The sequence below is a fragment of the Acanthopagrus latus genome, chromosome 4 (assembly GCF_904848185.1).
Source record: "Acanthopagrus latus isolate v.2019 chromosome 4, fAcaLat1.1, whole genome shotgun sequence".
NCBI classification, from domain to species: Eukaryota; Metazoa; Chordata; class Actinopteri; order Spariformes; family Sparidae; genus Acanthopagrus; species Acanthopagrus latus.
In genome coordinates this window covers 6,445,417-6,567,559 of record NC_051042.1, presented here as the reverse complement: position 1 = coordinate 6,567,559, position 122,143 = coordinate 6,445,417, and the positions used below count along the sequence as shown (strand labels likewise).

The window sequence follows — 122,143 nt, the reverse complement described above, 5'->3', positions numbered from 1 at the left end:
ACATGGTATGTTTCTCCACATCACCAGATAAATAACTTGAGAGTGACAAATATCTAATGCCACAGAAATATATCTCACATCAGATATTTAATACATCACCTGCACCTCACTGGGAATGTATCTGATGACTGGAGGTGGAAGAAGTACTCAGTTCCTTCACTTTAGTACAAGTTGCAGTACCAAAGCATATTTATGTGCAAACCAGATGAACTGATCTGAAAACGACTACATTCCTTTACATTTACATTCAGCAGAACAAGGTTAATGGTGCAGTGTGATGCATGCAGCAAAACTATATAGCATTTAATGATCTATCAAAGGAGCGGTCTGTAGTTTTAGAGAAGACATTTCCAGTCAGAAGAGTAAAATCTTCTTGTTTAGATTTCTAATTTCTAAACACACTAAATGATCAAACTCTCTTTGTTTTCATGACTGAATGAACAAACAGACCTCAAAGGACAACTGTTTTCTTTGTTTATATGTGGCGGACCCTGCCACCTCTGTAGCTTCAAACAAAGTGGTGGGACATTATTATCCTCTGAGCAGCTGGTTTATTCAGCTATAGACAGAATAAATATAGAGAGTAGAGCATTGTTACCTCATTAATATAGCAATTATTTAAATGACTTGAATTTCTTGTCCAGAACTACATAAAAAAAGTTATCCTTTAAAGTTATATTAATACATATGAAAGACAAATGTCATGCTGACATACTGTCACTTCCCAGAACTGAAATAGACTAACACCACACTTCAGTATTTGACTAAAATGTCAGATTCATTTCATAGGTTCAGACTTTCAAACTGCCTGAAGCACACACACCAAAGTCCAATTCTGTTTGCAGTTGATGGACAAATCCTTCCAGTTAAGTTCTCTGAAAGACAGATGGGACAAATATCTTGTATGAAACATGTCCCATGACTGAAATTAAAGAGTCAGGCAGTCAGAGCAGGGTGGAGGCTGACAGCTCGGGACTGGAGACAAGACAGGAGACAAATGTTGTTGTCCTGTGTGAAACCAAATATCAGCGTGGATTTGATTTAACTTGATTTAACAAACATCATGTAAGTAATGTAATCTCGCCTTGAACCTAACCAGGTGGGGGCAGCTGTAGCGTGGGAGAGCAGAGCCCAGTCGCCCAGTAATTGGAAGGTCACTGGTTCAAGTTCCTGGACCCCCAGACTGCACGCCTGAAGTGTCCTTGAGCAAAGCACTGAACCCCAAAGCACCTTCAGTGTGACTGTGTGTGAGAACGTGACAGGTGTTGTAAAGTGCTTTGATTTAAACAGATTATGAGCATTGTGTATTTATTTGCGTTCCAGTGCTGACGGAGGTCAGCTGGCTTTGGATGACCATGCGAGTCACCTGACAGCTCACAGAACTAAACTCATTCTCTGCACAGTCTGAAGTCTACAGCTGTAGTGTTTGTACACAGACTGACGACAGCAGGTTGCAGATTCCTGCCTGAACTTTGTTGCATGCTGTGTTCTCAACAAGGTAAATGTGGAAACATCAGCAGGTACAACCTGCTCCACGTCTTTTCTTTTATAGATTGAAGTCAGAGATTTTCAGCAGGTGTTTGTGGTTCTCTCTTAAATAGCTTTCCTCACCTGCTGACCTCAGTCACCTTGACCTGCCTGACTGCAGCTGGCCAGCCGGCTGCGTGACTTACCTTCAATGGGCCTTTTGTTTCCCTTTAGAATCTCTATTGATTTATTAGATATGTTATACTTTGATCCTGCCCATGCACACACAAGCTCAGAGACACATCTCATATCCAGGCATCTTGAGCATGATGTTCAGTCTGACACTGTGATGACTTCACATTTTATTTCAAGAAAGAAACTCAGTAGATTAATGAGCCTCGTCTCAAATTAAAATGAGATTTTCTTGTTAGTCTTCTTAGATTAAGCTGAACACTTTTGGTTTTAAATATGCAGCACACGTCTCTGTTCCTCCTCCTTCCTGTCATGTCATGTGTGCATGTGTGCAGTCAGCCATACGTGATGCTGACGTCACATAAAGTTCACAGAAGAAGTTGGAGGAAGTTTGAGCCCACGCCTGCTCCTATTGTCTCAACTGGAACATCTTCCACGGACCCCCTTTAGATAAAACTCCCCCAGAAACTCAGTCTGTTACATATTTGATAAGAGATGAGCCATGAAAACAGCGGGCGGGCTCTAAATTATGCAACCCTTCGCATCCTCTTAGGGGAAAAAGTAGAGTTGGGCTGAGTTGTCAAAGAGAACAAGCCATGACAGCCCTGTGCATGGGGGGTGGTGAGCATGCATTATGAATGGTGCTAAGTACGCCTCAGCTGGAGGAGCTGAGTGGAGGCGATGGAGGGCGATGGGATACTGCCAGCCTATTGGCTGCCCACGGGTAATGCACTTCACTTTAACCCCCCCACCAAAAAACTCTCTCTCCCTCAGTTCTCCCATGATTTCACCCGCCTTTCAACACAGCACCTGCCATGGCCCTAAAATGTGCACCTGAAGAAAAAAATCCACTTTCCCAAATAAAACTCATGCAGGCGCTTTGCAGCAAGGCGAGTCAGTGGATGTCTGATAGATGTAATCGACTGCACTCTGTGGGAGCGAGGCGGATCCTCACAGTCATTCAGATAACTTTCACTTTGCTTTTCCGCAAATGCTTCAAACTTTCATCATATCCATATTTTGGGCATTTATGATCTGAAAAGTAAAACGGTAGGCACTCAGCTTGAAGTGCCTTCCTTCCATTGGCAAGACCAAATACAGAACCAGACTCAGAACTCTTCACAAGTCTTAGCCTCTGCAGGGAGTTTGATTTAAAAATCAGGATACCAAAGTTAAGTTAAGAGTTTCACCTTTTGTTCATGTGACAAACACAATTAAACCAAAGTTATAAACGTTTTAAATACTTTGTTCGCCCTCAGCTTGTTGCCTTGAGGAAGTTTTTCCTAATTAGTAAATCATCTTAAGACTCCATCAGTAAGTTTGTTGGCTGATCTCAGTTCACATGCTGTGATCGTGTTTTAGTCACTGCTGGTCATCGTCAACACACTACCTTTACAAATTATTCCCTCTATTGGCCTTAAATATTCTGTTTATACTCTTTTTTTATGAAATATGAAAATAAAACAACCCTGGCTTGAAATGGAATGCTGTATATTAAATGAGTCACAAGTCCAAGAGAAAGTTCACATGTCCTGTCGTCTTACAGACTCCTGTGAGAGCACTACATGTGCTGTAACATTTTTCTGAAGCATGACATTCTTTCTCTGGCTCTGTCACTTCCTGTCTCAATATTTAGATGTATTAGATTAATGGAGAGTGGATGTCAAACAGAGGAAGAAGTCACCTTATGACCTCTCGTCAGGCAGCTCAGGTGAGCTGTGTCCTGAAGAGCTGGACCAACAAACATTTATCACTCTGATTTTCTTCTGAAGGACAAAACAAAGAGGAAATATTAGACTTTTCATTTAATTTACTTTTTTATTTGCTGTCACGTCCCAACACATCCTCCATAATCGATTCTCCTCCCATCTGACACTGTGTTTTTCAGATACATACATACATAATTATTCACACGGTGAGTTCATGTTCACTATATGTTCACTTCTCCAACTTCTTGTGAGTCTGTGGAGATGTGTGACATCTGCTTCCTGAAGCTTTGTTCAAATATTCACTTGTTTCCCTACTTCAGAATCTATCAATTCTATCTATCTATAAAAAAATTTAAAAAAAACTGTTTAGCCAAAAGCTTTGAGAGTGGTGTTTCGCCAACACATTTTTCAAAATGGCTGCCACCAGGTCCACTTCCTGCATAAAATGTCCCATGATCCTCCAGCTCTCTTCATGCAGCCAGACCACAGGGAAATCTCACCAGACTCTGGCGCTGCTCAGCTGAGTCTCCTAACCAAGTTTAATATTTGATGAAATTAGTTCTGCTCACTGCCTCTGCTCTCGTCCGTCTGCTGAATGACTCGCAGCGATAAAATGCAACCTGAATCTTCCTTTCGTAGTTAAAGGTTTGTAATGAGTGACAATTTAAAGCTATTTGCAAAGAAAATGTGACCTTTAGAGAATATGGATCTCAGCTGCAGCATCACTCCTGTGTGGATCGTTAGATATTATAAACATATTCAACCTACAACTTTCACAAGATGCAGCCTGTGAAAATGAGTTAGACACCAGAAGTGGTGAAACAGTGGGTGAGTGAACATCTGAACAAAGGAGCTTTAACTTCCACAGTTCAGACATATTCTGAAACACTGAAGCCAAAATACTTTTATATTACACCTACACATTTTTACACCTACAACAAAATCTGCTTTTCAAAATCTGCACTAACTTCGAATGAAATAAAATGAAAATGTGAGTCGCTATGTTTAAATATGAAAGAAAAAAAACAATGTGAGTTCCTGAAAGAGCGCCTCTTTAAACACAGGAAGGAGTCTTGAGATTCAGACTAACTGTGTTGTATCCAGGTAGAGGACATCTTCATCTGTTTCTCACTAGACTTTAATAAATCAGAACTGTCATGGTCCAAACTCAGGTTTCAGGATGAGCGAGTGTCGTAAAAGCCTGATGTTTATTTGGAACTGATTGATTTAGTGTCTCTGAGTGGGACCAAGCTCCATCCTGCTGCTGTTAACGGCCTTGTTATTGTCCATTAGATGAGAGCCATGCCTCAGAACTGTGGAGCAGAGCGGGAACAAAGTGTGGTGAATATGTGTTTGGATTGGAGGTGATTGATGCTCTGTGAGATTTACATACCAACACTTAGAAAGGTTGCACTGCACTGACGACAGCTCTGGAGGACATGGTTAGTGTTACTGCTGTTACCGAGAGACTTAAAGTGTGCAAGAAGCTGAGTTTAAGAAGAAACGCTGTGTTGTTCCAGGAATGAAGTCCACTTTATATTTTAACATTCTGTATTGTGAGAAAGTAGCAAAGTTTGCACAAAGTCAACTTTTTACTTTGCACTCCCCTTCATGAATTTACTTTTTCTTTGACACTTTTTGATTTACATGCAAACATTATCTTGTTAACATGGAAACTGTTAGTTTGTGTGTTCACAAATGACATTTGTACCTGATGATTGAGCTAATTAGAGGAGTTAAAGGGTAGCCATCATATTTACACATTCAAGTGTGTTTACAGGTCTTTTGGAGATCTTCTGCATGTTTACAGTATACAGTCTTTTTGTGGCTCCTGAGGAAGCTGCATGTCATGTGATAAATTGCCTCCAGTGATGTCACTCTGTGGCCACCTTGCATTGTGGGTGATTAGCATTTCCCTTAACTCTGCTAGATTTATTACAGACATACAAACACATGATCAAAACTGACACAGTATAACCACAACTATCATCTATTTAATCCATGCATTCTTCTTCCTTTTAATATCTGGGGCCTACATTACCCACAATGCACCCTAGCCACTGAGTGACATCAGTGGGAATGTATCAGATTACATGCAGCCTCCTGCAGCAGAGGTAAGTGTGCATTTGATTTTGCAGCTCTTTGTCATGGCAGGAAGTAAAATGTGGCTGAACTTCTATATGCTTCGTGTGTGGACACTGTCATGGTTCAGTTACTTCCTGTTTAATTTTGTAGAGTTTCTCCTTAGAGCATCATGTTGTGCTTTACACTTCCTGCCTTTGTCTTTTTCCTGCCCTTTATCCTGTTCACCTGTGTTTCATTATTTGATAGCTGTTTGTCGGTTTGTCTCCCTCACACCTTTTCCCCACTCCTGTTTGGCTCTTCATCTCATCCTGGTCACTTCTTAGTTTAATTTTATGGCTCTTTGTGCTGCCTTTGTTTTTTGGACCTGAGCTTTATGTTTATAAAACTCTCTTTTTTGTGACACTCACCACAAGTTTAAAATGGAACATTTGTGTAAATGTACAGAAAACCTAAAAATTAAATTTCATCAGTATTTTACAAACTCTTTATCTAAATGGAGGATAATCACAATCTTTTCCTGAACTTGACCTAAGTCCATCCCATGCTTCAAATGTCTTGACTGTTTCACAGACAGATTATAACTTTTCCTACCCTTCAGTCAGAGAAATGTGGTGCAGCCCTGACATACAGTCCTGCTGAGGGTCAAGAACACACAACCTACAGATTATATTTGGGGACTATTTCACCAACTGCACTGAGACAATGGTTGGATTTGACATGTTAAACAGACATGTTAAACCACTGTAACAAGCCACGCTCTAATTCTCAATGTTCTCGCATTTTTCTTGATGTAAACCATCACATTGCAGGTCATAGTCCACCATGAGATGAAACTTTAATATCCTCTCCACTGTTGCCTCATCCCTCACACCACAGAAATAACAAGCTGGACACTTTCAGCCCTCACTGGTGGCAGACAGAAGCAATGTGCTGTCATCACAGCACTCTGAAAGCCTCTTACAGGCTACATACAATCTGAAAAGAACAAAAATCATAACAAATATGTATTGGTGGCACAGAGTGGTATTCTGGGTCCTGGAGCACATTTGCATTTTCTTACAACAATCTGTGATCAACACTTATGAGCTCAGGATTTTGAAGCACAACTAACTATTTTGTCAGCCTCCCAAACTTGTAACTTTGAGGTTTGTTTGTTTGGTTTCAATCAGCGAGACATCTCTGCAGAAATATGCATAACATGTGGTGTGAACGCTCCAAATAACCCACAGATGAAGAACAGAGAGGAAAAGCCGCTGAGAAAAGATTAACTAGTTCAGCCCTGCGGCTCAGTCTGCAGTACGACACACATCATCATCCTATAAACACAATAAACACACATCTGCCACAACTGATGACCTCAAACACAACGTTTATGTTGATAAAACTAACAAAAATACACACAAACTGCTAATCTAATAAGTTGAGGTGACCACAGTTCATAGAAAGAATTTACATGGCAGGCATTGGACCAGGGCCTGATCAGTCAACTTAGTAACATAAAACAAAACTTCTACCATTGAGAAACACAAACCAATGTTTAGGGGACACACAACTAGATACTAAGATGCAAACAACAGAGACACAAAACGAGTTCATACACAAATTACCAGCATAAAGTATGCATAAAATGACGGCTACAAAGAGACACAAGACAGCTACAAAGAGACACAAGACGGCTACAAAGGGACACAAGACAGCTACAAAGTGATACAAGACAGCTACAAAGAGATACATGACAGCTACAAGGTGATACAAGACAGTTACAAGGAAACACAAAACAATCACAAATGGACACAAAGGACTACAAACATTCATAAAGAGACAGATAAATAACAGCAGAGAAACAAAACTAACACAAGGAGACACAAGAGAACCAAAGACAGACCTAAAACAGTTAGAAGACAGACAACAGCAACAATGAGACACACAATCACAGAGAACAACAAGACCACTTCAGAGAGACACATCGCGACAAAGAGATGCTAAACTATCACAGAAAGATGAAAACAACTGTAAAGAAAAAAACAAACACAAAAGTCCTACAAGAAGTCTGCACAACATCATGTCACAATCACAAAGAGACACAAACCTAAACTATCACAGTGTGTCTTCAGTCAAAGTGCACTCATACAAAGGAGGGCTGGAGGACAGTGGACACGTCTTGTCTCATAATCCATCCATGAATATTCCCCATGATGAAATCACATCAGCAGCAGGATGATTGTTGTCGATGAGTTGATCCAGATAATTTAAAATGAATTTAACAGTGATGATGTGCAGTTTTACATGTGAACATGTTCTCAGAGATTCATTGAACTTAACACTATGACACAGTTGTTATGAAGTCTTCTGTTTATGAGTGGGCAGCAGGCAGTTTACATTCCAAAGACGCTGCCCGAGAACAGAACCTGAGTGAGTCTCACAGCCCAGCAAAGTGTCCAAACATCATCTCAATTAGCTGGAGAAGACGTCTGCTCCGTGCCACAGAGGGGCCTGCAGGCGGGGGCCGGGATGGATGCTGATCGCTATCAAAAGACCTTCCTGTCTATGAAATCCTGCTTGAATATCTATAGACTCATAATGGTTGTAGGTATCACAGCTACATCCAAACACCATCATGTGGAGCGATCACACACAGAAGTCAGACACATGCTCTCTGTACATTTTCAGTCTTCTTCACCTGGTCTCTGGAGAGATTTGAATTTTATCGAGGGCATCTTCTTTATTTACTGATGAGGGATCTGGGATTGAGGAAGCAGCTCAGGAAGTAGTTCAGTTAAACACATCTTTCCTCAGTCTGCAGGTTTCAGCACTGACGTCTCTTCTTATCCGCATGAATTCTACCGTTCTCTTATTGCCAGCGCTGAGTTCTGGCTCTGGTCCCAGTTTGATATAAGGTTGTTATCTATCAGAAGAGTGTTTACCGTTTTCAGTAAGAGTCAGGCAGCCAGCCAAGACAATCATCTCTTTAGATGATGCTAAACAAACAAGACACAGCATGTTAAAGAGCTAGTTATATATTGTATTTTTAACTTGTTTGCATAGACAACCAGCACATCATCAGATACTGTAGTTCATGTACTTGTCTGTATATGACCCATATTACTGTGTGAAGTGCTGACTGACCCCAAACAGACACAGGATCGGTGAAGTTACCGTCATGCGTACGTTCAAACACTTTGATGAGTTTATCTTTGGCCTACGAGGTGTTGGTAGACATGTTGACTCTGCCTTGATTTTCCATACCAAAGCCAGGTTAGCTGCTTCATAAAAAAAAAACATAATAAAAACATAATGATGAATATCATATTCTTTTCCTGCCCCTAAATCCTCCTCCTGTAAACAAACCACATTTACTCTTATTCTTAGTGAACAATGTACAGTGTGTGTCTTTAAGCTCAAATAGGTGTCAAGTGCATTTCTTCTAAGCCGCATTGTTTACATCCATGTTAACCAGCTTGCAGGTGTCTTTGAACTTTTTAAACATTTTTATTTTTTGGCCATTATTGATCGGACCGTTTCAAAGATGACAGGACACAGGATGGCCGGGGGGGGGGGGGGTGTACAACACAGCAAACGGCCCCAGGCCGGGACTCGAACCCAGTTTCTGTGCAACACCACTGTCCTGAACACAGATCCCAGGTCTGTCACAGTTTATCAGACATAACGTAGCTGCTGACAACAAACACAAATCATCACGTCACAACACCGTGATGAGTTGAAGTGAACATGTATGTGACGCTGTGATCCTCCTCTCATTGAAGTGACACAGCACAGAAACAAGTGATGGGGCGGGGTGGATTATGAAGGTAAAATATTAACATCATGATGCTTTAACATTTCCTTTTGCTGTAATGATAACAATAAGACATGTGACAGTGTGGACTGGGGGGAAACATGTTGCTGACAGTCACAATGCCACATCCTGCAGATACTCTGGGGTCATGTGGAGAAGAAACTTCTTTTACCAGAACTTCTTTGAATAATCTGAAGATTTAATGTTTAATGCTGCTGCACAGTTGCATGAACAGGCACCAGCCCCTCCTCTGGGTAATTACCCTCTTTTCTACGATTATCTTGTGTTCCTTGTGTTCCCACCCACTTGACGTCCCCTTGAGGAGCTGGCAGCAGACTTTCAGATCCCACCGTCCTCTGTTGGCTGGGAATCTGCTGCCCTTTGGTTTAAATAGCATAACCCTCTGTGTCCCATGTTCCATACACAAACAGGAAGTGAGGACCTTATTGCCGAGGGAGGATGTTGTGAAAGTGTTTATTTCTCAACCAGTTTACAGTTGTTTTACATTTCACCTCCAAAATATAAAGAAATCTGTTGGTGTATTGTGTTCGTTTAGCCGCTTCACATAATAATAACCTTATTCACTTCTCATGGCTCCATGTGAAAGGAATGTACTCAGAGAGCGTTGTTTCCCATGTTTTTCCCATGTTGAGGAAAATCTCTGTGGAGTTTCTTTTTTATCTGCTTGTCTCACTTCATGAGAAAATGACTGTTTAAATGGTTCCAGTGGGTCGTTTCTTCAGCACTTCCTCTTGTTAGGAATGCTTAGAGTGGGAGTGTTTCAGCCTAATAGGAAATACTTTGATTTAAGTGTGTTTCACCCAGTTATAAGATCCAGAGCAAGATCATCTCCATCTCCTGTCGTTTATCCAAAATCCCAAGAAAAAGTGTGTGAGAAAGACAGAAACAGGCAGACTGCTTGAAAGAGAGATTTTTGCAAGCATTATTTCACACACAATCTCACAGTAGTTTTTTCCCGATCTGGCAGATGTGTTGGAACATTTTTGAGCTCACAGTTTTGTTTTCTGCTTTGTATGAAACAATAAACACAGTTGCTGCTGGCACGCACTCTGTTGTCACTGTAGGAAGCATAACAGTCCTGTGATGCAGGAGTGGTGGAGGCATTGAACTGGGGTTACTGTGTTCAACAAATGTCAGGAAGGCAGATGACACAATGGATTTGAGCCTTGAAGTTGTGATGGAGCTGAACAATGATTAAAACTGATGCGCAACACACAAACACAGCCTGCTTTTAATCGATGGTTTACATCATCACTGAGAAACCTCATTCAAAGGCCTCTGCAGTTGAGCTGTGAAATGTTCCTTAAAGTGCATCAGTCAGAGGCTTGATATAGACTAAGTCAGATATAGATAGTCAGTGGTCCACATCTGGACCAGTAGGAGATGGACAGAGATAACATTTATTCCAGCTGCTGTGTTTGTTATGACTCATCATTATGGTGACATTGGTATCTCAAGATAAAGAATAGTAATACACACACTGTGTCTTGCGTCATGAACATTTTGTCACATTTACACGTGTCCGTTCCTTTACTGGATTGTAAAAGTCTTTTACACAACAGACATGTTTTGACATGTTGTAACAGGAGATGCAAGCAGCAGTAAAGTGGAAGCAGCGGTCAACAAAGATCTTAATCAATTAGTTGATAAATGGATTACGTTAGTCCACTGAGAGAAAACTGTTTTGATATTTGATTCAATCTCAGGATAAGGTAGCTTTACAGTTACCGTTTTCTCCTCCAGTGCTTAGCGTCAGATTGTGACCTGTAGTTTTCCCAGTAAACACACTACACTCTTCAGCTGTTGCAGTCCCTCCTGACTGGCTGGCTGCTGCTCCTAAGCCACTCATACTCTGCGACTCCACTGGATGCGTGTCCTCATGCATGTGTATTGTGGCCCCGGCATCCACCAAAATAGAAGTCCTGCCTGTCTGCTCCAAATGGGTCTGGACTGCCGGAGCTGGGATGGAGCAGATACGCAGTGCAGCGGACCCGGTGGAAGTACTTACATAGACTAGAGTGAAACCTATCAGCTCTACTGCTGTGATGGAGTGGAGTCAGACCAGAGACGTATCTGGTGGAATCAAGGGGTTAGTTGCTGGAGTGTCTCTGGGCTAGAGAGCGGACAGGCCGGATGTCACCTCCACCAGCAACAGAGACACACAAACGCACATATATAAATGTCTAAGGTTGCCAACATGCAACCATAAATCAGCCTATATTTAAGGACAATTTTAGTCATATTTACAGAAAATTGTAGAAAAAAGTTGCTTTTGCCAGCAGTGTGTTTTGTGCTAACTGGGTTAACCGCTAAACAAGGTTGTTTCTTCTGCAGTGCACATTTATCAGCTCAGCAGCTGTAAACTGTAAGCGCTGCACATTGCTACTCACTGAATCCAACTACCTTATGTCTCATGCACATAATAAAACACCTAGCATTATCATAATGGTAAGAGAAACAAACAACATGGCTATCGTCAGTACCCACCAAGCCCTTAGGAGGAGCGCCAGACTTTGAGGCCACTTGTTATAGTGGCCAGACTGTGTTATTACATCGTCATGTGACGCACTGGGCCCTTTTTCCAAAGACTAATATTCAAAAACAAGAAGCTGTAAAGTGGTGGAAATGTTTTGTTTTTAACTGTCACAACCCCCAAGAAATGACTTGTTCCAGTGTCATAATATGAGGCACTCCGTCTGATAAAATACTGAAATTCTCGAAGAGCTGCAAGATTAAATAATTTTATTTCTACTCTAGTTAGCCAGGCGCCAAACCAGAAGTTGTCTCCTCGGTTAAAAGATTCTCTGTGGTTGTTGTAAAATATTAACTGAGCTGCTAATGAAACAACTCACTTCCACCATCATCTATTAAAAATATGCCTCTTGTGAAAACTCCCTCTAAATAACCACATCTTCAACAGAGCTAATGGAAAATGGCAGCTGTGAAACTGCGTTGGAGTGCAGCTGTGACATCAAACGAGAGCAATGCATTAAACTGTTATTTATGTGGCCTGCTGGAACAACTGTGTCCAATGACTGCTTCCACCAAACTCTGACACTGACTGCTGTGAAGTGCTTTGACACAAGTGATGTCAGATTACCATTTAAATAAACTTCATACCAATAAAACAAAAGCAGCAGTATGTCTGATGCATGTATCTGTGTTCAGTATATGAAGGCTGATGGATTTCCAGCAGACGTGGGGCTCCTCCGCCCTCCTTCTGTCCTTGTCTGCTCTCACAGCAGGTGTGACAATGTCTGACAAGTGTTAGGAAAAAAAAGGGCAACAGACAAAATGTGGCAACCAAATGGATAACTGGCGCTATCACCAGCTAACAGAGCATTACAGATATTATTGGTTTAAACCTCAATCAAATCCCTCAAATGAAGAATTCCAGTTTTGTCCCCACAAAGCTTTTAAGGCACGGCTACATGCATGTCCTCAATTAGCTTTAATGTATTCATGAAGAGAGCTATTTATTGGACAAAGTATTCACGAAACGTCACAAACGCGCCCCGCGCCTCCCTCGCCTCCCTCGCTCAGTGTGTGGGTGAAAAGGCTTCAAAGTTTCCTAGGACCTCCAAATGGATGTTTGGCTGTACCACAGAGGACACGGAGAACACAAGCTAAGTGCTTCAGCAGCGGGTGATGCTAACGCGGCAGGACAGGCTCAGTGTGGCGTGAAGCAGAAGAGTGCTGTGCGAGGTGACTTATGGGACAATGGGGCCGCTTTTCGCAAATAAAACATGAGGCTTATCCAGAGCCTCTGAGCTGTACAGTCTCGGTTTCTGTCAGGTGTTTGTGTGCAGGAAGAGAGCAGGGAAAATCTGATTTAATGCTTCTGAATGGTTCGGATTATGTGGTGGACACAATAAAGGGTAATTCAGTGAAATTTATTGTGCAGTTAAGGCAACATGCAGAATCCTGTTAACTCATTAAAATCCAATTTTCCACTTTGATTTCCTCTGAAGCTGCTTTAATGGTGTTAAAACCTTTTTTTATTCCACATAATAGGACTGAATCTTTACTTCTTCAGCTTCTGATTGAAGCTTCATTTGTACATCTAATAACTACCTTTTTATGGCTTTGTTAATATTCTATATATCCTCTGCATTATTTCATACACAATCCTCCCCAGTTTTGTCCAACATATTAAAATCTCGAGGAATGTTGGGATCTGGACAAGAATTTGAAATAAAGTTCTGTGGTTTTGAAGCAAAAAGTCTTTTAAATAATATCATGATAATATTTAGTTATATCACAATGTAACATGTGTATCAATATTTTGGCATCTTCTCCCACAGCGCCTCGTAAACAATCAGTTTAGCCAACACAATTACGGTTTTTAAAATATACTTTCTTCAGATCTTAAAATGCAATTTCATCAAATAGTAATTTATTTTCATACACACACACACACACACACACACACACACACACACACACACACACACACACACACACACACACACACATACACACCAGCCCTAGTTTAAATGGCTTGAGAGCACAATATGACAATGACGATGTTAAAATGTTATTTTATTGATATTGTCTTAAAACATAAACAGCAACACAAGTGAATCCAGGAGTTAAATGTAACAGATCACTGGATACGACCTTGATTATGGAGTGCATTGCATATTAATCTGACATTTTAGAATGAATCATACTTTTCAAAATAAGTAGAATAATTAGGACTTGTTAAGGTACAAACTTCAAACAGCATTCTGGGACATTATTTCCCTCTGATGATGGCATGTTTATTAAGTTATGGAAATATATCCAACACATATGTCTTAGTTTGTATTCTTACATTATTAACATTGTAACATTATCTCTATAAATTCTTTACCAGTGCACCTTTAAGGGGTCAAAAGTCAAAGATGTTGTGAACCTCCTCTCCAGCTGCAGTAATCATTCAGCTGAAAGAGAGCACGCTAAAAACTAGTATTGAAAACAACAGCTTACTGTACTGGCATCATTCAGTCCATCTTTGTGGGCTGTGGGAGCAGCTGTGATGTTAAAGCTGCACACAGACACAGAGCAGGTGCATGAAAACAGCCCGATCAATTAATGAGAGTCCTAAAAGGCCCTGACATTCTGAAACAACCTGATAAGATAAACATCTCTTGATCATTTCAACTACAAGACTCAGCTCTCTTATGTAAGGCCTCTCTGCCTCTCTCAGAGTTTAGCGTTCCTTTATAATCCAGCCAGAGAGACGTATGAATAAGACATTCTGTAGTTCACGCGGTGCATCCACACAGCTATCTTTGGCCATGGAGATGGCAGTGACATGTTTGGGCCTAAAAGCTTCAGAACTTCAGTGAGTTATTTCTGCTTTTTAACTGTTTGCCTGCATTATGTTTCACAGCCACTGATTCTTTTAAAGGAATTCTGGTATTTTTAGACATCTGCATTAAAGAGTTCTGGGAAGAAGTACAGAGTGATGACAAAGAGAACAAGCTGATTTAGTTCTGAACAAATCTTCATAATGGGTGTAAAAAAGTCTCACATAGTTATGCAGCAAAAGAGCTGGACAAAATCATTATCCCTATATCTATAATAATATTTAGAGTAAAATGCACTATATATCAAGAAATCAAACTCATATTTAAAGTAAACCGTGCTGAACTGTTTCACTGTGTTTTATTCTTTATGAATTAAAGCACAAAAACAAACCCTCACACACAGAAATGTGGATAACTTGATAAGGCTAAATCCTTCAGAAATCAATAGACAGTACTGAATTACATCCCGTCCCTACAAAGCAGAGAGCCGCATCTTTATGATCACAGTACGAACATGACTGTTGAGTATGAAGACGGAGGCCTGCTGTGCATTAAGTCCTGCTGCACAGACTGAAGTGGCTGTATGTGCTGAATACGTTAATGAACACTCAGCAGCACAGTCAATATTTCATAGGCAGGAGTAAAATGACAAACAGAGCATAATATAGGCCCGCAAAACTCAAGCATGGCACGGCTTCAGACTGAAGGCAGATTGCTGCCCATCGACTGTGATCTGCTTTGTGAGTAAAAGATAATCAGGTGAATCTTTATTGATCTTGTGATGGGGAAATGTACGCATTTTGTCGATGTGTACCTTCCTCTCAATTCAGCTGCAGTCTGAACTTTATCGTCCTGCAACATAAAACACAGCAAATATAAAGATCATAACAGAGAAATATGCAGCATCTTCCACATATCACACATCTTCATCATGACAAACCTCACCTTTATTCCAGTCTGTACCTGATAAACAACATCTGTAGGAATTTGAAAAAAAAAAAAGAAGTCACAGTCCAACCTGTCTTTACCTTTGTTTACTGTGTGTTTGTCTTTTTTTCTGCAAATACATTTTAAATAAACCCTCAAAATATGAATGCATGTCAGAGCAGAGAGTCTGAAACTGACTGTAAAAACAGATAAGACAGAAACAACTGCTTAAATGTACTATGACTAATAAAAAGGCTGTGAAGGCAGATGAACTCTGAATGAATATATCCTGTGTGTATTATTTAACAAGATATCAACATCTATTTTTTTAAAATCAGGGTTAAAGTGAGTATAGTGATATTGCGATGGCCTGACTCAAAATCATGAGGTATAGGCGGTTGAACAGCAGCAGCACGCCGGCTGGTTGTTTCTATTAAAGTCTGTTCATAATGTCCAGAATTCAAGAAGCTGTTGCCTCATGAAATTATTTACAGCTGTGTATAATGCCAAAACTGGTTTCAGTTGGTATTTCACATAATTCCATATAAAAATGCTGATTATTCCTTCAGTTAATTGATTACTCCAGTTAGTCCAAATCCCAAAGAAAAGCAGGTTAATGTTCTTTTGAGAAGCTTTTTTTATGACCAAAATGACTCATATTTATTAAACAGTAATAGGCTATGGATTCATCTGATCAACTTCAGTTTCATCTCTCGTTTCATTTCATGTACAGAATTCTGGTGACTGTGTAAATGTACAATCAGGGTTTTTTTTAAAGGAATGAATGTGAGTCTCTCTGTATATATACAGTATATGTCCCGTTGGGTTCAGTGTGTGCAGACACACAGTGAAAACAGTCCAGCTTCACTATTTTTAGACCACATCAGTGAAGGAGTAGACCGGGAACACGTCCGTCCTCCTCGGCCTCCCCCTCCTCGCCCCGTGGGCCTGATTGTGTTCCTATACAAAGTCAGGAAACTGTCTGGCCTCTGAGAGCTGCGCTGCCTTGTTGTGAGGAAACACACTGTGGGCTGGGCTCACGTCCAGGGCCGAGCCTCAGAACACAGCCACTTCTCCACCCACGGCACCGTTACATCAGCCTGGGACCAGACCAGCGACACACACAGGAATCATTTATTGTGACATTCTTATTAATATAGGTTCATGTTTATGATGTTAGAATCAGAAGCACTGACATAAAGACACATCACATCAAATTAATTTAATGTTCTCTGAAGCTCTCTTTTGTGTGTGTGTGTGTGTGTGTGTGTGTGTGTGTGTGTGTGTGTGTGTGTGTGTGCGTGCGTGCGTGCGTGCGTGCGTGTGTGTGTGTGTGCACGCAATATCACAATTAGCTGTTAATAATCAGGCTGAAATTCAAATAGCTGCACAACTACTACAAATCCTTTTATATTTAACTCATCTGAATATTTTGTTTGTTTGTTTTTAACTTAATTTCCTGTGTTTATGTACATTTGTGTTGTTTTATTCAAATGTTAACATCTGTCTCCTCGTCTGTGTGAGGATAATTCAGCCCTGATGTGAAAACTGCAAATCAATAATAATAATAATTCATATAATAAATGGTATAATTTATCAGGTATTATTATCATTTATAATGTATCATTATTATTATTATTATTATTATTATTATTATTACTACTACTACTACTACTATTATTGTGGTTGTCATTATTATTGAGCCTGACAGATATATCAGTTGGCCAATACTAGCAAGTGATTTTGGCCTCAGTGATATTGGAAAGAAATTGACGCCTGGGCTGATTTATAATTATTCGATTTCAAGTAGGCTAAAGATTACTGTTTTATTTCACTGATGTCCTTTTAGATTATAGAGAATAAGGTTTATTGTTTAAATTTAAAATATCCTGCGTCTGTTCTGTAAGAGAAGAAGGATATTTTCATCCGAGCACGGATTCTTATCACTGACTCTTGCTGTTGTCTGCAGTCATCAGGTCACGTCTCTGCAGACCTTCACGCCCTGGACACACACTGTTAGGCTCCTCCCCTCTGGTCGGCGTTACAGACCACTGTCATTTTTGTCTATATTAAATTAAGCGAAATTAACTAGGGTTAATCCTTGTTTGGGTACACATAAAGTTGAAACTATAATATTATTACCTGTGATAAAAAGTGCCACAAAAATTTAACTTCCTTCTTTAAATAGGCCTTACATGCTTTAAGTTTGAAGAAGAAATTCTGAACAAAAGACAAATTTCTTCACTGACCGACTACAACTCAGTTTATACTGTTTTACCTTGTTTATTTGTGGCGGACCCTGCCACCTCTCTAGCTTCGAACAGTGCTCTGGGACCTTACTGTCCTCTGAGAACAGCTGCTTCATTCACTGATGGACAAAATAAATATTTTTTGTATTGTTACCTCATTTATGTTTTAAATTTCAAACAGTGAACATGTAGCATAAAACAACATATTAAATGCTTTAAATGGTTAATAATAATAATGCGATGTATATTGTAATATAAAGCGTAGAGTGACTGAGAGAAGTTACCATTGGCTCCCCGGCGGCGGAGGGGCCGGGTCGGGCCGGGCCTCCTGCAACAGCTGAGGCGGATCTGCAGTTTGATTACGGCTCACAGCGGACTGCGACATAATTGATGACCTAATTGAAAAGCAGGAGGGGGAGGAGGAGGAGGAGGAGGAGAGGGGGTCTAACTCAGAGAGAGAGAGAGAGAGAGAGAGAGAGAGAGAGAGAGAGAGAGAGAGAGAGAGAGGCTCCAATGAGAAAAGTTTACTTGTCTTTGCGCACACTGAGCTGCAGTGGGAGGTTGATGTGAGCGCAGAGGCTTTCTGTTTTTACGCGCACTTCTTTTCCCCCCAATCTTTCACCCTCACACACGGAGCACATCCACCTCTCACCTTTAGTTTAGCGGCGTGTCTGTGTTTCTTTCCTTTTCCTTTTCCTCCCTTTTATGAATGATTCTCTCTCGCAGCAGCCAAACGAAGATATCCTCGGATACCTCGCCGCCCTCGCCCGCCGCGCCACGACCTCACCGCCTCGGCACATCTTCTCCTCTCAAGTTCAAGAAGCGCAACCAGGACTTTCACTGCAGCTTCAGACGCACTTGGGGGAAATATCACTCCACGAAGAAAGACTTGATCCTGTGTGCAGCCGCTGCCGCCGAGGCCACCGTCGACATGAGTCTGAAAACTGACGCAGAGCCGAACAACAATGTTTCCATCGAGGAGGAGGTGAGTCTAGCAAAAGTTTGGTTCGTCGTGAGTGAATTACCATCAGCCTCCCAGAGAAACTGAAGCAGTTTAAAAAGAATGAGGAAGAAATTGAGAGAGTCGAAGTCTGCGAGTATCTTCACAAATGTTTGCTTTCACTCACGTCTCTCTCTTTTTATTTTACTGATTAAATGTGTGAGCAGGTGTGAAATAACTGGCAAAGAGCCACTGAAAGAATCAGTTTATCTGATAACGTGTGTTTCTCTCGTGTTTTAATACTGAAGGCCTAAAAGTCACGTTTGTTTCTGAGATCGTGATATTTGTTAGATTAAAAAAAAAAAACCGCATCAGTATATTCCACAATATTAATTAAAAAAGGATAAGTGCTTTTTAAATGAGTGAAATCAGCATTTTAAAAAACAGAATGTAAATTAAATATTTTGTGCCTTTTTTAAATGTATTTTTCCTCAGCTGCACAGTTTACTGTTTGCATTTAGGATGATGCTCTCAGAGCTGCCTCACAGTGAGGCTGCAGGTCATCGTGACAGGACAGATTCAGGATCTGTCCTTAATTTGTAATCTCCAGCTCTAAATAACTTTTTTTAACTGGACCTGATCTAATTGGAGTTGAGTGTTTTCCAGCTGCCACTCTTCAGTGCTGTGTGGCCGGCTGTATTTCCTCTGTAATGACTCCTTATGGAGACGCACTGAGGGGAGCGCCGGCCTTTTGTTGGTCCTCTTTTGTTCCCAGTGTCTTACAACACAGCAGCGGGAGGCCACTTGACTTCTCTTTGCCTAATTTGCTCTTGTCTTTTCTTCTCCTTGTAATTAAGGGGCAAAGATTAAGCAAACAGGCCAAAATGCTTTTGAAGTGCTCCGCTAAATCAGCAAGATAAAGCATTTCCTTGAAACCCACCAAATGTAAACTGATGCATTAAAGATTGTATTAAATCATCAGGTGGACAGATTAATACATCTCCATTGAGTGTGTGTCCCGCTGAGCTGGCTTTCAATATCTCTATGTCTTGGCTTGTAAAGGGCTGAGAATTGCTGCTGTGTGGCACCTGAAAAATGCCGGAGGGCCGGCAGGGTTGGAGCTGCAGGTCACAGGAAGGAAATGGTGTCACGCTGTGCACTGTTGTGCAGTGTTGTTCGTCTGGCAGCCCCATTGTACTGAGGGCCTCCCCACCGGCTGGGAACTAATGGGCCTCGCACACTTTATTTCCCGGCCACGCTGATCTGCACCCAGCACCAGCTCAGTGTCTGCTCAAGTCGAGTTCAAGGGTCCTTGAAGGCGATGCAGGGGCCTCAAGCAGGATCCAGAGCCTCTTATGTTCCCTCTGTTGCTCGTTACATGTTTCGGGAGTGATGGATGTCACTAACTTACTGTTTTAATCAAATGGTTTTGTTCAGATGAGAAAATGAGACAAATATTAAATCCTGAGGGGATTATTTTGGAATGAGTTTGGGCAAGCGGTCATGTGTTTGAGTCCTGAGAACCTAAAGCATAGGTCAGCCCAACTCAGGTTGGCCCAGCTGAGGAGTCGTGAGGTGGTTGAAACTGATTTCTATTGTTCAGGTGTGAGAATGGCATCCCTGGTGAGCTACTTTTATTTAGAAACGATTAAATCTGAGGCACTCGAGAGGATGTTGAGTGAAAGAGCAAACATTAATATCTGATGTCTAATGGATCAGAACGGTAGAGACATGCCTGCTGGTTTCGACTGTAGAGGCCTTCATCAGGCAGTGAACAGATTTCTGTTAGATTCTTTTAGACTTCTCATCTTTGCTTGATTACGTAATGGATAGATTGGACCTCTTGTCATGCCTCCAACTTATTCGGATGAAGAGAAAGCGCTGGTTGGTTGAAACTGCTCAAACGTGAACTGATGAGGGCTTTCAAGAAGACACGGGCTACGTTCCAAACCACATACTCTTCTCACGTTAAATACAGAGGACGTGCTGCCGTGTGAAGTGTACGTTCAGTTAGGACACGGCTTCATCAGAACCGTGCTCCTCCAACCGTGACTTCACTCAGAGATCCAACAGTCAATAGCTATTTAAAGTAGAAATTAAATGTTTAAACTGTCATTTCTCTGAGCTCTTGGCGTTGCAGTCATTGTCGCACGTCTTGGCTGCTCAGAGGAGTTTGGATCAGAATAGACAGAAAAGCATTCACATTGCAAAATATGGGGAGCTGCAGCAGGACATCCTGCACATGACTGGCTACATAATGAAGTTACTGAATCTGTTTGACACACTGAATGGTTTGATAGGATTGGGATTGAAACACAGCATTAATTTACAAACTGAAAATATGGCTGGGCATCAGTGGTGTAAAGGGTTAAATCTCCAACAGTGTACATAACGGGTTCAAGACTCAGTTAATATGTCCAACTCAAGACACACAGAACCAGACCTTCAATGATTAATGGATCCCAAAATCCCTACAATTCATAGTAGCCCACTTGTATTATCAAAATGTTGTGATTCCAGCTTCATGAAGGTGAATATTGTTTGGGTTCTCTATTTCTCCGTCAGTAAACTGTTTGCCTCTATTGTGGACAGAGTCATAGATTTTTTTTTCTCACATTTCATAGACCAAATAATCAGTTATCAATTTAAATGTAACCGATGTGTTGTCACATCCTTTTCATCTTAAACTTTAACAAATGAAACCCATGTTCTGTTTGATCTTGTATCTCAGCACTTAATGCTGTGAGTGTAAACTGCACGGACAGTTTTATGCTCTGAATCCATCCGTGTGTTGTTATTAAGGAGGAATGAGATGTTGGGACCAGAGCCAACATCCATCTGTGCACATGTATGAACACTGGGCAGGTCTCAGGTCTCCTCACATGATGTTTTCTCATGCGGAGCCTCGTCTTTCTCCTGAAAGACGAGGCTCCGCATGAGAAAACCTCTCAGTCACCTCCAGCAGACCAAACGTACCTTCTTCTTCTGTGTTTGTAGGTACGAACACTGTTTGTCAGTGGACTTCCAGTTGATATCAAACCGCGGGAACTTTACCTCCTCTTCAGACCCTTTAAGGTGAGTTAACGCCACACAGGTTCCTAAATATGTATTTCTGGGTATATAAATGGGTATATATAATTTAACTTTATTCAGAATGAAAACACTGAGTGATAGAATATTGTTTATCCTCGTGAGTGACTGACTTTAAGTCTTTTCTCAATTTATATTGATTCTTGGTTTATTTTGATTTATTTATCCTTTAATTATGCCAGGGTTCTTTGTGATTTCCTTTTTTTAAAGTTGTTTTTGTTCAGTGTGTCCCATCGGTGATGAAATATGTAGTTTCTCAACAAAATGGAAGGTATTAAGTGATTCCAGATGGTTTTAGTGCAATATTAATCCTCTGTTGATAGGGCCGGGTTCCTACCTCGATGCTTTCATGGCACAGACAATATTTTCTCTATACTATTGAGAAATGGCTTGTCATTCCAAATTAACTGTCAGTATCTAAGAAGTCACTGTTACCCTCAGAGATGAGGCCCCCCCACAAGTACAAATGAAATGATCTTGTTTAAAAATGGATTTCATAAAATTGGTCTCAAATATATTAATGGTGTCGCAGCCCTATATATTTATTATTGGAGTAATATTGGGAATCCAGATTCATGACTCACCCTTTAAAACTAATCAAGGTACTTGATGTGTGATGGAGTTGTGGGACAATCAAGTTTCAAGCCACTCAAAATGGTGACATTTTATTAAGTGTTCCTGTATGTGGCACAAATTGTCCATGTAGCAATATTTTCCTCACAGATTTGTTAATCTAAATAAAACCATGATAATTCCCTTACTTTAAAGCTCCAGAAGGAACTCCAATATTCAGGACAGTAGTGGTGGTTTCTACTGTTAAACCCATAAAATATAACGTCAATAGCAGGATGATCTGAAGAAACGTTTCCTCCTGGCTAATGTTACTACTCACTGTAACTCCAGATCATATGTAGACACAGGCTCTTCTGGTCTGCACGTGGACCTGCTGGCAGAGAAAATCATTTAGTATTTTTCAGCTATTTCATGATCTATGCTGCATGGAGGTGCAAGTGTTTCTAAAGTGATCTGCACACAAAAGAAACATTTTATCAAAGTATTGAAGAGAATAAGTGATGCCATTTCCTGTAGCATTTGATGCCTCAGTCCTCACAGTATGCCGTTTAATAAGCGCTCCTTGTTCCTGTAGTTGAATCAATCATTCCCCCAGTGATGAACGTCCAGATATTTGCATATATGGAAATGAGGCCACATCATTGTTTGTCCATCGCTCTGTTTTTTTCCGACGGGCTCCAGTTCCATAAACACCCCTCCCACCCGTGTCCTAACTAACCAAATTGGAAGTGGTATCCCTCGCACATGGATGGTCTTCTGGAATGTGTAAATGAGTAGCCTCTGCGATTGGCCAACCAACCCTCTCTGACCCAGCTCACCCATTGTGTAGGGAAATCTTTATTTCCTCTTGTAACATTGGGAGATTGTGAAACCACTAAAATATGTTGTTTTCTGAAGTCATTGTAATTCTATGACTTTGGGCCTTTTGCTCCTGCAGTAAGTAAACACAGCAGAGAGCGCAGGAACGGTTCTGATCTATTAAAGGTTTACCTTCAGCTCTGATCCAAATGAAAACTTTTTCTTTACAAGAGGAACCTTTAATATTTTCTATATTCTACCTGGTGTTTTTCTACCTTGAATTGCTGAAAGCTAAATCTGGAGCGGATTGTTTCTACAGATTTATCACAGCTAGTGAAAGTTGTTTAATTTTCCATGGTTGTAAATCAGGATCAGGAGCAATCCCATCTATCAATACTCTGCTCAGCCCGATTTCCCCTTCGTTTCTCAGGAATTTGCTCGTGCTTTAACCAACACTTGTGCTGTTTTTAACTCTGTTCAGAATCGCTGGCTTTATTTGGGAGTCATGCTCAATCTCTGCTCAAACTCACATATCTGATAACATGTGCTTTCCCCTTTCATACTAAACATGGTCTTCATTTTACCATAACAGCCGTAAGAAAAACACTGTCACAGGATCTGTGATGGCAGCTCAGAGCGAAGGCGCACACAAGCAGGTTGCTCTTATAGCGAGAAGGCTTCATGCTTGACTTCCTGCATGTGACTCCTGGGTGGATAATTGGCTATCTTTTTTTCCCTGCAGGGTTATGAAGGGTCACTGATTAAGTTAACATCAAAACAGGTGAGATGCCTTCCATCAGTGGAAGAAACTGCTTTAATGCTAAACTGAAATACTAAACAGATGAGCAGACAGTGTTGTTGTGTTAACTTCAATATAAAGGATGAAGACAGTTAACCTCAAAACCTGGACCAACATCTTCTCTGCCACCTGTACTGCTGTTCATCCATCAATACTATTTCAGTGTGAGCTGCAGAGTTTTGGAGCGATCAGCCACAGAGACGTCTGCCTTCTGTTGAATATAATGGAACTAGACGGCACTCAGTTTGTGGTGCTCAGCGCTCCAAAAAAATACATTTTAAAACATCAGCAGCAGTTTGTCTTCCCAGAAATCATGACCCAGTTACTTAGATGATCCACAGACGTTGTTGTGAACAGTTTAATGTTGGAGCTGTTTCCTTTCTACTGAATTGTTCCCACAAACCACCTCACCAGGAGCTGTGCATCCACTCATGGACGAGACGCGAAGAGCGCCAGGCTTCAGGCCAACTTTCACTGTGGTTAAACCATGCGATTACTGTCCCATGATGCATTGGGGCCTGGGACTTTTCTCCCATAAGCTATGGCAGTGGATAAACCCAAATGAAATTACCTCATCACCTCTGCTATTGTGTCAGAACTGAATTGTAAAATCCATGCAGACATTGATTGCGTGAGGCTGTTTATGTTAGCTAGCTTAGTTAGTAGAGCTGCAGCTCACCATTATTTTCACCGTTAGCTGAACTGGCGGTACTTTATTGGTAAATCGATTAGCTGTTTCTTCTATGAAATGTCAGACAATGGTGAAAAATGTCAATTGGGGCTTCCCAAAGATGACATCATTAAACGTCTCATGTCCACAACCCAAAGAGACCAGAACATATTTACGCTTATAGATAAATAATTCATTTTTTTAAATAAGTGACTCAAAGATTGCTAATCAAAGTAGTTGACAATTTTAATAGCTGATAATTGATTAATTGTTGCAATCTTGTTGGTTAGCTTAGTTTCCATAGTTAGCCTCTCAGCCATGAACAGATGCACGTTTCCTTCTGCATGTTGAAAACTGCCCAACAGAAGGTCCGTTTATCATCTTGAGGAACTGGTTCAGGATTTCTGAAGAGATTGCTGTTGAGTTTTTCAAAATAAATGTTTTGGTGCATCACAAGCTGAATGTGATCAAGTTCCATTATTTTTGAGAGAAGGTGGATGGATGATGTCACTACAGGTGAGAGGAAAGATGTTTTCTGGTGAACAGTTCCCTTTTAAAAAGAAAAGGATGGCTCTTATCACTGGTGTTTTTGATTAGATTTTCTACCATAGCATGAATATTATGATAATTAAATGTAATATTTGACAAAGTGAAGTTGTCCTCTCTCTGTCATGACGGTGTGTTTCTTCCCTTTTGCCTTCCAGCCTGTCGGGTTTGTAACCTTTGACAGTCGGTCCGGTGCTGAAGCTGCCAAAAATGCACTAAATGTAAGCACTGCCTGTTTTTTTTATGGATTTATTTCCTGTCTTTGAGTTTGTTGCTATTTGATTTTTCCCCTTTTTTTTTTATTACTCTTTTTTAAATACTTTGTATTTGTTCTAACCTTTGCTGAAACATAAACAAATGATTGGGAGTTTAAAAACATTCTTCTTTCCCTCAATTTCTCCAAGCCAACCCATTGTGTCTTTTATAATTCAATGGCAGGGCCATTTTTGGAAAGAGGCCAGAATCCCGTAGCCTTACGGTAGTTTACTTTGACCTTGATACACATCCCTTCTTAGTCTGGTTTAGCTTTTCTTATGTTGCATATCACTGCTTTACTGTAATACTTGTTCTCTAGCCACATGTTGTAGTGTTATTTGGACACATCTTCAGTAGTGTAACCTCTTATTTTGTCACCCAGTAGCCCACATTGGCAGTATCTAACACTTCTCTCTCATAGCCTATAGCCTTCCTTATGAGCATCACCTCTTAGACACACCTGCAGTCACACACACAGACACACACATACACCAAAATACTACTCACCTGCATGTGGGCACAACGCTTAGGGCACAAGAACACAAGCAGGGTTAAACCACCTCAAAGGAGTTACACTCATAAGTCTCGTCATCGGCCCTTTTCCTCATCTCCCTCTCCTCCTGGCTCTTGCGGCTCCTCCTCCAGTCGCTGTGCTCTTGATTCTGTCAGGAGGAAAAAGAGATGCAAGTATGTTGAGATATTTCAGGAGTGTATCCTTCAGTCTGCCCTGCTTTTGTTTTTTTGTTAGTGAAGCAGTTCAGGTGGAGAAGGGTGTATCCCACAGGAGGAAAGAGGTGTTTATCTCAAGGGAAGCTTGAAGGATACATCCTGAGTATTGAAACATGGCTTTAGGAAAGGAGGCCGTGTGAGACTACTGAGCTACAGCCCCTAAAACTCAGCCCACCTCCCTTACGATACTATGTCCCCCTCCTCCCCCCCTCCGTCTCTTCCCCCAGGGTATCCGTTTTGACCCCGAAAGTCCCCAGACCCTGCGCTTAGAGTTTGCTAAAGCCAACACGAAGATGGCAAAGAGTAAGCTGATGGCCACACCGAACCCCACAAATATCCACCCTGCTCTAGGAGCACACTTCATTGCACGGGACCCATGTAAGTTGTACGGCTGCACCACTCTAGGCTCTCTCATCCACTCTCACCTCGGCCTCTTGCCTCCTTTTTTAAAACTGTCTAAGGATGTTGTGGCATTAAAGACGAATGGGCAGGGGTTAAAAAAACAGTGTCTAACCAACAGGACTAACTCACCTCCACATGCATGTGTCATCTCGACTGTAAAGACGGCCGCTTTGCTTCTGTCCAGCTGGGAAATCCCACTCACATAGGGTTCAGTCAGCAGCCGTGTCTCTGCTCTCTCTCGCCAAAACACCTGCTGCATTCATTAGTTTTGGGCAGGCGATGGTTGACGACAGGGGTGGATGCCTTCAGACCAGATTTCACCTGGAAATGGTGCATTTATACAAAAACTTTAGGAGCTGCTCGCTTAATAACTTTACATTGTGTAAATCATACAGCATATCAATTGTTTTTTTTATATTAATTAAAGAAATTAATGAGGGTAAGATGTCGTGACCAAAGATGGAGGATTTATTATTCCATAGCTCTAATAAGATTTGTTATTAAAGTGATGTTTTCCTCTGAACTGTAAGAAACATCACTGTTGCCAACAACATGTTTATCTCTCTTGTCTGAACTGTGTGGCTCTACCAGCTGCATTCTGACATCATCAGTACAACAGCGTGCTGCACTTGTTTTTGGTCTTTTCATGTTTTTTGGCCAGTCGCAAACTAACTTTTACCAAGCGATACATTTTTGTGCTTGAACGCATCATAGGTTAATGCTGAGTGCACAGTGTAATGACACCATTAATGTTCAGACTGGCTCAATATGAACTTCACTTTGTCTACAGAGACAAAGAAGGCTTACGTTGGATCCACGCAATAATCTGCTTTCATGTCTCAGACAAATTGAATGAATGTGGTTTTCTGCTGCATTGTGGGTAGTTGTTAATCTAAGAGATCAGATGAAGAAGAATATAGCTTGTACAGTATATCCTAACTTAGAGGACAGTTCCACTGCTCTCACACTGACTAGGCACTGGAGCCTGTCCAATCAGATTGAAACGTTTAAAGGGAAGATCCTGGAAAAAGGGCTTGGTCCTGAACCAGGAGCGAATTTGTTTCTTTTTGGTGGAGAAATGAAAAAGAAATCTGGTCTGACTGCACCTTTTTACCTTGTTGGTTGTAAAAGTCAATTGTTTTGACCGTACCAGTTATTCCTACACTAGAATCTGACTGTCAGTAAACTAAAAGCCACATTATGTTGACACAAAGCATATTCTGTCTGCAGCATGTTTAATGACAGTTTTGTTTTTTTTCCTTGTTTCAAACTTTCAGCCTGTTTACTGATTTGATTACATGATACATGTTGAAGGGTAGGTCAGTCAGCCTCTTGTGTCCTCCCACCCTGTATTTCCCCAGATGATCTGACAGGGGCAGCACTGATCCCAGCATCTCCAGATGCCTGGACCCCTTACCCCCTGTATACCACGGAGCTGACCCCAGGCCTCCCTCACGCAGCCTTCACTTACCCTGCGGCCGCTGCCGCTGCTGCAGCCCTCCACGCCCAGGTGAGGGACCAACCGGTGTGTTTCATCTTCATCTTCTATTGTATTTATAGTTCACTATCCTCTAGTTCACGTCCAGCTTTGACAGTCCAGGGATCCTTTGAACCTTTGTGGACACACAGACTGAATGCCTGCACACAGCTACGCTCCTGCACGGCTGCCAGTAATTGCATGATTTGTGTTGAAGTGTGCTGGTGATTTCATCCTGCTCAGTTTGTCGGTCACAGCTATGCATAACTTTATTATTGAGGGGCAGATAAAGGAGAAGACTGAGACTGCAGGGATGCATCATTAAACTAGATAACATGGTGCACTCTCAGGTATCACAGTACGGCACAAAGACCTGCTGAAGTCCTCCGATATCAAGATTCAAGTTGCTGTTGGCGGCACAACTTGTGCCCGTTCTTAATATTAAGTAACAGAATCTGAGTTAAAATCCTGAGTTATGTTGTAGTAAAAAGATTTGTCATTTAGAAATGGAAAATATCCCGACTGCTGCCATCAGTGAAGTGAAGTGTGCATTCTTTGATGTGGTGTAACGTTACTCTCCACTTAACCCTGAATCTCTCTCTGTGGTTGTCATCTGGCTGTTTCTGGCTCGTGGCTTCCTTCTGTGAAGACATGATGTGTAAATCTTTCCTGTAATGGATCCATGCGTCAGTGTGCTGAAGGATAAAAGCTTCTCCAGCTGATAAAAATGTTTTTGTTCTGCAGCAATGTGACCTAAAGAAGTAGAAATCATTTCAGAAAGGCATTTAACCCTTTTAAGGTGCAATATAAAGCATTCAAACATGAGGTCATCACAATATGAAGGAATGATGGGTCTGGCATTATGTTAAAGGCTTCTGTGACATCTGGTGACAACAGTAGACTAACCCTCCTGTCTTGTGTTGTATTACCACTTTTTACCAGGTATTGAAGCTCAGGCCTCCTATGTTCTTTTAGCTTTTTGGTCTGATGAATAAACAGAATTAACTCTCATAATGCCAAGAAAGGAAATATTCTTTCACCTATTTTCCTTTCTAAAAAGAATATATAACATTCCACCCTTTTTAAATTTAAGTTTTCTCTCTTAACTAAGACGAGCTTGACTGCTCATCATAAAACAAACTAAATGTAAACTCTAGAAAAGGAGTGGTGTGAGGAGGATTTTACCTCGACAACAAGCCTGGAGGATTTTGGATTATCGCCGAAAATAAACTCCATAGTTTGAGATATACACCAAGATTTCACCAAGACAACCTTCACATATCAACTCTGCTGAATCTTTTTTTTTAAGCGTAAATTTAATCACTAGAAGTAAAAACAGACGACATTGCAGCTGCAAGGTCACCACTACTAAGTTAAAGGGAAATTGGTATATAAAGACGGACCAGTGAGTTGGTGAGTCTCTGAGTTTGGTGTGATGGCATTTAATGTCCGGGACAACTTCCGTGGTCTCATTTAGACACTTGTTAGCAACCACTAACTGTTTAAAGACACATAAGCTTGTTACAATTAAATCGTCGGATATTTAATGATTTTTGTCGAAGAACAAAACATGTTAATATTTTAAATGCCTGAAATGAGGTCTGTGGTTACCACAGGCTTAACGGAAAACCAATTTTAAAAAAACTCATACTTTGACTTGAGGGAAGTGGATGTGTAAAAATGCTAACTTCCAGGTTTTCGGACTTGTTACTAAACCACTCTGAGATGAATTTTTACATACTGGCCGTTTTTTTTAGATGGCGTCTCAACCCAACTAGGACAGCTGCACATTAACTTTTACATGTTAACTTGCTGGCGGTGTCTCAAATCAATTAAAAATGTGTTTTATTCTTCCAGATCTTAATTTAAACATGTCACATGGGTACAGATTGATTGCATGTAAGCTGCTGGCAGTCTAAACGTGACTGCACTGGTGACTACAGTGGGCCAGGCGTTTGGTAACAATAGCAATGGAAAATATTTCTCTTGTTGGGTCAATTCAAGTTCATTGTGATCCAACTTCCTCCTGCAACGTAAGAGCAGCCCAGGGGAGTGCAGCACTGCAAAGTAGGCAGCTATTACATAGACCAGCAGAGGAATGTGAGGTATTTGCTTTGAGAAATTGTCAGACCTGATGTCCTTCTCTGGAGGTGCCAACTTACTGTCTACTGTCCTGTTGGAACATAAGCCGACTGTGTAGCCACACAAAGGGGGGAAAAGCCTTTTTAATTGCAATCTGATGAAAGATCCCTAAAATGCCCCCAGTTCTCTTCCTGACTCCGGGCCTTGTTAGTTAGAGAGAAAGTGTAACATCAGGAGGCTCCAGAGGTCTTTAAACAACTGTTGATGCCCTCCTGTCCTGTTCTCATGGTGTTTAGAATTGTAAGGCATCGTTCTGCCACAGGTTTCAGTCACAGGTATGGAAAAGGTAAACCAGCTCTCAGCCTGTGGAAATGTTTAACACATGGAGAGGTTCAACTCTCCACATTTCCATGCCTGTTAATTACTTGAGGACTATTGTCCTCAATGCGCAGCGACGTGACCCACATTCCCATGGCTTCAGTGACCTTCAGGGACAGTCCTCTAAAACCAGCTGGTCAAAAGTAAATGTCAAACTGTCAGATGAGGATTGCAGAACTGGACCTGGTTCTGGTGTGGTGTACATGACTGTGTTTGTGTTTCTTTAGATGCGCTGGTACCCTACTCCCTCTGAGACTTCCCAGCCTGGATGGAAGTCCCGGCAGTTTTGTTAGATATATAGTGAGTAACCTTTGGTCCAACCGTGTTTTTTGTTTTCTTTTGTTTTTTTAGATTTGCAAACCCCCACCCACTGTATTCTGTTGACCTGATGTCACGCAAACTGAAACCTGCACTAATACAATGTCTGACTAGAAACTACAGAATGTATCATGTGGATGAAACTGATTTGGTGTTTTTAAGGTGTCAAATCCCATGAAAATATCCAAACCAACAGTGTCGGTCTGATCCAACCTGTGAGGCACTCGGCACCAAGCCAAGTTCTTCATACTAAAGAAATACACCTTTAATCAGCCATTAATATAAACTTAGTTTTCTATGTTAATTGCATCATTTAATCAAGTTTTTAATGTTAATCTCACTGGAATGACTCTGTGTTTGTTAGAGATGCAGAAAAATAATGATTTGCTGCTCCAGCAGGATGATGAATGTGGCATTGACACAACATAAACTGCAGAGTGTCCAAAAGTGAAGGAACATGTTACCAACAGTGTGGCTCACTGATTAGGTTTCAATGAATTTGGGTCAATGAGTTCCATGGAACAGATGAACAAGCTGTCAGGTTCTGGATACAGTGTGGGTTGAGTCATGGCTGCTGTCAGCTGCAGGTAGATGTTGTCAGGTTGTCTGGATGTCCAACAGTCACATACTTGGAGAGATTTTCTTTATATCTGGCAAATATATGTTGGAGGATAATAACTTTGTTTTGTAGACTAAATATTTGTATTCAAGTTGTAATCAGTAGTTTGTTTGATTCTCCTAATCAAACCTGGGGGAGACATTATAAACCTCTAAAGGCCTGGAGTAAATATTCTGTTAACATTCTTGTCAGAATCATGTGGACTGGAGGATGATTAGAGCTGATTAGAATTTATGTGGAAGAATAAGTTCATGCCAAATCTAACGGGATTAAAAAAAAAAAGTCCTTTTAAAGTGTTCACCATATTATGAGTCTGTAAAGACATGGATGTTAGCAGTTGGCGGAAATGAGCAACGACATGGTGTACATTGTAGTTTGGCATTGTCATGCGATTTGACAAGATCAATACAGAATATCACCAGATTATTTTAAAGATCAGAATATTCTACATTTTGTTATAGCCAATGGCGGCATGTTCCTCCTCTGGGATGAAGCTGGGTGCTGTAGTTTTTGAGTCAGTTCCACATTCAGCATCTATTCTGGTCAACACTAGTTACTTCTACAGATTTGTGGTCTGTGTTTGATTATTTTGGCTTGGCCCTGAGAGCCACTGACCAGCAGAGGATGTCAAAGTATTTTGAGACCAACATGTGTTGTTTTGAGGCTTTCATGGATAAATTACAGTAAGAAGAGTATAAGAGAACTTTGTTCTGTGTGTTTGATGAAATGAGGCTCAATTTGTACTAACTCCTGTTCTCCATGTTTCCTTCAGGCCTCTGGAAACCACACCTTTGTCCAGCTGAAGTGAGGTTTGCCAAGCTCGTCATTAATTTAATCAGGTTTATTTAATGGACAAATATGCATTACTATAAACAAACAGTATTTATATCTCCTCCCGATTGTCTCTCGGGGGAGTGTGAGATGAAACCATCTTTTGCTGTCGACAATCTGAGCTTATCCTGGGCAACTATTGCGGTACCATGTTCAATTTGAGAAAAAGAAAAAGAAAAACCTCATGCAAAGCCTAGTCAAACTCATGGGTCATAACTGCTGAGAATTGTCGAATTGAAGCTCCAGTTGTTAAGCTAGTCCTTCCATGGGTGGCCGCTGATCCTGGGAGGTGTAGAAGCGTTAAGTCGTTGCATGTTAAGTCTTTTTGGCATGAATTTAGAACGCAGAGTTCTGTGTATCCTAATTTTCTTAGTGTTTGTGTTGCCTCTTTAACTTTGGCCTAGACAGTGAAATGTTTTGTTTTCCTGTAGAACCTTGGTCTTACCTCTGTGAAAGCTAGGCTGTTCTGTAAATGGCTTATCTTGCATGGACCTTGTGAATGCATCCCTACGTTCTGACATCCCCAGTCCCTATGATCATATCAATGTCTGTCATTATTTGAGCAAAGGAAAGTACAAATATTTTTGTACTTTTTTGCGTAATGTATATTTATGCATTTTTGTGCAACTAAATAATGAACCTGTATAAGTTGGATGTTTAGTCGTCTCTTGTGTTTTTGGTGTTACTTTTTGATCCTATAATCCTGTTGACGTAGTTTTAAAGAGGAAAAAAGTGCAATTTGTTTAAAGGGGAAAAGTGGGTTATCTGTCAACAAATGGTATTCTGAGCGTGGCTTGTGCCATTCTGCTAAAATGAGATTGCTGTAAAACGATCTTTTCAGAATGTGAAACTGGACTACAAACGTAAAGGGTTGCTATTTTTGTGGGGCCATTTTGAAATGGGACGCAGGATTAGAGCGATGGAGGAATTTAGTTTGTGGTTTAGAACATGTTTGTCTTTGTATCTGCTGTGCATAAGATGTACAAAATATTCCCATCTTATGAATAAAAGAAGTGAATGCATCCGTGTTTGGTCACCTGTCATTTATCGCCAGCCAATCACAGCTAACCAACGCTCCGACGCTGCATGCAAACTCCAACAACTGAACTCTGTGGACATCAGATGTCAACATCAATAATTCATGCCATCTTTTCATTTGTAATGCACCGCTGCATTAGTGTCTCTTTGCATCATGCGCCGAGCTGACCTCCACACTCTGCCCTCATGAGCTGGTAAGACGCGCTGCTCATCGGAGCGTGACGGCTCCCCCAGGGACCCTGAGTGGCTCCTCAATGTGACCAGCTGCCTAATTGTGGAGGTGACGGTGCTGCTGGTTGACTATAAACATACGTCCATATTGTGCCAATTAAGTTATGGTACATTCATCTGAGGCAACACTGGATGACAGCTTCATCTGTGTGGCTGCTTCTTTTTTGTTAGACATATTTTGATTTTATTATTTACCTCAAGAATACAACAGAGATATGTACCATAGTAACATGAACAAATGTTTCTGATCCACAAATTAAAATCAGGTTGCAGTCCAGCAGAATAGAGAGATCTGTCTGTCTTGTCTATGTACTCTACAGCCTCCTGTATCAGAGGGGAGGTGATGAATGTTGTATAACCCTTTACTCACAGCAGCTACAGTCCTATATTGAAGGCCCTATTTGTATTTGAGACACAAATGAGAAAGTGATGGGTTAAAGGAACATCTGATTCTTTACATCAGCATCCAGCAAGTGAAGGTTTGAGGTTGACACGTTAATATGACGGTGTTTTAGTTTTTAATTAGTTTCAACAGTCATATATTGTCATGGAACAATAACCAGCTTCAGAAAATATCCCAGTATATGATAATATATGATTATACAGTTACAGTTGCCCTTAAATGATTCAGAAAACAAAATACTTTATAATTACACAAAGTATTATGTCCTGACAGACATGAAATGGATCTAAGCTTGAAATATGTTTTAATAAGTGTGTGTGTGTGTGTGTGTGTGTATAGATAGATAGATAGATATAGTTATATATATATATATATATATATATATATATATATATATATATATATATATATATATATATATATATATAGATAGATAGATAGATAGATAGATATAGTTATATATATAGATAGATAGATAGATAGATATGAAATACCATTGATGAGCAGATGTTCACACTGTGAATTGTCAGACCATGATATTTCTCGATATACAACATACACTCACACATCAATACCACAGAGACCAACAATCATACAACCACACACATTTAAAACACACATGAATATGTCATCTGGTCCACGTAAATTAAATGTTACATTTAATAACTAATTTTCTCTAAACATCTAAACATCTCTGAGGTTCAGCACATGAACAATAAATGTATTTCTGTGTAATGATTTCTGTATTTCTAGATATTTCAAAAACAAACATCAAACATCAGGTGCAGAAGGAATTAGTGCAGAAACAATAAATTGACTGATTTTGAGAAGTTAAATGTAAAAAGTCAGAAGCGACGTTTGTTTCTAAAATGTGGTGCTAAGCTGCTTTTCTGCAAAATCTCACTATGGACAGAGAATATTTATTTTTCAGATTGTTGGTCAGACATGAGAACATTTAATGACCTCACCCTGATCAACAATTTCACTGTTTCTGGACATTTTCTCACCTGAACTCGTCCACAGATTATTCAGTAACAGTGATGAATCATTAGGACTCTGTGATGCATCAGTGGTTGTCGACAAAGTCCAAAAGAAAGCCAAACAACACAGAAGAAGCAAATATTCCTCCAGAATCAGCCACTTGCCCTTCATGGAGACACGGGTCAGTGGACATCACTTTCTCACAGAATATTTGGATTGACATGAAATCAATACAGAGTGTGAAGACGGGGAAGCTGCGGATTGGACTGCAGGACATGCGCTTCTCTTCACTGTTTTCATCTGCAGATACAAGCTGAATGTCAGGATCAGACATAAACCTAACATTCTATCTCTTCTGTTGCTGAGAGTACCTTTTCTTCTGTTGTGAATATTACAGAAGAAACATGCGCAGTGTGTCATGTTCTGTATTAAACAACATGGTGTTTTATTTTGAGTGTATATCCTGAAGTCCTGCTTCCAGCCTGCAGTGTGTCAACAGGGATCAACATTTTCCTTCAGGAACCAAAATAAAAGGTGTCCCTGTCAAATAAATCAGTAGTGGATTTAAGAATAGCTGATTTATATGACAATTATACCGTGGCCTGGGGGAATCCTCGATTCTGATTGGCTGCAGGGTGTCCATTAACCCCTGATATATGGACACCTACTAAGTAGTTCCCGTAAAATTGTCTGCTAGCTGGCCTATCCACATGAAAGAAAAAAAAATCGTAATATTTTATTTCCAACACAGAGTGCAGTCCGTCAGTCCTTCAGTGCCTTATCCTCTGAACACCAGGGCATCATCCCTTACATATATTACAATACATTCCATCTCTTCAGAACTGAAGGACTCAGAACCAACATCTTCTAAGAAGGGCTGTTGGTGTGATGTGTAATAAAAGCCTCTGTATTTTATAGACTGATGAAATCTAAACACTTATAATCATTGTTCGTTCCGTAGGACAAAAAAAAACATGTCTTTTTGTTTTTCTTCTTATATTTCAACCAAGTGATTCTGTCAGATCCACATCTTTGTTTATTATATAAGGGATAATGCCCCAGGAGGTGTCCATAATCAGGAATTAATGGGCGATTAATTAAAAATTAAAACTGTAAATTAATTTATTTTCTTTGGCAATGGCATTATCCCGTTTATACCATGGTCACTTGCCAAAGAAAATAAATGTAGACCATTAATTCATATTTTCATGTGTTTTACAATCAAAATATAAAGTTTTTCACAAGCCATAAGTTTCCCTGCTGACGCCTGAGGGTTTGACTAATACCTGGAACAATCACTACCTTCCCGTAAGGTTCTTATGCAACGGAAACATTGTTCACTCCTCCAGTAAATAGGACGGACCTCAGATACGACTTGGCGACAGGAGATATTCTAGTCCGTTTGGCGATGAGCCAGAAAGCTAACGCTATGCTAGCAAGATTCAAAGTCAATAACAGTGTGTACGGTTGACAGTCAGTAAATATAATTTGACAGTATGTTTAACAACAAGACTAGCTAGTTAACCAGTCATGTCATTGTCCCGTTACTGTGGCCGGAGCCTGGAGTAGGGACTTGAACAGCGAACGGGATGTGAGATTATTCGCTTTAGAGGGAAAGTGTACTTTAAGCAGCTTGTGCGTTACAGTCGCCACCCTGTGGTGTTCAGAGTCTAGGGCACTGAGGGACTGATGGACTGCACTCAAATAAAATATTGAAGATTTTTTTTTCATGTGGATAAGCCAGCTAGCGCATTAATTTAGAGCAGTGAACAGACAATATGACTGGAACTACTTAGTTGGTGTCCATATATCAGGGGTTAAAGGACACCCTGCAGCCAATCAGAATCGAGTATTCCATCAGACCTAAAGATGAATGTACATTTAAATGCTGTTCTTTATTCTTCATGTGTTTATCACATTTCTAAAGAACACTGTGTCTCTGGGCCTCAAGATCGTTTAAACCATGAAGACGCAGCATATAAGAAAAGACAAATGGCCTCTTGTTGCAGGAACAGATGTGAGGGATGCCTGGAGATTTTAAAGCAGGACTTTATCGCCCTCTACTGGCCCCACAGCCACAGAACCAGCTGTACAGAGTCAGCTGACCCGTCCTGGAAGTTACAGGCCTTTGCTGTACAGACAAAGGTTCCTGTTGTCATGTGTGCTCTCTGAAACATCAGCACTGACCTTCAGGTGATGTAAACATTGTAACATAATACATGTCTCAGGTAGGTTTGGAATGTCTACCAGTCTGGATTGTGTTATTGTGTCATTTGAGTCATTTTATGAAGACAACCTGATCATGTTTTATTTTCTTTGTGCTGCTTGCATGTTGATAAGCAGTGTTGTAAAAAGAAGTGAACATCCTGATATATTCAAATTAAAGTTAAAGTGACTCATGCAAACAGTACCTGAGTACAGATTGTGATATTAAATGTTTAGTTCTTAAGTTTTGAAAATATAAATGAACTTAAGTAGCACAAGCACAAAGTGAATTATACATTTATCATACATTTATTCACCCATACTGTGTACTGGGGGGTTGACCAATTTTCAACTTTGCTGATTATCAGAATAAGTTTTTCTTTTTATCAGTTTGTGAGAATAAATTCATTAATTTTAAACGGCATATGGTAAATGGACTTGTATTTCTATAGCACTTTTCCAGTCTGCTGACCGTCCAAACCCACCTCACAACACTTGCCACAGTCACACACTGATGGCAGAGGCTGCCATGCAAGGTGCCAGCTGCTCATCAGGAGCAATTTAGGGTTCAGTATCTTGCTCAGGGACACTTTGACATGCAGCTAGGAGGAGCCGGGACTCGAAACAGAAACCTTTTGATTACTTGGCGACCCACCGTACCTCCAACGTGCTATATGTAGTTTTCAAGTTCAGAATTTCAATATTTACAATGTTAGAGGTAATAACATCATTTTTTTATAACTAAATATTTACTGTTTCCATGAGTGAATAAACAATAAACAAGCCGTCCTCAGAGGAAAACCAGGTCCCAGAGCACTATCTGAGGCTGGGCAGATGGTGGGGTCCGCCACATATAAACAAAGCAAACAGTTTGTTTATTTAGTTTGTTCAGTCATGAAAACAAAAGTCAAAGAAGATCCTTCTCTTCTGATCAAAATGTTTTCCCCAAAACTACATCCTACTCCTTTCAGATGTGTTGCTTTGATTCTGATGCAGCATGTAATCTGCAAAATGACTAGTAACTACAGGTGACAAATCAATGTAGTGGAGTAAATATCTGCCTCCAAAATGTAGTGGAGTGGAAGCATAACGCAGCAGAAGACAGAAATACTCAAGTGAAATGCAAGTCCTTCTACATTGTACTTGAGTACAGTATTTGAGTAAATGTACTTAGTTACATTCTATCAGGGCTGTGTGTTGTTGCTCTGCTGTTTGTCTTTTGTCTGGAGGATTAGTGTTTAGTCTTTACACAGTCTTGTTATCCGACTGGTGTAAAAAAAAATCAAGTGATAACACTTGATTTTCTTATGATAGAAATCACACCAGAGGAATCCAGGTGAGAATGATGCAGCCGGTTAATGCTGACACATTTACGGAGGTGTGATTAATGCGTCCCGTCCTCACTAACAACTGAATGAAAATGAAACATGTGTCACAAGTCATCACGCAGCAACACACTACCACGTGATGTGTGCAGCAGCAGAAGCACCTGTAACATCGTCCTCTGGGATCGGTTTCCCATTCTGATCTTTTATGACACCTTTATTGCAGCTCACATATGTGTAGACACCACAGTGACATGTTTGTACTGTTCTCCCAGTTTTTCAACCAACGCTGCCAATGACCAGTTTGAAGTGGAACCAGCAGAGCTTCATCAGAACACATCAAGAGTCAGAATCTGTTGTTCTCTGTCCTCATTCAAGTATCTGCGCAGACAATAACGTTCCATCATATCCTGTCTTAAACTCAGTTAGGTGACAGCTCTTACCTCTGATCACATTCTCACAAAGTTGCTCTCAGTAAGTGCCAGCGCTACATGAAGTATAAAGGTCACAACAGCCAGTTAACTGGATGATTTGAGCCTCCTCACACTGAATCTGCCCTGCTATAACTGTGTGAGGGGAGAGTATCTACTGTGTCCTGTGTTCCTTCAGTTAATGTTAACGTCTTTACAAACCACACAGCAACACATAAAGGATCATGTGGAGCATTTGAGGAGGATTCCCCAAAGCAGTTTTCCTGTCACTGTCGTGTCTCAGATCTGATCTGATGAGCACTAGTTTTAAATGTGACAGAGATGTGAAAGTCATGCAATATATAATATAATATAATATAATATAATATAATATAATATAATATAATATAATATAATATAATATAATATAATATTATATAATATCATATAATATAATTAGCAGCACAAAAGTACAAGAAATATTCTTTTAAGAGAATTATCATCAGCATTCACTCTTTTTCTTTCTGTTCTCTTCCTCTCTTCCTGTTTTATTTAACATAATTGCAGTTATATTAATCAAGGCTTCTCTGTCTCTACAGTCAGGAGTAGGAGTACAACCATTATTAGACCTGGATGATTACCTGGTATTAACCTGGGATTAAAGATGTGTAAATGTGGCTCCGATGTAACATCCTCTCACACAACAATATCTGACTGGTAACGTGTCAAAATATACATCATCTATAAACACTAATCATCTTAATCTGCAAAGTAACTTGTAACTAAATGTATCAAATAAAGTATTGTAAATGGAAACACTCAAGAAAAGTAATTGTACTTAATGACAGTACTTGAGTGAACTGTGTTTAGCTTCATCTCATCACTGGTTGTTCAAAATATGGACAAAAAGTTTCATTATTACTGCAAATAAATCCAAAATATCTGATTTAATTTTGCTTAATATTTAATGACTGGTTTCTGTATCGGCCCTGAAGAAGACAAACCACTGGACCACCGATAGTCAGAGTGGTCAGGGTGTAAATAAATATTAACTCAGTCAGATTTTGGATCTAAATAATTGTTTAAAAACTAGCTGTCGGCCAGAGATGAGCCTCCATATGACCTATGTTGAATCAGTGAGATGCTAACCTGGTTCAAGACCTCTTCAATAAAGGCCGGAGCTTATGTTTGTTCAAATGACTGAAATTAAACCAAAGTTTAGTCTGATTATCAAGTTAAGAATGACTGAAGGGAGAAGCCTTCTCTTATGGGTGAGAAAAGTTGCAAATGGGTTTAAAATAATTATAAATATATATAATTATATTTGCAAAAGTCACATGAAATGTGTCACATTGTTTTCTGGGGAGCATAAATATTCACTAGACACAACATAAGCATGAAGATGTTGAAACACTAAATTACCTCACTAATGAGTACTGTGGTCTAACAGTCTGCAACAGCAGGCCTAATTAATTCTGCTATTAGTTAAATGCTTTGCTTCATGTCTCAGAATGCATTGTGCATGATAAGCATGATGACTGAATAAGTAAAACACGTACAAGTCTAAATGACTGTAGCTGTTCAGTTTCTGAGTCTGTATATTCCATTGTTTTAATATAATAATCCACTTTAACATGTGCTTGGTATTGGTGCGGTGTGCTCTCTGATGTGGAGCATGTGAGCCAAGGTGGTTTGTGGAGCGCACGTGCATCACATTGAGACTAATTAGCCTCACACAGACGTCATAAAGATGAGCTTCTAGCGGAGGCAGCGTTGATACTGTGACGTCTGTCAGGCCTTCAGTTCACATCATGGCTTTTTCCTTGGTGAGTGAAACACAAGTTCACCTGTAGACCAGCTCACAGAGCCTCGTGCGTGTCTCATCTCGACCTCTACCCTCGTGTGTGTTATTAAACTGACGTGTGAACACTTTCAGTCCGTCCCTGAAACAACTTAAGCAAAACTGTTAGCAGAACTGTTGTCCAGGTGTCCGAGCCATTAGCCTCGCAGCTAGCAGGCCTGCAGGTTAACTCGTCTCTTGTGGTTCCTCCTACAGAGAAACGACCCCCGCAAGCCAGGCAGCCCGGACACCGAGTCTGCGGCCTTGTCCACCTGCAGTAACGCGGACATCTTCCGCAGGATGAACACCATCCTGGGCAACGCTCTGGACTTCACCGGTGTGTGCAACACACCCAACAGCGCCAAGGGGAAAGACCTGCTGTGCGGTGAGGTGTCGCCCATGTGTCACTGACGAGCAGAGAGACGGGTCCAGGCTGCTGCTAGACCCGCTTAGCATTAGTCCAGGTTTAGAAACCAGAGTTGGTCACAGCCTCCAGCTGACCTGAGCACCAATCAATAATACAGGCTATACTTTTTACAGTCATTTGGGTTTTCTCACGTTTTAATCAAGGGTCCGTAGAAAATGGTAAAACTGTGAAAAAGCCTCCAAGTTTCTCAAACATTTGACCTCTTCAGACTTCAGCTCATGTTAACATCACTGACACAGAGAAGCTCCAGTCCTCAGACCATGAGCTGAAACCTGATCACATGAGGACTCTAACTCCATCTGACCTCTGTGCACAAGTCATAAGACTTGTAGATTAGTCTGTTTAGGTTTTCATATACTGTATAACATTTCACATTAAGAGCTAAATGGTCTCAGGTCCACATGGTTGGTTTGAACATGCGGTAAAGAGGTCTAATTGTTGGTCCAACTGATCAACCTAACTGTTTTGTGATGAGCAGAACTATAAGATGTCAGCCTGTCAAAGCTCCTCCATGACCTCTTCATATTTCTCTTCTGTTGCAAGAAAAGCAGAAACCTGAGATGAGCCGGTCAGATCTGTCCTTCACCGCTGAACACCTTTTTATAAAAATGTTAAACTTTGAAACAGCGGTCTCAAAGTTGTTTCATTTTAATGTTGATTTAAAAGCAACTTTTAATTAGGGTTTTTTTTTTTTTTTTTTTCTCTCCTTGAATTGTTTACTTGGTTATTAGTTTCCTTTTTATCAATGATAAAGAAGCTCAAATATTTCCCCTCCATATGGCCAAAATCAAACACTAATTGATTTGAAATAACAGATTGTGACATAACTGTTTAGTGGGAATGAGCATTTCAGAATGAACATGATGATGGTTATTGTTTTAATTATGCTCATTTGTCACACTAACAAATGCTCTTTCTTGCAGTTATTGCTCTTTGACGTATCATTTGCGCAGCCCATTTAAGATTAAATACTACTAGTATTGCTGATCCCAGATCGGATAGGTCCAGGTCCCGAGCAAAGTGTTACGCTGCCTGCTTTTTTTTTTTTTTTTTTGGATAAAGAATATTAATAATTGACCCTCATTATAGAGTGTTTACCTCCCAAAAGTAAAATGTCATTAGAAAATTTTGTTCTGTGGGAGATGGAATGTGATGGTGAGCTGCACTTTAGACAACTGAACAGCATGAATATAGAGTCTAAAAATGGATGAATCAGCCTGAACATACCCTCCATGTTCTGTGCAGGCTGTTAGTTCAGTACAGAAGACGCAACCTTAGTGTGATGTTGGATACTTCTGCTGCTGGTCGACGGTTTTGTTGTAGCTTTACGTTTATACCAGAAACCATTTAAAAACTTGAGTGAAAGCTTCAATACTTGAGAAAATGTTGGTTAGAATGTGTTTATTTTTTCCCCAAAGGTGTTTAGTGTCATCCCTGTCAAAGGAGGAGCTCCCTTTAGCTTTCTGAATTGGCGCTCGCAGCTATTAAACCTCCTTCACCTTGTCATTATCATCTGTGTGCCAGCAGCTGATTCATGCTGCATCGCTGCATTGCAGCACTTCTAAGGGGTTTTTTTTTTTTTTTAAACCTCAGGAGTAAGATTTGCCAAGATTTAAACTCAGCACAGTGCCTGTGTCCTCCTCTTGAATTAATTAGCTAAAGGCATGTCCATGGTTGTGACTTGCAATCTTAATCTAGGGGATTATACGGCATGAAATCATATCAGCTGGATCTGAGCAGCAGTACGACACTTATGTTCTGACAGTGACATTGAGGTGAATCGTTTCTTAACGTTAACTGAGCTGAACTTATGCTGTGGCCTCTCTGCCCCACCAGCCCAGCTTGGTGTTGCTGAATCAGGGCTGTAGTTGGCAGCTGGACGGTTTCCAGGCCTGGAGAGGGAAGGGAGGAGCTGGCGGTGCAAGTTGTCCTGTCCTCAACATCTGATCAGTCAGCTGCCTTTGCTACAGCAGGCCTCCACATGCCTGTTTCTTCACTGTGTGCAAAATAAACACAAGTGATGTGTATGATAGTTATTTAAATCCAGTTTTGTTTGAGCCTCAAGCCTGACGCTCATTTTCAAATGAAGTCTGCTGAGTCATTCACTCCCATCTCCCATGCTGCCTCCCACCATGCTGCTGTAGCTCTGCCCCTCGCCTCCTCCTCCCTGCTGCCGCTGTCAGCTCGCTCAGGAAATGCAGCTACACAGTAAGCAGCAGCAACAGTGTCAGCAGTGGCGGCAGTCTTCTCTTCAAGTCGGAGGCGTGCTGTGCTACCAGAGAGGGGAGTACTTCTATCAACAAGCCAATAGCTCCGACAGGAATTTTTCATTACACAGTTGTTAGGCAAGGAAGCAGGGAGGTGGGGGAGAGCTGATGTCATTAGCAGGGGTGTGCGAGTGCATCAGCAGCCATGTCACATGCTGCTAGGTGGGTCAGTGATGCGGACAGAGATGCATGGCAGTTTCACCGAGCACAGAGGCAGCAGGTTAGCTCCCCCGTCAGCCAGGGTAGGGGGAAATGTGATGAGGGAAGTTTTCAACAGTTTTGTGTGTCGACTCGCTCCGAGACGTTTCTGTGTAACACAGAATGAAACAGTTCTTTTAGCTGACTAACACTTCCTCTCCTCTTTTTCTACATCTCTGAACTGGATCTTGGACCGAAAAGAGTCGGAGCTGGCTGCGGTGGGCAGCAGGAGGATGCTCTTCCCCAACTGTGGCAGCATGCCGGGCTCCCAGGAGATACCGTCATCCAGGGGCCCACCGGGTGTCACAGACCTGGGCCTGGGCCTCCAGTCTCTCCGGCTGTCCGGGTGGGACAGACCCTGGAGCAGCCAGGAGACGGACTCGCACACACCCCCCTCCCAGGTTCAGACCAGCTCACCCTCCAGTAAGTACAATTTTTATTAGGTCAGCTCTTTATATTTTATTACTCATAGTGAGTGGTGCTAGTTGTTTTCTGAAGTGTTAATTTGCTCTCACCATAACTGTTTTATTTTCAACATCATAACATCTGAGGTTGTATGCTCTGAATCGTGTAGCTCTCATTTCTATCAGAATCTGTGGTGGTGGCTCAGTCTGTGTGGGAACAGGCTGTAGCGTCACCAGGGAGGATGATGTAGCAGTTTTCCTTTTGCTGCGTCTCTAGTAATTCAGTAGGCACAAACAGTCTGGACAAGCTACTTTTCTTTCCCGTAAACTGACAGGATGTAAGGTTTCTTTTTAAATTGTAAGTGAGAAGTTCCGGCATTCTCTAAATGGTGTGTTAAACCTGTTGATCCAACTGATGCCAACATATTCATGTTTCAGACAGACTACATTTGAACAGGACTAACAGTTGAACTTTGAATATAGATGTAAATGCTGACAGTGGAGAATTTGGAGAATTGCCACAAAAGACATGACAATGCCCCACTTGTTGTGACCCCATTTGTGAAGCTATAGTTTTACTGTTGCATGTCCAAATGTACCAGGCACAACTTCATTTAGAGCTTTCTAAACCGGTCCCCAACAAAGTGGGACAGAGCTTGAATGCGGCCTACAGCTGAATAATCCCCTCAGTGCCTCATGTTCACTATTACAGGCCACTCACTACATATCTATCAGTTGCCAGCAGACTCACTTTGTTATCAAAAGGAGGATGCTGGTTAATACGTAAGGAATTGCTGCTTAGCAGTCACTGGACTTTGTTTGGCGAAGGCGTCATAGGAATTAGCCTGCAGTGTTTGTGCTAAGGGAAAGGCGTGCAGCTTCTGGTACATGATTGTTTTGGGTTAGCAGCCAGACATGGAATGTAAAATTTGAAAATGCGCTGGCCATCGATTCATCAGGCAGGTTAACTTTGTGTTGGCTGACATCTTGCACATATATTCTTCTACGTGCTAATTTTGGATACAGAATTTTGTGTTCCGTCCTTTTTTGAGGTCTGCAGATTCAGCACACTCAATTTTATTCACTTTGCTCGTCCAGATTCCCTAAATCCAAAGGAAGATGCACATTTTAGAACGCAATTCAGCATTGCCTCCTGACAAATCGATAAGACTCTAGATTGAGCACACACATCACATTTCCTTCAGTTTGCTCAGTTTTGCTTGTGAGCATCAAACAGCTGAGGGTAAATATCACCATGGCTATGTCACTTTGAAATGGCTGAGTCATCTCATGAGACTGTAAATGGTATAACTGTCTTTCTCTCCAGTGCTAGGTATACTGAACAGCCCCTTCAGTAGCATCCTGGGGAAACCCCCAGGCTACCTGCCTTCTGAGTCCATGAGCATGACTGCTGACTTCTTGGAGAAGTTCCCCAGCATGGCCCGCATGGCAAACCGTCTGGACTCCAGCTCCTTCTTGGACTCTCGCTCCAGCAGTCCTGAAGATTCGGAGACCAGCGGCTTCAGTTCTGGCTCGGACCATCTCTGTGACATGCTGGTGAGGCCATGATACTGTTTTGTTTTGGGGGCCAGTCAGGATGGAATATGTCTGACAACCAGGTCACAATGTGCTGACATGTGGATAAACATCATTGATAAAATGGTTGCTCCGGCTTTTTAAATGAGGCTTATTAGAGATGGGCCCATATTCCAAATGTAATGCATATGAGAGATGTGTCACTTTTTGGATTTGCTCCTGTTTTTTTTAATTGGCTGTTTCTGCTGTGATTTAATGTAACATTTTCTGTCCCAGCTTTCGTGGTAAAGTACTTTCACAGCACTAATCCCATCGTTGTAATACAAACACTAAATTGGGTGTGAGATATGAAAATACACATCCTGATTATCCTGTCAAACATGACATAATCCCAATAATCATTAAAATATTAAAACCTCAAAACTGAAAATGCAATAAATGTACTGGAGTCAGTTTAACTTTTGTTAAACTATCTTTATTGCATCAGATGGGAAACATCTAAGAATCTTAAATCGGTACAATCATTGGATCCTCCTGCATAGTTCAAGGTTTGTAGTATGGAATTTGTATTTAAACTCACCCTGTTTAATTTATGTTTGATACAATATGCAAGCGATGCCTTCAGCCGTGAGAACAGGCTTGGGTATCTCAAAATGAAGCAGGAAACTCAACTTTCAAGTCATCCATGTGAGGATATTCACAGTAATTCACCACAATCAACTTATTGTGTCTATCACAATCCATGATGGGCTTTTACTGTCCCTATAATACAGTCATGCTATAATCGGCACTGTTCTGAATTGCGCTTAGAGAAATATTGTTCAAACTATAACTGCTGTTGTGTTACACTGACTTCCTTTGCAAAGGTTTTAAAGTCCTTGGAGCTGTAAGCCCTCCCTGTCATGCTAGACTTTTATTGTTAAAATATCTGCAGGAAGACTTGAGTCTGTCTGACAGTAGCTTAAATTGCACAATGAAGACAAAGGATTTCAGTTTTGAGGGTTCAGTAAGTACAGTAGTGTTTGGTGTCCAGGCTCTGACCTCATTGCTCCTTCAAGAAAGGTGAAACTAGACTCGGAGCCTTTTAAAATTCTTCACAGATGGCAGCAGTGATGGCGGCAGCATCAGAAGCAACTGCCTAGCTGTCAGGTGAGCAGTGAGGCAGCAGGCCAGAGTAAACATGACAGACGGCTTCAGTACATCTCCATGTTTTAATATATAAGTCATGTGGGTGTAACAGCAGATTCAGACTAGCTGGACACACTGGATGCCTGTGAGCTGCGTGGCAGCTGCGTTATCAAGCTGCTGAATCTCATGTTTGTGTTCACATAGGCATGTGCTCGAGCTACATGCTGCTACAGCAGCGCCTGCATGCCCCATGTGTTTACATGGAGTTTGATAATTATAATGTGACTTTTCCTTTACCCCACTGAAAGAAAGCTGGAGAGTGAGGGAGTGATTGTTAGAAAGTGAGTGCACAGGAAATTGCCCCTCACCTGTTTTTTAGTTTGCTTCATGTCCGATTCTACATAGACATTAAAACTAGTGAAATGCTGGTGTGATCAGCTGAGAACGGCGTGCATGTCGTGATAGAAATAGTCAAGACTCGATCTCTAGATGAGGCAACGCAGCAGCCACGCTTGACACGTTCTTGAGAAGAATGTCCCAGGTGTCCAGTGACCGTTTAACCTGTTACCTTGGACACTGACAGTGTTTGCAGCCTGACAGTCTTGTTCCCTGGTAAATATACCTGATACTTGTGTGAAGACAGCCGAGCACTTTGGTAAGTCACAAGATTAATTTCTGGTTGGTTGGAATCTGCTTTTGAAATGCATCATTCACTTAAATACTCTGTTAGCAAATTTAGTGGCGTTATCCTTTTTTTTACTTTTTTAAATCTTTAAACCCAATCAGCTCATGTCTCCAGTAACGTGCAGTTGTTTGGACATGTCTCTTTGCAGTCGACTCTGCGGATTTCCCCTCCCCTGCCTTATCTTGCTTCGAGCATGCAGAAGGATCTGCTGCGTCTAGGATCCCGTATGGACCCCCAGGACACCAGCTCTCCTCTGACCCCACCATCCAGTGCCAGCCCCGCCTCCTCAGTAATCTCCCGCCGCTGGCGTACGGGCTCTCCGTGGCCTGGTGCAGATGTGCTGGACCAGTCGGATGATGCATTCAGTATTGAGAGGGAGGCCCGCCTGCACCGACAGGCTGCAGGTAAACGCTTCCAATTCAACTTATGACTGTTGTAGCCATTTTGATATAGGTCATCTTTAATGGTGACCATGGTAGTCTTTTTTTTAGAATATACATGACCTCGGAATGTCTCTACCCCTCAGCTGTGAATGAGGCCACGTTCACCTGGAGTGGGCAGCTGCCTCCCAGAATCAACAAGGATCCTCTTTACTCCTGCAAGGTCTTTCTTGGTGGTGTTCCCTGGGACATCACAGAAGGTAAATGCTGCGAGTGATTAGCTTTAATGTGCTGTGCTTAATTCCATACATCCTAAATTCCAGTTTAGATGTGGCAAGATGAGAGAATCCTTTTTTTTTTGAGTGAAAGCTTGCAAGCTACTGCTGATGGTGATCCTAATGAAGATGTGTGTTCTTAATGCATTTGTCATTTTGTAAAATGAAGGCATTTTAACTTTACACAAACTACACACTGTAGGCCTTGGATTGAATAAGCAGTGCACCTGAAGTTTCCAAACAGCACCTGTATGTGATAAAGACCTCGCAGCACTTAAACTCTGCAGTCTTTCACTTGTTTCTGTGTGAGCTGGACTGAGTTTAACATGAGGGGATACTTTTCAAGGCTTATACAGATAAGTTGACATAACTTCACATTTTTGATTTAGAAAGAAACCCTTTGTATACACACGGAATGTAAGATGGGCAAAGATGGATGACTTGATATTCCTCATCTCAACACTGAAGATCAAAGATTTTTCTCCTGCCGGTCGATGCTGCACTAAAGTCAACCTTAAGCAATCTAGCTTCATGTCAGGATTTCCCAGATAACTGGCCAATAATTAATATTCCAATATCTGCCCAATACATATGGTGCATCCCTAAAACTAAACCTTTAACTCAGAATAAGTAAATGATTTTGTTATATTTAATGGGTAGGTTTTTCTATAAATGAGGCAAATCATTTGCTGATTTCAAGTATAGGAGTTAAAGGAGAAAAGAACTGAAAGTGTCGCACCAAAACTTCAGCCACATTCACCAACATACTGCCTCTGTTTTACTAAGTATCTGCTAACTTAACAGCTTGCCTGTCTTGCGCCCTCCTTTTTATTTTAGCCGGCCTCATCAACACCTTCAGTGGGTACGGCCCTCTGACTGTGGAGTGGCCGGGTAAGGATGGAAAGCACCCTCGTTGTCCTCCCAAAGGTAATGTAGCCAAAGGTAAAAACAGGCTGGTAGGCAATTTATATTTCTTTGTTCTTCAGGGTTTTAGGTTGGCACTGTGGTGAGCACATGGTATGCTGGTGAGTTTGACTGTCAACCTCTAGAGCAACTTTTGGTGGTGATACTGGGGTGCAGATGTAGTAAAGACACAGTGAAGGATGCAGTGAGAAGTCATGACTCTCAATGCATTAGACAAAGTGAGTGTCTGTCTGTGGCAGCAGATGACTGGTTTTTTGGTGTCCGGAGGCATTTATTCAGTTTGGTGGTGTTCAAGGACGTTAGACTGAGCAAATATTGTCAGTCCATGTGTGACCTCTTCATCTTTCCTAGCACACACATCTGAAAATAGAAATGTCTCAGCTTTCTGACAGTTGCATCCCGTGTCAGGTAATCAGTGATCTATAATATCATTAGAACAGGCAGTGAAGATGTATATTGGCTTGATTGCAGACAAAACTGGTTATACTTCTAATTAGGTTGTTTTACAGACGAGCACTGAACTGCTATATTTATATTTCACTACATTTAACAGATGCTTTTGTCCAAAGCAACTCACAGCAATTCATAAATGCATTCATACACTGATGGTGGCGGCTGCCATACAAGGTGCCAACCAGCCCATCACAAGTAGTTTTGGGTTCAGTGTCTTGCCCAAGGACACTTTGACATGCAGACCAGGGGACTCAAGCCAGCAACGGATAACAGATGCCGCCTCTACCCCTGAGCTACAGCCGTTATATAATATAACTTTGTTACTGACATTTTGTAGCTGTTACAGTAGCTGCCTGATAATTGTAAAAAAAAAAAAACGTTCTCAGTCTAAAATCCCTGTAGGGGGCTCAACTGGATCCTAAAGTATTCTGTGTTTTAGGCTACGTCTATCTGGTGTTTGAGAATGACAAGTCTGTGCGGGCATTGCTCCACGCCTGCTCCCAGGACCCGTTTCACCCAGAGGACAACCGGGAGTACTACTTCAAGATGTCCAGCCGCAGAATGAGATGCAAGGATGTGAGTAGAAGCTGAAACCTACACTGCAAACATTTATTTTACTGTGAAGGATGAATTTGAGATGGTTGTACTTCTATTCTACATCATTCTACTTTCTCTTCAAATGTGAAAATTTGCAGATTGTCCTTACTGAGTTTTGTTGCATTTTTAAACTCGAACGTATAAACACTTTGAAACATTAGATGTCAGATTTGGTATCTTGCCAACTGATTCCTGTGACACTGGTCACTTTCTTTGTGCAGGTTCAGGTGATCCCCTGGGTGATCTCTGACAGTAACTATGTGCGTTGCCCCGCCCAGCGTTTGGACCCCAGTAAGACAGTGTTTGTTGGTGCGCTGCATGGCATGCTGAACGCTGAGGCGCTGGCCAGCATCATGAACGACCTGTTTGGAGGCGTCATGTACGCTGGCATCGACACGGACAAGCACAAGTACCCCATAGGTGAGACGGTCAGCTTTTCATTCTGTGAGTGACACATGCTGAAGCAGTTTGTGGATATCGTAAAGCGTTTGCCACTAGTTTTAACTTCAGTATACTGTTGGCCACCGCTGAAGAGTTCTGTTAGATTTGTCTTGGTCACACATGTCTTCAGGTTTTTGTGTTCTGTAAGATATTGAGGAACTTGAGCAGATTGTGTTAAAGGAAGTTTTGCCAGGACAGAAAAATGTAGATCAGACTTAGAAAATGGATTGTCAGACTATGCCCTTCGAGCTTCTGTATAATTCAAAATAATGACTACAGAATGAATCACATTCATAACAATGTAGGACTGTGTTCAGAGTATTTACTGTACTCTGGGATTCAATTTGTTTAAACTTTGACGCAAGGATTTAAACCATGGAAAAAATGTAAGTAACTGAAGGTGCTGACTGTTGAGGAAACAGTCTTGACCATTTTGGCCTCACTACTGTTTAAATATCCATTTATATAAAGCTGATGTGTAGATTTGCTTTGCCAAACTAAGTGATTGACCTTGTTTACAGGCTCTGGACGTGTCACTTTTAACAATCAGCGCAGTTACCTGAAGGCTGTGTGTGCAGCATTTGTTGAGATCAAAACCCCCAAGTTTACAAAGAAGGTAAGATGATGCTCTGTAATCAGTAATTAGTGTTTCTGCTATAGTACAAAGGGCATTTGAGTGACTGATTAAATGACTAAGGCTCAAATCTTTGACTTTCACTCTTTCATAATTAAAGGCAAACTGCTTGTAAAGAGAAAATGCTGTCCCGCTGTTTGAAAATCACTGGTGCTGAATCGGCAGGTTCTCAATGAGTGGTGGAAGTTTCTTCTCACTGTGGCTTTGCACACACACACTTTCAGGTCCAGATTGACCCCTACCTGGAAGACTCCATGTGTCAAGTTTGCCTTCGTCAGCCTGGGCCTTTCTTCTGCAGAGACCAGGTCAGTAGAAACTCGCTCTTCACTACATCTTTGTGCTGCCTCCTGCAGGGCTCCATCATTGTTTATTGGAGCACTGTCACATTGTCCTCTGGACAAGATTAACAGTGAAAGTGTTTATGGGCCCCAGTGTGTAAAATGTTTGACCGTCCTTGACGAAACAAACGTCTTTGTACAGCTGCAAATTTGTGACGAAGGATGAACAATCTGTTAATATTAGCAAACACACCGGTCTGGTGTGTTTGAGAGATCTGCTTTTTATAAGCAGACAAATCAAAACAATTTAAATGAAAGTACAGTAAAATTACAAAGTACTTCAGGTAAAACTTTTAAAGTATTTAACATTGTGGTTCATTAGATGATTTTGATTGTAGCTATACAGACACTGAGGGGGAAACTACAAAACATGAATAATGGCAGCAGCACACAGCTAAGAAAAGTCACAGCAAGAAGAAAATGATCTGTGAGGAAAAAGTCGAGCAATTGACCCCCGCCTTGACCACCAAGCTGGACCATGACTGTGCATTGAGGGACGATGGGTTGAACACAACCTGCACTCGGGGACCGATGACAAACTCGACATTATCCTGGCAACACTTTTCCCATATGAGAATTCTTTTGAATGTTAAAGTCAAAAATACAGAAGGGAAAATAATTTTGATCAGAAAATGGATCATAATGTCACTGAGTGTCAATCACCAGTACAGAGGGAGAAGCAGAGATATCTCTCAAATAAAAATGTTAAAATAATTTTTGTTGTGACTGAAGCCTCATCTTGCATTATGTTGAACCAGGGAGTCAGTTGAGATTAAAGTGCTGAAGGAGACCTGGTCAAGATGGCACATTATAGAAATTAAGTTTGGGGCTATTGTGTTTCACCACATCCTGCATGCTGTTGTACGTCAAGGTCGCTCAATCCCTGTCTGACCTGTAGGCCTGCTTCAAGTACTACTGCCGCTCCTGCTGGCACTGGCAGCACTCCATGGACATCTTGAGCAACCACCGGCCCCTCATGCGCAACCAGAAGAACAGGGACTCCAGCTAGAGCAGATGAATCTACACACTATGAAGGGCCGGAGGAAGAGTCCCTCTATGGGACGAGGCTGCCCGCCGAGGAGAGCACGAGTGCCGGAAGTCCCTCAGTTGGAGGGCACCATGGCACTCCACCAGGCACTGGGGATATCACTGTAGAAATGTTCACTTTTGCACTTGCTACATTTTTGCTGTTCACAGTGGCACTATGCACAGTGACCTTGTTGGGAGAGACAAGGGGCCCTTCACACTTATGCATTTTCCCGGACTATTGGCCAGACAGAGAGATGGGAGTCAGCCTAAGGTTAAGAAGTGGATGAAAATGCCATTTCTTTTTTTCTTTTTGTTTACATGTGTTGCATAGTGAAGAGCAATCACGCGAGTCTCATTGCCGTTCATTGGCAAATGCCATACAGTGCCTTTAACTTTTTATTTTTTTCCCCTCCTCCCTCCCCCACCCCCAGCTGGCATCCGTTTTTCCTGTGCAAGCCAGCTGGTGTTTCTTACTTTTGGGAGTTGAATGTTGGGCTTCATTTAACCAGTCGCATTTCAGACATTTTTACGCAGTTTTTTACTAATTTGTACACAAACGGTTTTAAGTCATGACATGAAAATTTTGAACAGAATTCTACCAGGCGGCTGTTTATGGGAGAACCCCCTTTTATTTTCTTTTTCATCATACATTTTTCTGTGGCTATTTTTCTTTTTTAATTTGCCCTCCCAAATTTCAACTGAATGGGCACAGATGTTGGAAGTACTACTTTAAACTTTGTTAGTCCAGTTATATTAAATGTGTGTAACAATATTACTGGATATGCTTCAACTTGCAATCCATCAATTTCTCAAGCAACTGATGGACCCTGTTGAGACCAAATTGAGTGAATGAACAGATTGTACATAGTTTGATTCTTGCACTTTTTAATTTGCACGTTTGGAGAGGTGGCAGTGGTTTTTAATCACTTTTGTACATCAGCAGGGGGACATGCCTACATTAGAACAGCTGCTTGTTTCCTGTTGAATGTAAGAACTTCCACTTACCTGATAAATTTAATCTATCCAGAGCTTGAGTAGACCCCCACTAAATGATTCAACTGCTTTCTTAATCCCATTCTGCCTTCCTGTTCCAGTTGGACATAAATGCATAATAAGCTGTGTGCCAAAGACAAGTGTCTTCTTTATCCATTAGGTTCGTCATGCTGAGCTTGTTGTCCCTTTAGCCCAGCTGCTTTTTAGAGTTTTGAAAGTCTACCTCATTGTGGTCTGCCAAGTTTGCTGCTACTTACAGTTGTGGAGTATGTTCAGATTGGGCACAATAAAGGTGTTTAAGCATTACCCATCCTGTCTGGACTCAGTCAATAAGCCTTGTTCTCTGTATCATGGTTTTAATATCCACACAGAATCATCTGGATACCATTTTCCATAATCCAATTTGCTAAAAGGAAATGCTGCTAAATTTGTTTACAAATTATTAGGATTACTACCATGTGTCAGTGTAATTACCATTGGGTATTTACAAGTTAGGCAGTTTCTAAAGTCTAAATTTTCATTTTTGGTGTGTGTGATTGTCCCTCAGTCATTTTCTCTTGTCCACAGAGCATTTCTTGAGCTTCACTGCAAAAGTGTCGCATTTAGGGTTGGGTGGATTGATCCAAGTATCGATCCCAATGTGAGCATTTGTATCGGATCGCATGGATTTAAGTTATCCGTCGCTACGGATTTCCAAGTGTTGGCTTATTTTTATTGACAGATTGTCACACTCTACAGCCAATGGTATCTTAACAGATGTGCGTGCCTGACATGACAGTGTAGTGACCCACAGAGGGCGGGATCTAAACACGGAGCGGCGCTAAAGTTTAGCTGCTTAGCAAGGACATGTGGTGCTGCTACGTTATCAATTAGTTTTTGAGTTTAGTCAACACGTGAGAACTCGACCGAGGCAGGGAGTCTCCTGTTGTGTGCAACATGTGTGAAATTACCATAGTCTGACAGAATCTACACACTATGAAGGGCAGTTTGATTTAATAGACCTGAAAATTACGCTGAAAGGGCAAAAAACCACAACATTTTAAATGCGAATAGAACAGCGGTCCAGATCATGCTCCTGTAAAACACCGCTGGTCAAATATTTAAACGATGTCTGCATTAGAGAACATGGTGTGGGGTGAGGCTGTAAATCTTTTTTTTTTTTTTTTTTTAGCACGTGTCAAGTAACGTGCCCTGTAACATGTTTCACAAATCGCGAATATTACTTGGCTACAGCTCGAAAAAACATTTCAGTCAAAAGATTTTTATTATTATTTTTGCTTTAATCCATCGGATTGATTCTAGCGCGATCAGTGATATTTTTATTGTTTCTCTTCTATAACTTCAGCAAACCACTTGTATTTCTTGAGTTTGTGGGATTGCAGCGTCTCAGGTCTTATTCGCAGTGCTCCTCTCTCACTCTGCTCACTCTTAAGTATGATTATGGCAGAATATAATAACCCTTTTGTGTATCTATTGAAGGAACATTAGTGTTCCTATTTAGACTACATGCAGATAAGTTATAGATTTAATTATCTTAAATATTTTCTTTGGCTAAAATCTTTGTCTTGTGTTTTATTAACGTGATCATCAGCTGATTAAAGGCAAAAGCTGATTAAAAGCTACAGTGCGGTTTGTGGCTTCAGGCGTGTAAGTTATGTCTTTGCTAGGATCTTTAACTTTTAATTTTATTTTCCATGTGGAATATTTGAGCTCCTTTCTTGCTTAGCTGTTTTCAGCCCACGGATGGATCAAATATCGTCTTGACATTCAGATCATGTTCATGAAGTTTAAAATCATCCGATGAAAGTGACCATTATGATTAAAACCAAGTCCAACCAACAGAGCAGCAACGCTCATGGTGAGCTCTGCTCAGTCATCGGGTGAAGCGCACAGGAAGAAGTCACTGTTTTCTTTACGACTGCATCATTTAATATCATTGGTCGCTACATGCTGCAGTGACAAAACTTTGGCAATAAACAGTTTTGAAATCGCCAACTCGCCCAAAATCCAGAACTCCTCCCGGTTCATGTCGTAGCTTTTCTCAAAATAAAATCACGTTGAAACTTTGAACTGGCTTTGAATATATGCTGAACATGTAACAGACTATAAAGACACTAAGCAACACGTGTTCATGTAAAAGGCGGCTGTTGAACGGTTACAGTCATTAAATCGGTTACAGGAAGTCTTTTCTTGTACCCAGATGGAGGCTCTGAGCAGAGTTACTGTTAGTTCTAGATGTGACAGAACTACAGAGTTATTCTCACTGTACAAGGATTATCTAAGTTTTGTGCAAATGTGCAGCAAAGAGCAACACTCACATCAACAAGAGGATTCAAATATGTTAAATGTTTGTTATTGTTTGTCATTTTTTGAATATTAGAAATATATGTTTTATATTCACAGGTAGATATTTGTACTGTTACCTGTTTTCACTGGGTTCTAGATATTTTCAAGTAATGTCTTGGTTTGTTTATTAGATTGTCATCTTGTTTTGAATTCCTTAGTTGAATCTAAAAATATTTCACAATTTCAAACTCTCAAGACAGATGTCTGACATCTGCAACAACAAACATCTTCTCAGTGAGCATGGCGCCGTAATCTCACCGTCACATGCAGCCACTAGATGATGAAATAAACGATCACACTTTTTAAATAATTCTGGTTATACTGTCATCCATAAACTGGTTTCAGGTTTGATTCTGCCAGATTTTTGAAAATGCATAATTATGTGTATTGAGCTGAGTCAGGTGATGTCATCTTGTTCTGTGTGTGTATGTTCATATCTGGTCATACTGTTATTAATCTAATTCAGTGAAAACATGCTGTCCAGTTTCTTCACGCTTTCTCAGATGTTCGGGACTGATTTCAACCCAGTCCAGTGAAAATGAGCAACTGTTGAGGTTTAAGAAACACAGTCTTAGAGAGGTTTAGCTCTGAGGGCCAAACTTAAAAAGTATTTAGACTACAGTTGTAGGACTTTTCCAGGTCCAATGAATTTAACAGAAGTTAAGAACATTACTTTCTTCAAGTCCATGGATGAACTGGGATGAATTGTTTTGAAATATGGATAAAGAAACGAAGGATGATCCTTAATAATCATTTCTCTTTATTAAGATGACTACACATGATTTTACAGTCCTCGTGGTGTCTTGAAGTTCATTCCAATAGTTGGCTGAGTGACTTGAAGATTGGAAAGGCCACCGAAGTCCTGCAGGAAGAAGACGTGGCATTAATGATTCAGGTTCATAAACAGGGATATTAATCAGACAGGGTTATTAAAGCTACTACTAAGAAAACCTGTTATTAACTTTGGTCAACATTTGCTTTTAAATGTGCTCAATAATGAAATATTTGGTCTGGAACTGGTTAAATGTGTGTCCATGAGAAACATCTACAGGTTCGGGCAGGGACTTTAATTACTGAGCAGCAAAAGTGAGGATCTTCTGGTTTAGAACAGAACTCATTAAAGATGCAGCTGATGTTTTACACTCACCAGCATCTTCAGCATTTCCTTAGTGTCTGGATCGACCTCGATGAGCTCCTGGTCCAGAGCAGATATCTGGAGGAAGAGATCAATAAACAACAAATCAGCTGCCTGACCTGCATCTTCTCTGTTTTAGAGCTTGAAAGCAGGTTACAAAAGATGTTTTATCTGATTAAACCAGCAACATGTCTCTGAGTTGAAGGAGTGAACAGACCTCTGGAACATAGTTGTCCCTCCTCTCTCTCTCCTCCTCCTGCAGCTTGATGGAGATTCCTCTGACCGGACCGCGCTGGATACGTTTCATCAGATGTGTCACATACCTGAGACAAACAGGAACATACGTTATCAACAGTAACACACTAGACATGTGTAACTTCAGTTTATTGACACTTGATGTAAAGTAAAAGATACAAGCTGGTTACACATTACTGAACACCAATCTTTCTCAGAAAAATGTAAATAACTGATTTTATTATTATCACTATTATTGTTGTTACTTTGGAAACTTGTGATGGACATTTCATTGAGTGAGTTCAGGGCTCCACACTATTCTTTCATCCATTATCATTTAAGTGCACCTCATGACACACGTCATGCTCATGACTGTCGACGAGAAAAAGAACGGAAATACATGAATTACTTCATTTAAATAACATGCAACAAGAATGTGTGATAAACCACTGACAATGTTTAGTTGTTCTTTACAGCACTGCAAATAATACTAAAAATCTACATATTCATTGGCTTGTCTTCATAATTACATTATTGACTTATTGATGTATGAACATGTATGAACAACAACAACTTTTGCTAACTTCAATATTGCCAGTTGTTTGCAGGGAGGTTTCTCTCCGTTGTAACTCATCAGCACATCATTATGCTATTATTATATCAGCAGCATAAAATGGTCTTAAAATGACAATAATATGGTTTGAATTATTTCTGGGGCCACATATCGTCCAACAGAAAGTACTTATTGTGACCAATCTAAATATTTAGCAACTGAAAACACTTTTTGTTTCATTTGGAATTTGAGGTTTTGTGCCACTGTTCCAAACTCAAAACAGAAAAATAATCATTAACGCATAATGAATAGCAAAGGAAAACTTTCCATTAGTAACCACAAACTGTTCAATGTAACACATCAAGTTATTTCTACAGTTCGAGCATAAATGTAGAGCAAAGAAAATCAATGAACTGGTAACAATGATCACTTTGTGGTGTGCCAGCCTGACTGAACTGGAGTGCTCGGTGTACAAGGTCTGCTGAGCATTCACACGACTGACCTCTAGCTGTCCAGACAGAACACGGTGTGGTAATAAAGTCTGCTCCACACAGAAGCTGGGAGCAACTGGATCTCTTTAATCAGAACACATAAATAACTGCAGAAGAACAAGAAGCCAGCACCTGTTTCCTCAGCACAAGCACCAATTAAATTCTCAGCAAAAGTCCTCCATTCCAAGAATAACCTCATTAAAGTGGGTGAAATTGTTAATTTAGAAGAACAGCTGCAGGATATTACAGCCGTCTGGTCTCTGGGGGAACATACTGCCTGCTGACTCACTCACTTCAACATCATATTCACAGACTTCCTCCTGACATCAAACCTGAAGGCTTGAGAACTACTGTCTCATTCTGACAGCTATACTTAAGATAATTTACTTTAAGGCCTCAGAACACAGAAAACACAGCGGCTTCACTGCTCATCTTCTGATTATTAACAACACCACACGCCTAATAGCTTTTAGAAAATGAGCACAAGCCTCTGTAACAAAGCAGGTTAACAAATCTACTTCAGAATGATCCATCAAGCTGCATGACTCCTCTGAGCCCGGTTTAATCCTGCTGCAGAACAACACGATCAGGTCACCATCAAATCTGAGGTCAACTGACAAAGGTGAACCAGCCTGGGACAAACAAACACAGTCACTTGTTCTGGACAAATCAATTAAAGTGATTGGACCATCTGTTGAGGCCGACAGCAGCGAATTACATGTTTCTGCAGTACAGTTCCACTTACCCTGCAATTTTGTTCCGCAGAGGCTTGCTGGGGATGATGGCGATCTCCTCGCACACCCTCTTGTTGGTGTGGAAGTCACTGCCCAGACGGGTGTAGTACTTCTCGATGATGACCCTGGCGGCCTTTTTGATGGTCTTGGTCCTGACTCGCCCCTGAGGAGCAACCAAACAGAGAGACAGTTGAAAAACATGGAGACACAACTACTAACAGGGGGAATCACATGGAGCACTTGATGTTTTGATTGCATTTTCGGTGGTCAAATTGAAAACATTCTCATCTTTGGTAGTATCTGACAACTCATTCAGTGAATATATGTCACTAGTTCATTGTTGAATGTGTCAGAAGACCTTCCAGAGACAAGAGGAAGAGGGAGGGAATCTGCCACTAAAGGACAAATCACTGCATTCCGTTCTAATAAAATCCAGGTAGAACAGTAGAAAGCCTCTGCATTGAGCCTTCCGCACAACCTAGCTGCCTTTTTGCATGAAGTACTATAAATCATGAGCCGGTTATTAATCCTGCAAGTTTCCTCACACTGTCCCCAACACATAACATCACTAGTTCCAATGCAGAGGGCAATTAACAGCTCAGGCTGCCTGCAGGGTTCAACTGACATCCAGCAGCTTCAAATCTACCTGATGTGACCTGGAGCGCAGATCGATCACTGAGTCAAGACAAACGAAAACACACTACAGGAACTGCTCAGTTATCATTACACCGATATGACCCACTTCAAGCCCTCTGCCAATGAGGTAAGAGAAAATGTTGCTTAAAACCAATCTCTTATTTTGTAGTCTAATCTCTAGTCTGTTATTCTAAGAGCTGTGATCATATCAAACACTAGCCCGCCTCAGCCACGACCTCTTTACTCTATAAGTCAAGGAAACAAAGTCATGTAGAAAATCATAACTTCACATAAACAGCACTGTGACAGAATCAGTACAAGTGTTTCTATTTGTGTCCGGTGACGCGCAGCCGGTGTTTGAAACGTTTGGTGTCCGGTTAGCTTCAAACACAGGAACATGAATCCTGTTTACATTTATTTCACTTTATCAATGTTCATCCAAATTTCGCGTTCAGACATCTTTGTTCCGTGTGTGTGCAGACTGACGTTCTTAGCCGCTCGGCGGGCGGACAAACAGTGAGGATTGAAGAGGATTGTGACCGGTGCGAAGCAGTGATCGGCTCTGTACCCACCATGTTGACTCGGACCGGTTGGAAGAGAGGCACCGGAAGTTCAGACAGGAAGTTTACAGCTGACGGCCGCCGCTGTCACAGCGCCTTGCCCCACAGCGACCACTAGCGGCGAGAGGTGAGAGGTGAAAGAAAACAAGGCATCCTTTATATTATTGAGGTTTAAAAGATGAATATTTGATATGTTTGTGTGTTATATTATGTTCTGTTATTTGTGTTTCTGTTATATGTATTTTGTTTTCCATATATTTTTCACCTGTCTTTATGTTTTGCTCTGACTTGTAATCTTAACAATCTGGTATTTTTTATAATCCGTGTAGTTGTCATAATCTCTACTCACACTCACCCTGTGCTACACTTTGCATTCGAGAAATAAAACACTATGGCCTTCTTTGTTTTTGTAGTTTTGACTTTTAAGTACACTGAGTTCACACGTGGCTGTCTGGTACGTGCATTTATATATTTATTTATATTTCAACAGGTACTTTTGTATGTTACCTGAGACGAGCGATATTCTTTAAATTTAGACATTTTCCAGAGTAAATTGCTGTTTTTGTCGTGAAAGATTTACTAAATGATTCGCTGTCTATGTTCATGTTAATGGTCCTGATGGTATGTTATGTTGTTCTCATCCATGAACTCAACAGCTACTGCCGCTGGTTTTGAACGTGATGCAATAAATTTACTCTGACACTAAGGTAAATAAACTTGATCCATCATGTACATGTTTGCAAGTCTGAATCTAAATGATTAGTACAAAATCATCTGACAGAAGACATTCCCACAAGGTGGAGAGATCTTTTATTTTACATAAAAAAGGGTGCAAACTGGAGTTTCCCTTTAGGTGTGGAGGGAATAAAAAGTGATTTTATAAGGTTCATGTGTGAAACATTGTATTCATATGAATCCAAGGAGGAAAAAGAAAAAAAAAACAGGCATCTCAGATAAAAAAGGACCTTTTACCTTTCTGTAAATTAAAAATCTGAAACCATAAAAGAAATGTGGGTCCTTCATTCTGAAGCCCTTGACTAACTCATTCAAATACATTTCTGAAGTGACATTCATATTTCAACACAATAATATTTATTTACAGTCTTAAGATTTCTCTTAATCATAGCTCTGAAAAAAAGAAAACAATGCTGAGGGGAGGATAAACTCTGGAGCTGTACAATCTGATTTTCCACAGTCTGAGAGGGAAACAAAAAAATAATCAAAGAATACATATTTTATATGGAATCCCAACAGAAAGAACAAAGAGTATAATTGTGAACTCTGTACAATTTACAATTTTCAAATAATCATCACAATATTGCAGTAAATTTCACCCTACACCTCTCCCTCAAAGGAAAATATACAGTAAATCCAAGACAATTCTACAGTACAGCAACAAGGAAAAAGTGCCAGAGAACCCAAAAAAGACCGAAGCCGTTCATTCACACATTAACTGTCCTTTGCTTTGATTTACACAGCTTTGACACACAGGAATGTGAGTTACACACAACCAAAGCCATTAACACAAGTCTGACTGAAGTGAAGTTTATTAGAAATAATGGGAACTGAAGTGGAATGTGCTGTGAGAAGACGTGAGGAGGGATTTTATTTTTACACGAGGACTGGAAGCCATAACGTCTCACTGACCCAACAGTACGTGAGCCCTACAGATGAGAAAAATCACTGGAGTCAGACGGCTCGCTGTCATTTCCAGATAAGCCATGCAGATACAAAGCACACAGAGTACTCCTATATGGCTCTGTATGTGGCCCAGAGAGTAAAGTAAATACATTAGATTAATACATCTATATCTACCATTTCAGCAATGAGCTAAAAAGCCGGGCGACTGACAGTGTGAGGAAGAAGTCGATGTTGCAAAGATGACAACTAACTCTGAAACAATCTCAGTCAATAAAAGTGGTGTTGGTTTCTCATACAAGAAAGAAACTGACTCAGAAGACTTTGTTCCTTCTTCCTGATGCTCTCGAACCTCTCCAACAATGCTTCCTGGTACTGAACTGAGCTGCGATTTTTCAAAAGTGACAGTGGACATGGCGAGAACATTAGGTGGAATGGTCAAAAAAAAAAACATTCAACTTCATATTTTCCTGGCACAGGCAAAAAGGCATGGGCTAGTAGTAGTCTCAGGAATGGCACTCGGGGAATTCATGGGGAACACTGAAGGCTATATAGTCTGGATATCCATCTCACTACACAGAAATACTTTCAACTGTTCTCAGGTAGCTGGAACGAAACCATCCAGGTGCCTGCTGATGCTTCGTAGGGAGAATCACAGGCAGCAGATGAAGGTGGTTTTCTTTTGTTCTTCACCAACACAGGATCAAAATACATCATGATGAATGTTTCACTGAGACAAAATAAGTGATTTTAACCTCCAAACCAACATCTAACTGCACGTCACACCAGCTAGCACAGAGTCCATAGGTGAGTCTGACGAGAGTCACCTGTCCAACACACTCAAGAGGCACTAAGACATCTCAAACAAATGAATACCTGTCATTCAAATAGCCTGTTTTCCCCCCATTCCCCTTAAATCCTATGCGTGGAATTACTACGATAATAATGACTGGGAAAATAAACAAAAAGCAAAACAGAAAAGGTCCCGTAGATTTTCATATTCAAGTACTTTCATTAACACAATAACTTAGACCCCAGAGTAACTGACATATCAGGGGGTGAGAAGGAACCAAAAGCTATACAGTGTAAATACACGCAACAAGCAGGTTTACATACTGATTCATCGAGATAGTTTGGAACATCTACAACATTTCTAAAGATGACAGAGCAGGTCCACAAAACTCCGAATCTAACACTCCACTGAGAGCTGATTCATCCAGGACTTGCGTGCGCGTGCGTGTGCGCAGAGAGGAAAGGGGAAGTGTCATGGCACAAAAAAAAGGAGTAGGTGGGGATAAAAATCAATTTAAAGTGTATTCCCTGCACCCTATAGGGAAGAGGCCTAGCGTACGAGGCAGCTACAATTAAAGTAATAAGCACGTTTAAAGTACAGTATTAAGAAGGCAGGGTCTCGTCAGGGAGAGCCGGGGTCAACAAATGTAGTGCAGTCATGGTCTCAAGCTTTTTTTTGTTACCCTCTCTTTCCCCATAAAACCATGGCTATTTGGAATGGGAAATTAAAAAACAAAAACTGCATTAAAAAAAATTCACATTAGCAAGAATATAAAATAAAAAAATAAAACACCTATGTACGATTTCACTCTATGTTCGGAGGATAGGCAAGGTGACATATCGAGGATATTGTTTCAAGGCAGTCCTCCATGACACGACATTAAAAACAAAATGGTTATGGACACGTTCACTTATCTGCCCGTTAAGGTTTCCTCTCCATCTTGAACATAAAACATTGCTTTGCAGCACAGGGGTCTTCAGACTGGACACGCAGGGACGCCGTAACACCTTTACACATTACTACACCAAACCTTCCATTTGGCATTGCTCTCTTGCGAATACATCAGCGTTACAAGGGAAGTCATTAACTGCTAGCTGGGAACAGTCCGCAACTTTGGGCTTTTATTATACAGGTGACCCCAAAGATTGCGCTGCGAATCTCACAACCATCATTCTGCCAACTTCCATCTGGTGATGTGGCGTGGTGGTCGACTGGTCGGTCGGGGGGGGGTTAAGGCATTGGACAGTAGCTTTGAGAGGCTGTGATTCAATCTCCAAAGCGCATCAGCCAGTTTCTCTTGTCACTCCAAAGCAACATCCCCCAGTGTGTACTGGTGCAGACTCCATTATTAACCATCACATCATTAAAATAATTTAAGAGCCTCCCACCTCATAATCCACTTAGTTTTGGTCTCACTTTTTTTTCCTTTTCTAAACATTGGTCTCAACTCCTTAACTGCAATTTCCTTCCCATGCGCATGACAGATAATATAAATGCTCCAAAGTCATTTACTCTTCTGTCCATACATTCAGTGTGTATGTTTGAGAATTAGTAAGAAAACTGGTGGCAACCAAGAGATAAATAGCATAAATAGCATTTTTTTCCCAGCCCCATCTAAAAGTGTCAGGTTGCCGTTCATGATCGTAAAGCCAACAGGAGCAAAACACTGCATGAGTCAGCAGAGACTGTAGTGTGTTTGACAGCAGCGTGGTTAAGTGGGAGTGCTTTAACCAAGCAGCATGAGCAGAAGTCATCCTCAGAGAACACAGTGCAGGAGGCGTCTCTGGTCTTTCTCTCAGGCCCCGGTCCCAGTGCCAGGCTCCACCTCTTTTTGGAGGGAAAAAAGTGCAGGGGCCAGAATGGCAGACTGATGCTCTTTGTGTGCCTGTACGTGAAGATAGGCAGTGACACTGTTGGCTCCTTGTGTGTTTAAGCTTACATTCAGTCCCACGCCAGGAAAGACCAAAGTGTCTCAATGAGTTAGCAATCTAACCAGGGGGCGAACCATTTGAACTGGGACTTGACGGAAGGGAAATGACTACATGATTGTGAGTCAAACTATAAAAATCATAGTATGGGACAGTTTGAAGGTGGCAAGCCTGCACAGGGAAGATCTGGGTCTTCCTTTGCAATACCACAGGAGAGAAACTGTAGAAAAAAATGTGCCAAAAAGAGGAGAGGAAAACATGAATGCTGGGTGTCTTGGGATGGGGAAAAACAAAAACAAGGTTATCCTCTGCACAATTCCAACAAAAAGGTTCCCCGTTTGGACAACTGGCCTGCATAACAGTCCCACAGATCTCAGAAGAAGGGGGAAAAAATGACAAAAAGAAAAACTTAAAAAAAGGACTCCCATCAAAAGACACAAGCGTCTTGTACATCTCAACAAACCATTTTTAACGGGTCCCTCCAGAGGACATTTCAATCAAGATCGTTGTTGTCTCCCTCTTTTACTCTGAATGGAACCTTATTGATTTCTGAAATCACAATCAACTGAGCCGGACACTTGGAGCGTTTCAAGCCGGTGGTGGATGATCATTTGTGCCTCGGCGTGTTCTTCTTCCGTTTTCGCTTGAAGAAGCAGCAGCACCTGCAGACAGAGACGGACATTAAACCGACATGCAGATGAGAACAAAGGCTTCAGATGAAGCAAAAAGAAAGAACAAAACATGAGTGGACTGCTTCAATTAGTGTGTTAAATAAAACTACTTGATTCTTCCAAATCTGGACATCTTTTAGGGATTGTAATGATGAGAACTGCAGAACTGCAGCTGGCAAAAGGTTTGATTAGTAAAACATTAGCATCAAGGACGAGATGGATGTGTTCCCATCCACCAGGTGTTTGCATGCTTATTCATCTCCGACCGTTTTTAAGGAGAGACAACAGCAGAGAAGTACAAACTGCTGCAGTGACTCTGAAGGAAGGTTTGCTCCGATGCAAAAAATGGGGCAGTGCACACAAAGAGCACAAGACACAGTGAGCCTGAACGGTCAATAAAAACATACAGAGACAAGAAAAAAGCTGTGGATCAAGACATAGGACAGTGACTGGGTGCTCTTAGATTAATTCATTAATAATGAATGATGGTGCACCATGCAACAAGAGTTTAAAGACCTTTAATCTGAAGCCAAATGTGCTGCTAACCGGAGTGAAATCACAGGGGTCATTAGGACGACATCAAGAAGGAGTTTGTTAGCTCATATCAAAGTTTATTTTTCTGCCCTGATGAGACATTTTCAAATTTCAAGTTAGCATGGTTTACAGTATTCTCTACTCATCCGTCACTGATCAACATCGGGCAGCAGTGGGAGAAGAAACTTGGTAGCTTGGCAGTACACATAGTAGACAGTGTTCTCAGGGGTTTACTGTACAGTTGCACCAGTGAGAGTCTGGGTCAAATTTGTAAATAACTCCACTGGGCCCAGCCTAGGCTGGTCCACTCCCTGTCCCATGAGTCTGATGTGGACTAGCAGAGAGGGACTCACCACAGGTTGAGCATTTTCACGCAGCTACAGAAGAAGAGAGAGGAAAGAGTGTAAAAGAGAAAAGTAAGATAGATTAATACAGCAAGACCAAGATGATGGGACTGGGCACATGCACACACACATGCACACAGACACACCGTCAGGACACAGGTGGACACAGAGAGGGACGTTCGAGAGGTTAAAGGAGAAAAAGATTACAGAGATTAACATTTACTCTGCAGACAGTTCTTCCTGAGATCATTCCTCGTCTCACAAGAAGAAGTTGTGTGATGTGAGATACAGTTGCACTACAAGTCTGCATTTAATGCCCTTTTGAAAAAATGCACCTTCCCAAGAAAAAAAATCAATTGCTCGTGATTCAACTGTCTAATTTGTTGTCTTGATATCAGACACTGAAAGCTCGTCCTCTCTAAGTTGTTCTTTTAAAACTGTTACTAAATCTGGCTGCACCACTAAACACTGAAGTCCCACTCTAATGTATATTGCTTCTACTTCATAAAAGTCCCTTCATGAGCCACACTGTCTGCTAAATCATATTTGACAAATACTTTATTTTGTGCTCAAATTTTTAAGCTGTTGCTAAAATGGAACAAAGACACATTGACTACAGTAGGATGTGGGAGTCATGCGACAAGAGTTGTAAGAGTAGCGTGGCTCCTTTAAGAAGAGTGTGTGCAATGTGTAGTGTTTGTGTGATGGGGCTGGGCTTGGGGCTAACAGCTGTTAGCATCTGGAGAGACTGTACAGTACAGTTTGTCCATGAATTAACTCTGCAGCTCCTCAACACACAAGGAGAACTTCTGTTTGAGTGACAGCTATCACTATCCCTGCTAATATTCATGCTAGTGCTTATCCATGCTAATATCGCAGTTATCACTGATCCATGCTAATGTCGCTGTTATCTCTGATCCCTGCTTGTGGTGTTGATCGCACAAGAACAGCAGTGTGGTTGTGATGGTAACTGGTTACTTAGGATTATCACCACACCCCATCTGTTTGAGACAGAACATTCAACAGGAACAAAAACTGACTTGAGAGGGACTTTAACATCTGATCACGTAAAACCTTTAGAAATGTGTAACTCTGCTTTTGATTGAACAGTGCTTCAAATGTCACTCAGCAGCTGTCACTCATGTAATCAGGAAGTCACTGTAGCATCACAAGTTGTAACAAAACTGACACACACATTTTCAGGAGGCATAACTGTGAAACTAATTTAGTTTCTAAACTTTTTCTGAAATTTATTTAAATGTAATATAAATTTGTCCAGGTTTTCCAGTTTAGACAGTCACTATGTAACAGCTGTACTTTAAATATTTTGTTACAATTAATCTGTATGTAAGAACTAGATTATATGGTTCGCATGGTCCATTTCATTTAGTGACAGTCTTGGAGGCTGTCCTGGCAAACTCAGCAGACACCTGGACAATACAGGAGCTGATTAAGCTCACCTGGCCCGGGGCTATAAAAGCTGGCCCATGTGTTTACTCCGTCTTCCTTCAGCTGGCATCCATCCTGCATCTCCTCTTTTAGGCTCCGTAACACAACTTCAGCATTTAAACTCCATATCCATGCATTGCATGCATTGTTGACATTACTGCCATGCATCACTGTTCAATTGTGCAAACTTTAGTAATTAACCCTTGTTTGTCTCATCTCTTGGGTGGACGCCTCATATTCCCAAATCTCCATTAAGTAAACAAACATGTTAAGTAGATTAATGTGGTACAAACATGAGAATGTTGTCAACAATCTAAAACACTGTAGTGACCTACTTGCTGGTACACCATAAAAAATCCACAGTAGTTTATCCTGATCCTGCACAAATGAGATTTTTTTTTTTTATTTTTATTGTTAACAGTCCGAAGAAAAATTCAGACCATTAATGTGAATAAAAGATAAAATAATATGATATTAATTCACCATGGAAACCTGTTATTACCTCAAAAGGAAACATAATTTAGTTGCATCAGACATCTCTCTATAAAAGCAGGGAATCTCTGTCTGTGTATGTGTGCCTCAAATATCTCTGCAGATCAGGAACAGACTGATTTGACAGTTTCAACATGGCTGCTGCGTGGTTCAAGGGCGTGCAACATCGCATTTGTTTGGACTACAATGATACCGTTAATAAATCATTTCATAAATGCTTTATGAATTTCGTTATTTCGCATTATCAACCATAGCCACATGCGCACCAGAGCCAATCACTGCAGAGCTCACTTCCACGACATACCTTAAGAAACAAGCGGATTTATACCTGCAGTGGCGCGAGCTGGACTGGGATTTGCCAGCAGATCGGTCCCGTTCTGTGCGTCTAAACTGACTGTTGTGGATCAGTGAGACTAGACGAGTCCAAACCGAGTCTATTCTGGTCTGAGGAGATCCGGATACGCGAGGACAAAGTGGAATTCAAATCTGTGGATGTTTGTGTGTAGCTAGCTGCTAGACCACCCCCACACGGCCCACCTCCCGAGTCGACGGACCGGACGCACTGGCACGTCCAAAACTGAACTTAGGGTAAATAATGTCAGCCACACTTTTTCGCGAACATTGCCATCACGTTTGCTTTGTGTCTGGTGCAGGAAGAGATGGTAAAAACGGGCTTTTGTCACGAAAGTGTCCACAAGTAGCAAATTTGGCTGCTGAGGAACAGGGGAAGTTGTGTGAGGGACGCTGGCAGTGATTAAGACAGCGACAGAGATGGCGAGTTTTGAGAGTTGAGAGATTTGTGACATATAGCGTGATTGGAGTGTATATTTAGTATGTTATATAGTGTTTAGTGTGTTTAGTGTGTAGCATAGTCGTTTTTTTGTGTTGTGAGTCGAAACAAGGAGGAGACTGCTGAATGTGGAACAGGCAGGAATGAGCTGAGGAGCCCTGAGCCCGAGGCATTGCCTGCATTTAAATGTAAACAGTTAGATATAACTGTACATTTCAAAAAAATTTGCACAAATTTAGCAAACAACAATTTATATTTGCATTGTAACTAATGCAATTGGTTCATTAAACTTTTTTTTCACAGTAAAAAATCTAACGTTTTCCTACTCTGATTTTATATTATTTGGGGATTTTAGGTCCATAGTGTTAATATAGTATGTCAAAAAGAAAAAATAACTGTACAGTCACACATGTGAGGTTGTGCTGAAAACAATGACACCAAACAAGGCAAGGTAAATAGTTTTTAAGGTGAAACATAATGGTATAATCAAAAGTAGTCAAAAACAGCCAATTATATCCCTGATGTCCCACCTTCGAACACAACCTCATTTGGCCATCCATGAAAAAGCTACTTAACCTCCCTCTTTTCTATAGGAATACATGCTTCTTACGGGCAATTCATTAGTGTTCTTAAATCCAACATTAACTTGTCTGACGAGGTATCAAAGAGTCTGGCAGTAAACGCACCAATCATCATATCAAACAACAGTGTGAATGGACACAACAGGAGGAAGCCTGTCATCTGCACAGAAATAGAAACCAGAGCAGATTAAAGTGAATCAACCTCCGGGAGACTCAGGACAAAATAATATTTTCAGTGACTTTGATTATACGGTGAATCCCTGTAATGTTGTTACCAGAACTCTAAAAGAGCTCATCTGAAGCTAAATACACTCCAACATTTAGTGTAAAACCACATTATTTATTACAATGCTACACGATTTAGAGATTAAAGGCCCCCACACACCGCCCAGACATCCAACTCCCTTATCCGACCACTCCGTTGCCTCTTGTCTGACCCGTTCAGCAGAAAAGTTGCATTGAAACACACCGCTTTGACGTGCTGCATACTGCACAGAAGTGTGTACGTTCTGCGCTTGCGTGAGTTGCAATAAGCGGGTGGCGCTTGTGTTGTCAGTTGTAAACGAGAGGCTTATGCACGCGACTCTCTTTTCTTTCGATCAAAACTAAACATAACAACAGGGAATGACGGAACGGAGTCCATGGAAAACCAATACACACACAGTATTCTGACCCTCCACACATCGCGCTGATTCGTTAGCACACCGCCAATCAGAGAATTCAATGGCTCAGACGTCCGACGGCCCTCCTCCTCAGACTTCGCATGCTGAGTCTGAGCAGACAGCGTCCAAACGGCTCCTAAAGCTTCAAACGCAGCTAAACACACTAAACATATTTGTTTCCGACCTCATCCGAGTCTCTCCAAACGCTTCAGACGTCCAACGGTTGGGCCGGTGTGTTCCTGCCTTTAAGATACAGGAGAGAGATCGTTTTTTTGTTTCTGAATAACTTCCCCCTCATCTTCGATGGTCAGCTGGCTCAATGATCATGAATCTGGCATTAAAGCTCAATTTATCACCTATTCACTTTCATATGACTACATTTTTAAAAAATGACACATCGACTACAGCAGAATCTGCGAGTCATACGTCATCCTCCAAGCTTGGTTTATACCAGTTGTACGAGTAGCGTGGTTCCTTTAAGAAGAGGGCACTGTCTAGTGTTGGCCCTGAGCCCAGCCCCATCACACAAACAGCTGTTAACATCTGGAGAGACTGTACAGTACAGTTTGTCTATGAATCAACTCTGCAGCTCTTCAATACACAATAAGAACTTCTGTTTGAGTGACAGCTATCACAATCTCTGCGTCTACTCATGCGACTGCTTATCCATGCTAATATCAACGTTATCACTGATCCCTGCTAGTGTTGATCTCACAAGAATGGCAGTGTGGTTGCGATGGTAACTGGTTACTTAGGATTATTACCACATCCAATCTGTTTGAGACAGAATGTTAAACAGGAACAAAAACTGAGTGGAGGGGCACTTTAATGTCTGATCAAGTAAAACCTTTAGAAATGTGTAATATTTATTACATATTGTTAATTGAACACATGAACATCTGTTTGGAACAGTCAGTTAAATAAAATCATTAAATTAAAGAAACATCCCACTGTGTTGATTGTTTGTGTTCTTCTACGGTCAGTAATGTCAGAGAAAAAACTATTTACCTGCTCAAAGGTAAGTTATATTTATTCTATACATTAGTTAGTAGTCATTCAGATATAAGCACCAGCTGTACACTGCTTACAGTTACATGCCCACAGCCCCAACTGAGCTATTACTTCACATCCATTTTCATCATGAAGTGTTTTTCAGTGAGGCCAGTAAAGCCATTTTAACTGCACCATCTTCATTTTACACTGAAGCCACACAACAATGGCACTGTTGAGATCCTGCCTGTAAACAAAGGTGACTTGAGGCCAAATTAGGACAGTCTCCTCCTGCAGTCTTGCAATAAAATGATTGGTTCAACATCAGTAAGAGCGGTTGTGTTGGTGACACAAGACAAAGGTTTTGTGTAAGAGCAGCTCTCAGTGCATTTGTAGCTTGCAACTAAATCTGTGTTCAGGAGTTTAGTTCCACTCCAACATTTCTGTTCATCAAACAAAATTAATCCAATTTAATTTCCAGCAACCATAAATTCCAACTGCAAAGCGTTTATTTTCTCCCTTGATATATTACTTTTTGTCTCAGAAGTGCTCCACTCAGTTCTTCTCAGTCAGCTGAATAATGTGACATTCAGCTAGCAGCGCAGTTTTGCACAGTGGGCGTCAAGCCATGCATCACGCCATCATTCCACTACTGGGGCTGAAGATTTGAACCAATAGCTGTTTAGCTGCTGCTACCAGTTCTTTTATGTTCTGTTTGTGACACGGACAATCTGGTGTGATCTCAACTAGCTGCTAGCACGAGACACTGCAGGATTCTTCATTATAATCCTTACTGGTGCGATTATAGACTTCATAATCAGGTTGATCAACAGTGGAGGGTTTTTTTTTTCAGGCTATTAGAAAGTGAAGTGCCATCCTCCAGGGTTCTAACACACTTTTTAAAGTCAAGTCAATGATTTTCTAGATCCTTTTCAGACCTCTACAAATTAATGACCTAACATGTCCTAACATGTGATGAAGGACACCTGCCAGCATGTAAAGAACCCTCAGCACCTCAACCCCTTGTGTTTCTCAGAGTGACACAGAAGTGCTTCATGCTTACCATTGAGAAGTTGTGAGGGATTCAGAGGACGTTTCAGGTGTACTATGTGCAGGCATGAGTATAGCTCTACTAAAAACTGACCATGTGACATTTTGGTTTTCTGTGACAAATATAAAGAATTGACAAAAGAAACAACGCCTTCATGTGAAATTCTGATTGACACTTTGTTGTTGTTTACTACCACAAAGAAAAGATCACACAGAGCCAGACACCCGTTCACCAGCAACCATCTGTAGCTAGTGAACATACTGTAATCTAAATGTAACGTAGTCTCTCACTGTCTCATATTAAATTAATATAATACATGCTATTTAAGGAGTAGGCAGTTGTGCACTACATTTTTTCCCTGAATCTTAAATGCACCTATTGCAAATTTAGTAAGTATAGCAAATAAAAGACCATTAAAAACATTAATGACATTTAGTTTATTTTAATACTTCTGAAGGAGCCACAGAAACCCTGTCATACATAAGAGTCTGACTGTGCAGGCTACAGGTATGAGCAGCAGCGTGACAGAGAAGTTAATTTGCATCTGCATTTCTTTCTTTAAAACAGTCTTATTAACGGAACAGCAGAGAAACGGGCAGCAGAAAAGATCAAAAACCCACATAGTCAGGCAGAAGAGAAGAGCAGCAGTAGCAGGATGACAGCTGGAGGATGGGGACAGGGCTGTCACTATTCAACAGCATAGCAAAAATTGAGAGAGAGAAAGAGAGAGAGGTAGAGAGGAAAAGAGAGGAAGCGACAGATGGACATGAGGGAGTGGTGTGGCGGGTGTGTGTGACATACTTGGCCTCGTCGACCACTTCCACCTCTGCCTGAGCCGTGATCGGAGCGTTGGAATGAACTGCCAGCGGATCGTCTGCGTTCAGCTCCCCATTGGTCGAGCTGACCACCTGCGGCACAGACGGGTGTTACTTCAACAACAGTGAGAAACCGGTCCTGCTGCGATGGAGATTTCGAAACCCATTCACTTTGTTTGACTGCCTCCTCTTTGGAAACACACACCAAACAGCTTCAAAGAACAACAACACAGCATTACAGGCAACACCGGCAAACAACATGAATGTGCGTTTCTTGCTTGCATTTCATATCAGGTAGCCAACTGTCGGTGTATGTGTCTCTTTTCAGTACTGTCATAGTCTGTTAAAGTCATTTAGTGAAACCTGAATGTCCAAAATGGAACCAAAAGAAGGGTGGAGTTTTTGAACCCAAACAATTGTGTATGCTGAAATCAACAGACTGCAAGAGTTTCATTATTCTCCTAAAGATGTGGTTCTCACAGCTGACGGTAACCTTCAGCAGAGATGATGAACCATGGGTGTGTCAGTTTTGCTGCAGCTTCACTTCTAAATCACACAGCTAATTTCTTTGAAATAAGTAAAGTTAATATTTACAGCATGTTTAAAACATTCACCTCTGCAGGGAGCCAAAAGGAGCGCTGATCTATATAAATCAAAACAAATACATGGCTTCTTTAAAATTCACTTCCAGGCTGTACGCCAGTACAGAAGAGGAAAAAAATCACGTTGAGATCATTTTGACAGAAATACCGGTATGATTCACAATTAAAGAAAATGACCATTTAAGCATCATAATTTTCACTGTAATTTCTTTCTTTTTTAAAAAAAAAACCAAAAACATGATGTGACGTTTGTTGGAACTGAACCTAGAGAACAGTCTGTAGGGCCGTCATCCTTCCACTGCAGCAGGAGTTCATTATAATGCTGTTTTTTTTGTTTGTTTGTTTGTTTTTTTGCAGTTTTATGATTCTGATAAAATCTAGATTAAATTGCGCAGCCCTTGAGAAAACATACAACTTTCAAAAACTAGACAGACATGATGGACAATCAAACACACACAAAGAAAAAGACGTGGCTTTCCAAATACTGATGGTTGTTTCATTAACCTGTAGAAGAAATTCATTGTAATTATCGTGAGAATGTGTTCTGTGATCATAAATACATACAGTGTACAGTTTGCTAATCTTAGCCAATCTTAATGGCATTCACTTCCACTCATGTCGTAGAACACTCCCCAAGAGATGAAGCTGCTGGAAGCAACAAACACACGGCTGTTGTGATCACCAGTTTACACTAAATCTAAAGTTACTGCACATATATAACCCAGTCACTGTATGACAGAACTCTGTCTTGGAGGAAAAGTAGAGCAATTTAAAACATGAAGGTCATGTGACTGCTGGAGGTAAAGAAGCTTCAACAAGCCAACTGTCTTATGTGCTCACTGCCTTTAATAAGAAGTCTGACTGTTGACAGATTGTTGCTGTCTGTGTGGGTTCAACTCAGCAGTCCTTTTTAGATATTAAAGGCGGCACATTTGCTCCAAGATAAGGGCGGCAATGTGCCGGCCTGTCTTTCTAAAACTGAGGTGTAATATTCCTCCTTTTCCAAAAGCCGCCACTGAGGTAGGCGTAAACATGTGACATGACGTGAAGCTCCAAGATGGGCAGTGAACGGTGACAACGAATCTGGGGGTGCTACACCAACAAGTTAACACAACCAAACAGCTACAGAGACCGAGGAGACACTAGCATCTCCTGGATCTCAGCAGCTGTCCAGTTGCACATCTTGATGTCTGCGGATGAAGTGATGGACTGACTGCTGTGATCAGCGGTTTCTTGGTTTTAAAACTCCCCGGCTGTGGGTTGCACAACAGCGCAGGTCATTGACACCTCCACCCATCTTATGCAAGGGCCGGCACATTGACGCCTCGGATTTAGCAGGCAACACGGAAATAAGTGTACGCTCAGAGGTAGACCAAAACAGACCCCCAATTTGTCACCCTCTGTCTAAAATCGCGGACCTAGCCGCAAAAAGGACAGGCAAATTGGCAGCTTGCTGCCCTGTCTAAAAATGGCTAGTGTCAGAGTTTACAGAAAAAGAGATTTTCAACCTGGATGGAAGTGAATGGCATTTAGTAGAATGGCCAGATCTACGAATACCTGCACTGTACACACCTATGCAAACAGAGATTGTTACAGACAGAGACAATCTTGGGTAATGGCAAGTTGTCAAAATTACACCAGGATGTTCCTTTAAGCATAATGACCTTTTACATCTTAAGAGCATGCTGAGCCAGGTCACCCTGCCATGCAAGAGGCTTCTTGATCTTGCAAGGAAGCGCCATGAAGAGCTGTCGGACCTGAGATCAAAATGCCACAACCAGGGGTGCTATTTATACAACTAAACCACATTTTCACCATCTGGGGTGGGTGGCACCAGATGACATGCATATGGTGGTGCAGAAAAATAACATTTCCCAGCCAGGGGGTAAAAGGGTGGGGGAGGTATATGGGTGTAGATCTGTCTCACACACAAGGCTAAACTACAAGATCAATGTCCTGTCCTGGTTAAATGTCTGTTATCTACAACTGTACATTTACTTGAGAACCAGAGATGGCAGCAATTACATAAACCAGTAACATTTATTTTATGAACAATTATGAAGTATTGTTTTTTTGTTTTTTTTAGAGGAATACAAAATAAATGTCATCTCAAGTGTAACAATAGCCTGAAGTTAACAATAACAACCAAAATCGGTTTAAAAATGTTCTTTAAAAACTTTCAAAAAAATATTTTCCTTAAAACGTGAACATTGCCTTTAATGACTCCCCTGAGAATCGTTAGGTATGTAACTTTAAACGTTACATATTTTTCTGGATTAGATCCTATGAGACAGATCTGACTCCATAGAGACTGGGTGGGGCTGTTGGTTGATCAGGTGAGGGGTGTATACCTGCACTGAGCCCCCGTGCCTGTCCGCTGCCAGGTGGGAGGTCAGATAGGAGGAGTTTGCTTGGCGTGTGGGCTGCACCTCCCATGCTCCTCGTCGATCTGAGACCGCTGTCTGCTCGGGGGTGTCGGTGATGGGAGGGGGGTGCGATGGGAGGGGGTGGGGGTGAGGGGAGTGATGGAATAGTTGTGTTAGGAAATATGGGTAAATGGGTGCGCGAGGCCAGGTGACATGCAAAGCAGCAGAAATGGAGAAGAAAAATAAATGTAACAAAATAAAAAACTGAAATCAAAATCAAAGCAAGGCTTCAGCCAGAGAACTGAACCAGGAACTAATGAGCCTGAAGCCAAACAGAGGAAAAGCTCTCACATCTCTAACTTTGGCCTCAATCTCATTACACTTAAATAAGACACAAGTTAAACCTGAAGTAGCCGACTGTACTGGATGAATCTATCTTTTTGATGAACAAGATGCTGTTCATCAAAGGCTTTTCTTTGAGACAGCATTTAACAATCATAATCCAACGAACATTCAGCAGATAACTCACTGAAACGTGATCAAAATCCTTAATTGTTAGAAAAACAGAATACAAATTTGCACCATAGCTCAGAAACCACAACATAATAATGCTGAGGTAAACTTAAGTCCCTTGAAAATGTTGGAAATGAAACATACCTGCACTTTTTCTGATGTTCTCTCCTGTTTAGTCTAACCAAGGAATACATGAATTCTGCCTTCACTATCTCTTAATCCATCTCATTTCAGTGTAGTACTACAGTATGTGAATGCATATCAGATATCCTCCTCCAATTGTTTGTGTATTCAGCAGCATGCTGCCACCTGGAGAAAAATAACTTTTTACTTTTTTGGGATGGAACAGTGGGAGAAGCTTGTTCTGGCTGTGTTTTTCAATAATGAGACAACATCTCATTTGCAGGAGCTGAACAATAAATGTTGCTGGTGAGAGCTGTGTTTTTGCCCAGACTACACATTGTAAACTTTTCGTTAGCTGTCTAGTCAACTCTCTGTTAACATAGTGTTAACTACCAAGCTCATGTCAATCGAAACCAATGTGCCGCATGTTTTCTCTCAATGCACAAGTGCTTCATACAAACATGTACTACATGTGCTTGATCCCCTTGACACACACACCCACACGCCTAAAAACAAAACCTGGCGTACCTGATTTCTGATCGGTTGTTGCTGTGAGGGCCGGTCTCTGTGAGGATGGCTCTCTCTCGTGACTGCAGATGCTCCAGAGTCTATATGAACAGACCCCACTGGTGTAGGCTGACAGGAATGATAATGAGTTAAATGCTGTGCAGTCAGAACTCTTAATGGATTCTGTTTGACAGTTTATGTGCGTCACTTACTATCTGCCTGCCAACCCAGTCGTAAGTGTAGTCAAAGGTGTATCCTTTTCGCTCAAACAGTTCAGTGAACAGAGTCCTCAGATATTCATAGTCAGGCTTTTCAAAGAAGTCCAACCGTCTCACATATCGCAGGTAAGTGGCCATCTCCTCTGGATTACACAGAAAGGAAAAAAAATACTGGTTTAACCTTTGTAATTGATACTGTAATTCTAAAATGTTGTGGGATGACTTTTCAAACAATTTTATTTGGGGTAAAGAAAAACAGGTCAAATCACAGCCAATATCTGTAATGACCATCATCCAGCTTTACACCCTGATCATGTGTATTTCACAGCCGTCAATCATCAGTGTACCTGGGAAGTTCTCACAGAGGACCTCGATGGGAGTGTTTCGTTTTGTGTCTCCGATCTTTTGGTATCGCTCTTTCAACGTGTCGGCCTGCAGTAGATTTAAATCAGAAAGACATGTGAACCATTTCTGATGTCGAGCACATTCTCATATATTCTTTTTTCTTAATGCAGATTAGTTAAAAGAAAATCTTCACTCCTGATTGTCTGTGTACTGACTTACACACAGTGACGATTGGTCAGTCTGTACCATTACCTCTTTGGAAATTTTAAATTCAGAAGTTGTATTTTAATGCAAAATTTCAACATAATCTGGTCATAAAACCCTGCATGAAAGAATGATACTGGTCTCATTATCAGATTATGATTCAGAGGCAGACTGTCATGACATCAAGTCAGCTCTGAGTTGTTTTACATTTCAAATGATTTTCTTCTACAGAACACTTCCATATCCTTGGCATACCTTCAGTCCTTGCCACGGTAGACTCCCACGAAGGAAATACATGAACATGTGGCCCAAGGCCTCCAGGTCATCTCGCCGGCTTTGCTCTATATCAGCAGATATATCATAATACTGAGAGAGTGCCAAACCATCTTATACAACAGAGACTCATGTATAATAAAGAAAACAAATCTATGGAATGGATCTCACCTTTCCCTAAATGTGTATTGATGGACATATATCGAGCAGTGCCAGTCAAGCTCTTATGCTCCCGGTATGGAATGTGTTTTTTGGTCTCGGGGTCGATGTATTCTTTGGCCAGGCCAAAGTCAATGATGTGGATGATGTGTTCCTTTTTATTCCCTTGCCGTCCGATGAGAAAGTTCTCAGGTTTGACATCTCTATAGATGAGGTTTTTAGAGTGCACGTACTCCATTCGAGAAATCTGGTGTGAGAGAATACAACCAAGTCAGCAAGAAGAACAATGAACACAGATCTGATCAAATCACAAACCAGGCGCCAAAGTCAGCAAAAATGGGAATCAAGTTGTCAAAAAGACTGTCAAACTGTCCAAAGTGACAGTTGACTGCTGCGGTACATCAGTCCTCTCATGAGCATTGTAATACAATACTTCCTGAGTGATTGATTTCAGCAGTATTACACATTGAAGGAGCACTATACAGCAAGATCAATTCAGTAATCATGGTTCACACCAATCATCCAGCGTAGACAGTTCAACAAGCCTGTGAAAATTACTCTAGTAACAACATTTGAGTCAAATCATCATGGAGAAAACAAACGCATAACGGAAACCTTGTGTTGCAAACTAGGGGTGTCTGGGTTGATAGACGTTGACCTATACTCATCAGGAAAGGTCTGACGAATGATGCAGTTAAACTGTATTATAAGAAATATAGGATCCAGTGTTTCCTAATACTAGGGACAGAAAGTAGGGACATCTTGGTCTCTGTCACAGTAAGTCTGACTCTCATTTACCTCTACCAAGGATGTTTTCTGACCCGAGTCTGTTGATCAGTTTATCAGCAAGATTATACAAAAAGGGCCCGGTAAGTCAAGAACAGATTGTCAAGGTCACGGCCCCTTAACTTTTGGTCCAGGAATATTTCCCTATTTTAATCAATTTCTCTGGGAATAATGTGTGAATCTGGATGAAAAAAAAACAATCTGACACAGATCTACATAAAAATCCAGATCCAGCAGATTAAAATATATTTTATTAGATAGCAGACTATAAACTTGATTGAATTAAAGGGGGCTGCTGGGATTTGTCATTTGAGTTTTAATGTCTCTTATAAATCTGCCAACTCTATGGAAGTACAACACATGAATACTGGAGTATCCTATTTATGACACAATGACAAAGACATCAACCAAGAAATGAGTCAAGTACTGCTACCAAATCTTTGTCATTGTAAAAACATGCAACTGAAAATTTTGATTATTGAATTACTTTGAATAATCATAGCTGCAACTACAATGTAATATGTATTCTTACTTGATAAATGATGAATTACTTATAAAGCAGTTATCAAGTAATTCATCTTGACTGATTAATGATTGATTCAGTAATTGTCCAGCACTATGCTGCACAGCCACAGTGTCCATTTCTATCACAAAGAAGCTTCATGTAGTGGTTAAAAAATCTGGCTCAACGCTAACAGAGAGCCAAACCATCCTGCAGGGACCCGGGACTACAAAGCACAAGAGATAATGATCAGAATGACACTGTGTTTAGAAATGAGTAATTATAACCACGCGCTCATAGCGGCTTCCTTCTTAGAGTATTGTAATTGACATGAATGACAGCTCACACACGATGGGAAATACTGGAAGCAATGGTGTGAGTAATAAGATCCTTTAGTTGTGTTTGATCTTGAGGGATCCTGATACCATGAAACACTCCGCCTATTACCAGACCAAAAAAAAAGAGCTTGAGTAGGAGTATTAGCTCGCAGCACTTATTGTGGGATCCCTCATTTGTGCCAAAGAATAAAGAGGGAAGTCCCATGTGATAAATACAGGAGGAAAGAACTGCTCTGCAACACCGTGCTTATGTTGTGCCGTTTTGTAGGTTTCCTTACAAATTTGCAGAGGCTATCTGTATTACAAGAGCACTGCAGATTTTGTGCTGACAAAATGAAATGTTAGAAATTTGGAGATGTCTCAGGCGCCTGAGAGACTGGGTCCAACCACCCGCTGAGCTGCTCAAACCTAATGAGATTCAGTGATGGCTTTGCTCTTTTTGACAGCTTCCAGCCTTCCTGACTCTGCCCAACAGTATAGATATACTGACAGATTGCTAATTTGCAGACTGGGGAGACTGCAGCGGTCACACCTCTACAGGCCTCTGGTCCGAAAGTAGGACTCAACCCAACACACACACATTAACACATTATATGGTGTCTTGATTAACATCACAGAAAGACAGAACCAGGCCTTTAATCGAGACAAGCATGATTTAAGCCTAAAGTTGTTGAGCAATGATTTAGTTAACGTTCTAAAAGTGCAAAATATCAGTATGCCTAATTCACCATGTGAGCCATAAAATACGCAGCGACTTTTATTGGCAATTAACAAAAAATTTACAAAAATCTGCCTAGTTCATTTTTCCCATATACATTTTGAATAATAACATACTTCAGTCTTCAGAGGCGACGAGAAGATATATCACAACAACTTCATGTGACATGCTGCCCCGAACTCACCAGCTGAATTGCAATCATTAAAACAGTCTTCAGTGAAAATGTCCTGTCACAAAGGTCAAAGAGGTCCTCTAGACTCGGGCCCAGCAGCTCCAGAACCATGGCGTTGTACTTCCCACAGGGGCCAAAGTAAAACACCTGGGGAACTCCTTCAGCTGAAACACAAGGAGAAAGAAATTAGACTAGTGAGAGACAAAAATCCAAGCCCAATTATACATCAGCACATCTGTCACAGTATCCCAAGTCTTTCCATCTCTGACGTGTTTACAAATGCATCACAGATATAAAAGATCAATGTTACATAGGTGTGATTGGCAAAGGACAAAAAAGCAGGAAAATATACGGCTCCACTATGTCTCTCTTTACATTTATTTTGTCCTGTTGTTTACCAATACAATCTGCTGCTGGTTTGGAGTCACTGGGCCACATGATGTGGAAGATGTCGAAAAAAACGCAATTATTTTGTATTAATATATTTATGCTAAGTAATTTAATGACGGTCCCTAAATGAGTCTCCTGTGATTCAGCACAAGGCTCTAGAGGTGAGCTAACCATCCTCCTGCCGCTAACACTGGGCGAACCTCAGTAAAGTTGCAGCTGGACCTGAGCGAATATCCAACTTAAAACCCTGACTTCACCCCGGGTCGATAAGTCACCTGTTGCAGACTTTGAATAGGATGACAAGGATTTCAGTCACTCAACTTAAACTGTGACATTTAGAAAATATACAAATAGCAGTAATGACAATAATAATCGATTTCAAGATAACTTAGGGTGTAGTGCTTTCACTGTGTGTAACTTAAATTCGCCATTTGCCCGTGATATTGAACCGACAAAAATCATGTCTCTTTTTTGTTTGTTTTTTTGCGGCGGCAGCACTAAAAATCCAGCAGCAGAATGCATATTGGGGAAACACTGACACATGGATAGGGTGGACTACATGCAGAGTGATATGAAGACATGAATCAGAGGCATAAAAAACGTCCCCCACACACACAAAAAAAAACGGTTTTGCATGATTTACGAGGGCCTCATTTTCAGGTCGGAAAAGCCGGATCACAACCCCGGTGTTAAAGACTTCGATAATAAATGAGAAACCACCGGGAAAAACAAAACAAAACAAAAAAAAAATACTAGTTAGAAGATAATTTAAAAAAAAAACAAAAAAAAACAAAAACAGAATATGCCTCCAATGTGTTGTTTATACTAGTGGGAATTCAAGAGAGCCCAGATGTCAAAAGTGTTTATTATTCCTGTCCCTCTTGACTAATGATATTTCTAAGTTGGGTCCAAGGTTAACCATAAGAGGCCTCAAACTGCTCAGACAGGAGGAGGGGAACCACAAGGTTACGGAGCAGAGTAGGCAGAGAAAGCTGCTCGGTAAATATTAACCTTAAAGTAGAATACAACGCAGTGCCTGCAAGCAGAAGTGTGTCACTGAAAACTAATCTTTTCACTGCCTCATATCACATCCTCCCAACTGAATCATATCCTCTCTGCTCTACTCACTCTAATTGCTCCAAAATCCCTTCCATCTGTCACCTTGGCTCTTATTTTACTTGTTGTCACTGTGCAGTTTAGTCAGTATAATGTAAAGTAGAGTTGTAAAAAAAAGTTTGTGAGCTTGAATGTAAAAGGATGGCAGGGTGTGAAGTGTTTTAACTTTTCCTTCATTCATGCAGTTTTAATAACATGATATAAAAGCCCTCAGTGGGAGTTTCTACTTTTGGAACAAGGGCATCGTCGTCCCACATGCACAGTATGAAATTCCTAATGTTTTGCAGGATTTCAAATCGTAAGCACGTTCAAGTCCCATCAATCTATATGTTGTAATTGGGAATGTCTGCATCCTTTGTTGTCTTTGTGACCACATCCTGAACTTCACTCTCAAAGAACTAGGAAATCAGGTCAAACTGTTAATTGCCTTCAGGGGAGCATGATTCAAAGTTTAGTCAGGGTCCTATTAAAAAGGACCCCTCAAGAAACTTCAAAGAAACGCTGCAGCTCCGATCATACAGACCTTGCTTGAACAGACTGCCCAAGCTGCGCTCGGTCCTTGGAAATATTATAATTGCAGAGAAGTTTAAAAACAAAATAAAGGAAGGACATCCTAATTACATTTCATGTCCCTGATTCATATGCTAGTCCTTTATTATTGAGGATCTGCTGACTGCAAAATTTAAAAAAAAATCTAGTGGAGACTGTATTACTGTGTATTCACTAGTTCTGTTAGTCTTGTATGTGTACTTGGGAGATGATGTGTAAGTGCATTTATGCATGTTAAGTTTGTTTATGTATATTTATTGATTTTGCCACATGATATGAGAATGAATCTGAATATCGACATTATCACCGTATAAAGTTGAAATGGTGAACACGCTAGCAAATATAGCTGGAACACCGCTTTAAACATCCAGAGGAACCAGAGCGATACGACCATGGAACTGAAGATGTTTTCCAGCTGGTAAATGCTAATTCAATATTTACTTTCTTTTGAGCTCTGTTTTGGCCTCCACCAACTCCTGAGGAAATGATCTTGCTATTTAAAAACTCAATACTCCACTGTTACTGATCTGCCAAATCAGTCAGTAACATTGGAGGATAGTAAACACAAAATGTTATGTTTCTGGCTGTTAAACCAAAACATGTTAAATGTTAAAATGCCTCATGGAGATGAACAGAGTCTGAGAATTTTTCATTCTTTGCACCTTCTTTTCACATTACAATAGTCATTTGATAGTCATCCCAAGTTAACATACAATATTAATCAGGCATTTTGAAGCCTACATTTTCAAGTCTAATCCAAAGCGGAGTTGGATCTGGAAAAATTTGGGTCAGACTTTAAAATATTTACTTTTTCTGCTATGGCCAATTTCTTAAATTACCCTGCACACACGCCAGCCCACCATATATTGGTTATGTGCTTAATTCATTCACATTTTGTGTGCCATGACTAAGGAGAAATTAGTTGTCACAATTAAGTTTAGTGAAGGGATCAGATTGCCTTCATCAACGTATTATTCTACTCAAGGACTTTTAGTAGAGACTGATAATCAGAAAGATAAATACCAACACTAATCCTGAAGCCGCGCGTTAACGTATTCATGCCAATATGTCGCTGAAGATGTCTGACTTGCCAGCTGGGAAACACACTGCAGTATGAAAGGTAGCATAAATGCTGTCGGCTAGCATATGGGCATGTAGGAGTCATGCCGAGCTCCAGCCTGTGTTTCTGGACACCATTATGCAGTTTTGTGGGTTGCTAATTGTACCATAGGAATGAGTGCCTTGAAACACTGGGTGCCTGTGGGAGGCCTAAAAATGTGTCAGATTGGAGATGTGCTGCAAATAAGTGGATAAACGGGTTGTTCGATTCAAAACAAGGTTGGTCAAGCGTTTTTACCAGCAAAGGAAAAGCAGTGATCGCAGAGCCATCATTACCTAGAGCAGAGCAGTCCTCAACAGAGACTGAATTTGTGTCCTCTGCTGCAAAGTATACGCTGATTCTACAAAAGACTCAAACTCTGATGAAAGCCTTCAATTTTGTAGGTACCACTTTTGACTTCTCTCATTCAATTTTCTTGAAAAATAATGAGAGCAATGCCTGGGCGTAGCACTGACTTGGGCTGGAAGTGATTTTAACAGTGATGTAGGAAGGAGAACTGCATGTGGCACAGACAGACAAACAACATTTTCCAAAAAAACCTCACTGATGGTATGAATCAGTGAGTGAAGGCGCAGAACAACACAGGACAAAAAATAAAGGTTGTTTATCCTCTATTCAAGCAACGTTTGCAGGTATTATGCTTCCAAAAAGGCTTCGGTTTAGACTGTAGATGATGTCTGCTAAAATCCTGCTCGAACCTTACAGACCCATATAAGCATATTTGAACAGTTAGTTTTAGTCATTTTAATGGCCTTAATATGCAAACAAGATATAGTGTGCAGTTGTATAGTGAATGTAACTACACATATTGGATTAAGACGTATCATTAAGACGTATCATGTACACAGGGCTTCCTTGTTGTCCTTCCTCTCCCATATATATATATAATAAATAAATAAATAAATAAATAAATAAATAAATAAATAAATATATAAATATATATATATATATATATATATATATATATATATATATATATATATATATATATATATATATATATATATATATATATATATATATATATATATAAAATAAATAAATATATATATATATATACTCTCCAAAATGAAACATGCGTATGTTTGTACAATTCAAGGCTGTAAATCTGTCAGAGTGCTCCAGTCCCTTTTCATTGCTGAAATATGGAGAAACCGGTTTCCAAGTACTACAGCCCCTAATGCTCATGAGTGTCACCTGGGTTGAGCAGGTAGTATAATCCAGAAGAGCCAAACATGCCATCACTACATTTCATTGCAAGACGACACCAGTGAAAGTTTTTCACAGGTGTTTAAAAAGGTGGAAAGAGGTCTAAAATTTAACACAACAAATATGAGAGCTATAAAATATTATATCAATCAATCTTTGCTCTCTACATCTTAAAATTTAGGGTGAAAAAGATCCATATTGTATATCACTACTCAATGTGGCAGGTTCTGTGATAAGTAGGGGTGGGAATCTTTTGGCACCTCATGATTCGATTCGATTCTGAGGTCAACGATTCAACTCTAAACCGATTATCAATGCATTTTGATGCAATAATTTTTTTGTGTACACTTCCATGCAGGACTTTCCATCACGTCCTACTTTTTTGATGATCACAATTTTAAAGAAAAACAGATTAATTAACTTAATATTTAATTAATATTCAATTATTATAATATTTTATTAAAGAAATGGCTTTTCTTTGTCAAAAATAGATTTAAGTTGAACACAGAATACTCCTGTTACAGGCAATGAGCCTATCCTTGAGAGTTAAACAGAATACTGTAGCCTATATAAAAATAAAAAAAAGCTTTCAATGCAATAATCAATGCATCTTGACACATTATGGACCTATGTATCAGCTCTCATACTAAACAAATGGCTACTTTTGGTCATTGATAATAAAAAATAAACATTAATTTTTCTTTAGGTTTCATTTTAAAAAAAGCTGCTCTCAATCAAAGATAAGAATACGACTCCTATCACAAAATTATGGGTGACAGGCAGCATATCCCAATGCTATGCTACTTTATGCCGCTTGCATTTCAACACATTGTGCCAAAAAGTTGTTGCACAACGTGCTGAAATGCAAGCGGTGTGCAACAAAGCGCGACTGAATACAGACGCAATACAGAATCCTTGGCAATCAAAGTTACGATAGAGTTTGTAATTTGCTTCTGTCTTTCCGAGCTGAGTGGAATATTTGATATCGCTTTCTTAATGGTCCTCTAGGTGGAAGCAACTACAACCATGCTTCCACATGCTTGCTGTTAAAGCAGAGGCTGTTAGTTGTTTTTTTTGTTATGTGCGCACCATCGAATGTCCGGGCGCTGCACTTAGGCAATTACGAGTTCCGCCTCTTGCGTTCCGTCAACACTACACTGTCAATAAGTATTTAGAAAAACGATTTTTGACTTTTGTTTTGATTCAGAATCATCCATGTCGCGATGCGTCCACATGCAACCTGCTGGTCATCTGAAACCGGAGTCCAGGGTGAGGTTTTCGGCCGATTTGGGTTTCAGCGGTTGAGTGTGGATAGGACAGCCGTGAATATTTCCATTGCTTACGTCAGAGTAAGCACAGAGTAACGACAGTTAGAAGGTAGTTAGAGGTTATTAACTGGCTTCGCTTGATAACTTGGACTTGACAAAGTTCTTTATTGTGGTGCTGTCAGCAGTGTTCGGCTGTCATGTCCAGCTGCTCAACCTAATGCAACAACGGCGGCGCTTGGGTGAGCAACGAAGGGGACTGCTCCTCTTGCTAGCAAACAAACGATGCACCCTTGCGAGTCGCCATTGTTGCCTGTGTTTTGGCATTTGCCACACTTCCCCCTTTCCGGTTTTAAACTATTTTGATCGGTTAAAACAGCCTTCCCGTTTTATCTTACATCCCCATCTATTGCTGTGGCATATGTATTACACGTATATTGCATCACTTGGTGGTGGATTTTACGGTTGCATGTGTACAGAGTTATTCTCGGTTATTTTTATTACAACACTTGTGTGGACGCGGAATTTTATTTAACAAAACCTTGGTTGCAAAATAAACTGGTCTGGTGTGGACAGGGCCTAAGAATTGATCATTTCTCCCATCCCTAGTGATAAGGTAGAGAAATCATAGGTAATACAGTTTTATAAGACTTTTGCAAAGTGTATCAGCTCTGTCAGCCACTTAATGAAACATCCTGTCCTGTGTAGAGTGATAAAAGAATATATTTTCCTCTGCATTACTGTAATCTAATAAAGGTGTTGGCTGCAGTCCTTTACAACAAAAGGAGAAAATGATGAAGCTGAATTAGATGATTGAGCAAGACTGAAAGGCACTGGCCCAAATCTCACTGCCACCAATTTCTGTGTGCCATTTTTCCACCTGCTGTCAAAGACCAGATCTTTCTCTGGACTATGATGAGACCAGTCCTGAGCTTGGATTTTTTCGTGACTACAAATTGGCAGCATGTGTTAGAATGAACATGTTTCTGTTACCCTGTGTGTGTGTGTGTGTGTGCTGTAATAGACCGGTCACCTGCAAAGACTGTGACTGAATTGGCGACGTAGAGAGGAGAGACGTGCTGTTCACGTTGATTCTGCGGTGGCTCTCCAGAATATATAATGCCTCTTCTGTGATTGCTCGATGCCTGTGACTAGTTAAATTTATGTCAGACATATTTGCTGGCTGGCTTCAGTTCAGCAGCTGCACCGCTGGCTGTCAATCTGTTCATTTGTTTGATCATATATTTGACCACCAGCCATTCACTTATATTCTGTGTATTACAGAGCTGCAGTCAGAGACAACAAACCAACCTTAATTAACTAAAAAAACTACTTTAAATATTTAAAGAGTAAAACAAATCTGCAACCTTTAATTGTTTAATAAACTGTGTCTACAAATAGCTGTAAGAATGTCACGGAGTGGAGCTGTGCAGTGTGAGACTCGACCCATATACATGTCGGTTGGCCAATATTATTAGCCAGTGATGGCCTGTCACAGATATATTGGTATCGGCCTATATGTTGCAGAAAAAGATACTTGAGATCATTTTCTACAGTGATGTTTACAGTTTCAGTGACCTCGTGTAATTTTAGACAATAAGAGTTTAATGTAAATCTGTGATGTCACCTTCCTCCATCGTATATCTTTGTTACAAGTGCTTGAAAATCACACTTGAGGGATCACTGCACAAACTGTGTACATAAACTGGTATATTGATATCAGAGTATTTCCTTCCCTAATACCTGTATCAGCCCCAAAAACCACACATCGGTTGGGGCTTATCAGACACCCTGTTCTTTTTTCTGTTCCAGCAAAGAAACACCTAAATATCACAATGTAAATTGTGTTTTCTGTGTAAAAAGTACATACGTAGGACGACTGGCTATCTTTGAAAACTCGTCCATCTTGTACTTGGTGGTTACATCTCCAAACTGATCTCCAGCACACAGCTGATGGCTACATGGTTTATTAACATGATGTAAAAGAAGTGCATATTTAATGGGTTCAGTGTGAACAGAGAGCAACCAATGCCACATAAAAGTCAGAGACTCCTGCTGTCAGGGTTGTAAGAAATAAACATTTGTAATTATATTGTAACTCTGATGTAGAAACTTTGTACACTATCATTCTATGCAGCACGACAGCTACACGAGCATTCTGTTGTCTTTGCTTTTTAAGGGTCATGTTAAGGAGGATTCTTAGGATGTCAAGATTTGCAGAGTAAATGCATTTCTTCAGTGGCCATGAAAAACTGTCTACGTGGCACAGGCCAATCATTACATCTTTAGGTAAAGGTGCATACTCCAGACTTCAGTCAATTAACAGCATGATCTCAGCTTTATCTAATACATACACATCAGCGTTCATGTTGTACACCATATGACTGTAATGCCAGATCACGTTTCACAAGGAAACGCTGATGACAGACAGCTTAGTCACGATGACTAATGATGCAGCCAAAATGACAGTAGACAACAATGTTTTTATGTAGCACCTGAAGCCTTTCTGTCGATCATGTGACTACAGAAAAAATATTCTCTAGTTTTTCATTAAAACTTAGTTTTAATGTTCAGTACTTTTAATATCCCTCTTGTAATGGTTTTTAAGACTGTACGGTTGTAAACTGAAATATTTATATATTGACTTGAAGGGTGAACAGAGCATTAACAGACACTCTATTCTTAACAATGATCCATGTTTTCACATTAGTGGGAACAGATATCTCTGAGAAGACCTCCGGCCTTTCCTTTACATGTTTGTAAAATCTAGTAAGCTCTGTCACTGTGGGAAATGTTTACATCTTGGGACTGTAATGGTCACAGAGCTGGTTTAGCGTTTCACAAGGAGGTATGGCTGCCAATACCCTCAACAGCTCAATAGTGTGCATCCACCCACGAACAAACTCTCTTGATCTTCAAAACTGTCTTGTCCTCAACACATTAATGCCTCACAATGGCTGTCTAATAAAACCAGAGCAGCACTGAAGCTGTTATTGACAGCACTGACAAATATTCTTGAATAATTTCTGGAAGGAGGTGTTTCATTCCTAACTGAATCATCCTCATTAATATCCAGTGACAGTTGGTTGTGCACCAGATACAACACCTGATTGAGCATCTGAGTCAAACCACATTAATTCATAAAGACCCTGTCGCACAGACACTGTGACAACCACACTGGCTGAGAGGAATGTGCCGCAGCACACAGCCAAGAAGAAATGAGGTCACGTTATCCCATCTGGAGAAGAGGACAGAGGCAGGTTAGTACTAAGAGGCAGACCCACTCTCTAAATATTTAATGAGTTTCCGCACAGTTGGCCTTTTCCAGCCCTTGCCTTTGCAAAACAATAGCCATTATACTCTCAGTCTGGTTATCATATATACATGTAGAGCTCCAAAAAGCACATTAAAGACGATACACCACTACAACGTAGCTGCTGTGATCTAAATTGTAGCTGAGACCAACTTTAACCTGCAACATTGTGACTTAACTGATTTGTAACACATGTAATTAATAAACAGCATGATCAAATGTATCTCTAATCAATCAACAGCTTAGGTGCATTCTTGTGACAACCAGCGTAATGTATACATTATTCTTAACCATTTTACCAGAAGAGCAGCGAACAACTATTAAAAAAGATTTTTCTATTGTTCTATTGTTTCTCATGGTCACACCCATTTCCTCTGGTACGACGACTAAAAAAGATTGCCCTTATTTTATTTCTCTGTTGAAGTCATTTCATCCTCACAAGATTGTGGTCAGCGGTTGGTGTAACAGTAATGCATCAGCAGACCTTGACTAATCTTTTATGATTAACTCTCAGGGGAGAAGAGTTAAAGGAAGAGTAGTGGAAAAGCCTTGTCGATTATGGGCAAGAAATAGGAGGATCTGGGAAAGGACAAATGCAGTTATGTCTGTATTTGTACCATCAGTGTTGACGTCATTATTCAGCAACATAAATCACACAGTGTTGGGCAGAAACTGTTGCCAGTGAACATTTTGTGTCATAAAGGAAAAATAAAAATTAGAACAGTGAAAAAAATAATCATTTAATGGGGTGAAAGATGTGCCTCCACATGTCAGGAGGAGCTACATTTCGAACAATTGGGTTGGAACTGAACACCAGAAACAATAAATGAGTACTGGATGGTACACACCAGTAGTGCGCTAAAAGGATCAGCAGTGATATTTGCTGAAGTGTCCACGAAGTTAATGGTCGCCTGATATCTGGATAGACTTTACAGCATGCATAATTTTAAATATCCCAAATAATTACAGACCATCTGGTGATGTGGATTAGTGCCAACCTTTGACCACATGCGCTAGCCTCATGCAGTGACAGTAACTTTGATTCAGTATTCGCGGGTGTTTTAATGGAACAACAGAAAACTAATCAAATAAATCAGTTTCTTCACTTTACACAGCACCATGTCAATGTATAATAGCGGAGATATACATCGCTGCAGGCAAATTAAAGTGCAAGTTTTGTCAGATAACTATGCACACTAAGGTCAAACCTCACAGGTTTATCTCCCTGATGTGATTATAATCAACAGTTTTATAATAAGATGTGTCAAGTGACTCTGTCTAATGTAAAATGGGTCACTTTAGCTATGAACCTGCAGAGAATCTTCTCCCAACTCTGCAGCTATGTGGAGCTTGAACTCATCATTTTGGTTTTTAGAGCCTGCAACTTCTCAGAAAACAAGAATAAAGTTTAAAACTAACGGCAGGACACTTATAAATCTGTCTTGAGTTGACAGAGAACCACAGAGAGCCAGTGTGACACGCTGAATAATACAGAAGACGCTGAGGTTATTATTATTGGACACATGCATTAAGGCTATTAGAGCGAGCAGAAGTTACACTTTCAAATAAAGGCAGTAACACATCCTGCATATTCTGCCTGATAAAACAAAAGGGCTTTTCAATGAATGAGACCATCAGCTGTTGCATCCGTTTTTTGTGGGTGTTTAACAAACTTTATGTCAACACTGCGCATATTGAATTGCACTGCTGGTACATCTAACGTAAAGCAAGGTCACTGGTTAACAGGCTTTATATGCACAAAGCCAGTCACACACTTATGTACACAAAGTCCTAGAGAGATTAAAATGAGTTGCTGACACAGCTTAATATCAATACGTAACCTGAGTAATCACTTGTTGTGGAAATGATGCAATCTTCCGAACTGATCTTCCAAAACAGTCAAATCATTGTGATGCAGTCACACCACGTGGAGCCACAGACATCTGTGACCTTACCTGTAGTTCCCAGAGTTTTGTAGAACCGGTACTCTAGATGCAACTGTGGCGCCCTCGACTTGACTGGTTCCTGTACGGTGGACACATCCAGACCACAGCTCAGTTAACAACTTAATAATATATCTTAATAATTAATAACTTCAGAAACTGGGATTTATCAGTGAAAAACACAGCTAAAACAGAATTGATCTATTAAACCAGAAAGTAAATTCATGTTTTTTCATTTAGAAATTAAATGTCTTTTCTGTTTGTCAACTATTTTTGATGACTCATTTTACACTCCAGGGCATTCATAAATTTCCAATGAAACGTGATACAGTATTTGGCATGAAGCAAGAATTCCCTCCCACTGTGTAACATTAGTTGGTTTCGTCTACCAAAACAAACTGGCAGTAGTGTATGTGTAGCTTTCACACACATCACCAGCAGCTCATTCCTCCATCAAAAGCTCAAATCCATAAATGATGTCCTGGACTGAAAATACGTCATCTTTGTCCTCTGAAATGGTCATTTTCAGCATTTTTCCAAAAGTTACAATCACCCAAAACATCACAATGTGAAAAATGTCAATCCCCCCCAGAAAAAGCTGATAATCACTGAATTACAGGGACAATCCAATGTCACCTGGAAACAAGTCATTGTCTGTTATGTCTGGGAAACTGACTTGAGTCTGAACTACAGACACTCCCAGATTTTTTAGAGTGCTGATAATGCCCCCACATACTAAAATATCTTCCCAGTTACCTCGTGTTTTGAAACAGAAACACATTTTAGTGAGACATTTCTTTATTGTATAAAAGCACTACATCTGTGTCAGCACACCATGAGCACTCTGTAGTTTGGTAACCTCAATACTTTGATACTGTTGTAGTGTGTATTACTCTCTGGTGAGCAATAATAAAAGCATGAGTCAGGAGTCATGATTTCCAGTCCAACAGCCACTGGAAAGACACACCTTGCCAAGAATCTACACCTCATTCATATTTCCAGATCAGTCCCGTATGACAGGGGTCTTCAACGTCTTCCAGGCCAAGGACCCCCAAACTGATGGAGAGATGGAGCGGGGACCCCCTACTTATACTGTATATAGTATAAAATTGTGTTTTATATTAAACTGGTCCTATAGTGCCATGTATAAATGTACCTCGTTACTGTGCATTCAATACTAAGATATTCAAATAATACACAGGTTAATATATTCATGTTTATTTTAAACACGTTCAAGGCACAGTGAGTAGGGTGGCCATGCCACTGCCATTCATAAACATAACATAACAAACTGATACCTGCCAAGATCAACAATGTCTGTCAATTGCATGTAATCATGCATAAAAGCTATTCAAATAGACATTTTTAAAACATAAATGTGGAAACGAGAATTAGTGATGCTTGTTAGTGCCAATGGCATGCATAAACATACCTGTTATCTTGCATACAATACTGGACTACTAACATTATTGACAGATTCATGTTTTAATTTTAAACATACATGTAGTATGGGGAGTGAATCCTCAAACCATCTATGGTTGGCATACATATACCCACATTAGTGAGATGTCTGACCCTGATGAGTAGCACACAACTTGCCTAACCTTGGATGTATGGAGGTTGTCAGGCAGAGAGTCATATTAGCCTCAGGCTGCAGTCTTGACGTGTATTTGTTTTTAAGGTAGGTGAGTGAGGAAAATCCACTTTCACAATGACATGTTGTAGCAAAGGGCAAAGGGCTCATCATTGCCTTTGCTGCCAGTTGAGGAAATTCTTTCTGGCACGATATCCAGAACTGAGTGAATGGTTTAGTTTCATACATGTTTCTGAACGTGCCGTCAGTGGACAGTTCAATGAGCTGATTCTCCACTGACACCGTCAGGCATGCGCCGTCTGCTGCGTTGTCTCTGAATGGAAACTGTGTCCATGTCTTGTCCCTGCGTAAGGAGTCGGCCTTCTCCTTCAGCAGCATAGAGATTAGAGAAGAGTTTGCACAGCACTCTTCTTGACTATATTCACAACTTTCATGACTGAGTCCATGACATCAGACAGTTCAGCGCTCCTGTCCTTGGCAACAAGTGACTCTCTGTGCAACATGCAGTGCGTCCAAACCACCTATGGAGGCACATCCCTGACACGCGCGATTAGACCACTTTTTAATCCAGCCATGGCTCTTGCGCCGTCGGTACACGGTGCAACACATTTTGCCCATGAAATGTCATTTTCTTTGAAGAACGCGTCAATCACTTTGAAGATTTCAATACTTGTTGTGCGTTCAGGAAGGCGCTTACAAAACAAAAATTCCTCCTGCATTTCATTTTGATCCAAAGCGCACAAACCAGAAGCTACGCGTCCTTTGACACATCCGTTGATTCATCCAGCTCTAATGCAAATGCATCTGCCAATCTCAGCTTCTCTATCAGTTGCACCCTCACACCTGATGCCATCTTGTCAATACGGCGAGCAATGGTTGTGTCCAACAAAGGAACAGTTTTCAGTTTATTAATGTCAATATCATTCCCATACATTGTTTTACACATGTCAGTTGCTGAAGGCAATATTAAATCCTCTCCAATCGTGTATGGCTGTTGTTCTTTTGGGCAATCCAAAGTGCAACTTGATAAGAGCAAGCTAGCTCACCAACTTTGGCTGATTTTTTCATCAGTGTCTGCTGGCCTTGGAGGGATTTGAGACAAGTTTGGAAGTATTCAAGGGATTTGTCTTTTAAGTGACTGTGGGTTGTCTTCTAGTGACGCTGCAGCTTTGTTGGCTTCATAGACTTGTTTGACAGCACAGTAAAACAGGTGGAGGGTAGGCCTTTCTCTTTTGTGCTTGTGGGTTTTTTTTGTACTGTTAAAAAACAATCAATTTTCTCATTTTTTCGATCCAAACATAAACACTAGCTGCTAGCATAATAAGAATGGGCTCTCAGCCAATCACGGGGAACTTGACAGAGCTAGGGTGTCACATACGGCCTCGTGATTGGCACAGTAGCGATAGGGGCGGGTCATCTTCATTGATGGCGACAGGTATTGTGAATAAACCAGTGCCCAGCTTGAAGAGCTCCTGTGTGTCACTGAATGTGTGCATTGCTGACTGAAACACATCTTCTGCCTCCACTATCTGGTCACTACAGTGTGTTGGATTCATGTTAATGTACATTTAAAGGCATTTCAATTTGTGGAAAAAAATGCAGGGGGGAATATAGAAAAATGTCTAATCGACAAAAACTTTTGTGACCCCCCCGCAGGACCCCCCTGTTGAAGACCTCTGCCATATGACAACCATCTCAGCACAACCTTCAGACTCATACTTCTGGAAATTAACACAAATGGTTTTGAAAAACATGTAATTCATATCTAACTGAATCTGAACATTCAATTAGCTTACATTTGTACTTTATTATGTATTTTATGTTTATATCAATGAACTGTTTCACTTCCTAATTTTTGCCAACTACTTTATTCAAACCCACTCAGGTATATCACCTGAGTAATAATGAATACTCAGATTCTTTACCATCATATCATACTGATCCTGATTCTAAATGGCTGCCACCTTTTTGGAAATTGGACACATTTTGTCTAACATTTTGTGAAGGTAAATAAAGCAGCAAAAGAAAACTTACCAGTTTAATGGCTACATACTCGTTGGTGTACAGATTTTTACCTGAAAGAAGACGGAAAGAAGCACATATTAGACAAACACAGTGCCCCACTGAAAGCTTCATCAGGAAATAAGATTTTCTTATTCAAATGTATGTATAAATGGTCTGTGCCAGGAAATTATCCACTCGTTCCTTTTCTTCAGTTGTCAGATGCCTAGGTACACTTTACCAAAAAAAGTCCAAGACAAAAACCCTGAGATAAAAATGAAATCTTTTTGATAAGGCCTATCAGCTCTAGATCCAGCCAAATCAATCAATTTTTCTATTTTTATCTTATATGTATATCTTATATTTGTTTGTTCCATTTTATTAAGTGTCCTTTGGTACCCTGAAAGGCGCTATAAAAATTGTATCATTATTATCATCATCATCAATTATCATCATCATCATCAATTATTATTATTATTATTACTAAATTATTGGTCATTATTTGGTCAGCAAAAAAGTCCATTTGAACCCTGAATAGTTCAACAGTACCACAAACTACAGCCTTCAAAAACAACCTTCACGTAGATAGTCCATCGCAGAGCTGCATTAGTGTTGGCTAGGTGAACATGGTTAACTGGTGAACGAGTGAAGTTTCACAAAGAACCATTAAGAAATGTCATAAAAATTCCAACATTCACTTTGTGAACTATTCCATTTTGTCTTGAACCATTTAACACAAGATTAAGACTCTTAACGTACCAAGCTTCAATTCACCAAAGTTTCCACAGCCGATCTTCTTGCCCACACGAAAATTGGGCCCCACCATGAGTACCCCGGAGGAGCTGGAGGAGCCAGATGGTCGAGACGAGTGTCCGCTGCGGCTTCCCTGGGAAACTTTAGCGGCCCTTGCAGGCCGCTCGCCATATTTATCTCTCTGTTGATCCATGGTGTGAGCAGAACAGGTCAGCGGGAGCCAGGAGTGATGTACAGAAAGGCCTCCTGGGCCGGGCCCACCACAGCCACAGCCCTGGTCACTGGCAGTGCCTGGATGGCACAGTCACTCTCATGAGACACGACCTGGCACAGCTAACCGACACTCCTCCCTGTCCTCACCCTGTAACCTCTAACAGCTGTTGAAGAGGCTGATCTCTGTTCTCAGCATTTGTCACAGGAAGGAGAAGGTGGGTGACCTGCAGCAAACACAATGAAACATAATAAAGAAGCAAGACATTAACTTTTCACAGAGAGCAGCACATGGAACATGGCAGTGTGGTTTGGAGGAGATCTCTCCATGTTAGTCTGATAAAATCCCACAAAAATGTTGGCTTCAAAACATTTCAAGATGTAGGCTAGTTTTTCATTGAGCTACTCCGTTAACAAAAAGCTGAAAGTGTATGAATATCTTAGTAGAATAAAAAACAATTACCACAAAATGATGACAGTCAAAAATACCTTTAAATTATATTTCCACTTGAAAGGAATAGATACTGCCACAGCCGGGTTGATAATGAAAACACATTACTACAGCCTCATGAAAACAAGGAAGACCTTGGAAATGTAATTTTAAAAGTGGTTCCACATTTAGGCCATTTCAGTCACTTTTTTCAGTTTTTGAGAAGTGAAAATGAGCAGTCTAATAAACCAGAAATTGAGATCAATTCATGCTGAAAATATTCAGTAATCATCAAGTGCTTTAGTTGAGAACAGTGGCAGGAGAACGGCAGATATTTTGTCATTCATGTTATATTACTGTTTCATTATGCATCTCTAGAAAGCAGTGCACATCTCAGCAGAGCTCCTTTTGCTTCTCTTAACTCTTTTTCTTAACTCCAATTTCAAACGAAGAATCAGGACCACCTATGAAGTCCACCTGTAAACACTAGTTTTACAATCACACATTAACAGCTGAACGTCTTCTAAATGTAACATCACCACACAAATCTTTTATGGAGCTCATGAGTCCTATAAACGCTTGGAATCACTGTTTACACGTAGAGGATTATAATAGAGCACAGGACTGGCTTACTCTAACAGCACTGCAAGGCTAAAGAAGAGATAGTCATCAATTCACAGTGGTCACAGAAAACACAGAGGCGAGCTTGAACATCAACACAAACCTTAAGTCAGAGTTTGTGATCATGAAGGCAACTAAGACTGTTCAGCGCCCACAGCTACAGACTAGCAGACGATGTCAGCAGGATATATTATGTAAACAATTATATAAAGCTACGTCTGCTCACAAGGACACCATAGCTTAACTTGATGGACACTGGTCTGATTCTGTCAAACACTCAACAGAATGTTATTGGCTCCGCTGAACCCCTTCTAACACAAGCAAGGATTATGCAAATATTAAATTATGTGATTATAAAACATCAAGGCAGTTTGGTGAATGATTCAGCAATCCCTAAGACACATGATGTTTATCAAGAGCAGGCCTCCTCTGGGACTTCCTATTCTGGATGTTCGTCTTCTGAAGCTGTTGACTGTAAATGCTGCAAACACCAGTTTCACCCAAAAATATACTTTAAAATATATTGTTTTCCATTGAAACACAACTTCTTACGCTTTCAATAAAAACAACAACAGCTCTACTAATGTTTTCATGACGAGCTCTGAGCATGGAAAGGCTGCTGCTGAAAGTATTTGTGTGTGGGCTTCCGGATGACTCATGCTCAGTATTGCCTGCACAGATCTCGGCATCAAAGACAGCTAGTTTGCTCTCAAGGGCAACTGTGCACTGTTGCTATTACATAAAACCAGGAACAGAACAACATGGCTATAAAACGGGTTTGCTGCAAAGACCAATGGTGAGCTGTAATAGTTTCCATTGTGCAAATAATCATTTGTAGGCCTCTCTAATCCAGGGTGCACCACTGTTTAGATTAGCTCAGTGAGGTGTTCCTCTTGATTGAAGACGGTGGACGCAGCATAATAAAAACAACCTGTGTTCAGTCCGAGCTCGGTACACTCTGCTGATGGCTTCCTGACTGCTGATGTTCACCTCAGAGCCAGACTGCTACCTGAACCTGTAACGCTTCTAGACAGAGCTTCAAATTTTCAGTTTGTTCACATCATTTCTACAATAAAATGAATACACCTGATATTGAATGGGTAATGTGACGCCATATTTCATTTGAGTATGAGCGATTGTTCAAAGGCACTTGGTTGGCACTCTTATTTCTGATTATGTGCTTTCTCCCTTTAAATGGCTGCACACTTTTACAGGTGTTAGTTGAGAATCATCAAATGTTTCAAAAGCTCATTTTCACGCCAAAGACACTTAAATCTTCTTTACATAAAGACTATTTTGCTTTATTTTTGTTTATTTATTGATGAATATTATAATGCAACACACAAGGCAGACCATTAGAGCTGAAATTGACCAGACACAGATTTATGTTGCCCATAATGTTTGATAAGCACATTTGAGGGATCACTGCAAAAAAGGGTGTGTATGTATACGTATATCAATATTTGAATTATTTTCTCTCTAATATCAGTATCAATATTGATCCAAAAAAATCAGATATGTCTTGGACAACTGGTCTGTTGAAGCTCTTCAGGTTTTAGTCAGGACAGTTTACAAGCTGTACTTGTTGTGTGATGTTTTCACGTCATATTCAAAGAATAACAACCAACAATGTAAATCATTTTTCTTTTCTGGGCACAAAACTGAACGTAAAGCTCCTTTGCCTGAGTTTATAATCTGTCATGTGTTTTACTAGTGAGATCTCCACAGCCATATCACATCTTAGACATGTTCAGACATGCCCGTTCTGAGGATCAGGATGGAATAATGAACTTTAAAGTCAAGTAAAGACAGGATCTTAATTCAGAGTGTATACCTCATGATGGGAGGCAAAACATCTGCATTCTTTAATTAAATGAAGTGAATCACGCTGTAAACTGTAATGAGCCAGCAGGTATCATTCATCTTCCGTACTTGTGTATTGCTCCTGAACTAATTTATAAAGATCCTGTCAGATTACAGCTCACATTATGGAAGAGAAGAATCACATCTACAGCTGTAAGATATAATGCTAATCAATATGACAGCCCAACAATAACTACTGATATTACAAAGTTCTATTTCAACTGAAACTGCTTGGGAGTTGTTCATCTTCAGGACATGGCAGTGTTTCATTAGGTTGCATTATTTTAGGAGGGAAATATTTATAAGGTAGCAATCACAAAAACGTTATGACGTGTGACAGACGTTCAGACCAACCTAATAAAGTGAAGAACACATTTAAGCACTTCACTAGATAGTCACGTAGAACAGAACATGTTCTATGGTCTAAACAAAAGGCTTCTTCAGGTAGCAGGTAATGTGGGGAATCCCAGGGCTTTATCCCTGTGTAGCCGGTGCCTGATAGATGACTTGGAGGATACACACCTTTTGGCACCCGATAAAAGGTAATCAAGTTTCTCAGGAGGAGAAGACATGAACAGATTAAGATAATGGACCTTTTCTGCACTGATTAGCTATTGTTTTTTTGACGGTAATTAAAAATGTTGTGCATTGCAGACAAATGTCTCAGAATTTGTTGTTTTTGCCAGACTTGCTTCAACTATTCAACAAATACACCATGTTTCCTTGTCCAATTTTGTAAAATGTGTACATACAAAGAACACTTACTTTTACACTCTGGTTCAGGTCTCATATTAAAAACATGCTGACGTATACAACAGGCTTTTACTTAGCTAATTACCTTATTTTGGTGAAGTGGAATCAAGTAGCAGTATTCTCTTAAAGGCTCAGCTGACAGATGTTAAAAAATGGCAACCCTTGTTTATCTTATGCAGACCGACTAAAACAAGGGTCGAGATATGGTCAGCCTCCTTTCGGACCGTACAAGCTCCATTAAACCTTGAAGCTTATCAACCGGGAGGTTGATTTATCTTAATCTGGAAAGAAAGACTACATGATAATAAAGCCAATTGTATTTATAACTGAAAAACATCTCGTCTTTTCATTCCGTGTGTTGTCTGAATCAGCTGTTGATTAAATGTCTCTGTGCTCAATTTTGTTATGTATGTTAAAACTATAAATAAAGTTAAAAACAACATCCTGCTGTAAGAAATGTGCTGTCACACAACAGTGTCATCACATCACAAATTATTGATGCTCGTTACCATTTTTTGATACCACCAGGAAAAATTGATTGGGGGCAGAACATTTTGGATTTTTCTTAAAAGATAAATATAACAAGACAACAAGATTTTGTTTTCTAGGCTTATACAGAACAGTGTAATTGTTATAGTAAACACTGAATATCACCCTTACACACACAAAGAATAACAATACTTCAGAAAAAGAGTATCAAAAACGTTTTAAAATATTCAGAATCAATATTTTTGATTTTTTTTACAACACTTTCCAGCAATCAAATCAAAAGAAACTGATATAATTAGAATTGCACGACTACTAGATGAACTAAATACGGGGCTGAAAGGTGCCTGTGTTGAAACAGGATCAACTGTTTTCTCACCTTACAACAAAAAAAACAGTTTATAACACAAGCACAGTTCACTAATTCACACACATTCATACACTGGTGCCAACGGCTCGTCAGGACTGATAACCATTCACATGCGCACTTGGGGTTCAGCATCTCGCTCAAGAACAGAGGGGGACAGGGATCGAACCACCGACCTTCTGTTGGTGGACGAACGTTCTACCAGCCAAGCCACAACCACATTCATGTGAACACGAGCAGCTCACTTCAGCAGATATTAAACCCAGCAGTTAACAGAAATTGCAGTGTGAATGTTATAGCTCTGACTTATGTTAACTCTGGGTGAACAATGTGTGTGTGAAAAGGGGTTAAGTTATCGCAGGGTCAACGCTTGGCTAAGAATATGTTGTGTGAAAAGCCCATTAGTTGGGTTTTGTGCTGGTCTAGACTGGATAAGTGGTAAATGTGGCTGCCTGTTTGATGGTGGTATAGATTTATGACGGTACAGCCTGATGCTTGATGCTCATTTGCATAATGGCATTTAATTTGACTCTAGCTTGGCCTGTAGGAGAGCTTAAGGAATATTAACATCCCTAAGCACATTAATAATTTACATATTTAACATTAAATGCAGGAAATACACAAATGTTTTACACCCTTATAGATTCGCAATTGTTTTTTTCGTTAAAAAAAAAAAAAAGATGCAGACATAATCTAATTTATGGGCTCAGCTCACTTTGTACAGGTGGCCATAAACTAAGACACGAGGCAATAATAATAATAATAATAATAATAATAATAATAATAATAATAATAATAATAATAAGAACATTCACACACACACTTACCAGGATTTATTTTGTTTTTTCTTTTAAAGAAAAGGCTCTACTTGCCATATCTGCTCTGAGGAGATTCCGTTTCCCACTGTTAAATGAAGCTTTTGCTCGTGAGAAGAGGATCATGTTGCTGAAGACGCTGTCCAAACAGACTACAGACAGTAACTTCTGCTGATCTCACATCTCTGTCATCACTGATATGTATCAGACTATTCTGTTTCATAGTTCTGCTCTGACTGGAAATGATGAAGCAGAATGTGGTGTTTGTAGAAATATATATATATATATAAACAAGGCATTTTCAATAGTACTATTGTCACAATGGCTGCTTTTATAGTATCCTGCTGAAGGGTGGACAAAATATTCAACACACACAAACACAACTGTTTACTGTCTAATCATAGAGCAGCAGGGCTGACTGACGAAAGAAAGCAGCTGAAGGGTTTGTTTGGTGATGCTGCCAATCAAAAAATCACATTTCACATTTCTGTTGATGTAATTGGATAATAGCAAGTTTTAAAAAAACACTCTATTCAGGCTATATTTCACTCAGTGACAAACTATGGTGGCACTGAAAAGGTACAGACTCCAAAAACCTTGATTTACAAACACAGATTTGCCAGTGAAAAGATCTGCACAAACTGAGACACTTCTAGCCTGATTAGCATCTATTGAAAGTGACTAATCTGTTGACATCTTTTCATTTTTACACTAACATAAAGGCTCTGAGAGGATCTGAGTGATTAACCTTCAGTGGAAAGATCAGCCTGAGAGGGGGCCTGCCAATAGTGTAGTCTCCTACTGTGGCAGTGCCAGCTAACAGCTGCCTCCTTCCTTAAAGACAGACCCTGTGAGCGCCAACTGGAGGGAATTTATGTTATCCATAGTTTTCTATTGACATAAATCTACAGAGGAAGAAAACACGTGTGTGCGTGTGTGAACGCGGTAATGTATATCATGTAATAATCATCTGCAAATATGGTAACTAGAAAGACAGATCTGTCATTAATTACCTGCAATCTGTAATGATTATAAATGTTCTAAATATAGATGAAAGAAACACAAAATGTATTCAGTCAACTTATTACTGCAGTGCAGACTTGTTGTCCAATTTGCTTTAGCTTCATAGTTTTGTATTTTGGTCACCTGGTTTTAGTTTACTGTAGATTCCAGTCAATATAATGGCCTATCAAGGACATGTGGTATCAATAAATATGTTGTCCTATATGAAAAGTTGATTTTATAGAATGTAATGCAGAAAAAGATGCTTGGTGTAATGTACAATTGTTAAATTTCCAATTTAATGTATTGTTTCAGTGAACTGATATCATTTTTGGACGATAAAGTTTATTATTGAACTGTAAAAAATCCTGACCCTACTTTAGATGTCATACTCTCAAATGTTTGATCACCACATTTGAGGGATCACTGCAAAGCATGCGTGTCTACATACTTGTTTTGTGCACAGAATGATTCTGGCCCTGGCAAATTATCATCACTGATACTCAGCATCTTTCTGATTATCGGTATTAGATTTTCTGTCAGACTGCTGATATAATTAACTAATTTAAAAATGTGCTGCTGTGGCTCAGAGGCAACACGCTCTCACACACATATCTGATTGGTTACAAGTCACAACAAATAGCCTATAAACACTTAATCATCTGAATCTGCAGAGTAACTCAAGTTGTCAAATAACTGCAGTGGAGAGAAAGTTTAAATAGCAGAAAGTCAAAGTTTCAATACTGAAACTTCAATATCTGCCCTGAAAGGCCAAATGGGCCAGCCCCTGGTGTATTATGAAAGAATATAATATTATATACGATATGTTTTTACTCCCTGGTGTCAGCATCAGTTGTATATTTGCGTTACGCTGTTTTAACTGTCTTTTAACTTATAGTATTTCATTTGGGACTACGTACAAGGATGCTATCAGATCTATACCATGGATTCAAAGCCCTGGTTTGGGTACATTTTGGTTTGGTTTCACTGCTCTCCTACAGCAGGCCACTGTGTTATTTAGTGGAAAACAGGGGAATCAATTATTTTTTACTAGATGGGGGGTAAATGAATAGGAGCCCTGCTGTATTGATTCCGTAATAATCCATCTATGCAGTTGAGCAAAGGGGGTTTACCTTGTGTCTGTGCCTCTGTGGCCACGAGCAGACAAATGTGCTCCTAACCTGCCTCCTCACATCTGGCACACATCAGCCGGACAGCAGTTAGCTGGACGCTTCAGTGTGCCCACAGTGAGCAGGCTGAGGAGGGGCCTCCGACACATCCATCATGTTCTGTGCCAGCCTGTGTTTGCTGCCTTATCCTGCTCTGAGAAACGGTGATAATACTCCAGCATGAGGGGAAGTGTTGGGCAGAGGCAGCTGAGGCTAATAAAAAGATGATTGATCCTTTGTACGCAGGCCGCCGAATGAATCAAAACAAGGAAGCGAGTTGGCAGTTGAACGCCAGCGTTTCATGGACAAAGCTGCCCTGTCAGTCTGCATCACTGATGGTCCCATCGATCAGCAGGCGAACCAACCGATGGCTAAGTTAGCTTGTCAAGATAAAACTAGACCAACAAGCCACAAAGCTAACGTTAGCCAAACATTATGTGAGCCACAGTGGCTGCTCTGGCTTTAAATATATTCAGCCACAAACAACGCGATACACACATTTCTTATTTATCATCATATTGAGTAAGTTAACGGATAATAAATAAAGCAACCAGACTCGTCGCTTGGTGTTAACGCCTCGGCTAACACCTACTAAATGGCTAGCTGACAGCTGGACCGAGCGCAACAAGGAAATTAGCTCTGTTAGCATCGAAAATATTAGCTACCGACCAGCAGCCTGCTATCAAACGTTGGTTTGCTAGCTCATCGCAAACAAACACAACAGACTCACCTTCGCTGTGATTAATCCAGAGGACCGGGACACGGCTCGGGTGTTCGTCCCGCTGGTTATAGGCTGATTCCCGGGTCTTAACCGGAGCTTGTCGGTGTGACTTGTTGTTGCTGATGCTTTACGCTGACGGAGGAGCCTCGTTAGCGGCTCTCTCCATTCTTCGCTGCTCGTCTGTCTTTGCTGCTCGTGAAAGGTTCGAAGACACCGGATGTAGACAAACGGCACCGCCCGCTTCACGACGTACACTTCCGGGTCAGAAAAGATACTCGACTCGCATCATCAGACAGATCATATAATAGTGTGTTTATGTTGTTAGAAATATACAGTCACATCTGGAAGTGAGTCTAAATATGAGCTGTAAACACACTGTTGTGTTCAAGGACCTTCTTTAAAGGGGCACTAGATACATTTACAGCACTAACACACTCAGAACATTAATATTTACAACATTAATCAGGAACTACAACAAACTCAGAAAGGTGTTTAAGAACCAGCTGTTCCCAGATGAATATAGGGTCCCAGCATTCTCTTTGAAGCTAGAGAGGTGGCAGGGTCCGCCACATATAAACGCCATAAAACAGTATAAACTGTGTTGTCCTTTAAGGTCAGTTTGTTTATCCAGTCATGAAACAAAGAGAGTTGTTATATTTGTTCATAGGAATATAAAAACATATCTTTTCTCTCCTCTGGTTCAAATGTCACTACATTGTGAACCTGCAAGAGCTCTAAAGCACTTAACATTGTTTTATCATCTGAAGGCATCATGATATTGATTTATTTTTAAATTAATATTACTCCCCGCGACCCTGCAGAGGATTAAGCGGCGTACATATAATGTGTACAGATGATGGATGGATGGATGAATATTACTCAAATACATGATTTTGACCTGGTGTCATGTTCCAGAAGTCATCTGCAGACAATGAAGCTATGTTTAGGCTTTGGAGAGCCTAACCGTGAAATATGATTCAATCTAAAGAACTTCAATCTTCTCTATCAGTGACTGACACTATTGTTGTTTACACACCATCATCCCTCAAAATCATAAATGTCTATTTGTTTTTGTGTAATTGGAGTTTGAGTTGTTGATGTATCACAGGGAGCAAAACACTGAGATATTTTGTTTTGGCAAAGGGTTATCAATTAAAAACCTTCCTCCATGTTGGGTCTTGAGGTCAGAAGGGGAAACGAAATGTTAGCTTGTCGATGAGCTTTGTGAAAAAAATATCTGTGTGTCACATCATAGTTTCAGCTGTTCAAGACTGAACTTCAAAATGATTCACTTTGGAAACAGCAGACAAAATGATCTCAAATCAACTTTGCATCTGTTCTGGTGCTGTTGGTCATATCACATAAAAACCATCAGCAGAAAGTCATGGAACTGTCAAATGTCCAAATAAATGATGTCTCTGGGTAATTTAAAGATTTTAAAAGGCTTCATTTTCAGTTTGGGCCAGAGCTGAATACATTTTTGATTCTCCTCAATTGCTTGCGTTTCATCTTAGGATGTGCCGACCAATGTCTGACTCATAAAAGGTTTCGGTATGTGAATCTATGGTCAAAAGTTCTGGGAGCAGATGAAGTGAATTGACGTGAAAATTGAAATCCAATCAAACACAAAACAAGTAACAGAAACCATGTCAACAGAGCCCAAAGCTTAACCAATCATATTTATTTTGTACATCTACCTGTATAGCATTTCCAGGAGAATGTGTGTGCTAATGCAAAGTGGTTACAAAAATAAAGCACATTCTTACGTAAATATGACATGACGGTAAAACTACGAGTACAAACGCTGAATAAGAAAATAAGGACCGTATCACTTGAATGTCTGTGCCTCTCAGTCATTGTTAAACCAATTTATCAAAAAGAAATGTATGATCACCAATAATATCAGACAGTAGTGGCGTGATTCAATTCAAGTATTGTTGATAGTCATTTACAACGGCAGTTAATAATCTCTGCAGCACTTCCAAACGAGATCCTTTGGGCCTCAAACAAGAAATCTAAGTACTTAAAAATGTTGTGAAAGAGACGGATTAATAGAATAAAAATGATTCTAGCAAATACATCATCATAGAAAATACCAACAAAGCAGTGACGGCATTTTCTCAGTTTGCGCTCACTGAAACCTCTCATATCTGTTCTCATTCTGTAACAACTCTGACAAGCATGTAACTTCGTCAACTCTTTTAAGTTTAATTTGACCTCTATGATTCAATATTCATTGTGATACACTGTAACAATGTGCTAATACTTCAGGTAAATGACCTCAGTAATCAATAGTGGTTTGTATTTTTACAATGCATTTTAGTGCTTCAAACATTATCTGACATGCATCCATCAACATAAGCTGTTAGACACTGGAATGACTTACGTATTCTCCTAATGTAAACTATAGACAATGTTATTCTAGGGCAGTACCTCAGTGTGAACACTTTAATATACCGGTTAAAGCAAGAAACATACATCCAACTGACAGACAGTGGGCTTTACAAATACTACAGCCAGGTTCACCTCTGCTGGCTTCCTGCTTCATACCATCTTTAAGTCAAGAACACAAACAAGAAGTTATGCCAGAGAAATGTTGTGTAAATGCGGCAGCTTAATATATCAAAGAGCTGTACAAGATTAAGAGAATACACTATGGTTAAAAAGACAAAAGAACAAAATGGATGGAAGTTTCTTGTGTGTTTCAAAATTGTCCTCTCAGTTCCTGGTCAAGAGGTAAAGTGTTCAAAAAAGGCAGTTGGGGTCTTTAAGACGTCTCCCTCTTCATTAAGCTATCGCCTTCGCCTCGGGCAGGAACGCCTCCCAGAACTTTATAAGCTGGAACAAATCAAGTTAAAATATGTTGTTGTAGTGCAGAATATCTTTAATCATTTCAACATGCGTGCTGAATGTAATTCTTGAAATAGTCGGATGATTACCCGTTGTTGAGACTGCAGCATTGCCTCCAAATACTTGATTATCTGGCTCTTGAAGTCCTTGGCTTTTTCTTTCTGAAAAGAAAGAAGTGTTGTCACGTCTCCAGCTCTTTATGAGGAGGGAAAAACAGCTGGGGGGATTTCTGGCAGACCTTCATCTATTTCCAAGGTACACTGAGGACAGGAACAACTTAACTGTGGTACCAGTATGTTTCGGCTTGTGGCCTTCATCAGGGTCATCATAACACACATTTAAAGGAGACATATTGTGCTAATTTCAAGGTTTATAATATCATCAAATAAGTTTACACAATGTAAAAAACATTTATCAGTTCTCTTTTACTGTCCATTCTGCAGCACCGTATTTGCCCTCTGTCTAAAAACTCTCTATTTTAGCTCTTGTCTCTTTACAGCTCCTCCCTCCTGAATAACCAGCCTCCTCTGATTGGTCAGCTCGCACATGCTTGAGCATGTATCTCCGGTTGTCTCTGTCATGTTTTCAGATTCAAGTTAGCTTTGCTTCTTCCTTTAACATAGAGATAAAATATGCACATCTATGACATGTGGACGCTGTGTGATGTCAAGGAGTCACAAACTAACAAACAAAAGTGAGACTGTTCATATGAACTTTGGGCCTCTTAACATCTAAAGACCTTTTACATGCACAAGAAGCTTTACAATAAAACCTGACAGAAAGGGGAAACAATAAAAAGCTTCTTTAAATTTAAATAGGAAGAGTTTAATGGACCAAATGGTGTGATGCCACATTTGGTCAATAAACCAGAAAAAAAAAAGAATTTCCTTGATATAAATGAAACCAAAAAGAAAGCTGGCACCGTTTTCAATCTGGCACGACACCCAGCGTTTGAGTGTTTGGTATTTTCCTGACTTTGAAATTTCGCTGTTCCTGTCTGTGTGGTATTTTGGTGCCCAGCTTAGCACACATGGTGCACAGGTTGGAGGAGAGGTACAAACAAGTGGGAGGTTCATTCAAATAAGACAGCGCAGAGCAAGATTAGGTATTTGGTAGCAGATAGGTCTAGACTGTTCTGAGAATAGATGTCTCAGAACCACGTCTGTTTCTGCTGTTTATAGATTTATGCAGCCATCAGAAAGCAGCAGGACAGACATATTGATAATCTGTCAACAGTGACCATTCCACACAGGTGTCTAGTGTGTTTACTGTCATCAACTCAACTGCAAACGACACCAGGCTGCCATAAAAAAAAAAACCTATACATCATTACAAAAAGTACACAGGTCCGCATAACTCCATACAAGAGACATCTGATTACAGAGACTCATTAATTCTGTGAGCTAACATCTGGACATATTGCATTTCTTCTGTTATTCTTTAAGAGTTACACTCATGAAGACATGTCTAATGTCAAACCATTGCTACATTGTACCAAGCACTCACTAAAACCTTCAAAACCTTCATGTGCTTCAGGTCCGGCTCGGTTGTCTGTAGAGCTTTAAATTGGATGTTGGGCCAAGACTCATCAATACTTAAAATGTTATGGGTTTTTTTGTTTTGTTTTTTAAAACACACTCAAATAAACGCTAGAGAAACTGTGGCCCACACATTGGTAATCAGATCCACATACTCTGGCTATGCCCAAAACTGGAAGCATTCTGGAAGGAAATGTTTGAAACACTTAATAAAATATTTGGTGGAAATATTACAATGGCCACAATGGTGGCCCTACTAGGTCTATTACCAAGAGGTATGGAAGGAAGAGCCAAAAAATATCTCTTACAGACACTACTAGCAGCAGCAATTAAATGCATTACAGTAAGGTGGTTGAAGCCTGACCCTCCAACACACAATATGTGGACCGAACCATAACTGTTACCTTATGTATGAAAGAGCAGATATGATGAATATGATTCTGTACATGATTTTGAATGAAACCAAGTTAAAAAAAAAAAGGAAATGTCATTTTTTATGATTACCCAAACAAACATTGGCTGAAATATCTCACAATAAAGTTGCTCTTTATGGATATATGGAGAAGGCACACAGTACATGTCCAGGGTAGATCAGATGAAAGTTTGTGATATTTAATCACATTAAATTTCTACTGAAACACGAGCACTTTTGACTTGTTCTAGTTATAAATACATATACATACCTCAAACCGGAGCACCTCTTTACGTACAGTCATTCCAATCCGGTCGAAATCTCTCTCGTACTGTGTCACCCTTGACTCCCACTGAGGACACACATAAGGAGGATTAAAAAAAGGAAAACCCCCAACAGTCTTCTAAACAGTGAACAAAAAACGATCGGCTACTTCTAAAGGGATTACAGACACCTGTTACACAGGATGTCCTCGTATAAAACAGAAGTGGCTCCAACGGGTTTCTGCTGACTTAGTGCTGAGACATCAGCAGAAGAAGGTGTGTGAAATCACAAAAGAAACATTTTTATTGAAATGCTACACTGATGGAACAGCATGAATTGGTGCACTGATACTTGATCTTTCTAGATTCTAGATTGGCTGCCCCAAAACTATTTAATTTAGCAACATAGTAAACACAGAAGAAGCAAATCAACACTTGTGAGAAGCTGATATCAGCAAGAAAAATTTTTTTGCTCCAGAAATAGCTGAAAAAAATTTGATGAGCAGTTAATACTCATCTCCGATAAGGACCTCTGAACTGTGTGGTCTGTTTGTGTGTGTGTGTGTGTGTGTGTGTGTTACCTCAGTGATGTCTTCTTTGGCCTGCTGCAGTTTGTCAGGCTTGTTGGCCCACAGCAGCTTGGCCTCAGCCTCTCTCTTCTTCTGGAGTGTGCCTTGAGCCTCTTGCCATCGCTGCCACGCCCGCATGCGCTGGTCAAAACAGCCCTGTGGATGTCCACATAGATCACAGTAGTGACACAACACCTGATCAGTCCATGTACCAAACAGAGAACAGGTGCCACTGACACTTTTAGCAATGATCATTTAAATTACACTTTGTCATTCACTTCACTACACTTCACTACACTTCACTACACTTCAGTACACTTCAGTACACTTCAGTACAGGTGCTTCTGCCTCAGCTTTGACAACATTTTGTGCTCCATACAAAATGTTTTATTTAAGTGATGTAGCTCTACAAGATAACAGTGGCTTAAACGACCCAAGAGATGCTTTGTTTCTTTATTTTAGTCCTGATATCAGGAACTAGCTTGCTACTTTTGAAGAATCTTTACTTCTTTTAATTGTTTACAAAGCTGCAAACATCAGCTGATTAATCCATTATGATGGAAAGTTTGCACACTATTTTGATAATCCAGAAGCTGGAACCAGAAAATGTTTGACATTTTTGCTTGGAAAAAATTCAAGCAATCAAGTTTTTGAAATTTTATAGAGTGAGCAATTTAAAGTGAAAATAATCAACAGCTTAATCACTAATGAAAATCATCTTCAGTTACAGCCTTACTGTATATCTGCCATTGTGCAGCTGCTAGCATACCCGCATAGCGCCCAGCAGGCGGATGTAGTCGGCCAGCATCTCCTCAAAAATGAAGAAGTCACTGGCTGCCTGCTCCTGATGCAGCTGCTCCATCTTGTCCTCCACCTCTGCCAGCTGGGACAGGGCCCGGGACAGGGCTGTGTTGTCCTCAGAGTTACCCAACATGGCCATACTTTTGGCAAATACTGCTGTGTTCCCACACAGCTCTGGTTTAGGAGGAGGAAACAAAAAACTTTTTCAGTGTACTTTTCTCACCCTAAAAGAACAATTTGGTATAAAAAAAAACTGGGTGGACATAGACAAGTGAAGAAAGTCAGATGCAGCTCACCCTTTCTGTGATTGACCAGGGAGTCGACCACGGCATGAAGCTTCCTCAGCTGCTGCTCCTCGTTCTCCACCTCCTGGAATTTGTCCTCAAACCACTGAGACACGCAGCACAAACAGAACAGTATCAGAACAATTGCTCAACCACACAACCTCATCATATCTAGAGTATAAGGCCAGTTCTTCCACTTTCAGCACTACAACACATTATAATAACCCATATATTTAGTTTGTTTCTGTTTAAACTATAACATGTATAATGTATTTAGATCTCTGATTTGAAACAATCATATAATTCAGAAAAGATGTCAATCAGGCTGTAATACTTACTATAAATAACTATAATTTACTCAAATTGTAGAGATTAAAAAATAATTTCCACTCAATGGTCCATTTCTGTTCAAATGCCCCAGTTCTACTTCCAAACATTGATTGTATTACTGTTTAAATGTTCTGGTGCCTACACTGATCTCTTAGGTTTTATCCAAACACTGATTTTTCCATGTCAGAATTATAAAATGTGTTTCTATATACAGGCCACATGTACAACAGTGGTTTCCTTACAGTGTCAGACTCATTCATCTTGATGGTCATCTTGTTGACAGCATCTGATGCCTTATTGATCATTTTGAGGAAGCCAGCTCCACTCAGTGCCTGCGTGTTCACTGCTCTGGGTAGCTGAAAACACACACAGTTCAAAAGTTAGCGTGTGTTATTTTGGAGAATCTAACATTTGCTCATCAAAAAAAAATTTAAATTTAAAATCATTAGCTTTCTGCCACAAGAAAATACTTTCTTCAACTGGCAAGATTCTTGCATCAACATATCACTCAGAAGTTAGTGTTGCACAACTGCACAATGTAAAGGCTACACAATAATGAGGCTTACTGTGCTTTTATCAATTCTCGAAACTTCAAAAACTTCAAAAGTGAAATTTCACAGAAAATGAAGACTGACTGGTTCCGGGCAGACTGGCAGCCTGGCACTATTTCTGTCTGCTTTCATGTCTCCATTATAGACAACAAGTATGAATAGATTTGTGTTTTTCTGGTGTTGATGGTAACTGTTAATCTGAGCAAAGCTGAAACGATCCAGCTGTCAGATTACAACTTGGAAACTCTAGTGGGGGAATGTTGTCTGTGTCCACTGTAGAATACTCACATCTTCTCTCTCCAAGAACTCACGGACGTCAGGATCTTGTAGTAACAACGGATGAGCCACTATTCTCTGAAGATACCTACAAAAACCACGGTGGCAGCAAGATGAGGAGAGTAAGAAGTTAAATCAACATAAAACACACACATGGACCTTAGCAGAAATACACTGACAAAGACCTTAAATGCACACGCACTTAAACTGGAGCATTTTCTTTCTTTTATTTTCCATCTGTTCTTATTTTAGTTGTAAATAACAATGACTCATTTCTAGTCATAATTCTACCACTCTGTTCTCTCCAGATGTTTACTTGTTGTGTCACTGTAAATGTAATGTATATAAATGTGTGAACATTCATACAGAATATGCTTTTTATATTGTCTCATTTACACTTCATGACCATATTTGTTTGAGTGTGCAGTCATTTCTTCAAGTATTCTGTGCTATGCTCATCACATATCATGGATCTAAGTCAGATCTATAGTCCCACGGTAACTGCGTGTTATGGTGTGTTTGTCTTAGGCCACAAGGAGCTCTCATTTAGAGAGGACTGTTGACTGAAGCAGTATGAGCACCACTGCCTACAAATAACTGTGATAACTTTTCAGAAATAGACAAAATCTCACTGACAGTTTTGTTTCCTCCTGTTGGTACATTTAAACATTTATTGTAGTTATTCATATTGACACTTGTGTTTTGCATTGTGTCTTCTTGTTTTAACTTCTCCTTAGTCTGGGCTTCCTTCTGTTGGACTGTTTAGTATTTATGCTACTTCCATGTCTTCCTGAAATTCCTGATATTGCTCTTTGTCTGTCAAAGCACGTTGTAAACTCTATTGCAGAAATAAAAAAAATACCAAATGTAAAACAGGCACAGTATAATTAAAACTATGATCTTGTGACTACTGATTACTAAGGTGTACAGATCCTTGCCTCTCCAGAGCTGCTCTTCTTCTCTCGACAAACTCAACAGAGGATGGGTCGTCCATTCCCACCTTCACTTTGGTCATTCCTGTTGATGCATATGACAGTCACAGAGGGCAAACAAAAACTCAGACGTAAAAACGTGGAAAAGAAAGACGTGGGTACCGACCTACAACACTTTTCTCAGGTGGCGGTGGAATGATGCAGCCCAGGAGCGACTGCTTGACGGACAGCTTCTCATAGAGACCCAGGAAGTCACTATAACGCCTCCTCGTGGTGAAGGCTTTACTCCTGAACATGGGCAGGGACGTCTGAAAGTGGATACATGGACACTAATGAGGCACTAACAATAGTGAAGATTTAGAGATATCAGCAGGTTTAGGAGCTGAGTAAAAGTACATCAAACATATGTATCAAAACAAGCTTTAATACAGACCCTGGTGGAAACTTTGTAGGCCACGTATGCATTCATGCCATCTCCTAGGAGGACAGGAACAAAACAGTCGATTAGGATTAATAAGGTTTTGGTCCAAAATGAATGTGTCAGTGTATTTAAAGAATTTAGGTTGAAACCACAATACTTACCTGTCCAAAGTTTTAATTATCTAGCCAATTACAAAACCAAAACGTTTTACTGAACAGGAAATTACAGAACCATATCATAGTTTTAACATGCGTATGAGAAAAGAGACTGACCGACTTTCTCCGGGTTGGTGACGGCAACATCCACATCAAAACTGTCCTTGGCCTCGTCTTCCTCCAACTGCAAATAAAAACAAGAACACACCTCTAAATATTTGAATAAAAAGAACAAAAGCATTCCAGTTGTGCAATTAATTGGTGATTTGGTGTGGCCTATACCTGCTCCAAGGAGGTGGGCTGCATGGCTGCAGGGCCCTGAGTGAACGAGGAGGGAGAACAGGGGCCAGAGGAGGTGGGAAGCTCCTTCCTGTCAGAGCTGCTGGGCTTATCTGGGCTCGGCTCCATATTTGCCTCTGGGGAAAGAGAAGACTTTTGATTAATGTATGCCACTCAGTATCCAAAAAGATGAAGAAACACAAATGACAAATGTCAGACAGGATCCCTCACCATGTCACTGAACAGCACCACACCTGGTTCTCCACAACACTAACTGCTGAATGCGGTGCAGAAAAGCTACAGTTTACTTGACCAATGCATTTTGATTTATTATTGATAAATGACAAGTATGACATTTTTTTTTTAATAACTCACTACAGATTTCAGCTTTTCTCAGTTTGATCTTTGAGAGCTGTCAAAAGTCCGGGTCTGGGAAAGTTAGCTTTTTTCAGTATTTACTGATGTTTTATTAACTAAAACAACAATTATTGCTGGTAATACTGCATATGTGGAACAAAGTAGTATAAGGCCTTTTTGGCTCCAGAGGCAGCTGCATTTGATCTACTAAAGTGCCTCCAGTGATGTCATGTGATGGCTAAGTTGTACTGTGGGTAATGCAGGTGCCAGGTTGTGATAAGCAGTCCACTGATCTATCACCGCACTTCTAGAACATTGAGACACTTCCACTCCCTTTCGAAAACCTGTACTACCGTCTTCCAACATGTACTGAATAATATACAGTCATGGACGAAAGCACTGGCACCCCAGGAACTTTTCCAGAAAATGCACCATTTCTCCCAGAAATGTGTTGCAATTACAAATGTTTTGGTATACACATGTTTATTTCCTTTAAGTGCATTGGGACAACACGAAAAAGCAGAGGAAAAAAGCCAAATTTGACATCAATTTATACACAACTCAAAAAATTGACTGGACAAAATCATTGGCATCCTATTAAGACTGTGGGTAAATAATTTAATTTCAAGCATGTGATCTTCGTTTAAACTCACTTGTAGCAACTAACAGGTGCTGACAATATAGAAATTGAAACTGAAGCCAATTAGAGTGTATAAAAGTTGACTCAAACTTTTTGTTGTGTGCCTGTGTGTGAAAGAAGAGCTGAGAATTGTCTGAGGACTTAAAGTGAAACTAAAAATGAAACCTAGGATTTTTGGGGGGAATGTATACTAGGGCTGAACAATATGGACAAAATTTCATATCTCGATATTCATGCCAGATATCTTGATATCAATATGATACAATATGACTACGGTTCAGTGAAAACCAAGCATTTTTCAGAAAAATAAAAGAGATTATTTTAAGCCATACACAAATGGTTGATAGAGAAATCATTACCAAATTATCACAAACTCACTACAGAGACAAATATATTTGAAGTAACAACAGTAAAGGGAGGGAGAAGATCAAACGAACTATGTGCATTTTTACAAGATGAACGATGACATCCTAATCTGGAGAGAAAGAGTGAAAGTGAAGATCGAGACTCAGCAGCTTCAGGTTATCGGTAAAGTACCAGTGGAATCTAGAAAGAAGTCAGAGAATTAACGGATCAACAGAGTAAACAGCAGCTATCCGGGCTCAAATCCACCGAGCGAGTGGCCGCGGTGTCCGCTCCTGCTGCCGCCTGCACAGCTGCTCAGGAGGGGAGAGACCCCAGTGCTGCTGCAGAGGAGCCGTGGACTGCGATGACTCTGAGCAGCAGGAGAATTACAATATAATATATAATGTATAATAATATATAACATAATAAAGTCGCTAAGAGGGTCTGAAAAGTCACTAAATCTAGCGAGAAAGTTGCCAAGTTGGCAACACTGTGTGTGTGTGAGTGCGTCTCCGTCTCCCTCACTCCCACCCTCGTCTGTTTGTCATTGGTTGGCTTCAGCTGTCGATCCACAGCAAGCATGAAAGGTTTATAGTTGGCTAAAAATGATGTTTGTTGTGACTGCCAGAGCAGTACTTGCAGGGCGAGCGGGGAAATCTATGTCGTTTATATCGTTTCTTTTTCGATATTACGATCTTCAATGTTCATGTCTAGATATAGATATGATAACGATATATCGTTCAGCTCTAATGTATACAAGTCAAACCTTTGTGTAAAAGCATGATTACGACGAAGGAGGCGCATTTAAGTTTACTAAAAAGAGAGTTTTTGCGCAACTCACGTTAGCAGATGTTTCCTCCACTCGCAGCCATCCTGCCAGTGAGAAGTGTCAATTTCCTAATGCAATGTAACATGGAGGTGAGTTAAAGTGGACCGCTCCTAAAGCTTAGTTCCATATAAATGCACAGATAATTCATTGTTTTGTCATAGCGAAAAAGCAATATTGACCTTGAAGTTGAAAAAGGAGCCTCATATAAGAAACAATCCTAAAATCAAAAGCTGGAAACGTCACGTGAGATATCATGTGGATAGTTGTTGCTGGAAGACAGCAGCGGTCCACCTTAACTCTCCTCCAAGTTACGTCGCATTCGGAGATCGATACTTCTGTGTCAACTCTGTGTACACAAATAATGTTCTCAATGCTCATGTACATGTGTAGAGACCCTGGTGATACTACCAGCAAAGTTTTATGTTGTGCTGAGCCTTCTTAGTTTTTTTAAAAATAGTTTTTAAAAAATTTTGATCCGATGCAAAAGTACTCCTTGAACTCCCATTGAAAATGAGCTTGCCCAAAAACGAAAATATGTTAAATCTTAAAAGTGCCTCTTTCGTCATTATTATGCTTTTACACGAAAGTTTGACTCATGTACATTCACATCAACTATCTCAAGGTTACAAGTCAATCTCCAGAGATCTTAAAATTCCTTTCTCAACTGTGCGCAATATAATCAAGAAGTTTATAACCGATGGAACTGTGGCAAATCTCCCTAGATGTGGATGGAAGAGAAAAATTGATGAAAGAATACAACGCAGGATAGTTCAAATGGTGGATAAACAACCTCAGTCAACTTCCACACAAATTCAGGCTGTCCTGCAGACTCAGGGTGCAACAGTGTCAGCTCGAACCATACATCGTCATCTGTATGAGATGAAGCGCTATGGCAGGAGACCGAGGAGAACCCCACTTATGACACAGAGGCATTAAAAAGCCAGACTGCAGTTTGCAAGAACATACCTGAGTAAGCCTCAATTTTTCTGGGAAAATGTTTCGTGGACAGATGAGACTTTGGTAGAGCTTTTTAGCAAAGCACGTCATTCTACTGTTTACAGAAAACGGAACGAGGCCTACAAAGAAAAGAACACAGTACTTACAGTTAAATATGGTGGCGGTTCCAAGATGTTTTGGGGTTGTTTTGCTGCCTGTTTTGCAGTGGGTGCATTGATTGTGTGCAAGGAATCATGAGATCTGGAGACTATCAAAAGACAGCAGGACAATGACCCAAAACATATCTCACAAAGCACCCAGAAATGGTTGGAGACAAAGCACTGGAGAATTCTGAAGTGGCCAGCAATGAGTCCAGATCTAAATCCCGTAGAACACCTATGGAAAGATCTCAAAATTGCTGTTTCGAGAAAGCACCCTTCAAATCTGAAAGACCTGGAGCAGTTTGCAAAAGAAGAGTGGTCCAAAATTCCAGTTGAGAGGTGTAGGAAACTTGCTGATGGTTGTAAGAAGCGAGTGGTTTAAGTTGTTTTCTCCAAAGGGTGTGCAGCCAAATATTAAGTTGAGGGTGCCAATGATTTTGTCCGACCCACTTTTGAGTTTATTATGTCAAATTTGGCTTTTTCTTCTTCTGTCTTTCTGTGTTGTCCCGATGCACTTCAAGGAAATAAAAGTGTATACCAAAACATTTGTAATTGCAACACTTTTCTGGGAGAAATGGTGCATTTTCTGGAAAAGTTCCAGGGGTGCCAATACTTTCGTCCATGACTGTATATAAAGACATTCTCAATTCAAGTACAAGTACCTCAGACTTGTACAGTACTTGAGGAAATACACTCGGCTACATTCCAGCATGATTATGCCTCATGACTCGTAAAATGAAGTGTAAAATCTGTGGCATGTGCTTTTATTATCTGCACACACAAATACCCGCATGACCAAACTAAAGAGAACCATCTCAGCAGACTTCTTTCCTGTACAGTCACATTGAGACTTGTTAGGATCAAATGAAGAGAAACAGTTAATAAAACACATCTCCTGACCAGAAAACAGGTCGTTGTCATCGTCAGAGTGAACCCCGTTGGATTTGGCCAGAGTGCTGCTGGCCTCCTCCTCACCAAACAGATCCGGAGCCGCTTCACTGGCACGATCTGGCTGAGAAACTCCTCGACTCACAGCCACAGGGTCACTCTGTAGACAGGAAGGACAAAACACGTAGATTAATTAACATAGAGAGAACACGCAGACAGGGAGGACACAACAGGTAGACTACCACACAGACAGGGACGACACAACACAGACAGGGAAGACACACAAACATGGAGGGTGCAGACAGGGACACACCACTCAGATGAACATAGACAGGAGGGAGGACAGCAGGAGTTGCGAGCTCTCTCCTCTCAGGACCGTTATGACGTTGTAACACAGACCAGCCGGTTCGGTTTGGGCGGTCCTGTTAGGTCGACACTAGAGACTCTACACTTAAATTCATCACAATAGTCACAAACACCGGCGATTCACTCAGAGATCGAACCGGAGCAGCTTTAAATGATCGATAAGGCAGCAGAGCAGGCCGACACAACAGAATGTGGAGTTTATCGATGTACGAGTCAAAAGTGCTTTTTCGAGCGCTTCAAACTAACTTCGTCCAAGTTTATGACTGAGTTCAGTGTTGTATAAAACCCGGGAACACGTCTCGCCTCTCCGTCACTGGTCCAGTGATCTGAATGCAGGTCAGAGAGATAAAGAGCAGACTGACGGCTGCTTCATGTCGACAAGATAAACCCGCCAGTAACTTAATAACAACAAGAGTCGGCGGTGAACGTACGTGACTGACGAAGATGTCCTCTCCCTCATCGCTGTCTCCGTCTGCCATGTCAGACAGTCCAGCTCCGGGCTCCTCTGTGGCAGGGAAAGGAGGGGGATTCCGATCTGAGCTGGCCGCCATTATTCCGTGTTGTGAGAGGGTCTGACGTAGGCGGAAGTTAGACGGAGCGAGGAAAGTAGTGGTGGTAATGGGGGCAGCGATCCCTGCTGGTGGCCGCGCGATAGTACTGGTGACAGTATACACCGTTATCACACGGCTCCTCTCAATGCTGTAGAATGCTCCATTCACTCGAATGAGCCTTCCCAACGTTCGGCGATCAATTATGGTCGTATAATTGACCGCTGCTAAGCATGTTTGACCGTCGTCAAAGAAAGTGGCCTTTTCGCCCCAGATTCACGTATTTCGTATCACTCCGCGGACTACAATCTATGCTCGCAAGTAGTCCGGTCACTTATCACACCAGCGTATTCGGTCCCTAAGCAACGTCAACTCAAGAGTTGTAACTCTGTAACAGTTAACCTAACGTTACTTTATATCAGAAAAAATATGGATGAGTTTGAAATTAACTTTAATATTTTTGGAAAAGACGGTGATTTCGAGTCTTTTGGCTAAAGCAGGGCCGGCTCGAGGCATAAGCGAACTAAGCAGCTGCAAGTCAATTCATTTGTTTCAATAATTGCACAGGTGACTCTGCAGTGGTGGGAGGGGGGCCCCAAATCAAATTCTGCTTAGGGCCCCCAAAAGACTTGGGCCGGCACTGGGCTAAAGGTTGAGTTGTCGTCACTGCCGGTATAAAAAAAAAAAGAGAGAGAAGTGAAACGGCACAACGTTTTGGAGGACAGAGATAATGATAAAATAGAAGAGGATCGACACAAATTGATCACAAAAAAGAGCACGTTATGGGCCATGACTGGTTAGTGGAGACTTGTTTACCTGTAGTCCAGAGTCTCTAAATAAGGTGCTACGATCATTTCATCCTTGAGTGCAAAATGCCAACGGCAAGGCCTACTCCATTGCGAGCTACTTTGCAGTTAGGTCAGGGATATCTTGTCACTTCTCGACATTTAACATCATGAACTGTGGCACTTTCAAGTCGAGCAATGATGTATTCAAGTCTGTCATCAAAAAAAGACCTACGGACAAAAAGGCAAAGACACCAGCCAGCATCAGCCCCCTGTTTCAGCGACAGACCTACAGATGCTCAGATCAACTCTGTGGTGCTGTCTGTCAACAGAGCTCCTGGACTTGTCAGGAAGGTGTGGTTCGATGTGCAGCTAAATCTGGCGGCAGAGAGGGCAATCGACACTTAACCAAGGACTCTTTTTGTTAAACAGAAAGACGACAACGGCAACGAGTATATTTCCCTTGCATATGACGCCTAGATAAAATAAACATAAAGATGCTAGAGATCTGTGCAAGGAGAATTATCGTGACTACATTTTCGCTGAATCAAACTTCATTGCAGACTTTGGCTCCAGACAAAAGACAATATGTTCCATAAGATAAATAACATACAAACTCAGAATTGAGATCATACTTTAAACACGACTTACATTACACAGAGCCAGCTATACAAGTGTCTCCACACCTCTGGACTGGACATGTGTAGTGCTGAACTTTATGTTTGATAAAACCACGATGGTTTCATTTTCAGACACATCGAGGACACAGATAAATGGATACAAAGTATTTCTTAGAACAGCTTGGAAAGTTCTGACTCCTAACATTGAACTATTCCACCTAGGTTGCTTAAATAATATTCTCCAGGCATCATTATACATTTCTTGAGGTCTCCATTCGCTTTTCTGTATTTTGTATTTTGTAAGGCTTTATAATAACTATCATATCATTAAAATAAACAATTATATATGATTAATTTATTTCACTGTTGACAAGCAGTTGTGTTTTGTAAAGTTGCAGTTGATGTTCATAATAATAAATACTGTGTGGTTAACTTGTAAACATTATTTAGATGAGTTGCAGCTGATGTTTGTAACCTTCATCATGATCTATTCATCATCTTAATAAATGTCTTATGAACCATGTTATTGTTTCTTAACCGGGGGCAGGACCTCAGTATTTCTCAACTCCTGCTCAGACCTACAGTTAGTCAGTTGTGTTCACATGGTTTATATTCTTTCTTATATATATTCTTACATCTAAAGTCACTTTAGTCAAGTAAGCTGCACTCATATTGTATTTCCTCAGTTTGCTTCTGTAGAACTTCACCCGTCTGTACAGTAAAGAAGAGTGTTGAGTTTTTGTGTCCTGACTGACACTCAGTGACGAGCATCATTCATCCAACCAGCTCGGTGAGATCAGACTAAAATGACCCCTCATATTAGGAAATCTAATAATGTAAATCCCCCTCAGGCCAAAATGTGTGTTTTATTTCTTTCCACAGTTGACTGTAGCACACAGTCTGAGACAGGACTTCACATATATTCATGCATATTCACTGATTATAGTATTCTAATGAAGAAGAAAAGCATTTTTGAGAATTTTGTGGTAAATATATCTCAGAAAAAAAACATACACAGATTATTTTTCCAAGCTAGTTATTTGTACATGTCTTACTACATGACTCGAGGGAACCTTTCAGAAACATTACTGCCTCAGTGAGGCTTTTAATGTTGAATCAAAAAGTGTATCATATTGTAAGGTATCCATGTTATTTTGTCCACCTCAGACGTCCTCCAAAGAACCATTTGCTCTAATACTGATCTCATCTAGGGGTCGAAGCAGTCCTTTGAGGATCTGGTTTTCTCACATATCAAATTCTACCCAAATACATCACAAATAATCCTAACACTTACACCAGTTATAAAACAATAACACATATTTCATGACACAGTTTTTGCAGTTCCTCCTTTTCTGTAGTGTTTTAACTAAGGGATCTTCTCGATGGAAGCCACAGGGTACATTCACAGACTGATAAAGCTACATTATATGATAACCTACACTATATATGATGGAGCACATTCCTTGGTTGTTTTCCAAAATATATATTTCTGAGGTACAGAAACTAAAGCGTAAATGTAGGATTGACGTGTGAAGCATCTTGAATTGGGACTAGCAGATTTCATGTGATGATTTTAAAACTTTTATCTGCAGCTTCAGTTTAAAAAAATGTTTTAATGTACTTAATACAGTCAGATTGTTTAAATGTTTATTTATTGACACTGTTAGAAGGCCTG

At 40.5% G+C, this 122,143-nt stretch overlaps 5 protein-coding genes and 3 long non-coding RNA genes across 16 annotated transcripts; 4 read left to right on the top strand and 4 right to left on the bottom strand.

Moving 5' to 3' along the window:
- Nucleotides 1-14,905: 14,905 nt before the first annotated feature.
- Nucleotides 14,906-18,151, bottom strand: LOC119018135. Its single transcript, XR_005074656.1, has 5 exons — nucleotides 18,025-18,151; nucleotides 17,770-17,859; nucleotides 17,443-17,555; nucleotides 15,510-16,591; nucleotides 14,906-15,416 (listed from the first exon to the last, which is right to left on the bottom strand). It is a non-coding gene; the product is annotated as an uncharacterized LOC119018135 (long non-coding RNA).
- A 127-nt stretch (nucleotides 18,152-18,278) lies between these two features.
- On the top strand, nucleotides 18,279-33,269 carry LOC119018134 (RNA-binding protein with multiple splicing 2). 4 transcript variants are annotated; one of them, XM_037095579.1, is made up of 8 exons: nucleotides 18,279-18,725; nucleotides 21,678-21,755; nucleotides 23,884-23,922; nucleotides 25,315-25,377; nucleotides 26,368-26,518; nucleotides 27,904-28,067; nucleotides 30,707-30,779; nucleotides 32,189-33,269. In XM_037095579.1, the coding sequence occupies exons 1-7, from the start codon at nucleotides 18,450-18,452 to the stop codon at nucleotides 30,770-30,772; spliced, it is 837 nt and encodes a 278-aa protein (XP_036951474.1). In that variant the 5' UTR covers nucleotides 18,279-18,449; the 3' UTR covers nucleotides 30,773-30,779; nucleotides 32,189-33,269. The 4 variants fall into 4 exon arrangements, with proteins under 4 accessions (XP_036951474.1, XP_036951477.1, XP_036951476.1 ...); XM_037095580.1 differs by having other exon boundaries at nucleotides 18,280-18,725; nucleotides 27,904-28,052; XM_037095582.1 differs by lacking the exon at nucleotides 30,707-30,779 and having other exon boundaries at nucleotides 27,904-28,052.
- Nucleotides 33,270-36,820: 3,551 nt separating this feature from the next.
- LOC119018136 lies at nucleotides 36,821-39,690 on the top strand. The gene is made up of 3 exons (XR_005074657.1): nucleotides 36,821-37,128; nucleotides 38,706-38,854; nucleotides 39,440-39,690. It is a non-coding gene; the product is annotated as an uncharacterized LOC119018136 (long non-coding RNA).
- An 814-nt stretch (nucleotides 39,691-40,504) lies between these two features.
- cpeb1b (cytoplasmic polyadenylation element binding protein 1b) lies at nucleotides 40,505-53,695 on the top strand. Of its 3 annotated transcripts, none has more exons than XM_037096342.1 (12): nucleotides 40,505-40,666; nucleotides 40,897-41,065; nucleotides 43,774-43,995; nucleotides 45,304-45,533; nucleotides 47,474-47,729; nucleotides 47,852-47,965; nucleotides 48,818-48,907; nucleotides 49,797-49,933; nucleotides 50,176-50,374; nucleotides 50,917-51,011; nucleotides 51,254-51,334; nucleotides 52,266-53,695. In XM_037096342.1, exons 1-12 carry the CDS (start codon nucleotides 40,652-40,654, stop codon nucleotides 52,374-52,376), a joined length of 1,719 nt encoding a protein of 572 aa, XP_036952237.1. In that variant the 5' UTR covers nucleotides 40,505-40,651; the 3' UTR covers nucleotides 52,377-53,695. The 3 variants fall into 3 exon arrangements, with proteins under 3 accessions (XP_036952237.1, XP_036952236.1, XP_036952238.1); XM_037096341.1 differs by having other exon boundaries at nucleotides 48,818-48,922; XM_037096343.1 differs by lacking the exon at nucleotides 52,266-53,695 and adding an exon at nucleotides 51,706-52,081 and having other exon boundaries at nucleotides 48,818-48,922.
- Nucleotides 53,696-56,472: 2,777 nt separating this feature from the next.
- On the bottom strand, nucleotides 56,473-60,238 carry LOC119018570 (40S ribosomal protein S17-like). The gene is made up of 5 exons (XM_037096349.1): nucleotides 60,091-60,238; nucleotides 58,894-59,045; nucleotides 57,088-57,193; nucleotides 56,883-56,948; nucleotides 56,473-56,597 (listed from the first exon to the last, which is right to left on the bottom strand). The coding sequence occupies exons 1-5, from the start codon at nucleotides 60,091-60,093 to the stop codon at nucleotides 56,520-56,522; spliced, it is 405 nt and encodes a 134-aa protein (XP_036952244.1). The 5' UTR covers nucleotides 60,094-60,238; the 3' UTR covers nucleotides 56,473-56,519.
- On the top strand, nucleotides 59,063-61,042 carry LOC119018571. Its single transcript, XR_005074787.1, has 2 exons — nucleotides 59,063-59,645; nucleotides 59,999-61,042. It is a non-coding gene; the product is annotated as an uncharacterized LOC119018571 (long non-coding RNA).
- On the bottom strand, nucleotides 60,872-104,562 carry csnk1g1 (casein kinase 1, gamma 1). 4 transcript variants are annotated; one of them, XM_037096344.1, is made up of 14 exons: nucleotides 104,342-104,562; nucleotides 95,902-96,332; nucleotides 95,176-95,216; nucleotides 91,560-91,629; nucleotides 80,655-80,806; nucleotides 78,139-78,373; nucleotides 77,950-78,035; nucleotides 77,493-77,577; nucleotides 77,140-77,288; nucleotides 76,949-77,056; nucleotides 75,770-75,880; nucleotides 72,803-72,909; nucleotides 65,996-66,019; nucleotides 60,872-65,099 (listed from the first exon to the last, which is right to left on the bottom strand). In XM_037096344.1, exons 2-14 carry the CDS (start codon nucleotides 96,086-96,088, stop codon nucleotides 65,045-65,047), a joined length of 1,410 nt encoding a protein of 469 aa, XP_036952239.1. In that variant the 5' UTR covers nucleotides 96,089-96,332; nucleotides 104,342-104,562; the 3' UTR covers nucleotides 60,872-65,044. The 4 variants fall into 4 exon arrangements, with proteins under 4 accessions (XP_036952239.1, XP_036952240.1, XP_036952241.1 ...); XM_037096345.1 differs by lacking the exon at nucleotides 65,996-66,019 and having other exon boundaries at nucleotides 104,342-104,561; XM_037096346.1 differs by lacking the exon at nucleotides 75,770-75,880 and having other exon boundaries at nucleotides 104,342-104,561.
- Nucleotides 104,563-105,992: 1,430 nt separating this feature from the next.
- Nucleotides 105,993-119,209, bottom strand: LOC119018450 (sorting nexin-1-like). Its single transcript, XM_037096126.1, has 15 exons — nucleotides 118,947-119,209; nucleotides 118,162-118,309; nucleotides 113,997-114,130; nucleotides 113,832-113,898; nucleotides 113,572-113,615; nucleotides 113,305-113,446; nucleotides 113,145-113,223; nucleotides 112,219-112,294; nucleotides 111,622-111,735; nucleotides 111,062-111,155; nucleotides 110,734-110,939; nucleotides 109,977-110,120; nucleotides 109,404-109,484; nucleotides 107,272-107,343; nucleotides 105,993-107,170 (listed from the first exon to the last, which is right to left on the bottom strand). Exons 1-15 carry the CDS (start codon nucleotides 119,064-119,066, stop codon nucleotides 107,120-107,122), a joined length of 1,572 nt encoding a protein of 523 aa, XP_036952021.1. The 5' UTR covers nucleotides 119,067-119,209; the 3' UTR covers nucleotides 105,993-107,119.
- Nucleotides 119,210-122,143: the final 2,934 nt, after the last annotated feature.

Coding starts and splice junctions, on each gene's coding strand:
- LOC119018134 (XM_037095579.1), top strand. CDS start 18,450: ATGATTCTCTCTCGCAGCAGCCAAACGAAGATATCCTCGGATACCTCG. Junction 23,923..25,314: donor TTAAGTTAACATCAAAACAG/GTGAGATGCCTT, acceptor TTTGCCTTCCAG/CCTGTCGGGTTTGTAACCTT. Junction 28,068..30,706: donor CCCAGGTGAGGGACCAACCG/GTGTGTTTCATC, acceptor GTGTTTCTTTAG/ATGCGCTGGTACCCTACTCC.
- cpeb1b (XM_037096341.1), top strand. Junction 45,534..47,473: donor ACCATCTCTGTGACATGCTG/GTGAGGCCATGA, acceptor GTCTCTTTGCAG/TCGACTCTGCGGATTTCCCC. Junction 51,335..52,265: donor CTTTCTTCTGCAGAGACCAG/GTCAGTAGAAAC, acceptor TCTGACCTGTAG/GCCTGCTTCAAGTACTACTG.
- LOC119018570 (XM_037096349.1), bottom strand. Junction 57,194..58,893: donor CTGCGGAACAAAATTGCAGG/GTAAGTGGAACT, acceptor TGTTTGTCTCAG/GTATGTGACACATCTGATGA. Junction 56,598..56,882: donor AGGAAATGCTGAAGATGCTG/GTGAGTGTAAAA, acceptor TTCTTCCTGCAG/GACTTCGGTGGCCTTTCCAA.
- csnk1g1 (XM_037096344.1), bottom strand. CDS start 96,088: ATGGATCAACAGAGAGATAAATATGGCGAGCGGCCTGCAAGGGCCGCT. Junction 78,036..78,138: donor CAATACACATTTAGGGAAAG/GTGAGATCCATT, acceptor CTGCTGATATAG/AGCAAAGCCGGCGAGATGAC. Junction 77,289..77,492: donor CCTCTGTGAGAACTTCCCAG/GTACACTGATGA, acceptor TGTGTAATCCAG/AGGAGATGGCCACTTACCTG.
- LOC119018450 (XM_037096126.1), bottom strand. CDS start 119,066: ATGGCGGCCAGCTCAGATCGGAATCCCCCTCCTTTCCCTGCCACAGAG. Junction 112,295..113,144: donor AGAAGAGCAGCTCTGGAGAG/GCAAGGATCTGT, acceptor TGGTTTTTGTAG/GTATCTTCAGAGAATAGTGG. Junction 110,121..110,733: donor GCCTGCTGGGCGCTATGCGG/GTATGCTAGCAG, acceptor GGACATCCACAG/GGCTGTTTTGACCAGCGCAT.